General features: G+C 43.9%; 2 protein-coding genes across 2 annotated transcripts in view; both read left to right on the forward strand.

The window, feature by feature from the left end:
- Positions 1 to 15,638: 15,638 nt before the first annotated feature.
- si:dkey-219c10.4 (high affinity cGMP-specific 3',5'-cyclic phosphodiesterase 9A) lies at positions 15,639 to 82,523 on the forward strand. The gene is made up of 14 exons (XM_068036259.1): positions 15,639 to 15,702; positions 15,917 to 16,078; positions 17,220 to 17,236; positions 22,152 to 22,277; positions 24,251 to 24,393; positions 27,008 to 27,067; positions 44,963 to 45,140; positions 49,823 to 49,945; positions 59,303 to 59,395; positions 61,074 to 61,141; positions 63,234 to 63,336; positions 75,884 to 75,988; positions 77,876 to 78,022; positions 82,257 to 82,523. The coding sequence occupies exons 1-14, from the start codon at positions 15,639 to 15,641 to the stop codon at positions 82,521 to 82,523; spliced, it is 1,656 nt and encodes a 551-aa protein (XP_067892360.1).
- A 35,798-nt stretch (positions 82,524 to 118,321) lies between these two features.
- The window catches only part of cacnb4a (calcium channel, voltage-dependent, beta 4a subunit), a 308,607-nt gene continuing 282,749 nt past the window's right edge, over positions 118,322 to 144,179 (forward strand). The window contains exons 1-2 of the mRNA XM_068034482.1: positions 118,322 to 118,405; positions 118,870 to 118,962. Coding sequence (XP_067890583.1) covers positions 118,322 to 118,405; positions 118,870 to 118,962 — 177 coding nt within the window. The remainder of the gene's footprint in view (positions 118,406 to 118,869; positions 118,963 to 144,179) is intronic.

Genomic DNA, 144,179 nt, shown 5'->3' on the forward strand with positions numbered 1-144,179 from the left:
AAAGATATGAAAAATGCCTCTACATCCCTTTCCTCGAACTTAGGAAGGGCTGATATAAATTTAAACAACTTCTTGCTGGGTCCTGATCTAAATTCAGATTCTTCCTGACCTGAATTTTCCCTGGATTTAAGACTCCCCCTTTGTCTTAGTTCCATCTCTTTTAGCCTAAATTCCCTCTCTTCTATTTCACATTCTCTCTGAAATGCTCTCTCTTTCTCCCTTTCCCCCAATTCAAATTTTCTTAATTCTTTTTCTGCCTCAAGTTTTTTTTGTTTCTAACTGAATCCTACCCAATACCACTGAATCACTCTCGGACCTACTACCTTCTTGTTCCTCGTATCACCCTTCATCTGTATTATCATCATCATCTTCTTCTACTAATTCCAGATGTTTGGCTATTATGTCAATTATCTCTGCTTTTTTGGCATCTAATTTCAATTCCAACCCCAATTTCACTGCCAATTCTTTTAATTTGTTCTTAGTTAAAGTTATCCAGTCACTCAGGGAAACATTCTGCTTTCCCAAAAACTCTGCTACAACTACTAATGCCATAACAATGGTATAGATTGTACCTTATTTTACAAGAGACCTGGTTCTTTTAATTTCTTTGTAATTGGTGTCAGATTTAGATCCCAACAATCAAGTTTCCAATTGATAAGATCACAAACTTCAGAGCAATTAATCTGATGCCAAGCGCAGGACCCCAATTTAAATATGTTATCCCAGAGATGAGTAATTACTATGATTCCAAATGCGAACCCTCCAAATTTGTCTGATTCTGATCCCAGATGCAAGCCAGCGAATTAAATATGATTCAACTGCGAGCGAGCCCCCAATTAAGATATGATTCGGATCCAGAAACCCAATTAATATGTTATTCAAATCCCAGGATGAGCCCCCAGTAAATATGTTACGATTGACCGCTCCAGTCAAAGCTCCCAATCAAAATATACGATTCTGATTGTGGTGGGAGAAACGCACAGTTAATTCAATCCTGTCGCTCCACAGATCGCATAGCATATCATTTAAAACTTTTCAAATTAAAGAAAGATCTTAGAGAGAGAGAGAGAGATCCAGCCAAATTGTACCATCTATTAACCCCAAATGCGGCTAACCAAACCAGGTATCTTTAAATGAATAAATTAACGCCTTAATTAGAAGAACTAAATTCTTAAACACTATGAAGATATAAATAACATTTAAAATAGAAAAAATTAGAGTCCTTGCAAATTTACAGTCCGATGTTGCTTGAAGTCCTCACAGAATGTTGCTTGAAGTCCTCAAAGTTGTCCGATGTGACAAAAAAGGTTCTTCCACAGAAGAACAGTCCGTAGTCTAACTCCATCAGTAGGTGATGCTTTCCTTCTCCAGCGAATTTCAACAATTAACGACTAGCAAACACTTTCAATAGAATCAATCTGACTTTAGAGTTTTTGAGGGATAAAATATTGTCACAGTCTAACTTCCCTTCCTTCAGTTTAAATGACCAGATATCTCTGTTTTGGCTTGACTTTTTTAGAATTTTGAGAGATAATAATTAAACAGACTAAGATCCTATTCCTTCACTTTAAATGGTTGAGAGCTCTTTTTTCAGGTGCTAAACACCACAGCTGTCTGTGTGTCCTCTGTGTCTGTGTTCTGTTAGAAGAAACTGTCTTCGACTAAAAAGCCAGTTCAAAATTGAATTGTAACAAATGTATCGCTTAATACTCACTCCCAGTGGCTGTATCTATGGTAACGAGAATGCACCCTTTGAATCACAGTCTCCAAATGGCTGTTTCTAAGGCAACGAAACGCACCTTCCTATAATTCCTAAGGCTTGCTGGTTCTTAAAGCAATACTGATCCTTTGCAAGCCTTAAAGGCAAACCGCATATTCCCAGAAAAAAAACTACAGGACCTTGACACTACCCATTGTAGACATGGTTACGAATGCCTGTGAGGAACCCTCACAATGCAGCAGAGGAGAGGTACAACACTTGCCACGGATCCACATCAGTGACCATTGAACATGCCATTGGGCTGCTTAAGGTGAGATTCCGGTACCTCAATCAATCCGTTGGAGTCCTGCAGTATGCCCCAGTGAAGGTCTCGTGGATCATGGTGGTCTGCTGTGCTCTGCACAATCTAGCCCTGCAGAGGTGGGAGGCCTTGTATAAAGAGGACATGATTGATCGCCACTCCTCAACCGACGAGGAGGATGCGGAAGAGGGTGATGAGCAGGCAGCACGATGTTGTAACCCTTGCACTGGAGGACAGGCACATTGAGCGACAGGCCAAGGAGGCAAGACACAATCTCATACTTACTCGCTTCCAGCTACTATGATGGCCTGTCAGAGTGAAAGTAACAAAGACTCACCTAAAAGCATTCAGCCTGTTGCCTCTTTTCTGTTTGGGTTCCTAGTGCCCAGCTTAACCATGCATTCTTGCCCATGTGAGATGCTTACCAAAGGAGGGTGGTGCCTACACTGGTAGCCACTAAGGGAGAGGGGTGAAGTCGACATCTCACAATTACGTTATGAAAGAATAAGCATTTTCCACGATGAATGTTAACTCTAATAGCTAAGAAATGTTATAACACAAAACAAATTGCAAATGTCAAACACCCGTGAAACTCTAAGTGTGTCTCGTTGGTTTTCTCTGTACATTTAAGAGCGCTTCTACAAGTTGTAACCCCTGTGACAGCAGCTGGGCTGGAGACAGGCTGCTGATCATACTTCCCTTTGGCATGTGATGACTTCGGCAGTGGTCCTCTGGCTGCTTGAGGTCTGGAAGGCTCCGACTACCTGAGGGCTTCCTGTACTGGTGCAGGACTCTCCTCAGGTTTCACGGCTACTGGAGCTGGGCTCATTGGTGGAGGGGGTGGGGACCAATGTCCATGCTGGAGAAGACTCCAGATGCCTTGTCCTTTCGCACCTTGCCACTGCTGCATCAAGCGCATGGCCAAGGCGATGGTTTGGAGGTCTGCGTGCATCTGTGGGATCTGGCTCTCCATGAGGCTCGCCAACCTCTTGATGGAGGAAGCCATGCGCTCACATGCCTGATACATGGCAGCACTCCTCTTTGTCCACTCAAGGCTGTGCATGGCCTCTGGCATCTCTGCCAGATGTTCCCTTACCTCTCTCTTCAACTCCAGCATGCTCTGTGCTGTTGAAACCAGAGGCTTGTCAGCAGCCTGGGGCTCAGCATGGGCCTGGCCATCCACAGTCCTCTGACTGTCAGAGACTTCAGCTGTCACAGCCTCATCCAGTGGCTCGGGCTCATGTGTAGTGCTCTCAATCTGATTCTAAAGCCAAGTGCAAACCCACCAAGGTGAATGGATCTGCATTGCTGGAAGGTGCAGAAGAGCCATGTGACGGTGATTCTGTTATTTTTTTATTTTAATTTATTTATTTAGAGATACAGCACTGAAACAGGCCCTTCAGCCCACTGAGTCTGTGCCGACCATCAACCACCAATTTATACTAATCCTATATTAATCCCATTACCCTCTCACATCCCCACCTTCCCTCAATTCCCCTACCACCTACCTATACTAGGGGCAATTTATAATGGCCAATTTACCTATCAACCTGCAAGTCTTTGGCTGTGGGAGGAAACCGGAGCACCCAGCGGAAACCCCCACAGTCACAGGGAGAACTTGCAAACTCCACACAGGCAGTACCCAGAACTGAACCTGGGTCACTGGAGCTGTGAGGCTGCAGTGCTAACTACTGTGCCGCTGTTGGGGAGAAGGCGGGGAATGGGACTGAGGGAATTGCTGTTTCAGAGGGCCAGTGCGGACATAATGGGCTGAATGGCCTCCTTCTGCGCTGTAACAATTCTATGATCCTCTGACGGCTCTTCCTCAGAAGTTGATGGCTGTCCTCCTTCTAATGGAGCCTCCTGCGGATGCCGACCTTCATGAGAGAGCGCAAACATCTGTGGGTTAGGTTGTACAGATCTCATCTTTATATCCATGCGTGGTGTGGATGTCCAGAAGTGTGTTTGATGGGATTGAAGACAATCCTGACTCTCGTGCGGAGAGTCCAGTCTCACCATCCGCTATTAAGCAGCTGTCCTGGGTCCCCACTAACTTCAGTGCTTCATTCTCAGCTGCTGAGAAAGGCAGCATTGTCTGCAATTCCTCCGCCAGTCCGCAAGGTCTCACTGTTGTTCTGGACTTGCTTGGCCTGCAAGTGGAAAGGGGGTTGATCATCCCATGGGTGCCTATCCCCTCTGTGATCTCCGTCCAGGCTTGCCTGGTCAGTTGGGAGGAACTCTTCTTGTCATCTCTGGGAAGAGGACCTCCCACCTTTCCCTTGCAGCCTGTAGGAGAATCTCCAGAGAGGCATCACTAAAGCATGGGGCCACCCGGTGTCTTGCCTCTGCCATAGGATGGCCTCCTTCTCCAGGGGGTGGGGGGGTCCAGGAGTCACTGCAATAGCAGTGAACAGTAAACAGCGATGAAAACAGGGCTGGCAGGTCTTTAAATATGGCGCCAGCACCTGCTCCAGAGTCATCCAACGTTGCTTTCGGTGCCTCAAGTCCCACTCCCGTCACATAATTGGCGGGCCCCGCACCTCCATTATTATAATTGGCCACTTCGCCACATGATTGCGGTGTGCCCACCGCACATGTGACGTGTAGTGACGGCGCCCATTTCTGGGTCTGCCACCAGAAGCCTCGACGGGAACACTAAATGCAGCCTATAAAATGGGTATTTCACCGAAGTCATGGTGGCAGAGTAGAAGGACCTCTGAAGAAATTCGCCCCTCTTGCTTTCCAAGATCACATGCCATATCTTAAGGGTATACTTACACTAAAATTCGCTTAACAGGTTTGAACAGCTGAGGCCACCACTCTTGAGTTCCCTCGATGTGAAATATCATCTGACCAAACCTGAGACAGTTTCACAAAAGCAGCTGCTCAAGGCAATTACATTAGATTTCCTAATTGCTGGTTGTACACATCATATAGACAATCCCCCACTTTGCAAGAAAATTACAACTTACTTCTGCTAAGGAGTATCAGCAATTTGCATTCTCTGGTGACATAGAATGGAATGAATTTGGATAGATTCCAAGAATGGCTAATTTTTTTCAGAAATCCTTTTGTATATGGAGAGATAGTTTAAAAGTGCATTTTTGTTAAACCTTGACACTGTTCACGCTGGGATTCAATTCATTGTGAGCGCTTTCTGTATAAATAAATTGTGGGTTGAAATTCCTCTGTATGCAGTGGTTAATGTTCCATCAAATTCCCATATACTGTACATTATTTTAACAAAGTCACTAACAACTTTGTTAAAATAATGTACACAGAGATTTGATGTGAACACATTGACTGATATGTTAAAAATAATGCACAGAAAACAGTTACCACATCTTTCCCACAACTATCATAAACACCTCTTATAGCTTGCTACAACTTCAGTTATTGCTGTAAAATGTACTTCTTTTCCATATACTTTCATTGCTCCATAGCAAAGAGGTGAAAATAACATTAAGCTCGACAGTATTCTTAAATCTACATGTGCTGGTGTTGAGTTAATTGGTTGTTACTGGAGTATTCAATGTCACATGTCTGATCTGATCATTTCAATAATGCAACCAGGTTCAGAAACTGCAATGTCCCAAGCCTTAACTGGATTTCTGTCAATAAGGGGCTAACTTTTGACAATATGGGTATCAACCTAGAATAAACAAAGGGACCCAAGTAGCAGATAGAAAAAGTATTTAATGCGTGAACAAGGAAAAGTGCAATATCAAACTATAATAAATTGCAAGAGCAGAGTTTCAGTAAAATAATACCTTATTTGCATTCCTGATGAGTAATGCTGTAACTTTGAGGTACAGTTTTGTTATTTAGTATTCCCAGTGCATATTTAATTTAAAATGACACAGTTTAAGGATTAGCATTATTGGGTGGGGAATCAGAACAAGCATGCACTCAGATTTTTGATAACTGCATCCAATGTGCAAAACTCTGCACTGGAAGTGTTGAACTAGAAAAATTATCCCATGGTTTGCTTCAGTATCTCAGTATGTGAGTGGAAATTATAAAAAAATTGACTGGTTCAGGGAGCAGAGAATTGCCGTAGGATCATCTGATGCTATTCCTTTTATAACCATTCCCTGGATTAAGAACTCAGTGTGCAATGAAAATCAATGTACAGTTAATCCACTATGATTGCTTTCAGATGAAGTCATTGACAATTTATGCAAGAACAACGTACAACATTAATGGCATATGACAATACTTTCTCTAAAGTGATTCTTTTGATTAATATTTTGACATCAAATGAATTTTTTTGCCCCGTTGAAGTAAATCATTTCAAAATGACGGGCTCATTGTCCTGCAATCATCCTTTAGCAGACACATACAATATTCTTATTTTTTTAATGGTCTATTTTGAAGCAAAACAAAAGAACTGAAAGGCTTGGGCAATCCAGAGGTTACCAATTACTATTCTAAGCTACCTCCACAAACCACTGATCACCTCTAGGTGCTTACCCATTGTCTCTCGAGACAAGGAGGCCAAAGAAGATATATAGCATTTAAAATATTCCTATTCCTTACTTTGGACTGAATTCAATTTGCTGTGTTGGTGCCCAATGACACACTTTACATATTATGGCTTGATTATAATGGCAATCAGGATAATATGGAAAGAACTTCAGTTGATTTGGGTAACCCTTGGCATTGTGTAACCATTTGGAACAAACTCATGCCACCTCTTTAGTGGGTTTCACTTATTCGGAATTTTGTAAAAGAGCTTTCACTGCTGCATCCACTGGCACACTCTAATTATATTTGATGGAGAATTAACATGTCCTCCCACTTCTCACCTTCCAAGCTCTCTCTCTTTGGTGTAGATGAAATAAAGAACTTTCAAAAACTGAAACAACTTATGTACCAGAAAACTGCATGCAAATCTATCTTACCAGTATGTGCACACATTCTTCCCCATTTGCAGCTCATTTGAACTACTCCAAAATGAGTAAAGGGATGATTTTCATCCTGCCTGTTTGCTTGACACAGGGACACAAGAGATTGGTATAACTGAGAAAATTGGCAAAGACATTTGTTTCAGAAAGCATTTTGAATCATTAGATGGTTCATCATGAAGCTGAGCTAATGAAATGTTTATGTGCAGTGCTCTTACGATAAAATATTTTTATACAGAATCCCATCATAAATATTTACATAGGAAGATTCATATTATAGATTCTGATTTAAAACTGTTACAGAAAGTAACATTTGCAAACAGGAAAATGGAAAATATTTAATAATATACCAGTCAATCTCTATTTCAGATGGCCATGTGCAATCCTCAGGTGAACTGGGGTTGGAGGGAATGAGATAGTTGGACCAAGAGCATATAGATGTAAACAGTTCCCTATTTTAAAGTTGTATATGTTTTCCCTAATTTTCATATACATTGATTTTTTTTAACAGTTAAGTGGTAAAATCTACAAAAATTTAGGAAATGGGGAAATAGAGTTAGAGAATATGAGTTTATTTGCAGTAAAGCCTGAGGATCTGGTCGATATAAAACTGAGTCACTACTGTGGTGTTCTCAGGACTGGAGTGAGGCTTAGATGAGTTTAGTAAGAACTATGCGACAGAGACAGAAACAGCATGCTGTTGAAACACCATGGATTCTTCTTTATTCCCTACTTTCACTTTCCAGCCCCTCTGCTGGCATGTGTGTAGTCTCAAATGAACAAAATACACAATGCAATTTTTAAAACACTACAGTGCCACGACTGGTAGAAAGATGTGACAAGGTTACACAAATAAATCAATTATAAATATGGATTTCAGAAATTTTCATGGGAAGAGTTGACACGAGTGCATAGCAGACATGTCACTACAAGAAAGTAGGTTTTGTAGACAGAATGCATGTGCAGATATAAAATCCTTTAATATATTATGGATAGATAAATTTGATGGGTTTCCTCTGCCTCTCATGTGCAATCAGACACACTGACCTGAAAAGAATGGTATTTGTGTTGGAAGAACTGTCTCCTGTAATCACTGCTACTGAGATTATCATATTGCCTTATAAAAAAGACTTTTTTATTAGGTCAGCAATTGCTAATTAAAATCTTTACTAATTAGCACAGACAGACTAATGAAAAGGCACACAGCACATTTAATGACAAGGTGAACAGCAGATTTAATACTTGAAGTGGAAATCTATTGTAGAAAAGTCTCTGACTGACAGAGAAATGGGTGCAAGTGAAGCCCAGCTAAACCATCTGGAGTCATAGTCATAGAGTTATACAGCACAGAAACAGGCCCTTCGTGTCTTTGCCGGCCATCAAGCACCTAACTATTCTAAACCCATTTTCCAGCACTTGACCCGTAGCCTTGTATGCTATGGCGTTTCAAGTGCTCACCTAAATGCTTCTTAAATGTTGTGAGGGTTCCTGCCTCTACCATGACTTCAGGCAGTGCGTTCCAGATTCCAACCAGCCTCTGGGTGAAAACATTTTTCATCAAATCCACTCTAAACCTCCTGCACCTTACCTTAAATCTATGCCTCCTGGTTATTGACACCTCCACTAAGGGAAAAGGTTTCTTCCTAGCTCACCTGTCAATGCCCCTCATAATTTTGTATACATCAATCATATCTCCCCTCAGCCTTCTCTGCTCTAAGGAAAACAACCCTAGCCTTTTCAGTCTCTCTTCATAGCTGAAATGCTCTAGCCCAGGCAACATCCTGGTGAATCTCCTCTGCACCCTCTCCAGTGCAATCACATCCTTCCTATAGTGTGGTGCCCAGAACTGTACACAGTACTCCAGCCGGGGCCCAGCTAGCGATTTATACAGCTCCATCATAACCTCCCTGCTCTTATATTCTATGCTTTGGCTAATAAAGGCAAGTATCCCATATGCTTTCCTAACCACCTTTCTACCTGTGCTGCTGCTTTCAGTAATCTATGGATAAGTACACCAAGGTCCCTCTGACCCTCTGTACTTCCTAGTGTCCTACCATCCATTGTATATTCCCTTGCCTTGTTAGTCCTCCCAAAATGCATCACCTCACATTTCTCAGGATTAAATTCAATTTGCCACTGCTCCACCCATCTTACCAGCCCATCTATATCGTCCTGTAATCTAAGGCTTTCTTCCTCATTATTTACGACACCACCAATTTTCGTGTCATCTGTGAACTTACTGATCATACCTCCTATATTCACATCTAAATCATTAATGTACACTACAAACAGCAAGGATCCCAGCACCAATCTGGGCGGCACAGTGGCGCAGTGGTTAGCACCGCAGTCTCACAGCTCCAGCGACCCGGGTTCAATTCTGGGTACTGCTTGTGTGGAGTTTGCAAGTTCTCCTTGTGTCTGTGTGGGTTTCCTCCTTGTGCTCCGGTTTCCTCCCACATGCCAAAGACTTGCAGGTTGATAGGTTAATTGGCCATTATAAATTGCCCCTAGTATAGGTAGGTGGTACGGAAATATAGGGACAGGTGGGGATGTGGTAGGGATATGAAATTAGTGTAGGATTAGTATAAATGGGTAGTTGATGGTCGGCACAGACTCGGTGGGCCAAAGGGCCTGTTTCAGTGCTGTATCTCTAAACTAAACTAAACTAAAATCCCTGCGGTAGAACACTGGTCACAGGCTTCTACTCGCAAAAACAACCCTCGACCATTACCCTCTGCCTCCTGCCACTAAGCCAATTTTGGATCCAATTTGCCAAATTGCCCTGGATCCCATGGGCTCTTACCTTCTTAACCAATCTCCAATGCGGGACCTTATCAAAAGCCTTAATGAAGTCCATATAGACTACATCAACTGCTTTACCGTCATCTACACATTTTGTCACCACCTCAAAAAATTCAATCAAGTTAGTCAGACATGATCTCCCCCTGACAAAGCCATGCTGACTATCCCTGATTAATCTCTGCCTCTCCAAGTGGAGATTAATCCTGCCCCTCAGAATTTTTTCCAATAGTTTCCCTACCACTGATGTTAGACTCACCGGCCTGTAATTACCTGGTTTATCCCTGCTACCCTTCTTAAATAATGGTACCACATTCTCTGTCCTCCAATCCTCTGGTACCTCTCCTGTGGCCAGAGAGGATTTGAAAATTTTGTGTCAGAGGCACTGCAATCTCCTCCCTTGCCTCACATAACAGCCTGGGATACATCTCATCTGGGCCTGGGGGTTTATCTACTTTTAAACCCGCTAAAACAGCTAATACTTCCTCCCTTTCAATGCTAATATGTTCAAGTATATCACAATCCCCCTCCCTGATCTCTACACCTACATCGTCCTTCTCCATAGTGAACACAGATGAAAAGTAATCATTTAAAACCTCACCTATGTCCTCCAGCTCCACACACAGATTGCCACATTTGTCCCTAATGGGCCCTACTGTTTCCCTGGTTATCCTCTTGCCCTTAATATACTTATAAAACACCTTAGGATTTTCCTTTATCTTGGCTGCCAGTGTTTTTTCATGTCTCCTCTTCGCTCTCCTAATTACTTTTTTAAGTACCCCCTCTTCACTTTCTATACTCCTCTAGTGCCTCCACTGTTTTCAGCACTCTGAATTTGTCATAAGCCTCCCTTTTTTTCTTGATACAATCCTCTATGTCCCTTGACATCCAGGGCTCCTTGCATTTGTTGGTCCTACCCTTCACCTTATTGGGTACATGTTGGCTCTGAACTCTCACTATTTCCTCTTTGAATGACTCCCACTGAACTGATGTTGACTTTCCTACATGTAGCTGCTCCCAGTCCACTTTGGCCAGATCCTGTTTTATCATCTTAAAATCAGCCTTCCCCCAATTCAGTACCTTTAGTTTAGTTTAGAGATACAGCACTGAAACAGGCCCTTCGGCCCACCGAGTCTGTGCCGACCAACAACCACCCATTTATAGTAATCCTACATTAATCCCATATTCCCTACCACATCCCCACCATTCTCCTACCACCTACCTACACTAGGGGCAATTTATAATGGCCAATTTACCTATCAACCTGCAAGCCTTTGGCTGTGGGAGGAAACCGGAGCACCCGGCGGAAACCCACGCAGACACAGGGAGAACTTGCAAACTCCGCACAGGCAGTACCCAGAACCGAACCTGGGTCGCTGGAGCTGTGAGGCTGCAGTGCTAACCACTGCGCCACTGTGCCACCCATCTTTACTTTTGGTCCATCTTTGTCCTTTTCCATAACTACCTTAAATCTTACAGATTTATGGTCACTATCCCCGAAATGTTCCCCCACTGACACTTCTACCACTTGTCCGGTTTCATTCCCTAGGATTAGGTCTAGTACTGCCCCTTCTCTTGTAGGACTATCTACGTACTGGCTCAAAAAGCTCTCCTGTATGCATTTTAAGAATTCCACCCCCTTTAAGCCTTTTGCACTAAGACTATCCCAATTGATATTGGGGAAGTTGAAATCCCCTACTATTATTACCCTATTATTTTTACACCTCTCTGAGATTTGCCTACATATCTGCTCCTCTATCTCTCCCTGACTGTTTGGGGGCTTGTAGTACACTCCCAGCCAAGTGATTGCCCCCTTTTTGTTTTTAAGTTCAACCCATATGGCCTCATTTGAGGAACCTTCTAAGATATCATCCCTCCTTACTGCAGTAATTGACTCCTTGATCAACAGTGCAATGCCACCTCCTCTTTTAGCCCCTCCCCTGTCATGCCTGAAGATTCTATACCCTGGAATATTGAGCTGCCAGTCCTGCCCCTCCCTCAACCATGTCTCTGTGATAGCAATAATATCATAATGCCATGTGTTAATCAATGCCCTCAATTCATCTGCCTTACAATAAGACTCCTTGCATTAAAATAGATGCAGTCCAGCCTTGTATTTTTCCCTTGTGCCTTAACAGGTCTATATTTGCTCTGCCTTCCAGACTGACTCAGTTTCTCTTCTATATTTGACTGTGCATCACCCCCTACTGTAACTCCACTCTGTATCCCATCCCACTGCCAAATTACTTTAAACCCCCCCCAACAGCACTAGCAAACCTCCCAGCTAGGATGTTGGTCCCATTCCAGTTCAGGTGCAACCCGTCCAATTTGTACAGGTCCCACCTTTGCCAGAAACAGATCCAGTGATCCAGAAAACTAAAGCCTTCCCTTCTGCACCACCTCCTCAGCCACGCATTCATTTGCTCTATCCTCCTATTCCTATATGGGCTGTCACGTGATCCAAGAAATTCACAACAGGAGAAGTAGTGACTCCGCCTTGTATTATTACAAGAAAACAGATGAACCTGACAACGAGACATCGAAAACCAGTGGGCCACTTTCAGATTTATTTTTAAAACCTCTTATCCACTTCAAGGTTCCTGAGCCGTGTCGTATTGTCAGCAGTCTGTCTTTCCCGGCTTGTGGATTTTTGTTGTGAATGTTATATTAGCCCTTTCGTGAGTTTATTTGAATAAAAAGGCAACTTAAAATGCTTAAATGGTTGCTTGAGTAGATATAGAGTTGGAAATTTGATGGTTGCTTCTGAAGTTCCACATTCTGTGAATGAGCATATGCATAAACTCTGGCGTCCTGATGGTGTCACGATTGTACCATTAGTTTTGGAAGTAGTTGGTTCATATGGAAAAGCTGGTAGTCTTGTTGTGGGTGGTTCTGAACAATTCTCAAAGCTCTTGATCTTCTCTGGATTCTCTACATGGAATAAGATTGACTCTGATGAAAGGTCACAGACCTGAAACATTAACTCTGTGTCTCTGTCCACAGATGCTACCAGACCTGTTGACTAGTTCTAACTTGTTTTTAATGCTAGTTCAATTCTTCTTTGTCTTAGCTGGTTATTTACCTCTTCTCTCTTTTTTCTGAGTGTATGCATTCAGTCTCTAGAGATTTTAGGATAAGTGTTGGAGATACTTCTGTTATGCAGCAAGTTGTTATAATCTCAAATACATTGTGTTGAATGGGTGATAGAATTAGATTAAATAATAACTTTCAAAAGGGAATTGGCTACATTTGTAGGGCTATGGGGAAATAGTGTGGGAGTGGGGTTAATTGGATAGCTCTTTCAAAGTGTCAGCACCAACATGATGGAACAAATTGTCTTCTGTGCTGTAAGTTTCTATGATTCCAGGTGCTGTCTGATCAGAAATTGGTCTAAAAGTTTCTGGTCAGGTGTCACAGGCAACAGAAGGGAAATTATTGTAATGCACTTCAAAACATTACTAATGTGTTGAGATGCCATTGTCACAATTTAGCACTCACTGGCAATCTCACCTAGGAAACGGTAGTGTAGTTGGTGAGAAAGTGGAAAGCCTCACGTTAGTTTAGTCATCTCACAAGTTACGCTGGATGAAGTCTGACACACTTTACTTTGCAGTGAGTTATGTCAAACCCGATGCTGGCTCTGACCAATAAAAGTGATGAGACTTCTTTTAGTCTATCGATTACTTTGGCGAGCACAAAAAAAAAATCAGAAAACATAAATAAAAAATATATATATTTTACAAAGTGGTCATCCAAAGTACTTGCTCCTCAGTAATCTAGTTGCTACTTTGTAATCATATAAAGATATAAGAAGAGAAATTGCAGTTTCGTTTTATTTCACTGATATTGGCTCATTGCAGAATTCATGATGACCTCATTCACATCATTAATGGAGCATTATGGCCTATTTTTAATATTTTTATTTCAAACTCCATATTCTTTCCAGAAACAAAATCCCATGGCAATTTCTGAACCATATCCTAAGGCATGGCAGAGAGAGATGCAGCTTGTGGCAACATGCTTCTTTCAGCATTGCTTCTTCATGCTCAAGTATTTTCGATGTATCATTGTAACTGGTTTGTGTGTTAAAGATATGTTCATCAACAAACTGCAAACCTTTGCCTGAACATGTAACGTTGTTTGAGCCACAGTTGCCTCTGAAGCTTATAGCACAACAGTAGAAAAGAAGGCTATAATTATATCTGGTTTCCGAGATCACAATGTACTCGTGGAAAATAATGCTGCTTTCCCATGGTGCAACTATCAACCAAGATAATTACGGGTGAGGAAGGCTCATCTTAATTGATCCATCTAGATATCCTAACAATCTCCTGCTACCATGCAAATAGAGCTAAGGATCTTATTGTTTGTGTTATTATAGTGGATCAGCTGATTACAGAGGAACTCAGGTTACTGTAGTCTCTGTGGAGGTTTCACTCATCGTCAAACAATTTAACCCTTTCTAATGAAGCTGAAGACTGTAAATTTTAATAATTCTGAAATCTGTTAAAATAATAGTTCAGTTCTGGTCGTGAATACACAAGTTAAACCTCAAAATCCTGATGGTGATAAAGTGATGGGTCTAAGGGCTGCTCTTTAATGTCAGAGGACTGAATTATGAGAATAAACTTGGACTTTTTAAACCTGATGGGAGATGAACAAGGTGGGGCAATCTTATTCAAGTGTATAAGGCACGAAGTGGAATGAAAATGGTAAATCAGGGGCACTATTTAAGTTAAATCTTGACTGCAGGATAAGTTGTCATGGGTATAAAGTGACTAATGTCACATCTAGAATAAATGCCAGAAAGAACTGCTTCACATAAAGAATGATCAATACTTATAAAAACCTTCTGGGTAGATCAGTGGAGGCAAAAACCTCGAAATAAAGAACCTGCATTTAAAAAGCATATTTTTGCACAACCAGTTGTTGTGATCTAGATTGCACGGCCTGAAAGGATGGTGAAAGCAGATTCAATATTCAACATTCAAAAGAGCATTGGATAAATACTTGAAGGGAGAAAAAAGGCTGTGGGCAAAGAACAGAGGGTGGGATTGATTGGATAGCTGTACCAAAGAGTTGGCACAGGCACGATAGGCGGAATGGCCTTCTTCTGTGCTGCATCATTCTAGGACTCTATGATTCTGTGATTTATATAGTGATTTTTCCATCCTCAGGATACCTCAAAGTGAATTACTTTTAAAGTTCCGTCACCTTTTGCTATGTAGGCAGACGCAGTACAAATTTGCACGCAGAAAAGGTCCCACAAATAGAAAACGAATAAATGGGCATATAATGAATCTTCTCTGTGGGGTTAACTGAGGGAGGAATGTTGGCAAGAACAACGGGAGAGTTCTCTGCCCTTCTTTGAGTGGTGCCATGGGCCCTTTTACTGAACAGGCACATCTGGTTTTGGTTTAATGTTTTACCTGAAAGACAATGTCTCTGATAATGTAGACCTCCCAACCTACTGTCCTGAAGTGCAAACCTGCAATGTGAGTTCAAGTCTAAATGGAGCTTGAACCCACAACCGCACAAGTTTGAAATCAGTGAGGTCAGTTCTATGTTTGAAGGAGGGAAAGTAATATCTGTAGGATGATGAGCAAGATGGGCTCAAAAGCCTCCCTCATCTGTACTTAACTTTATACATTGTACAACAACAACTTCACCAACTTGCATTTATATAGTGCCATGAAGGTAAAAATGTCCCAAGGTGCTTCATGGGCGTGTTAAAAACCAAAATTTGACACTGATCTACATAAGCAGATATTAGGACAGGTGACCAAAAGCTTGACCAGAGGTAAGTTTTAAGAATGACTTAAAGGAGGAGAGAGAGGTAGGGAAGCAGAGAGGTTTAGGGAGGGAATTACAGAGCTTAGGGCCAATGTAGCTGAAGGCATGGCTGCTAATGATGGAGCGATTAAAATGGGAGATGAACCAGAGGCCAGAATTGGAGGAGTACAGAGATCTTGGAGGTTGTAGGGCTGAAGGAGGGTTACAGAGATAGGGAGGAGCGAGGGCATGGAGGGATTTGTAAACAAGGATAAGAATTTTAAATTTGAGGTGTTGTAGGTCAGCGAGCACAGAGATGATGTGTGCTAGTTAGGATTATTGGTAACAGAGATTTGGATGAGCTCATGTTTGTGCAGGAGTTTTTGTACTTATGTCTGTTCTTTTATTTTCTTCCAGAGGTTTTCCGAGCTGCTGCTGAGGCAGGTCCCTATGACATCCTGAAACTATACAACAAAAAAGGCAACATTATAAATATTTCACCAAAGCTGGAGTCTAACACTCGGCTAACACAGTACAAACTGGAAGTTGTTGCTGCTAATTGTAAGACTGATTCCTTGGGTAAGAAATGTCGCAATACAGTGCAAGTGTCACATGATAATCCAACATTACAGGCAGTACAGCCAATTCAACACAGCACAGTATGGGCAGTGCAGAGCAGTTCAACACAGTAATGTCAACAGGGCACAATGAAACAAGCCATCCAACAAACAACAGAATAACTTTGCTGAAGAAGTACAGAAACATAGTTTATTTTAAAGGGTTGCATTAAATATTTTTACTGTCAAAGTTAACCCTGTCAAGGGGAAAGGGAGACCTCAATGAAGTATGTAAACTGTGAAGTGGTATAGCTAAGATAAGCACAGATTGCTATTTCAAAGTACAGCAAGAAAATAAGGCCATGGGATATAATAGACAATTTGTAAAATGTGCATTTAGAATAAATATTCTAGAAACTTTGTCACTGAAAATTGATAAGCATTTGGAATAATCTAGATAATAGAGGCAAAACAATGCATTTATTTAAAATGTAATTGGATACTATGATGCAATATTTTAAGAAAATGAGCTTTAATGGACCAAGTAACCTTTGGCTGCTGCTGTACTGTGTCACTTAACTGCTGCAGGAGTGTAGAAAAGATGCTGGAAGTGCCATTGAGGCTGTTACACTGAGGCAACACCTGCAGCAGCAGTGAGCATGACAGCATCAACCTGCGCAGGCACAGCCTAGGTTGCTGGAAGTAGTTATGATGTTTTGCCTTGTGGGGGAGTCTAGAACTAGGGGACACAGTTTAAAATTTAGCGGTCTCCCATTTAAGACTGAGATGAGGAGAATGTTTTTCTCTCAGAGAGGGTCGTTAGTCTGTGGAATCCTCTTCCCCAGAGAGCAGTGGAGGCTGGGTCATTCAGTATATTCAAGGCTTAGTTAGATAGACTGTTGATCGACAAGGGAGTCTAGGGTTATGGTGGGAAGGTGGAGTTGAGGCTGCAATCAGATCAGATCAGCCATGATCTTGTTGAATGGTGGAGCAGGCTCGAGGGGCAGAATGGCCTACTCCTGCTCCTAATTCTTGCACTTTTCTGTTTATATTGTGCCAATACAATGATGTAAACCACATTGAGCAAACACTAGGCACCCTCCAGCAAAGGTTTCGGTGCCTTGACCCATCTGGAGGAGTCCTGCAGTGTAGCCCTCAGTGAGTTTCCAGATTTGTAGTGGTTTGTTGCATTCTGCACAATTATGCGATTTAAAGAGGCCATTCTTGCAGTCACCAAAGGAGGGCGATATGAAGGAGCAATATGAGGAAGCGGGGGATGATGAAAAGCAAGACCAAGCAGTTCTTCCAACTGTCAGTTATAAGACAACAAATTATCGAAAGAGAGATTCTCTTAAGCAAAGGCTTTCTCCAGCACATCAACAGTCCCATCTACTATCTGACCCACTATTTCCACCTACCCTCAGACTACTACCTCTTGAGTTGTCTTCTTACATAACTAAGAAAATGAAGATTAAAATCAATGCGAAATCTCTTAACACCATGCACATTGTGGATTCAACAACTTTTCCCTCTCCTATTGCTGAATTGAAAACACCCGAGTCCAATCCCTCAGTGCTTGGTTTTGTGCTAATTTCCCTGTTCTAGTGTTCCTAAGAAGTGGTTCTCCCATTACAGGAGCCTGGAAGGTGAAAGGCTCCTGATCATCCACTGAGGACACTTGAGTTGGCTGTGGTGGGGGTCCATTTGTTTCCTGCAGCTCATTGGCCATATGGTATTGAGACAAGGTCCTTAAAATGGACTGAGGCTCCAATCGCTGTTGGCCACACAATAATTAAAATCTATCTATTATACTATGAATATTTGAAAAGAATACTTTTTGCATGTTGACTCATGTTTAATTATTTGCCACAATGTGTTATAAAATTTGAAATGTGCTTAGTTTGGAAGAGTAACAAACCTACAAGGGTTTCTCTGACCTCCAGTCATAACTTCAGTGAAGATGCCAGATAAATGGCACGAAAAGGGCTTTTACACCGTTTTTCTGGGGTTCCTGCTTCTGCCGAAGTCATGGCTGCGTACAGCTATACAAAGCCCTGGTTAAACCACACCTGGGGCTGAATTTTACCGGCCCCTCGACATTGCAGCATGGGGGCCGGTAAGATTCTGCGGGGGGAGGCCCGGTTCAGCCCGTGATGGCGAGAATGGCTCGCGCATATTGCCGGTGGCGGGAGGGTCTCGGTGCGGCCTCGCCGCTGCCTGGCAGCAGGCCTTTCATCAGCATATGCAAAGTAACATTAATCATATGTAAATAAATTTACCTGCAGGTGGTGGCCATCCCAGACCAATATTACGGCCGCCGATTGTGCTCCGTGCACCTTCGGAACTCCGCACAGAGTTCCGAGGTGAGATCCTGGTGGGGACGGGGGGTAAGAATAAAATTTTCAGGGTGGGAGGGCTGGAGGAGTGGGGAAAACAAATGTTATAGGTTGTGTGAATGGTGGGAAGGAGTTAGGGGCCAAATGTTACAAGGTTATAGGGGGAACGTTTGGAAGGGAATGAAGTTTTTTCTAACATTAACTGCCACTTAAATGAACATTGGGGGTTTGGGGAAGGGCCTCCATCACAAAATTTTTCATTTAATAAAATTTTTCAATGCTATAACTTTAAATATTAAAATTGTACTGAAGGGTTAAAAGCCCTTTAAAAGCGGCGCCTGCGCATTGGCACCAGACGCCGTTGTCGGGGACGTGGCGTGCCTCCCTACATCATCAGGGGTGGCCGCCCTGCCCCCTCGATTTAAATGAGCCCTCACGCGTAATAGCACAGGGGCTTGGCAGCGGCCGCTGAATGCGGGCCCGTCGCTGTGTTCAAAGGGCGCCACCGCAGAGCGCGGTGCTCGAATAAAATTCAGGCCCTGGAGTACTGTGTTGAGTTCTGGGCACTAAACCTTAGGAAGGATGTATTGGCCTTGGAGGGAGTGCAGCATAGATTTACCAGAATGAAACTTGAGTTAAATTAAGAGCAGAGATTACACAAACGAGGGTGTATTATTCCCTGGAATTTAGAAGGTTAATGGTTGATTTGATTGAAGATTTCAAGATATTAAGGGGGAACCGAAAGCATAGATGGAGAGAAACTATTTTCACTAGTTGGGGAGTCTAGAATGAGGGGGCAGAGTCTAAAAATTAGAGCCAGACTGATCAGGAGTGAAATGAGGAAACATTTCTACATACAAAGGCTGGGGTTTTACAGAACCCTCAACGTCAGAGGTGGGGGCTAGAAGATCGTTCCAGCAGTGGCCCGCCACGGAGCCCGACGCCGGGAGGGCTGGGCCCGATCTTCCCGGTGGGGGTGAAGCTCCATGGCAGCTCCCCCGCCGCTGGGCAACGGGATACGGATTAAAATATTCAAATTATCACAATGCATACATTTGAATAAAATTGACTGTTCAGGCTGCAATCCTCTGAGCGGCAGCTGGAACTCAAGCACCTTCACTTTCCTGTCCAGGGAAAGCAGGCACCGCTATGGTGGGGAAGGGGGGATCTTAAGATTTTTAGTGCGGGGGTGGGGGGCTGAGGACAATTTTTCATCATTAATGTAGGGGATGGTGGGAAGGTGTGACCTCTGCACTTTGTTCAGTTTGGGGGTGGGGGAGGGGTGGTGCGCGAAGATCAAGTGTGGATGGTAAGTGTTTTGGGGGGAGGGCAAATAATGAATTAACTTTATTGTTATTGGGGGTGGGAAAGAGGCAGCAGATTTTTGATTGGAACAGTGGGGGAGGTATAACCTTAAAAATGTAAATTAGCGGCTGCCCTTGAAAAATGGCGCCAGCGCCTGCACACAGGCAGCTGATGCCGTTGCCGATGCCGGATATCCCACCCTCTCCATGTGATTTGGGAGGTGCGGCCTGATCAGGTCGTTAGCATGGGCCCCTGGCAGCGGGTGCATGAAATCCAGCCCAAAGGATGGTAGAAGTTTTGAACTCTCTTCTGCAAACAGCAATTTGATGCTATATCAATTGTTAATTTTAAAACTGAGATTGATATATTTTTGTTCACTGAAGGTATTCAGGGATATTGGACAAAGTGGGTATCTGGAGTTGGGTCACAGATCAGCCATGATCTCATTGAATGGCAGAACAGGCTGAAGGGGCCAACTAGCCTACTCCTGCTCCTGTCTTCCTCCGTTCCTATGAGATTGGGAGAACCCTCTCTATCCCCGTGGAGATTTTATGCCAGAATGTTTACGTGTTGGCAACTGGTCACTAAATTAATCTTACTCTCTGCTTACAGGTTCTGAACTGGCAGCAGCTTTGGGATTTGATCTGTCTGCCATGGAGAAAAGGTCTGTCCATCAAGTCATTCTTTTAAACATTTAGATTCTATATTTTTTGATATTCTTCAGGCATTCTTTTTCTTCTGTTAAAATACCATGGTGATTTTGGAAAATTGTATAGTTATGGAAAACAGGGACTGGAAAATTATAAAAAGAAAAAATCATGCAGAATTAGGCATATATTCTTCAACTTTGTAAAGAAAACTTCAAAACTTGCACTGCAAGGCAATCCTTTGAGAAATTAGCAATATGCCTAGTATATCAGCTTGAAATATGTAAAGGAATATATTAGTGCTGTAAGTTTCATTTTCCTGGAAACTGCATACTGTTTTGTTTCTCCAGCAACAAATCACTGGAATGATTATTCTTAGGTGACAGCTGTACCTAACCTGAAAAGAGGCCATGGTCAATTGAGGCCTAGTGGGAGAGCAACTGGTAGATACTTAAAACAAACAACCATATTACAAAGCTGTGTTGGGCTTTTCATTCAACCTTGCTTAATTAGGAATCTGCTGAAATATAGGTTAATTAGCATGGGTATGTAGAATAGAACTTACTTTAGTGAATCACTCCATGGTTCAACAGTTTGATAAGAATTAAGAACAGCTGAACTGAATGGTCGGTATGAACAGCTTGGTAACAGACCTTACAACAGCCTTAGCCATAAATAACTGATAGTGGAACAGGTACAAATAATGAAACCTCTACAAGATGGCTTTGAAAGCCAGAGGTGGAATATTTCTGGTAAGGATGAAACTGGCCATGGGGAACAGCTTGAGGTGAGATAAGGAAAGGATGATATAAGGCCTAGGCCTGATTGATCAAGGACAGAAGGTACGTGCGAAGGCTAAAGAAGTTAATGGCAGGTGAATGACATTAAAGCTGGGCTTTTCAACGCAAGGTTTAGACAAAGAATTTGATGTTTTATAGGATATTTTGTAATAAGGTAAATCTTTATAGGGCAAAAAGACCTTGTCAATAATCCATCTAGGTCCACCCCGAAAAGTATGATGCTAGAGAATTTGAGAGGCCTCAGTGCAGTAGGCGGTGGAGAGAAACACCTAAGGCTGCATCCATGCTAACACTCTTGGATAGTTTGTGAAGTCATGAACACGTGAGGCACTGAGAAGAAAAGAGAAAGAATAAGAAAGAAACAGCTGTTTGTGCATGCCAGCCATTCTGCCCAATCTGGACTCGTATTCACTACTTGTCACGGTTGTATGTTTTTGCTGTATAACTAGTGTGTATAATCTGTCTTAAACTCAACATACCAACCATATTGGTTGCAGCTGACCCTGATTGAAAGATTAAAATCTCTACAATCCGCATTTTGAGTCTCTTTTCTCTCCAGACCCCTTGCAGTAATATCGCTGATGGGGAGGAGCTACTGAACTAGTCATGTGTTTTCATTATTTACTTATTTAGAGATACAGCACTGAAACAGGCCCTTTGGCCCACCGAGTCTGTGCCAACCATTTATACTAATCCTACATTAATCCCATATTCCCTGCCACATCCCCACCATTCTCCTACCACCTACCTACATTAGGGGCAATTTACAATGGCCAATTTACCTATCAACCTGCAAGTCTTTGGCTATGGGAGGAAACCGGAGCACCCAGTGGGAACCCACGCAGTCACAGGGAAAACTTGCAAACTCCGCACAGGTAGTACCCAGAACTGAACCTGGGTCGCTGGAGCTGTGAGGCTGCGGTGCTAACCACTGAGATTCTCAGGCTAGTCTAAAATAAATCTGAAGCAAATGACACTACAAGCAAAATATGCAACAACATTTAAAGCTATACAAAATTCTTATCCATAGGTTGCAGGCACTAGAGAAGAAAATTCTGGTTGAGTCTGGGAACATGCCATCCATCGTATATGAGATGAGAAATCGGGTAGAGTCATTTCGGGAGAAACTTGAAGTAAGATAACTTAATTTTATTAATGATTAATGTCAAAACACCAAATCAATGCAATGCATTTCATTTCTACAATTGAGTATTTGTGTGTTTTTATTGTATTATTTTACTGAGCATTTCACATGGTTCTGTATGGCAAATATCTTAACTGAATTATGCACTAAGGTTGGGAAAAATGTTCATATTTACTGATTTACTTTAGTGGTTTTGTTCTTTCTTACATAATCTGCAAACATTACATACTTCAGAACCAGACCATTTGGGAAAATAGGGGTTCATTATTACAGTGCAAAATGGTTAAATGAATAATGAAGTAATTTTATTTACTTAACCAATATATCCTTTTCTCATCGAGTTTGGCAAGAAACTAACAATGGAATGCAAACTGGAATGCAATTGCAGTATTGTAAAATGGTCACACAGTTGTTATGAATAAATGACAACGTATTTGTCATTTGCTTCATTCCAAAATACACATTACAGTACAGCACAACAACTCTTTCATAAAAATGGCTATGATACACCGAACTGTTTAGTGATTGCTCTTTGGGGCTCTGGAAAACCTTCAGCCCATTCAGCATCACATTTACTTTCACCTTATCAGCAAGGGTGAGGGTAGTCATGTAACCTGATCCCAATACGCTGTGCCTGTGCCAATGGTAGCAGATATCAGGGTGTCCAAGTGTATCGCCGAGGAGAGGTGGGATGCTTATTAACATATTTAAATCAGGCTCATACATTGCAATTGGGAACCTGACTTGGAATTAACTGGTGCTGCATAGACCTCTTGGGTGTTGGGATATGGCCAGAGCTGCCGCCTCCCCATGGCAAGCAGTTCTTCCAGCGCTCCTCGTGGACCATGAGGAGCAGGTGCATGCCCCGCCATTCCTTCAAGGAAGCCTTTGGCCACTCCCAGTCCTGATCTCAAGCCTTTCCCCCACCCCAGCCCTCCCATTTTGTGGTCCTTTTCCCACAACTCAGCCCTCCTGATCGCTGGCCTTTCCACCCCAACACCAGCATTCTCAACCTCCAGCCAAACCCCCATCTCAGCTCTCAGGATCCTTCTTTTCCCCTAGCCCTCCTGATAGTGGGCTACCTCCTCAACCCTTCCAACCCCCCCCTCCCCCAACCCTTGCCATTCCCCCACCCCGATCATGAGCCTCCCACCACCACCCTCAGTTCTCTCGCCCACCGGCAAGACTGTCCATTTGGCTATCAGCATAAACCATAATTGAAGTGTCAATCAGACACCAATCTCCAGTGACCGCACATGCACAATTAAATGCCGAAATCAGGCGGTGCTGTCTAAGTTGCCCTGCTCCTCTAGAAGCTTTGCTATACTGGTATCTCATTGAGAGATTTGCCAATGAAACACATGGAAGGCATGACGTTATGGGATTTACATAATAGATATCTAGTAAACTCGCCGAATAAAGTTAAGGCTTGTCCATTCCAGTGTAAATAAATGTATAATGGTGTGATGTGTCTTAGTTACAGCCGAACAGCACAGAAAATTAAATTTTACCTGTGTGGAGTCTCATTCCTTCAGATTTTAATTATTGCTGAAGATTTAAAGAATTTAAATACATTTTTTAAACTTATTCTTTCTGTCTCTTTTATCTAAATCCCATCTTTCTATCCCTTTCTTTATATCACTTTCTGAACATGATTTGGCATTGAATTAACATTCTAATTTACACTTCCTAGTTCACACTCTGAACATCTCTATAAGAATTCTTCAATCTTATTAGTTAAGGAGATGTACAGTAGCTTGCCATGGTCACACAGGTTCCAGATCCCCTTTAGGGGACTGCATCTGAAATGGCTTTCTAATCACTGCACGTTCCAGCGCAAAAGCCCATAGAATGTCTGTGGGCAAGTGTAAGTGCAATGAACAGCTGACAGCATTTGTTTGCCACTGGCTGCAAAATCTAGACCTTTGTTTCATCTTTATTAAAACTCTCTAATGTTCACAGAGCGTTGAACACCTCAGCTGGCTAGGACTATTTAAAGAACTGACAGAGGGGACGAACAAACCTTCACCCTTCTATCACAAACGTTCATTGAGAAAAACTAAAGAAGAGTGCCAGCAAGTAATGGAAAATTACCTGCAGATGAGGTAATATGCATTCCAAAGAAACTCATTGAGATGAAGCTATTTACCAAATAATCGCTCTTCTATGTAATTTGACTAAACCATCATGAAAAATGAGTAAGACAGTAAAAGGATAGTAAGAGGAGAGGTGGGGCCAATTCGGCACCGAAAAGGAGAGCTACGAATGGAGGCAGAGGGCATGGCTAACATAGTAAATGAGTACTTTGCATCTGTTTTTAACAAGGAAGAAGATGGTGCCAGAGTCATAGTGAAAGAGGAGGTAGTTGCGATACTGGATGGGCTACAAATTGATAAACAGATGTGGGAAGGCTGACTGGCTTAAAGTTAAGTCACCAGAATTGGATGGGATGCATCAGAAGATACTGAGAGAAGTAAGGGTGGAAATTGCAGAGGCACTGGTCATAATTTTCCAATCCTCCTTAGCTATGGGGCTGTTGCCAGAGGACTGGAGAACAGCAAATGTTACACCCTTGTTCAAAAGCCTAGCAACTACAGGGCAGTCAGTTTAATCTTGGTGGTGGAAAAGCTTTTAGAAATGATAATCCGGGACACAATTAACAGTCACTTGGACAAGTGTGGATTAATTAAGGAAACAGAGGGTTGATGAAGTTAATGCAGTTGATTTGGCACTTATGGATTTCCAAAAGGTGTTTGATAAAGTGCCACATGATAGGCTTGCGAGCAAAGTTAAAGAACATGGAATAAAAGGGGCAGTAGCAGCATGGATACGAAGTTGGCTGAGTGACAGGAAACAGAGTAGTGGTGAAAGGTTGTATTTCAGACTGGAAGAAGGTATACAGTGGGGTTCCCTGGGGTGTACAGAGCACAACTTCGAAATTTTCAGATGACACAAAACTTGTAAGTATTGTGAACTGTGAGTAGGATGAGATAGATTTCAAGAGTACAAAGACAGGCTGGTGAAATGGGCGGGCGTGTGGTAGATGAAATTTAATGCATAGAGGTGTGAAGTCATACATTTTGGCTAGGAAGAATGAGGAGAGGCAATATAAACTACAGGGCACAACTCTAAGGGGGGTTCAGGAACAGAGAGACCTGTGCATAAATTGTTGAAAGTGGCAAGGCAGGTTGAAAAAGTGGTTAAAAAGGCATCTGGGATCTTGGGCTTTATATATAGAGGAAAAGAGTACAAAAGCAAGTAAGTTATGATGAACCTTTATATAACACTGGTTCAACCTCAACTAGAGTATTGTGTCCAATTCTGGGCACTGCACTTTGGGAAGGATGTCAAGGCTCGAAAGAGGGTGCGGAAGAGATTTACAAGAATGGTTCCAGGGATGAGGAACTTCAGTTGCGTGGATAGATTGGAGAAGATTGGGTTGTTCTCCTGAGAGAACAGAAGGTTGAGAGGAGATTTGATATAAGTGTTCAAAATCAAGAGAGGTCTGGACAGTAGATAGAGAAATTGCTCCATTGGCCGAAATGTTGAGAACCAGAAGACACCAATTTATGGTGATAGGCAAAAGGACCAAAGGTGACTTGAAAAAAGTGTTATGTGTTGAGTGGTTAGGATATGGAATGCACTGCTTGAGAGTGTGTGGTGGAGGCAAAGTCAATTGTGGCTTTCAAAATGGAATTGGATAATCACCTTGAAGTGATAAAATTTGTAGGGCTACCGGCTATGGGCAGGGGTAGCGGGACTGGCTAAATTGCTTTTGCAGTTAGCCAGCACAGATTCCATTAGTCAAATGGCCTCTTTCTATGCTGCTACCATTCGATGACTGTGTATTGTTTGGTGAAAATCGTTTTTAGCTGCTCTATTAGCAGTTGATGAGAAAGAGATTGCAAATGGCAAATGAACTTGTGACTGATAAAGTGTTCAAGGCATCTCAAAGCCCTTCACAAAGAATGAATTAGTTTGAAGTGTCGCCACTGTTTTTGTGTAGGCAAACTCAGCAGCCAATATGCACACAGCAAGGCTCCACAAACACCAAATCGGACGACTAATATTCCTGGCAGAGGATATTGGCTGGGGTAACAGAATTATCATTTCTGAAAAGCCCCATGAGACTTTTTACATCCGCCTGAATACGCAGCTCATTTCAGTTTAATGTCTCATAGAAAAGAGAGCACCTCTAGCATTGCACTCCTCTCAGTACTGTACTGAAGGGCAGACAAATCAAAGCCAGTGCCTGAACAGGTAAATAGTTTTTATTTTAATACAAATAAAATCTCCAAAACAAATATAGACAGTTATTTTGTGTTATGATAAGTAAAATCTTTCATTCTAGATTATAGAAATATTTTTGCTGCTGTGGACATGATATGACTGTTATTTGAATCAGATTGACTTAATTCAGTGGAGATTTGCTCAGCATATGGTGTAACTGTGGAGGTAAGCAGAAGATATGGCCAAACCTGTAATCCTTAAGTGGAACAAATGCTCTTCTGCTTGTCTGAGAGGATTTGATCACCTTATCTCCGAAAACAGAAACTGAGTCTTGGAAATAAATAGGGACTCGATTAGTGCTGAGAAACAAGCTAAAAATTACTTTGCTGAAAACAATGAAACTGGTTCTTAATTACAGAAACATCATTGCTGTTGACAGTACAAAAAGGAGATCTTTGCTAAAGTAGTACTCATTCCTTTTCAATGCAGCAGTCTGGAGGTCACAGAGGAAGTCAGGCAATATCTGAAGACACCAACCTTTGATAACTGGTATGTAAGCCCTTGCTTTTCAGGAGAGAACATTTTTATTGGTATCAATTAATGCTTTAACTCAACTGAATGATAAATATGAGACCACTAATTGTCAAATTGGAGCCCATCTATATTTATTTATTGATACAGCACTGAAACAGGCCCTTCAGCCCACTGAGTCTGTGCCAATCAACAACCACCCATTATACCAATCCTACATTAATCCCATATTCCCGACCACATCCCCACCATTCTCCTACCACCTACATACACTAGGGGCAATTTACAATGGCCAATTTACCTATCAACCTGCAAGTCTTTGGCTGTGGGAGGAAACCAGAGCACCCGGCGGAAACCCACGCGGTGACAGGGAAAACTTGCAGTACCCAGTACTGAACGCGGGTCGCTGGAGCTGTGAGGCTGTGGTGCTAACCACTGCGCCACTGTTCTGAATTAATACTTGAGAAGCTTGGTCAATTTGAGTACTCTGTGATGCCATTGTGAGAATCTTTTCAGACCCTTTATGAATTATGTGTTAACCTTAAATTAGTAAATTGAACAATAACAGTGCAGCAAAGGAACAGGCCATTCGTCCCTCCAAGCCTGCGCCGATCATGATGCCTGTCTAAACTAAATTCTTCTGCACTTCCGGGGACCGTATCCCTCTATGCCCATCCTATTCATGTATTTGTCAAGATGTCTCTTAAACGTCGCTATCGTACCTGCTTCCACCACCTCCTCCGGCAGCATGTTCCAGGCACTCACCACCATCTGTATATAAAAAAAACTTGCCTCTCACATCCCCTCTAAACTTTGCCCTTCACACCTTAAACCTATGTCACCTAGTAACTGACTCTTCCACCCTGAGAAAAAGCTTCTGACTATCCACTCTGTCCATGCCACTCATAACTTTGTAAACCTCTATCAGGTCGCCACTCCACCTCTGTCGTTCCAGTGAAAACAATCCGAGTTTATCCAACCTCTCCTCATAGCTAATACCCTCCAGACCAGGCAACATCCTGGTAAACCTCTTCTGTACCCTCTCCAAAGCCTCCACATCCTTCTGGTAGTGTGGCGACCAGAATTGTACGCAATATTCCAAGTGTGGCCTAACTAAGGTTCTGTACAGCTGCAGCATGACTTGCCAATTTTTATACTCCATGCCCTGACCGATGAAGGCAAGCATGCCGTATGCCTTCTTGACTACCTTATCCACCTGCGTTGCCACTTTCAGTGACCTGTGGACCTGTACGCCCAGATCTCTCTGCCTGTCAATACTCCTAAGGGTTCTGCCTTTTGCTGTATACTTCCCACCTGTATTAGACCTTCCAAAATGCATTACCTCACATTTGTCCGGATTAAACTCCATCTGCCATTTCTCCGCCCAAGTCTCCAACCGATCTATATCCTGCTGTATCCTCTGACAATCCTCATCACTATCCGCAACTCCACCAACCTTTGTGTCATCCGCAAACTTACTAATCAGAGCAGCTACATTTTCCTCCAAATCATTTATCTATACTACAAACAGCAAAGGTCCCAGCACTGATCCTGCGGAACACCACTAGTCACAGCCCTCCATTCAGAAAAGCACCCTTCCACTGCTACCCTTTGTCTTCTATGACCGAGCCAGTTCTGTATCCATTTTGCCAGCTCACCTCTGATCCTGTGTGACTTCACCTTTTGTACCAGTCTGCCATGAGGGACCTTGTCAAAGGCTTCACTGAAGTCCATATAGACAACATCCACTGCCCTTCCTTCATCAATCATCTTCGTCACTTCCTCAAAAAACTCAATCAAGTTAGTGAGACATGACCTCCCCTTCACAAAACCATGCTGCCTCTCGCTAATAAGTCCATTTGTTTCCAAATGGGAGTAAATCCTGTCCCGAAGAATCCTCTCCAATAATTTCCTTACCACTGACGTAAGGCTCACCAGCCTGTAATTTCCTGGATTATTTTTGCTACCCTTCTTAAACAAATAAACAACATTAGCTATTTTCCAGTCCTCTGGGACCTCACCTGTAGCCAATGAGGATACGAAGGTTTCTGTCAAGGCCCCAGCAATTTCCTCCCTTGCCTCCCTCAGTATTCTGGGGTCAATCCCATCAGGCCCTGGGGACTTATCTACCTTAACCTTTTTCAAGACGCCCAACACCTCCTCCTTTTTGATATCGACATGACCCAGACAATCTACACTCCCTTCCCTAGACTCATCATCCACCAAGTCCTTTGCTTTGGTGAACAATGATGCAAAGTACTCATTTAGTACCTCACCCATTTCCTCTGGCTCCATGCATAGATTCCTATCTCTGTCCTTGAGTGGGCCAACCCTTTCTCTGGCTACCCTCTTGCTCTTCATATACATATAAAAAGCCTTGGGATTCTCCTTAATCCTGTTTTGCCAATGACTTTTCATGACCCCTTTTAGCCCTCCTGATTCCTTGCTTAAGTTCCTTCCAACTGTCTTTATATTCCTCAAGGGCTTCGGCTGTTCCCAGCCTTCTAGCCCTTACGAAAGCTTCCTTTTTTCTTTTCGACTAGGCTCACCATATCCCTCGTTATCCAAGGTTCCCGAAACTTGCCAAACTTATCCTTCATCCTCACAGGAACATGCCGGTCCTGGATTCTAATCAACTGACGTTTGAAAGATTCCCACATGTCAGATGTTGATTTACCCTCAAACAGCCACCCCCAATCTAAATTCTTCAGTTCCTGCCTAATATTGTTATAATTAGCCTTCCCCCAATTTTGCACCTTCACCCGAGGACTACTCTTATCCTTATCCACAAGTACCTTAAAACTTACGAAATTATGGTCACTGTTCCTGAAATGCTCCCCTACGGAAACTTCGACCACCTGGCCGGGCTCATTCCCCAATACCAGGCCCAGTACGGCTCCTTCCCGAGTTGGACTATCTACATATTGTTTCAAGAAGCCCTCCTGGATGCTCCTTTCAAATTCTGCCCCATCCAAGCCCCTAGCACTAAGTGAGTCCCAGTCAATATAGGGGAAGTTAAAATCACCCACCACAACAACCCTGTTGCTTTTACATCTTTCCAAAATCTGTGTACTGCTGGCTGTTGGGAGGCCTGTAGTAAACCCCCAACATTGTGACTGCACCCTTCCTATTCCTGAGCTCTACCCATTTTGCCTCATTGCATGATCCCTCCGAGGTGTCATCCCGCAGTACAGCTGTGATATTCTCCTTAACCAGTAATGCAACTCCCCCACCCCTTTTACATCCCACTCTATCCTGCCTGAAGCATCTAAATCCCAGAACGTTTAGCTGCCAGTCCTGTCCTTCCCTCAACCAAGACTCTGTAATAGCAACAACATCATAGTTCCAAGTACTAATCCAAGCTCTAAGATCATCTGGCTTACCTGTTATACTTCTCGCATTGAAACAAATGAACTTCAGACCATCAGTCCCATTGTACTCAGCAATATCTCCCTGCCTGCTCTACCTCTCAGTCTTACTGGCCTTAGAACATAGAACATAGAACATAGAACAGTACAGCACAGTACAGGCCCTTCGGCCTACGATGTTGTGCCGAACCTTTAACCTACCCTAAGATCAAATTACCTACATACCCTTCATTCTACTATCATCCATGTACCTATCCAAGAGTCGCTTAAATGTCCCTAATGTATCTGCTTCTATTACCACCGCTGGCAGTGCATTCCATGCACCCACCACTCTGTGTAAAGAACCTACCTCTGACATCTCCCCGAAACCTTCCTCCAATCACCTTAAAATTATGACTCCTGGTGATAGCCCTTTCCGCCCTGGGAAAAAGTCTCTGGCTATCCACTCTATCTATGCCTCTCATCATCTTGTACCCCTCTATCAAGTCACCTCTCATCATTCTTTGTTCCAATGAGAAAAGCCCTAGCACTCTCAACCTTTCTTCGTAAGACATGCCCTCCAGTCCAGGCAGCATCCTGGTAAATCTCCTCTGCACCCTCTCTAAAGCTTCCACATCCTTCCTATAATGAGGCGACCAGAACTGAACACAATATTCCAAGTGTGGTCTAACCAGGGCTTTATAGAGCTGCAGCATAACCTCGCGGCTCTTAAACTCAATCCCCCTGTTAATGAAAGCCAACACACCATACGCCTTCTTAACAACCCTATCAACTTGGGTGGCAACTTTGAGCGATCTATGCACATGGACCCCAAGATCCCTCTGTTCCTCCACACTACCAAGAATCCTGTCTTTAAGCCTGTATTCTGCATTCAAATTCGACCTTCCAAAATGAATCACTTCACACTTTTCCAGGTTGAACTCCATCTGCCACTTCTCAGCCCAGCTCTGCATCCTATCAATGTCCCGTTGCAACCTACAACAGCCTTCCACTCTATCCACAACTCCAGCGACCTTCGTGTCATCGGCAGACTTGCTAACCCAGCCTTCCACTTCCTCATCCAAGTCATTTATAAAAATCACAAAGAGCAGAGGTCCCAGAACAGATCCCTGCGGAACACCACTGGTCACCGAGCTCCATGCTGAATACTTTCCATCTACTACCACCCTCTGTTTTCTATGGGCCATCCAATTCTGTATCCAGACAGCCAAATTTCCCTGTATCCCATGCCTCCTTACTTTCTGAATGAGCCTACCATGGGGAACCTTATCAAATGCCTTGCTAAAATCCATATACACCACATCCACTGCTCTTCCTTCATCAATGTGTTTTGTCACATCTTCAAAGAATTCAATAAGGCTTGTGAGGCATGACGTGCCCCTCAAAAAGCCATGCTGACTGTCTCTAATCAAACTATGCTTTTCCAAATAATCATAAATCCTGTCTCTCAGAATCCTCTCCAATAATTTGCCCACTACCGACGTAAGACTGACTGGTCTATAATTCCCAGGGTTATCCCTATTCCCTTTCTTGAACAAGGGAATAACATTTGCCACCCTCCAATCATCCGGTACTACTCCAGTGGACAGTGAGGACGCAAAGATCATCGCCAAAGGCGCGGCAATCTCTTCCATCGCTTCCCATAACAACCTTGGGTATATCCCGTCTGGCCCCGGGGACTTATCTGTCCTCATGTCTTTCAAAATTTCCAGCACATCCTCCTTCTTAACATCAACCTGTTCGAGCATATCAGCCTGTTTCACGCTGCCCTCACAAACGACCAGGTCCCTCTCACTAGTGAAAACTGAAGCAAAGTATTCATTGAGGACCTTCCCTACCTCCTCCGACTCCAGGCACAAGTTTCCTCCACTATCCCTGATCGGCCCTACCCTCACTCTGGCCATCCTCTTGTTCCTCACACAAGTGTAGAATGCCTTGGGATTTTCCTTAATCCTACCCGCCAAGACTTTTTCATGTCACCTTCTAGCTCTCCTAAGTCCATTCTTCAATTCCTTCCTGGCTAACTTGTAACCCTCTAGAGCCCTGTCTGATCCTTGCTTCCTCAACCTTAAGTAAGCTTCCTTCCTCTTGACTAGCTGTTCCACATCTCTTGTCATCCAAGGTTCCTTCACCCTACCATCCCTTCCTTGCCTCATCGGGACAAACCTATCCAGCAGTCGCAGCAAGTGCTCCCTAAACAACCTCCACATTTCTGTCGTGCATTTCCCTGAGAACATCTGTTCCCAATTTAAGCTCCCCAGTTCCTGCCTAATAGCATTATAATTCCCCCTCCCCCAATTAAATATTTTCCCATCCCGTCTGCTCCTGTCCCTCTCCATGACTATCACCGAAATGCTCTGCCACCAAGATATCTGCCACCTGGCCTGGTTCGTTGCCAAGCACCAAATCCAACATAGCCTCTCCTCTAGTCGGCCTATCTACATATTGAGACAGGAAACCTTCCTGGACACACCTGACATAAACTGCTCCATCCAAACTATTTGCACTAAGGAGGTTCCAATCAATATTAGGGAAGTTGAAGTCACCCATGACAATAACCCTGTTACTTCTGCACCTTTCCAAAATCTGCCTCCCAATCTGTTCCTTCGTGTCTCTGTTGCTATTGGGTGGTCTATAGAAAACTCCCAATAAAGTGACTGCTCCTTTCCTGTTTCTGACTTCCACCCATAATGACTCAGTAGACAAACCCTCCTCGACGACCTCCCTTTCTGCAGCTTTGATACTATCCCTGATTAGCAGTGCCACTCCCCCACCTCTTTTACCTCCCTCCCTATTCCTTCTGAAACATCTAATCTGCGTAACATCCAACATCCATTCCTGGCCCTGTGATATCTACATCTCCGTAATGGCCACAACATCGTAGCTCCAAGTACTGATCCATGCTCTAAGTTCATCACCCTTATTCCTGACACTTCTTGCGTTAAAATAGACACATTTCAACCCATCATACTGGCTGCAACTTTGTCCTGTCAACTGTCTAACCTTCCTCACAGACTCTCTGCACTCTGTATCTGCCCGTTCAACAGCTACCCCATCCACTGTTCCGTAGCTCCGGTTCCCATCCCCCTGCCAAACTAGTTTAAACCCTCCCGAAGAGCTCTAGCAAACCTCCCACCCAGGATATTGGTGCCCCTCCAGTTCAGATGCAACCCGTCCTTCTTGTACAGGTCCCACCTTCCCCAGAAGGTATCCCAATGATCCAGATATCTGAAACCCTCCCTCCTACACCAGCTGTTTAGCCACGTGTTTAGCTGCACTATCTTTCTATTTCTAGCTTCACTGGCACGTGGCACAGGGAGTAATCCCGAGATTACAACCCCAGAGGTCCTATCTTTTAACTTCCTACCGAACTCCCTGAACTCCCCCTGCAGGACCAAGTGATCTACCATGCTAGTTCCTGTTAACAGTTGCTTATCAGTTGATAAATTAGCAAAAGTTACATCTATCAGCAGTAATTACATCACTGTGTCATGCAGGCCCCCACCTGCCAAGAATGAGGCACATTAATTTTACCACATAAACATTGATTTTTGAACTGTTACTGGAGTAAAGAAAGAACTTGCTTTTAAAAAAAAACACCAGACCCTTGACTGGAAAGACATTTGCATATTTACAGACAGTGCTTAAAAGGGACAAAAGACCATACCCTGACACATTCAATCCACAATGGATTGCCAGGCATTGAGGGTGGAGGAGCTCGCATTCCAGGTTGACTGCTAAGATGGCCGAATGCACAAATAGGCGTGGTCAGACCTGTTTAGTCACATGACTAACTGGCTGGAGGTTTCTTTTAAACTTGTCACAGAGAATTTGAACTCAAAGCTGTTTGCTGCTGGACTGAAAAAACTTCTTGTGGCTGGCTTGCTGCAACCTCTCTTGTCTGCTCTCATCTCTCTCACTAGCTTCGGACCATTGAAGCCATATGAACCCCGAGAGAGAAAAGTCTCTTACAGTGAACAAGGTTTAAGAAGAATACTGGGCCCCAACAAAAAGCAAGATCTACCTACAAGCAAGGACTATAGCACGCTCAAAACACAGTAGCAAAAACCCCTCTTCAGAGACTGGCTCAAAACTCTCCACTATTTTTCTTCTGCTCTTTTCTGTCTCTATTTGCATGTGCGTATCACGTATGCATGCTAGTGTGGGGCGCGGCGTGTATCCATAGGTGTTAACTGAATTCGAGTTTTTAGTTTAAGTTTTAATAAATTCCACTTTTCATCTTTAAACCTAAGAAAGCCTGTATGTGCTTATTTCTTTGCCTTATAATTGGAAAGCGGTGAATAAGGATTCACCAAGGGGGAGCTAAAACAGTGTGTTTAAAAACAAAACCCTGTTACAGTAAGACCAGGTGAAGGCTGAAAGGGACCCCTGGACCTCTTGCGCACCTGGTCGTAACAACTGTTATTAATCCCTCAGTATCGACTCCAGCACACATTGAGTGAGAGCATGCAGGGTGTCAGCATCCATTGTGACACCTCATTGGCACTAAAATGTCTCCAAATTGGAGTACAAGCACCATCCCAAACTCATCGTGCGTGTGTATCTTGAAACGCTATCATTTTATATTTTGAAGCCTTCAGTTGAGAGGGGCATATCCGACCAATTCATTAGTTACCAGGGAACAATGACATAGAAGATCAGTTCAATAACGAGTAAGATTGTTGAAGCCAACCAAGGAAGAACCAGTATTTCAGATTGGAAGAGCATGGGAAGAGAACTGTCGGGTGCTTGAGGGTTTTGGAAGATCCCCTTGAGGAAGGACACAGGGAGCCACTACTTTATTTGAAAAGATAGTTCCATTTGCTTTTGGTATTCTTATGCTTTGCATTATTCCCAGTGAACAGTCCATCTGTACAGCCAAGGTGACAGCCATGAGGTGATACATGGGAGCAACTTAGTCAACTTCCCTCTGATTTTCCATTCTTTCCTGTGGATGTGTCTGAGCTCTTTGTACTTTCTGACAATAGCACATCTAAGACAGAGACATCAATGTCTGGGTGTCCAGTAGGCTGAAGCCACAGTATCTCCATAAAATCTACAGAGCAAATAGCATTTACATTTTGATTGACCTCAAGACCTATTTATACCACATTCACACAGGTAGTACGGAGGCAATGGTCTTGAACAGACTGGTCAGAGTAGCAGTTAAATATCATGAACAGTGGGGAGAGTGGGCACTCAGCACTCCGATATTGAATGGGGGTCATCTCCTCCCTAGCATCTTGGGGGCAGTAAAGTAGTGGCCAAAGCTACCAAGGACAATTGGAATCTGACTGTCCAGTCAGATTCATCAACAGGACGGGCTTCCACTCCCTCAATGTCCAACTGGTTTGCAACCACAACAAGAGCTACTAAGGACAAGTGGCCAAAAGGAAGGCTGCAGTTGGCAATGGGGGCACCACTGTCTGATTTTGGGCCCAGTGGCGATAAGGGGCAGCACCCTCTGCAGGAAAGGCAGAGCCCAAGCAGCAAGAGGGCACGAGCGAGGAAAGTGGGCAGCAAGATATCTGAGGCTATACCCTCAACGCAGGATCTACTGCTGAAGATGGAGCTACCTGGAGATGACCAAGACACAGCACCGCAGGAGACTGCAACTCTCCAGGCAGATGGTCACAGACACCTGTGACCTTGCCACTGAAGACCTTGCACCTCACAGCACTGGTTGCCATGCCCTGCCAATGGCTATCAACTTCACTATGGCCTTGAACTTCTTCACTTCTGACTCCTTCCAAGGATCAGCTCTGGATGTTAGTGGCTTCTTGCAAATGGCAGAACACCACTGCAACTCACAGGTCACTGATGCCCTGTCTGCCAGAGCTGGAGAGTACATTCACTTCACAACAGACGTGGCCTTGCAGGGACAGTGGGCAGGGGGTTTTACCTCAATCGCTGGATTTCCCCAGGTGCAGGGCATCATCAACTGCACCCATGTGGCCATCAAGACACTGACTGCCCAGGCAGATCCATCAACAGGACGGTCTTCCACTCCCTCAATGTCCAACTGGTTTGCAACCACAACAAGAGCTTTCTCCATGTGTGCACTCCTGGCAGCTGCCATGACTCAGTCATCCTCCTGCAGTTCAGGTACCATAGAACCATAGAGAAATTACAGCCATTCAGCCCGTCATGTCCGCGCCAGCTGAAAAAATAAGCCGCCCAATCTAATCCCACTTTCCAGCACCTGGTCCATAGCCTTGCAGGTTGCAGCACTTCAGGTACATGTCTAGGTACCTTTTAAAAGAATTGAGGGTTTCTGCCTTCACCACCATTCCTGGCAGTGAATTCCAGACACCCGCCACCCTCTGAGTGAAAAAGAGTTTCCTCATGTCCCCTCTAATCCTTCTATTAATCACCTTAATTCTGTGCCCCCTGGTAATTTGACCTCTCCGCTAGGGGAAATAGGTATTTCCTGTCTACTCTATCTAGGCCCCTCATAATGTTGTACACCTCAATTAAGTCACCCCTCAGTCTCCTCTGTTCTAAAGAAAACAACCCTACCCTATCCAGTCTTTCTCCATAGCTGCAACTTTCAAGCCCTGGCAACCTGGTAGCCTCAGATCTTCACTCCAACCCCCAAGATGCATGAATAGATCTTAAGGCACAAAGTATATTCCTTGAAGACATGGCTACTGACCCCTCTGTGGGAGCCCCAGACAGAGGCACAGAGGTGATACAACCAATCTCACCTGCTCAGTCAGACAACCATTGGGCTTCTCAAGATGCGCTTTTCGTGCCTGGACCGGTTGGGTGGTGCTTTCCAATACCCTCTGCAAGGGTATCGGTCATTGTGGTGGTCTGCTGCGCTCTCCATAACATGGTCTTCCAGAGAAGTGTGGGCCTTGAGGACGGTGAGACCCTCGAAGAAGACAGCTCAATGGGCGAGGAGAAAGAGCAGGAGGTGAGACAAGAGGAGGAGGTTGAGGCAGAGGGTGATGGTGCAGAATTGAAAAGTGCCACTGCTGCACAATGAGATGGCCTCCTCCTGCCACTCTCCAGGAAGAGGATCTCTCTCCCTCACACCCTCCAGCCTGAGATCCACATCGGCATTGATGAAGCGAGGGGCAGGCCTGCACTGAGTGTCAGGCCTCTGGCTCTTTGACATCTCACTTCCCTCTGGTGCTGTGGAAGGCTTTGGCGCAATCAGCAGATTCAGTGACGGCTGCCGTGTGGAGTCTAAATCAGTCCCACACTTCATCTAACCCACCTCCATTCCCTTACCTACTGGCTCTAATTGGACAGGAAACAGATCTCCATGCCAATTAAAGGCTTAACCACACGAAAATCTTAACTTTAAACAGTTTCCCACTGGAGGCGAGTTTCTGATCTGAAAACAACCCCACTCCTGTTTCCCCCTGCCTCCGTGGGGAAAATTCAGCCCATTGAATTCTGTACCAAAGAATGCTGTTGCATTAAATAAAGATATTTTCAGGCAGTGTGTACATTAAATTGATGGAAGGTGCTTCTTTATTAAAATGTACAGTGCAAACATTCAAAGTCCTGAATAAATGTCTTTACGTTTCATTGTCAGAATCATATTGCTGCTCAGTTTTCATCTAAACCAATCCCTTGATATAACCTGCTGAACAAGCAATAAGATAGCTCTGGCTAAGATACAATTTGTGGTATTATCTGGTTCGGTATTCTATTGAGATTACAGAGGGGAAAATAAATTGTGTGGTAAAATTGAAGTTCTATATTTAGTATCATAAACATCTGAAAGTTCTTAAAGAAACATTGCTTTTCTGAAAAGGTATTGAAAGCCCTTTTTTATTTGCAAACATGTGAGGTAATGGCATAAAATTACATCAAAACATATGATTATATCATGTGCAGGTAGTTAAATTCCTGAATTAGATCACGCTTCAACCTTTAAACTAAAGGGAATACAGGCCACATGTATGCAAACTCAGTATAATTTAACCTTTTAAGCCTGGTATTAATCTGGTAAGTCTTTTTAGTGCCCCTTCAAAAACCAATATATCTTTCCAGTGGTTTGGTGCCCAAAACTAAACACAGTACTCCAGATGGGGCCTGCACAATGCTCTGTAAAACTGAAGTATTACTTCAACACTTTCTTGAATTCCAATCCCCTTGAGATAAAGGCCAACATTCCATTAGCCTTTTTGATTACTTTTTGTATCTGTGCACTAGCTTTTCATTATTTGTGTACATGGACGCCTAAAACCTTTTGCTCTTTCACAACTCTTAGTCTCTCACCATTCAGAAAATATTCTGATTTGTCTTTCTCAGATCCAGAATGGATGACCTCATATTTTCCCACATTGAACTCCATCTGCCATACTTTTACCCACTCGCTTTGTCGAAGTCCCTTTCTAACTTCCTCCTCCCCCTCACCCCATCTTCGCAACTTATATGAACATAGGAAGATAGGAGTAGGAGTAGGCCATCAGCCCATCGAGCCTGCTCTGCCATTCAATATGATCATGGCTGATCATCCACTTCAATGCCTTTTTCCCACACTATCCCCATATCCCTTTATGTCATTGGTATTTAGAAATCTGTTAATCTCTGCTTTAAACATACTCAGTGACTGAGTTTCCACAGCCCTCTGGGGTAGAGAATTCCAAAGACTCACAACCTGCTGAGTAAAGAAATTTCTCCTTATCTCTGTCCTAAGTGGCTTCCCCCTTATTTTGAAATTGTGACCGCTGGTTCGAGACTCCCCAACTGGGGGAAACATCTTAGCTGCATCTACCCTGTCAATCCCTTTTAAGTATTTTGTAGGTTGCAATGAGATCTCATTGTTCAAAACTCTGGACAATACAGGCCCAGTTTCCCCAATCTCTCTTCATCGGACAGTCCCGCCATCTCGGGAACAAGTCTGGTGAACCTTCGTTGCATTCCCTCTGTGGCAGTAATATCCTTCCAAAGGTAAGGGGACCAAAACTTCACACAGTACTCCAGGTGCGGTCTAACCAAGCTTCGATACAATTCTTCCTAACTCTCCTAACTTAGTGTCATCTGCAAACTTGGATAGACAACTCTCTATTCCTTCATAGAGTCATAGAGTTATACAGCACAGAAACAGGCCCTTCGGCCCATCATCATCCGAGTTAAGATGAAAATCAGATCCCTCAGTCTAGAGGCTTGCGGAACACCACTTGAGACATCTGCCAATCAAAGAACAAACCATTTATCCCTACTCTGTTTGCGACCTGTCAACCAATTACCAACCCACATCACAAAGTTACCTCCAGTTCCATGCGCTCTCATTTTTGTTAATAATCTCTGGCGTGGAACCTTATCAAAAGCCTAATAGAAGTTCATATCGACACCATCCATAGACACTCCCCGAACCACCATATGCTTGAGTTTGATGTTAGTTTCAGGTCAGCTGATTTATTTATCCACGAATATAACAAAATACAAACAACTTCCCTGATTTTCCATGCTTTCTCATAATGTTATGGCCATGTTTTAATCAGCACCTAGTTTGAGTCAAAAGGATTAGTTAAGTGTACTGTGAGCGCAAGGGGACAAAGGTACTTCCTACATTATCCCAATGTGTGCTGATTTTAATATCACAACATCAAATGAGGAAACACTTGCACCTGCTGCTTTAAAGTGAAAATTATGTGGCCCTCAGAAGTTCCGGAGATATTTGAAGTATGAATTCGAGTATGTCTGATTTAAGGAATGACTTTTTATTTTCTGTGAATTCTGCTATTGGTGTGTAAATATTGTTGGCTTTATCATTAGTTGAAAGAAAATATTCAAGGTTCGCAGGGCCTCCTTAAAGTGAAAGCATACAGTCACTTGTAGGAGAGAATTGGGTAGGTAGTGACACAGTATGGGTAGGCAGTGGCGTAGTGGTATGATCACTGGACTAGTAACCCAAAGGCCCAGGGTATTTGTCTGGGGACATGGGTTCGAATCCCACCACAGCAGAAGGTGGAATTTGAATTTAATTAATAAATCTGGAATTAAAAGCTAGTCTAATGATGGCCATGAAACCATTGTCGGTTGTTGTAAAAACCCATCTGGTTCACTAATGTCCTTTAGGGAAGGAAATCTGCTGTCCTTACCTGGTCTGGCCTACATGTGACTCCAGACCCACAGTAATGTGGTTAACTCTTACATGCCCTCTGAAATGGCCTAGCAAGCCACTCAGTTGTACCTAACCGCTACAAAGTCAATAAAAAGGAATGAAACCGGATGGACCACCCGGCATCGACTTAGGCACCGGAAACGACAACGGCAAACCCAGCCCTGTCGACCCTGCAAAGTCCTCCTTACTAACATCTGGGGGCTTGTGCCAAAGTTGACAGAGCTGTCCCACAGACCAGTCAAGCAACAGCCTGACAGTTATACTCACGGAATCATGCCTTACAGACAATGTCCCAGACTCTGCCATCGCCATCACAAGTTTAAGGTGAGGGGCGGGAGATTTAAGGGGGATTTGAGGAAGAACTTTTTTACCCAGAGGGTGGTGACGGTCTGGAACCCTGCCTGGGAGGGTGGTAGAGGCAGGTTGCCTCACATCATTTAAAAAGTACCTGGAAGAGCACTTGTCACGTCATAACATTCAAGGCTATGGGCCAAGTGCTGGCAAATGGGATTAGGTAGACAGGTCAGGTATTTTAATGCATTGGTGCAGACTCGATGGGCCGAAGGGCCTCTTCTGCACTGTATTATTCTGTGATTCTGTGATTCTGTGATGAGGAAAAAACATACTTGACCTCATCCTCACCAATCTGCCTGCCACAGATGCTTCTGTCCATGACTGTATTGGTAGGAGTGACCATCGCACAGTCCTTGTGGAGACGAAATCCCGCCTTCACATTGAGGATACCGTCCATCGTGTTGTATGGCACTACCACCGTGCTAAATGGGATAGATTTCGAACAGATCTAGCAATGCAAAACTGGGCATCCATGAGGCGCGGTGGGCCATCAGCAGCAGCAGAATTGTACTCAACCATAATCTGTAACCTCATTGCTTGGCATATCCCCCACTCTACCATTACCATCATGCCAGGAGACCAACCCTGGTTCAATGAAGAGTGCAGGAGGGCATGCCAGGAGCAGCACCAGGCATACCTCAAAATGAGGTGTCAACCTGGTGAAGCTACAACACAGGACTATCTGCGTGCCAAACTGCATAAGCAGCATGCGAAAGACAGAGCTAAGCGATCCCATAATCAACGGATCAGATCTAAGTTCTGCAGTCCTGCCACATGTAGCCGTGAATGGTGGTGGACAATTAAACAACTAACTGGAGGAGGTGGCTCCACAAATATCCCCATCCTCAATGATGCCCAGCACATCAGTGCGAAAGATAAGGCTGAAGCATTTGCAACAATCTTCAGCCAGAAGTGCCGAGTTGATGATCCATCTCGGCCTCCTCCTGAAGTCCCCAGCATCACAGATGCCAGACTTCAGCCAATTTGATTCACTCCACGTGATATCAAGAAACGACTGAAGGCACTGGATACTGCAATACAATACTGGATACAATATTCCAGCAATAGTACTGAAGACCTGTGCTCCAGAACTTGCCGCGCCCCTAGCCAAGCTGTTCCAGTACAGCTGCAACACTGGTATCTACCCTGCAATGTGGAAAATTGCCCAGGTATGTCCTGTACACAAAAAGCAGGACAAGTCCAACCCGGCCAATTACCGCCCCATCAGCCTACTCTCAATCATCAGTAAAGTGATGGAAGATGGCATCAACAGTGCCATCAAGCGGCACTTGCTTAGCAATAACCTGCTCAGTGACGCTCAGTTTGGGTTCCGCCAGGGCCACTCAGCTCCTGACCTCATTACAGCCTTGGTTCAAACATGGACAAAAGAGCTGAATTCAAGAAGTGAGGTGAGAGTGACTGCCCTTGACATCAAGGCAGCATTTGACCGAGTTTGGCATCAAGGAGCCCTAGCAAAACTGAGGTCAATGGGAAACCCTCCGCTGGCTGGAGTCATACCTAATGCAAAGGAAGATGATTGTGGTTGTTGGAGGTCAATCATCTGAGCTCCAGGACATCACTGCGGGAGTTCCTCAGGGTAGTGTCCTAGGCCCAACCATCTTCAGCTGCTTCATCAATGACCTTCCTTCAATCATAAGGTCAGAAGTGGGGATGTTCGCTGATGATTGCACAATGTTCAGCACCATTCGTGACTCCTCAGATACTGAAGCAGTCCGTGTAGAAATGCAGCAAGATCTGGACAATATCCAGGCTTGGGCTGATAAGTGGCAAATAACATTCGCGCCACACAAGTGCCAGGCAATGACCATCTCCAACTAGAGAGAATCTAACCATCTCCCCTTGACATTCAATGGCATTACGATCGCTGAATCCCCCACTATCAACATCCTAGGGGTTACCATTAACCAGAAACTGAACTGGAGTAGCCATATAAATACCATGGCTACGAGAGCAGGTCAGAGGCTAGGAATCTTGCGCGAGTAACTCACCTCCTGACTCCCCAAAACCTATCCACCATCTACAAGGCACAAGTCAGGAGTGTGATGGAGTACTCTCCACTTGCCTGGTTGGGTGCAGCTCCAATGGCACTCAAAAAGCTCAATACCATCCTGGACAAAGCAGCCTGCTTGATTAGCACCCCATCTACAAACAATCACTCCCTCCACCACCGATGCACAGTGGCAGCAGTGTGTACGATCCACAAGATGCACTGCAGCAACTCACCAAGGCACCTCCAAACCCAGGACCTCTACCACCTAGAAGGACAAGGGCAGCAGACGCATGTGAACACCACCACCTGCAAGTTCCCCTCCAAGCCACACATCATCCTGACTTGGAACTATATCGCTGTTCCTTCACTGTTGCTGGGTCAAAATCCTGGAACTCCTTCCTAACTGCACAGTGGGTGTCCCTACCCCATATGGACTGCAGCAGTGCAAGAAGGCGGCTCACCACTACCTTCTCAAGGGCAATTATGGATGGGCAATAAATGCTGGCCTAGCCAGTGATGCCCATATCCAATGAATGAATTAAAAAAAAATTGTCGTTACAGTCTTAGCCTTTGTTGAAATCATGAGCTCAAATTCTAACTTGGAGTTAAATACTACTTTTTGTTTCTCTCCCATTCTGTTTAATTCTTCATGATCATCCGAAAGCAAAATAGTTAAACGGACCCTTTTTCATAACTTCTTGCTTATTAGCATAATCCAATTTTTGAGCAGGAATGTTCCTCTGAGATTCTGGACCTATGTTGGCCATTAGTGTATTCTACCAGGTTTGCATCACTGTTCACAGAGGAAAGTATGCGTCGTTGTGAGGAATACAGAACAATGGGAAAACAGAAGGGGATTGAGACTAATTGGATCGCTCTTTCAAAGAGCTGACGTCCTTCGGTGTTGTGTGGCTCTATGTCTTAAGTGGATGGGGAATAATTTACAAAGTAGGTGGAAAGTATATTTTTGTAATTATGTCTGGTAAATACCATGGTGATACATAATTAATTTCCAGTGATAATGCAAATTTGTAAGTCAGCTGGGTTGGCTGTTTATTCTCATCGCTTTGTTTACTGTTTCTCTATACTACAGTTAATTATGCCTGTTTTTTTAAAGCCATCAAATTGGATGAAAGCAGTTACATCTTTTTATCATTCACATCACTGCTCCCAAGCAAGGGCCACAATGTACATGTATTCTGAATTCAAAATAATTTCTCGGTAGCACCAGCTTTTGACAGTGAACTATTGCAATTGAAAAGCAATCAAAGACTCGTGTAGGAGTCTTTTCTTTCATATTTATAAGCCCTGCAACATCAGATGAAGCTGAAAGTAACTTTATCTGGAGAGCTACTAGCCAGTGGTAGCCTATTTGAATTGTACAATCATTAAAGCCCAGGTTCTCAACAATGCCAGACAATGCTGATAATTGTTGATACATTTTCAAAGTGAATCCTAATGCTGAAGTGCATTTGGAGATTTTGCTTCAAGCCTGTTCAGTTTTGCCTACCTCACCTCTTCTATTGTGCTCCATATAAACCAATGAATTTCACTTTTCTCCTGCAGAATGAGGGAATAGAAGTGAGCAGTGGTGTTATTGACAATACAGTCTTTACATAGTGATGTGCGGACAAATTTTAATAAACGATGCAAAAGGAGCTTGTCTGATATGCGATCCCTCTCTCATCGCTCACTTCCAATCTCTCTACCCCATCACGATCTTTCTTGTCTTCAATTTACTGAAATTATAAAATATTACTTCTATTAATATTGCTTCTTTGAAGTGATAATGAGGTGTAATGAATCCCCTGGGCACTTCTTAACCCACAGACACTCAATTTAAATGTTTAGAAAGGAGGGATTGTCCCTTTCCCATTTTTTAAACATTTACATTTTTAATTTTTGGGAGAGACATGTACATGTCTCCAGACTTGTGAACTGCCTGCTCCAGGGCAAGGCTGTTCCAATTGTAGTCAGGCAGGACTTGAGCTACAAGTCTCAGATTGGTAGCTGAGTGTGAATGCACCCAAAGTACTTTTTCTGGTGCTGCTGTTGATTTGATGATAACTTCATTGCTCCTTTCATACCAGGCAATGGGAAGATGCAGAAATTATGGTGCTCCTTCAACTGATGTACATAGACCTGGATTTCATGAGCAAATTCAACATTGAAATGGAGGTCCTGCAACAGTTCCTCTTCGAGGTGTATCGCCATTATAACAACATTCCCTTCCACAACTTCAAGCATTGCTTCTGCGTCACTCAGATGGTAAGTTAATTGTCAGCACCAAGTGGGCATTTTAACCTAACTTATCAGTTAGGGATCAGATGGAACACTGACGGGATTGGGTGCAATGTTGGTTTTACACCCTGCCCAATTTTACTGTTCAATTAAGTCAACGAGTAATATTGGACGGGGTGTAAAATCAGTGTCCTACCTGATCCCATAGGTTTCCCTCTCGACAAGTTAGGTTAAAATTGCCTCTAAAGTCTCAAAGGAAAGCTTTTTTTATTCATTCTTGGGATGTGAGTGTTGCTGGCAAGCCCATTATTTATTGCTCATCCCTAATTGCCCTTGAGAAGGGGTTGTGAATCACCTTCTTGCACTGCTGCAGTCCGTTTGGTGCAGGTACTGTTAGGGAGGGATGTCCAGAATCTTGACCCAGTGACGGTGAAGGAACAGCGTAGTTCCAAGTCTTGGAGGCTTGGAGGGAAACTTGCAGGTGGTGGTGTTCCCATACTTCTGCTGCCCTTGTCCTTCTAGGTGGTAGAGGTCACGGGTTTGGAAGGTGCTGTCGAGGAAACTTTGGTAAGTTGCTTCAGTGCATGTTGTATATGGTGCACACTGCTGCCACTGTGTGTTGATGGTGGAAGGAGTGAATGTTTGTGAATGTGGTAAATGGGGTGCCAATCAAGCGGGCTACTTTGTCTTGGCTGGCGTTGAGCTTTTTGAGTGTTGTTTGAGCTTCATTTTTTAAACTCGTTTCATGGGATGATATAGGGCTAGTCTCAAAGGATTGAAAGATTTCAAACGTTACACCCTCATTCAAAAAAAGGGGAGAAGGATAAACCCGGCAACTACACGCCAGTTAGTTTAACATCAGTGGCGGGGAGGGTTTTAGAAACAATAATCCTGGAGAAATTTAAGTCACTTGGACAGGCATGGAGTAATAAAGACCAAGCACAGATTTGTTAAGTGCATATTGTGTTTAATTAATTTGATTGAGTTTTTAATGAGGTAATAGAGAGAGTGGATGAGGGCAGTGCAGTTGAAGTTGTGTATATGCATTTGCAAAAGGCGCTTGATAAAATATCACGTATTATGCTTGTGAGAAAGCAGAGAATTGTGATGAATGGCTGTTTTTTGGACTGGAGGGAGGTGTACAGTGGCATAAAGGTCCTCCTGGTTGTTACTACGAATGTTGTTGCTGTTGTTGCTCTTCTTCCTCCATTCAAATCAAAGCAGCAAGAATGGCAACTTGTTAAAAACTCTAAATGCTTATCCATGGTGGGTGAAGGCATAAAAAATCAGAAACAAACGATCTCCAAGCCCAACTATCCCGTGGAAATCCAAAAAGTGCCATATGATTTGAGTGCCCCTTTAAATCCTGCTACAGCATCCCTCTGAAACAGGGTTGTCCAACCTCTTTGTGTGTGGGGCCCACATTACAATTTTTGTCTGACATAGGGAGCCGGTGAGACAATTTCGGAAAGATAAAGGCATTAAAATTTATCTTGCTATTAATCAAAACAACAACAAATGTGCATTTTTGTGAAGAAGCTTTAAATCAGAAGGTTAATTTATTGACTTACTTTCTCATCACTATGTTGGACACTGATTTGGTGAGATACCTGGCATTTATTTGCATGCACAAGTAGTTAGTGTTTACCCGTGCATTTGTTGTAGCGATCAGGAGTATTCCAGATAGATGTCCATCTGTTAGGAGTGATCTTGATCACTCTCTCTCCCTCTGTCTGTCTGTTTCTCTCTCTGTCTCTCTCTCCCTGTGTCCCCCCTTTCAGTGTTCCCCCACTCTCTCTCTCTCTGTCCCCCCTTTCTCTCCCTCTCTCTCTCTGACTTTATCTTTAGCAAACAGGGTTAAGGAAAATCCCAAAGCCTTTTATTCATATATAAGGAGCAAGAGGGTAACTAGAGAAAGGATTGGCCCACTCAAGGACAAAGGAGGAAAGTTATGCGTGGAGTCAGAGAAAATGGGTGAGATTCTAAATGAGTACTTTGCATTGGTATTCACCGAGGAGAGGGACATGACGGATGTTGAGGTTCGGGATAGATGTTTGATTATTCTAGGTCAAGTCGGCATAAGGAGGGAGGAAGTGTTGGGTATTCTAAAAGGCATTAAGGTGGACAAGTCCCCAGGTCCGGATGGGATCTATCCCAGGTTACTGAGGGAAGCGAGAGAGGAAATAGCTGGGGCCTTAACAGATATCTTTGCAGCATCCTTAAACACGGGTGAGGTCCCGGAGGACTGGAGAATTGCTAATGTTGTCCCCTTGTTTAAGAAGGGTAGCAGGGAAAATCCAGGTAATTATAGACCGGTGAGCCTGACGTCAGTGGTAGGGAAGCTGCTGGAGAAGATACTGAGGGATAGGATCTATTCCCATTTGGAAGAAAATGGGCTTATCAGTGATAGGCAACATGGTTTTGTGCAGGGAAGTTCATGTCTTACCAACTTAATAGAATTCTTTGAGGAAGTGACAAAGTTGATTGATGAGGGAAGGGCTGTAGATGTCATATACTTCTCTTTCCACAGATGCTGCCAGACCTGCTGAGTGAATCCAGCATTTCTTGTTTTTGTTTCAGATTTCCAGCATCCGCAGTATTTTGCTTTTATCATATACATGGACTTCAGTAAGGCGTTTGATAAGGTTCCCCATGGCAGGCTGATGGAGAAAGTGAAGTCGCATGGGGTACAGGGTGTACTAGCTAGATGGATAAAGTACTGGCTGGGCAACAGGAGACAGAGAGTAGCAGTGGAAGGGAGTTTCTCAAAATGGAGACGTGTGACCAGTGGTGTTCCACAGGGATCCGTGCTGGGACCACTGTTGTTTGTGATATACATAAATGATTTGGAGGAAAGTATAGGTGGTCTGATTAGCAAGTTTGCAGATGACACTAAGATTGGTGGAGTAGCAAATAGTGAAGGGGACTGTCAGAGAATACAGCAGAATATAGATAGATTGGAGAGTTGGGCAGAGAAATGGCAGATGGAGTTCAATCCGGGCAAATGCGAGGTGATGCATTTTGGAAGATCCAATTCAAGAGTGAACTGTACAATAAATGGAAAAGTCCTGGGGAAAATTGATGTACAGAGAGATTTGGGTGTTCAGGTCCATTGTTCCCTGAAGGTGGCAACGCAGGTCAATAGAGTGGTCAAGAAGGCATACGGCATGCTTTCCTTCATTGGACGGAGTATTGAGTACAACGGTTGGCAGGTCATGTTACAGTTGTATAAGACTTTGGTTCGGCCACATTTGGAATACTGCGTGCAGTTCTGGTTGCCACATTACCAAAAGGATGTGGATGCTTTGGAGAGGGTGCAGAGGAGGTTCACCAGGATGTTGCCTGGTATGGAGGGCGCTAGCTATGAAGAGAGGTTGAGTAGATTAGGATTATTTTCATTAGAAAGATGGAGGTTGAGGGGGGACCTGATTGAGGTGTACAAAATCATGAGAGGTATAGACAGGGTGGATAGCAAGAAGCTTTTTCCCAGAGTGGGGGGATTCAATTACTAGGGGTCACAAGTTCAAAGTGAGAGGGGAAAAGTTTAGGGGGGATATGCGTGGAAAGTTCTTTATGCAGAGGGTGGTGGGTGCCTGGAACGCGTTGCCAGCGGAGGTGGTAGACGCGGGCACGATAGCGTCTTTTAAGATGTATCTAGACAGATACATGAATGGGCAGGAAGCAAAGAGATACAGACCCTTAGAAAATAGGTGACAAGTTTAGATAGAGGATCTGGATCGGCGCAGCTTGGAGGGCCGAAGGGCCTGTTACTGTGCTGTAATTTTCTTTGTTCTTTGTTCTTTGTTCTTGAGTGGGAGGGCTCAGCACAGCAGCTTTATGGTTTGTCAGTTTTTAAAAAAGTCATGCTGTCAGTTTCGCAGCTGACAGGTGCTGACATCGGGAATAACAGTTTCCCAACTTCGGACAGACTTGGGGTTTTCCAGTGAGCTTTTAAAAAATGTCAGAACTTGCCGGAAAACCTCGCATCTGCCCGAAGTTGGGAAACCACTATTCCCGCTCCCAGCACCTGTCAGCTGTGAAAGTGACAAGCGATTTTTTAAAAAGCCCGTCTGAAAGAGGAAAACAATGAAAAATTTCTCATCTCTGAAATACATCTGTGGGCCGGATGGAAATATTTGGCGGGCTAGATCCTGGCCCGCGGGCGGTATGTTGGACAACTGTTCTCTGAACCAAACCTCTCTAGCTACTCATTGGGTTCAGTGATGAGCAGGCTATCTGTTATTTTGTATTAATATTATATTGGAATTAAAATCTGATCATAGAATCCTGATTTGCATGTGCTCATGAGGCACCCACCTGCTTCGAAAAAAATGTGGCGCTTAATAATAAAACCATTACACATTGTGGCATTAATAACTGCATCTCTCTCTCCCTATACTTCTGGTAATTAATTGGTGTTGTTATGGTTGTCAAATTCTTACCATGTTTGCTCAAGGCAGACTTATATAAACTGTTTGTATGCTCTTGAAAAAAGAATTCCAATATTACAGAATTTTGCACGGTGACATTTGACACGCAATCAACTTGCACATGTTTAAAGCACACTTGCAAGAAACTAAACATTTGTTCCGAGGCTGCATCCTTTGTTATGTCCAGGAAGTGAAATTTTAACAGAAGAACGGAATACACATGCTTAAGTACACTGTACAGGATTTCTTTCATTGTGGGTCTTATTTTGTTTCATACAGATGTATGGGTTGATCTGGTTAACAGACCTTCAAAGCAAAATGGATGACATTGATATCCTAACCATGCTCACCTCAGCAATATGTCATGATCTGGATCATCCAGGCTATAACAATGCATATCAGGTAACAATATCCATTGGACATGTGTTAACACTGTTTTGTATTCATATTTCTGTATTTATGCTATTTATATCAAGAGTTACTGTTTGTCTGATTATATTAATAGTCAAAACAGGAGAGGCAGAAGTTGCCATTAAAACATTTTGGCACCTTTATTAATTCCACATCACAGACCATTTTCCTGTTTGCAAGCACACTAACAAGTACTTTCAATTGACAACTACACAGTATGTCAAAATATGTGACTGGTTGCTTATTGAGTAAACTGGAGTCCACCAAAATAGTTAAATTGGAGTGGTAACTAATGTAAAAGTGCAGCCTTAATCTAAAACATGGCCTGATAGCAAAGCTCTGTTTGTAGTCTGTAGCCTTTACTGCTGTGTCCATGCCTAGTTGTGAAGTGGCTAGGCTTAGGTCCCCCATTCTATATCTCCGTTGACAATCGGTCAATGTAAGATCCAGGCTGGCAAATAAACTGGGTTTTCTCGTCTTTTCATATTGTTTCAGCGATGAGCTCTGCACTGGAGGATCAATTACTCATGGAAGATCAGAATGTCCTGGCCTCCATGATATCTGTTATATTGTTGTAGTATCCAAAATGACTTAGGAACTACATTGTTCAAGCATATGTATAGATATCTTTAAAATGCCACATCACTCACTACTGCATTGCACCATTCTGCCACAAATGGAGAGATGTGAGGAAACAAAGATGCAAGCTCCAGTATGCGTCTAAAGTATGATTATTTAAGAAGCCCTGGGAAACACAAGACATGGTGGCAGCAAGGTATTTGTGAGTGGAATTCAAACCCTATGAGTGATGTAAGTGCGGAATTTGATTGCGAAAAACAACATGATTAAGGGCCAGAAAAAATCACCATATAAATCGTGCGAAAAAATGAGATGATCGTGCCATAGAAATGAATGTGAAGTTCCAGCCCATGTTGAATTTGGAAGCGGATGATGTCATGGAGACATTTGAAAAGTTTAAGCAAAAGTGCAAATTGACATTCAGTATAAAGCCTGGCTCGGGTATAAAATTCAAACCTGACCCAGGCCCGACCCGACAACAGCCGACCCGACAAAAGCCAACCCGAACCCCACCCGGGCCCAAGTCCTTTAATTTTTTTAAATGCCCGACCCGACCCGAACCCGACACATGTAGTCAGGTTTGATCGGGTTTGGGTTGGGTAGCCACCCTTTAATTCAGTAGTTTTCTGAAAGGCACTCGTAAAGTGGAAAAAGTCAGCTATATCCTTTTATGGACAGGAGAAAAAGGATTAGATCTTTTCAATAGCTGGGAAATGCGTGAGGATGATGGTTAAAAACCCAGACGTGATTTTTGAGAAATTCAGCACACATCTTCAGCCAAAGTCAAACCATTGGATCCACTGTTATGTATTTCAGAGCCTGAGACAGGAACGAGATGAACCTTTTGACAATTTCTTAACGAGATCATCACCATCTTCTCAAGTGCAATTAGGGATGGGTAATAATTGCTGTCCTAGCCAGCGATGCCCACATCCCATGAATAAATAAAAAATGAAGCCAGCAAGTGTAAATTCAAGGGCATTGATAAAAGGCTGGTAGATCAGTTCATTTGGGGCTCTGCACACCTTGATTTACAAAAACCTTTAATTGGAAAGGACAAGCTTACAATATCGCAGGCTGTAGACACTGCCAGAGCACATCAAGCCACGAGTAGATAGATGAAGACACCCAAGATTAGATTACCCAAACATCTAGCCTTCAGTTAAGACAAGGGAAAGGAAACAGGGTTGATGCAGTGAAACAGCAACAAAGGAATGCACATCAGAGAAAGAGAAAGATGTGCAAGAAATGTGGATGACTCTGAGTTCACAGACAGAAAGAAATGTCCCACATATAGATCAAACTGCACAGCTTGTGGAAAGCCCAGTCACTGGGAAAAGATGTATAAGACAAAGAAAGTAGATGGTAAAGGAATTACCAGAGACAGAGCAACAGGGCAAATGAGAAATAAAAGAAACCAAACCATCTATACACTGGAAGAAGACGTGGAGTTTGAGGACACAATAGACATAGGAACCATAGATCTACAAGAAATGTCTGGAAGTGAAAGTTCCCAAAGAAAAGAAATTTACACAACCATACAGACCAGGGAGAACGTGAGAAGTAAGCCCACAACCATAGATCTGAAGCTGAAGCTTGATACTGGAGCACAGAATAACATTATTCTGCTCAGATCTATACCAGAAGATCTTTCCTGAAAATATGAAAGAGAATGGTTACCCAAAGAAAGCTGCTCTGAAACTGAGCAATGTCACACTGACAGCATATGGTGGAACTGAGATTTGACAGCTGGGAATGACCCAAATCAAAGAGACGCACAAAGGAAAAGGCATTAACTGTATATTCTACCTCATTGTAACAGATGGTCCAGCTATCCCGGGGTTGAGCAGTTGTGAAGAGCTGAAGCTGATTTTGGTAAACCATGAGATGAAGCAGGCATCAATGAAGGTTAGAGGTAGCACACCCATTGAAAAGTGCCCACCATGCAGAAACAAGGAAGATCTGGTCTAAATGTATCCAGAGTGTTTTGATGAGACAGTTGGATGCTTTGAAGATTTTGAGTATCACATCAGTATTGACCCAGAGAAGAAACCAGTGGTTGATCCCGCACGTAAGGTACCAGTAGAACTAAAATGAAAGCTTGAAAGAGAACTCAAAGAGATGGATGAAAAGAAGGTGATTGCCAGAGTCACAGAGCCTACAGATTGAGTAAATTCCATCGTAGTGAGAGAGAAGCCAAATGGATGACTATGAATTTGCCTGGATCCCAAAGATTCTAATCAAGCAATAAAGAGGAATCACTACCCTACTCCAACACTGGAAGAGATCTCGCCAGCATTGGCAGGGGCAAAAGTTTTCAGTAGCTTGAATACAGAAATGGCTACTGGAATGTGAAGCTTCACGAGGAATCTTCACTGACAACATTCAACACCCTCTTTGGACAGTGCAAATTCCTGCATCTACCTTTTAGCCTTAAAGTGAGTCAGGATGTGTTCCAGCGGAAAATAGATGAGACATACAGGCAATGCAAAGGAGCAATCAGCATAGCTGATGATATCCAGATCTATGGTGTAGATGAGATAGACCATAACTACATCTACATGAAGACATGGAGAGAACCAGAAAAGCTGGAATCAAGCTAAATGCAGACAAATGTATTGTAAAGGTGACAGAATGCCAGTTCTTCGGAATGGTGTACACACCTGATGGAGTCAAGCTGTGTCCTGAAGAAGTCACAGCTATCCCTGAGATGGAAGCTCCAAGAAACAAGAAAGAGCTGAGAAGTTTTCTGGGCTTGATCCAGTACATGAGCTCTTTCATACCTTGTATGTCAGAACACACAACAAACCTATGAGAGCTGATGAAAGAAGATGTTGAGTACCAATGGTCAGTCACATGAGAGGAGTTTCAGTAAACTCAAAGAAGTAAAATGCATGGAGACAAAGTCTGTCATACCACAAAAGAGTGAAACCTGTCACTCTGCAGGTAGATGCTTCTATGAAAGGACTGGAAGCAGCCCTAGTACAAGAAGAAAAGCCAATTGCATTCCCATCCAAAGTTCTAACATCAGCTGAGACCAGATATGCCAACATAGAAAGAAAGCTTTTGGCAGTGGTGTATGGATGCGAGAAATTCCATATATATCTCTACAGGAGAAAATTCATAGTGGAGAGTGATCATCGTCTACTAGAACAGATCTACAAGAAATATCTGTGTAGAGCACCAACAAGACTACAAGGGCTTGAGGCTTCAGAGTTACGATTTCATTCTGAAATACAAGCCAAGGAGAGAAGTGGTGCTGTGCTAGCGGATACCTTATCTCTTCTGTCACCATATGAAAAACACAAGATAAAAGATCTTGGTATAAAGATACATCACCTGGTGAGCGTGTCACCACTGAAATTGAGTCAAATCTGAGCTGAGACCAGTAAAGACAAAGAAATACAGATGCACTTTCAGCAACTGACTCGGGGATGGCTGGAAAAGATGCAACAAACACAACCAGTAATACAGCAGTATTGGTCAATCAGAGATGACATCTCACTAGGAGATGGTATTCTGCGGGCTGGATCAGAATCATGGTACCCAAAACGATGCCAAGAGAACTTCTCCAGAAGATACATGAAGGTCCCATGGGAATGGAAAAGTGTACGCTTAGAGCCAGATCAGCTGTGTACTTGTACTTTCAATTTAGCATACTGTATTCGCTGCTCATAATGTGGTCTCCTCTACATTGGGGAGACCAAACGCAGACTGGGTGACCGCTTTGCGGAACACCACCGCTCAGTCCGCAAGCAGGACCCCGAGCTTCTGGTTGCTTGCCATTTCAACACTCCCCCCTGCTCTCATGCTCACATCTTTGGCCTGGGATTGCTGCAGTGTTCCAGTGAACATCAACGCAAGCTCAAGGAACAGCATCTCATTTACTGGTTAGACACACTACAGCCTGCCGCCTGAACATTGAGTTCAATAATTTCAGAGCATGACAGGCTCCATTTTACTTTTATTTTCAGTTATTTTTTTCTTTTTCCTTTAAAAAAATTTTTTTTTTTGTGTTTCGTTTATTTTTCATCTTCGGTTGTTCAGTTTGCTTACCCACTGTTTTTTTTATGTTTGCACTTGCGGCTGTTCAATTTTCAGTCTGTTAACACCCTATCTGCACCCTATCTTGCTTTGTCTTTCAACACACCATTAACATATTGTTTGCCTTTGCTCCACGACCTTCTGGTCAGCTATTCTGTGACCTTGTCCTTTGTTATCTCTTGCCCCACCCCTGCTTTACTTGCTTATAACCTTTTACATTTCTAATATTTGCTAGTTCTGAAGAAGGGTCACTGACCTGAAACGTTAACTCTGCTTCTCTCGCCACAGATGCTGCCAGACCTGCTGAGTATTTCCAGCATTTCTCGTTTTTATTTCAGCTGTGTACTTGATAGGCATCTACAAAGACATTGAAAGAATGGTATCTACATGCAGTGTATGCTAGAAGTATAGAAACACACTCAAAAGAGGAGATGATGGCTGGTTAGGTACCACCCAGACCATGGCCCAGCATTTAAAATATTTTACTACATTGGTGTCAAGAAAATACAGTGCTCAGTGTCAATGCCATATTTCTTTTCTAAAAGTCTTGTTCTTTTGTACTGAGAGTCTTGCTCATTTTGATCTTCTAAATCAATTCTGAAGAACCTAATTTGCCAATTGCCATCCAGATACAGCTGGGAACATTCTGGGAACTGACTTATTCATGCACAACCAAGAATGGTATCTTATAGTAGCAGACTGTTACTCAAAGTTCCCTTCATCAGAAAGGTAAAAGATTTGACAGCTACAACAAACACCACAGCAGTATGACTCCTGTCTGCTGTGCAAGGCATTCCGAAAAGGGTGATCTGTGATAATAGAATCCAATTCACCTCCAAAGAGTTTAAGGAGTTTGCTGGACAGTACGGATTCAACATCATAACCGCATCACCAAGGGATTTATAGAATTTATAGATACGCATGTCCAGACAGTCAAGAGGACCCTCGTAAAATGCCGAGAGACGAAGGAAGACCCAAACCATGCCTTATTGTCACTCCGAACTACACTAGGCAACATGAAATCGCCAATGGAGCTATTGAATGGTAGAAAATACAAGAGAACTCTAGTGAGCATGATACATCCTCCAAATGACTATGAGGAAGTAAGATGACAAATCACAGATGCACTGGTAGAAGGAAGTCGGCATTTCAACAAAGATGCCAAATCATTGCCTAAGTTGTTGAGAGGACAAATTGTGCATGTACAGGATCCAATCCTGAAAACCTGGAACCCAGCAAAAGTTGTTGGTAAAGCTGAGTGTCCAAGATCATACATCATTGAGACTGAAACCGGTAAGCAGCTGAGAAGGAACTGTGTCCATATTTGGCCTACACCAGAACTGATAGAGCATAGAAGGTCATCAGAACCATCACCAACAAGCGACATATCAGCAGCATCACCAGCAAGTGGTGCAACATTAACAACATCACCATCAAGCACAATTTCTACAACACCAGCAGCCACACATGCAACAAAGTCAGTTCAGCGCACCAACTCATCACAGACAGGGATGACGACAACCAAATCCACGAGATGGAGGCATAACATCTTACCAGAACGATATTGTGAATAAAGTGTTCAGAATTACAAGTTTAATTGTAAAAGTTAGTCTAGCCAAAAAAAAAGAAAAAAATAATGTTTGGTCAGGTTATGTTAATGGTAAAAGGCATTGCTAATTCTTTTTAAAATAAAGAGCGATGTTAAAGAGTTTTATCCAAAATGACATAGGAACTATGTTGTTCAAGTGTATGTCTATATATCTTTAGAATGCCACATCACTCAACTGTGTACCAAAGACACACATTATATTATTCTGCCAGAAATGGAGAGATGTGAGAAACCATGATGCAAGTTCCACTATCTGTGTCTGTAGTGTGATTATTTAAGAAGCTCTGGAAACCACAAGACATAACAGTATCACTTCTGAGTTCAAGTGGTCTGACAGAGAGTTGACTGACCTCTAGTCCAAGGGTAGCCAAACCTTTACTGTTTGATGGGCTGAGGAGCTTTTGAATTGCACAGAACACTCAACAGACCTAGAGTTTAGCTTTTCATGTGATGAGAAGGACCCATCAGTTATACATAATCTCTGGCAGGCTGGAGAGATTGAAAACAGGGGGTGCATACGCAGATTGGAAGAAAGGCATATTTTTGCACAAGGGAGGAGAAAAGTCATCTGATGTGGCAATTTGGTCTATTTATTTACATAATTTAATGACTATCTCATCAACGTTACTGGGGCTCCAAAGGCAGTAGCCATTTGAGTCCATTGGGGAGTGGAAAAACCTTCTAGATCTTGTCCTCGCCAATCTACCTTTTGCAGATGCATCTGTCCATGACAGCATTGGTAGGAGTGACCACCGCAAAATCCTTATGAAAAAGAAGACCTGTCTTCACACTGAGAATACCCTCCATTGTGTTGTGTGGCACGACCACTGTGCTAAATGGGATAGATTCAGAACAGATCTGGCAGCTCGAAATCGGGCATCTATGAGGTGCTGCGGACCATCATCATCAGCAGAATTGTTTACAAACACAATCTATAACCTCATGGCCTAGTATAACTCTCTCTCTACCATTACCATCAAGCCAGGGGATCAACTCTAGTTCAATGAGGAGTGCAGGAGAGCATGCCAGGAGCAGCACCAGGCATACCTAAAAATGAGGTGCCAACGTGGTGAAGCTACAATAAAGAACTACTTGCATGTCAAACAGCAGAAGCAGCATGCAATTGACAGAGCTAAGCAATCCCACAAACAACGGATCAGATCAAAGCCCTGCAGTCCTGCCACATCCAGCCATGAATGGTGGTGGACAATTAAACAACTACCAGGAGGAGGAGGCTCCACAAATATCCCCATTGTCAATGATGGGAGCCCAGCATATCAGTGCAAAAGACAAGGCTGAAGCATTTGCATCCATCTTCTGCTAGAACAGCTGAGTGGATGATTCATCTCGGCTTCCTCCTGAGGTCTCCAGCATCACAGATGCCAGTCTTTAGCCAATCCGATTGACTCCACATGATAGCAAGGAAAGCACTGAATACTGCAAAGGCTATGGGCCCTGACAACATTCTGGCTATACTACTGAAGATTTGTGCTGCAGAACTGGCCGTGCTGCTATCCAAGCTTTTCCAGTACAGCTACAACACTGGCATCTACCCTGCAATGTGGAAAATTGCCCATGTATATCCACAAAAAGCAGGACAAATCCAATCCAGCCAATTACTGTGCCATCAGTCTATTCTCAATCATCAGCGAAGTGATGGAAGGAGTCATCGACAGTGCTATCAAACAGCACTTACACAGCAATAACCTGCTCACCAATGCTCAGTTTGGGATCCACCAGGGCCACTCGGCTTTTCACCTCATTACAGCCTTGGTTCAAACATAGACAAAAGAGTTGAACTCAAGAGGTGAGGTGAGAGTGAGTGCCCTGGACATCGAAGCAGCATTTGACTGAGTATGGCATCAAGGGGCCCTAGCCAAACTGAAGTCAATGGGAATCGAGAGGAAAACTCTCCATTGGTTGGAGTCATACCTAGCACAAAGGAAGATCGCTGTGACTGTTGGAGGTCAATCATCTCAGCCCCAGGACATTGCTGCAGGAGTTCCTCGGGGTAGCGTCATATGCCCAACGATCTTCAGCTGCTTCAACAATGACCTTCCCTCCATCATAAGGTCAGATGTGGGGATGTTCACTGATGATTGAATGACGTTCAGTATCATTTGCAACTCCTTAGAAACTGAAGCAGTCTGTGTGCATAGGCAGCAAGACCTGGACAACATTCAGGCTTGGGCTGATACGAGGCAAGTAACATCGTGCAAGTGCCAGGCAATGACAATTTCCAGTAACAAAGAATCTACAAGGCACAGTCAGGAGTGTGATGGAATACTGTCCACTTGCCTAGATGACTGCAGCTGCAACAGTACTCAGAAAGCTTGACACCATCCAGGACAAAGCAGCCCACTTGATCAGCACCCCATCCATCACCTTAAACATTCACTCCCTCCACCCACCGTCGCACTGTGGCAGCAGTGTGTACCATCTACAAAATGCACTGCAGCAACTCACCAGGCCTCCTTCAACAGCACCTTCCAAACCTGCGACCTCTCCCATCTAGAAGAACAAGGACAACAGATGCATGGGAATACCACCTGCAAGTACCTCTCCAAGTCTACACCATCCTGACTTGGAAATATATTGCCGTTTCTTCATTGTTGCTGGATCAAATTCCTGGAACTCCCTCTCTAACAGCACTGTGGGTGTACCCGCTGATGGACTGCAGCGGTTCAAGAAGGCAGCTCAGCACCACCTTCGCAAGGGCAATTAAAGACAGGCAACAAACGCTGCCCTTGCCAGCGACACCCACATCCCATGATAGAATTTTAAAAAGCTCAATGGTGTTGTTTGTTTATTGTCAAGATGCAATTGCTAAAGTAAGGGCATAGGATTCAAGAAATGGTGGAACCGAGTTAATACACATGCGGAAAACTTTATAATTAAAAACACGCGTAATAACAGAGATTTATATCAAAATTGTAGTGCCTTCATGTATCATTGTTACTTTTTGGAATCTTAAAACTGGAGATCTGAAGTTACTGTGAGGCTGTGATTGGGATTGATGCATCCTACTGATCAAAGTGCGCTCTCTTTGAACCATGTGTTGTTGGTCCAGAAAGTTTTGCGGGACATCCAACATCTGCTTGTTTGCTTTCCTGTAGATCAATGCTCGCACAGAATTGGCATTGAGATACAATGACATCTCGCCACTGGAGAACCATCACTGTTCTGTGGCCTTTAAGATCCTGGAAAAGGTAATGTAGGAATAAAGACTAAGTAAGTCATTGGTTACAAGCAGCCAATTTAATATTATTACGCCCATTAAATTAAATGTAATATTTATTTTAGGAATTTTTTTCTCCCCCTTGCAGTGTTTCAGTTTAAAGGATAATTTTATATGGTTAATTACGGTAGCAGGTTGGCTGCAGGTGACCTTCAGCAGATGGCAAAACTCTGCAGCTCGCCTGCTGACCCAAAGTCTGCCGCAGGACTGATACTTGGTGATTGGCAATTAGGTATTTAAATGCCTTAAGGTTTGGTTAATATAATGGTAGGTGCAGCCAATATAGTTTCAGTGCCACTGGTCTCCCTCGCATGGTTTCTTTCACCTTGTTCTACTTCAACTATGAAATACAGTACTTGGTCTGCATCCATCATTAATTTTCCCTTCTCTTGCTACTCATCATAGGACCCTGTAGCTTGCACCTATGTGCCTTACGGCTCCCTGAGCTCCACTGAAAGTTGGTGTGAATTTTTTAAATTCCACAACAGACGGGCATCATCTTAAAATTAGAGCTATTTAATTTTGAAGGGAAATAAGGAAACACTTTTTAACAAAAAGGGTAGTAGAAATCTGAAATATACAACTTCAAAAGGTTGCTGGATCAATGAAAATTTTCAAGACAAATAGGTTTTTATTAGGTGTCAATGGCATTGAAGTACAGATCAGCCATTATCTAATTGAATTTTAGAACAGGCTTGAGGCACTGAATGGCCTTCTCCTGTTCCTATGTTTGCTTCTGTTCCACTGAGCCCTGTAAATGCTGGAGTTACAATGCAATTTCTACTAGCAATGTTTGACTATTTTTTGAATGTTGAAAAAGCTAATTTACTGTTATGAGTTAACAACAATGGTCCTCCCAAAAACCTATCCTGTGGGTCCCTGGGACTTTACTTGAGAGAGAGAGAGAGAGACAGGGAGAGACCTTCCTTCTCTTTTGTCTTCAAATTGCAGTCTGACCCAAACCTTTCTGTGAGGCACAATTCAAACAGTTCCCAGTCTGGCCAGCCAGTAAGTCATGTGACCAGCTCTTTGTTTGAAACAGCATCTTCTGCGAGGGTTGTTGATTCTCAAAGTTCTCCAGTCACACTCGGTAGGGTTTGGAGCTCTGGCTCTTACAGAGACAAAGAATGTTCATTGTTATGATTGCCCAGACCAATCTTGTTAATTGAATCAGTGAGCACTTCCATTATCTCTCCATTCAACTGTTTGTCAGAAGGCAAATGTGCAGCCATGTTTCAGCGGTTCAACTCTGTGGTCTTTTTTTTTAAACAAGTTCTGTGCAATATCCAGTAAAAGGGTTTAAGTAGTGTTCTATCTGACTAAATTAATATGTTTCCATTTGGCAGGTGTGGTTTACGTCACACTAGCCTTTTGGGGATTGTATTGTTTGATTCAATTCATTTGGGGGTTCATATTTTATGATTCCTTATTTTTACTAACGTTTTGGGGATCATATTCTGAGAGCCATCTATTTTTACTAGCATTTTGGGGATCTTATCCTGTAATTCCATCCATTTTTCATGAAGACTACTAATCAGTGGCTTTGCCTGCAATCGTTTAACAGTTTCAGTGCTATTACTGAGCTGCTCTTTGGTTATAATTGATAATTGACCCTCAGTAAAATTTTCTTTTACTCCTGGCACCCACAGTCTGCAAACAACATATTCAGAAATTTGACGACGGAACAGTATAAACGGATTCGGGAAGGAATGATAAAGTGAGTACTGCCATTCACCTTGGGAGATAACTTCCTAATACTTCATGCGAATTATTCATGACATAATCATTGGGTGGCTCTAGGGTTTTTGCTGATATCAAGGATTACCATCCAGCATAGCAACTTTGGGAATGTGAAGAATATTATTTTATAGCCAAGGCACAAGAAGCTTGACAATCACCTGGTGCATTTATATCCTTTGCAATGCTCTTATTGAGTTCTGCACAGGAAATGTCAGATTGACATTTCACTGACTGTTCAAATGCAATTGAGCACAATTAAAATGCAAATTTCGAATAAAAGCTCCCTTGACGGACATTAGCCACATTCGAGTGCATGCTGATAGTGTGCTATTTAACAATGCATGCTCAAAGTTATGGATTGCAGAAGCATTTGCTCCACCAATTGGTTATTTTATGTTTGGAAGGAAATGTTAAAGACTTGATAAGCTGTGCGAATTGCAAAGGGAGCTCTTATATGTACTATTGCTCTGTTCAGTTGTATTCAGAGAGGGAAAATGGTTGTACCAGAGTATTACTGAAGTGTAAGTCAATTAAGTTTGCTTTGTTGAATCCTAGTAAAATTGGTTGTGCTTATGCAGTGGGTATTTTAACAGAAAATTTATGTTTTTCAAGACTCATTAACGATGTACATTGGATGATGGTGTAATACAAGAAAGTAATTAAATCACAGGGATCTGATGACATAAGAATTTATGATGTGGAATCCTAAGGGTAAATTTTGTTCTTTTGCTCCTGAGCATTAAATATCATCTGGGCATAATAATGAAAGGAACATCTGGCAGGATCAAACACCACTAACAGAACCAACTGAATGTTCCTCTTCTTTATTTCAAACATCTTGTCCATGCATACCAGTTTGTATGGTGGCTTTTAAATGCCCACAGCAGCAGAGAATACATGACAGCATTATAGGAGCAGAAGTAGACCAAATGGCGCATCGAGATTGCTCCGCCATTCAATATCATCATGGCTGATCTTGGACTTCAATTCTACTTTCCCACCTTCTCCCCCTATCCCTTGATTTCCTGAGAGATCACAAATCTTGCTTGAACTCTTCAGCTTCCAGGATTCCCATTGTACCCCATTCCACAGGGCAAGGAATCTTCCTTGGCCTTCCTGACATAACGCAGCTCCTGCATGCTGGTAGTGCAGCCTCATTTTACCCCCGAAACTGCTTGTTGAGAAATTGGGAATGCTGCAAGTTGGGTAAGTGTGGCCATGTGTCTGAGTTCTTGCTCCCCAACCCCACACCATGCCCTGCAAGGTTCCATGCTGCCTGTGGATTCTCAGAACATTTATCTCCATCTCAGTATTTTATTATATTTCAAAATTGCTCTATCACATTGGCTGGATATTGATGTGCCAAATATTATTCCAAGATCCTTTTGAAGTCTGCAATTTAGTTGTATTCATTGTATGCTTCTGCTCCACATTTTTCATCCTATTCTTTAGCTTTGTTGATTGAAATTTGTTTTGCAATGTGTCGGCCCAGTTTTATAACTAATCTAGGTATTTTGCCTCCTTCTTTCTCGACTGCTTATTGTTCTGTCAACAAATTTGGTTTTCTAATACGTTCAAACAGAGTGAATGTTGCTCACTGATTTATGTCAGTAATCAGTAACCTTTCTTGAGTAATATCGAGGGACAACAGGACAAAGATTACAGAGATGTCGCAAAGCTCAGATTTAAGGCTGCACAAAACCAGCTAAAACACTGCCAATTTAGAATAAAAATCGTTATTGCCTGCAGGGGAAAATCTGTCTTATAAACCATAGGGCTTTAGTGAAAAAAATAGTCTAAGCAAATGATTAGTAATTCCTGTCAGTCTCTAGAAGTATTTAAATGAGAAACTAACTTTTAACACACTGGGTAGTTTTCTGGGAATATGGGCTGGCAGTGGGGGAACCTTGTCTGTTCCCAGCACATATCAAAAAATCACAGGCAGCACACCTGATACTGCGGGTGGGCAATATTCCTCCCTGCATTCAAAACATTGGCACCAATGTACATTGATAAGCAAGGAAACTGCTGCAGATTCTAGAACTGATGTCAATTTTATCTTTCTTTAGGTGTGTTCTTGCCACAGATATGGCTCGTCACAATGAGATTCTGAATCAGTTCAGATCCATTGTGTCAGTGTTCGATTTTAACAACAAAAACCACAAGGATGTTGTGAGTACCAAGTTTATTTGAGCCACACTTACAGTCATGCACTTCCTCTGTTGATTTTTTTTTTAGATTTTAGAGATACAGCGCTGAAACAGGCCCTTCGGCCCACCGAGTCTGTGCCGACCATTAACCACCCATTTATACTAATCCTACACTAATCCCATATTCCTACCACATCCTCACCTGTCCCTATATTCCCCTACCACCTACCTATACTACGGGCAATTTATAATGGCCAATTTACCTATCAATCTGCAAGTCTTTTGGCTGTGGGAGGAAACCGGAGCACCCGGAGGAAACCCACGCAGACACAGGGAGAACTTGCAAACTCCACACAGGGCAGTACCCAGAATTGAACCCGGGTCACTGGAGCTGTGAGGCTGCAGTGCTAACCACTGCGCCACTAGAGACATTGGGGCTGATAACTCGATGGCCTGGTTCACTGCCTGTGTTATCAGGGGTGGAAGTCTAAGGTCTATCTGGTACTTGCTACTGTTGCATGATGCAATGTGGACACCTGGCAACCCGGACTACTGGTACCCTGTGTACAGTGTATGTGCAAGCCTCATTAAGGTTCCGCAGTTTATTTAAATTAAGAGGCCTCCTCGTAATGCAAATGAATAGAAAAACAACAGTTAATCAAAATGATGGAGCCAAAAAAGTGATGTTGAATCAGTAAATATTTAGTGATACAAATTTCTCCATTGTACCCAGGCCTCCAGAGATAATAAGAACCTAGAAACTTTAGTAGAGGAAGAGACTATCTGCTCTTTTTTTACTGAATTTAAGCCCCTCTCAGGAAGCTAATTTCACACATTACAATTTTATGTCTTTCAGAGCTAAAGGTGTCAGGAGGCTACAAATAACCTGAATGCAAATCTCATTATTCCATGAAAATATTTAAGTTTTCTGTTGCTGGAGCACGCACATTCCAGTTATGCAGTTCATATCTGGAATAGACACTGAAGGGGAGGCCTCAATAAAACATACATGTTATCCATGCCCAGTGCCACGTGTCCTCTGCTCCCTCTACCACCTTTGGCCCCTATGCCTGGTGCCACTCTCCCCACTCATCACTGGCTGCTGACACCCTAAAGTACAGCTCTGGATGTTCTATTACAAGTGACATTTGGAGTGCCAAAAATTATTCATATGAGCTGTCTTCATGCCACCCAGCAAGGTCAGCCATACACTGTGCCTGAACAGCACTGGCATTAGACAGTAGTATCGACCCCCACTTGAGGTAAAACCTTCAACATTCCAATAATGCCTTGCATGATAAAGTTTCTTCCAAAACTCCTACAATACAACAGTGACTAAGTGACTCTATGACTACACTTCAAAAGTATTTCGGGTATCCTGAGGTCATGAAAGACGCTATAAAAATACAAGTCTTTCATTTCTTTCTTACCCCCTTCAGGCATCCAGGGCTGGATTTTCCCGTCCCCATGGTGACGGCGTTGGAGGCAGGAGGGCCAGGATTATAGCAGGGAGTTGCACTGGGTCAACTCCCCAACGCAGTCCCGCCTTTGGGGGACTTTCCTGAGGAAGGCTATGAACTGGATCAGCTGCCCACTTTACGGAGGCAGGCAGCCAGTTCGTCCAATTAGGGCTCCACTTAGGGCCCCGCCGGAGCTGGTATTTTACCAATGTCGGAGAAGCCTCCCACCATGTGATAAGGCCACTGGCTCAATCGAGGCAACCTCTAGATGGCAGGCCAGCGAGAGTGCTTCTATTTTGAGGCGCCCTTGCGGTCCCCGATCTGTCTCAGTACTGCCAACCTCTCCTGGGGTGGGGTGACCAAGGCTCCAGAGCTGCCAGCCCTCTGATTAGCCCTCCAGCATCGGGAGCCCACCTGCCGTCTTGAATAGGACGGCAAATGCAGAGGAGGCCAATTAGGAGGCTGCCTCCTGAATGGTTGGGCCGCCGGTCTAGTTGCCAGCAAGTACGGGCTCAGGATCCCCATTTGGTCTCGCACCGCGGTCCCAAAGCTCCAGAGTTTATCTTGAAATGATGATCAGAAAGAAACTAAGTCCTCAGAGACTGACCTCAGAGCCAGCACATAGGTGTGTTGTTCCTCGAGCTTCCTTGTAATCAGGGGAGTAGCCACGAGCTCTGTGTCCCTCGATTCTGAAGCCACGGGCAGCATTCTCTACAGCTTCCTCATCCACTAACTTGTTCTCCAACTCCCTTATGCTCTGTAATTTACCCAATAACACATCTTCAATCACACCTCCCATGTGAAAGTAACTGAGCTGGTGGGGGATAAAGTAGGTGGCGGCGGGGGGAGAGGGCATCCAGTGGATTGGGTCAGAAGAATTCGGTGCTGTCGCTTGCTTCAGGGACTTCTGTATGACTTGGTACTCGTCATTCTCCTTCTCTTCATTATCATCCCCATTGTAATTACCATTGTCATAGTTCACCAGGAAAAAAATTCTTCTCTCCTTATCCTTGTCATAATCATTTCCTCATCTTCCTTATCCTCTACCTCTGTTGCTGTGATGCATCTGCAGGCGAGGAGGGATAAGCAATGAATGAGTGAGCATGATCCCTTGCGACGAAAGAGACAGTGAAGGGTGAGGAAGCATCTGGCTGTCTAACAGTAATGCCATGGCTATTGGCTTGATCTGCAACCTGCACTGATCTCACCATCTCCCACAGCTAGAGTGGAGTGCCTCTCCAGCAACATTATGGCCTGTATCTTTATAGGAGGGTTGTCTTGTATGCCCCATTTGGTTCCCTGTCTTTCATAGGCACTGTGCACAGATTTCTCCTGTAACAAAATTGATTGAATGACCTTCAGATTAGGATTTGAGCGATGTTTTCCAGTAATCATGAGATAAATGATGTAACAGATCTGTGGGTAGCATGCTATTGAAGTGGAGGAAGGAATTCATGTTAGAGGATTTTATAACACATTTTGTTAGATACAGAGTTAGTGTACCCCTGAACCACAGTACAGTCCGAAGATTGACTTGTGCAGCTATTGATTTCAATGGGTGAACAATGTGTGGTGTCAAAAAAAGAAAATGGACAGTACACAGAACATAGAACAGTACAGCACAGTACAGGCCCTTCGGCCCACGATGTTGTGCTGTCCCTTTAACCTACTCTAAGATCAAACTACCTACATACCCTTCATTCTACTATCATCCATGTACCTATACAAGAGTCGCTTAAATGTCCCTAATGTATCTGCTTCTACTACCACTGCTGGCAGTGCATTCCATGCACCCACCACTCTGTGTGTAAAGAACCTACCTCTGATATCTCCCCTAAACCTTCCTCCAATCACCTTAAAATTATGCCCCCTGGTGATAGCCCTTTCCGCCCTGGGAAAAAGTCTCTGGCTATCCACTCTATCTATGCCTCTCATCATCTTGTACACCTCAATCAAGTCACCTGTCATCCTTCTTCGCTCCAATGAGAAAAGCCCTAGCTCCCTCAACCTTTCTTCATAAGACATGCCCTCCAGTCCAGGCAGCATCCTGGTAAATCTCCTCTGCACCCTCTCTAAAGCTTCCACATCCTTCCTATAATGAGGCGATCAGAACTGAACACAATATTCCAAGTGTGGTCGAGTTGCAGCATAACCTCGCAGCTCTTAAACTCAATCCCCCTGTTAATGAAAGCCAACACACCATATGCCTTCTTAACAACCCTATCAACTTGGGTGGCAACTTTGAGCGATCTATGGACGTGGACCCCAAGATCCCTCTGTTCCTCCACACTGCCAAGAATCCTGTCTTTAAGCCTGTATTCTGCATTCAAATTCGACCTTCCAAAATGAATCACTTCACACTTTTCCAGGTTGAACTCCATCTGCCACTTCTCAGCCCAGCTCTGCATCCTGTCAATGTCCCGTTGCAATCTCCAACATCCCTCCACACTATCCACAACTCCAGCAACCTTTGTGTCATCGGCAAACTTACTAACCCAGCCTTCCACTTCCTCATCCAAGTCATTTATAAAAATCACAAAGAGCAGAGGTCCCAGAACAGATCCCTGCGGAACACCACTGGTCACCGAGCTCCAGGCTGAATACTTTCCATCTACTACCACCCTCTGTCTGCTATGGGCCAGCCAATTCTGTATTCAGGCAGCTAAATTTCCCTGTATCCCATGCCTCCTTACTTTCTGAATGAGTCTACCATGGGGAACCTTCTCAAACGCCTTGCTAAAATCCATATACACCACATCCACTGCTCTTCCTTCATCAATGTGTTTTGTCACATCTTCAAAGAATTCAATAAGGCTTGTAAGGCATGACCTGCCCCTCACAAAGCCATGCTGACTATCTCTAATCAAACTATGCTTTTCCAAATAATCATAGATCATGTCTCTCAGAATCCTCTCCAATAATTTGCCCACCACCGACGTCAGACTGACTGGTCTGTAATTCCCAGGGTTATCCCTATTCCCTTTCTTGAACAAGGGAATAACATTTGCCACCCTCCAATCATCTGGTACTACTCCAGTGGACAGTGAGGACGCAAAGATCATCGCCAAAGGCGCGACAATCTCTTCCCTCGCTTCCCATAACAACCTTGGGTATATCCCGTCTGGCCCCGGGGACTAATCTGTCCTCATGTCTTTCAAAATTTCCAGCACATTTTTATTTAGAGATACAGCACTGAAACAGGCCCTTCGGCCCACCGAGTCTGTGCCGACCAAGAACCACCCATTTATGTTAACCCTACAGTAATCCCATATTCCCTATCACCTACCTATACTAGGGGCAATTTACAACGGCCAATTTACCTATCACCTGCAAGTCTTTTGGAAGTGGGAGGAAACCGGAGCACCCGGCGAAAACCCACGCAGACACAGGGAGAACTTGCAAACTCCGCACAGGCAGTACCCAGAATCGAACCCAGGTCCCTGGAGCTGTGAGGCTGCGGTGCTAACCACTGCGCCACTGTGCCGCCCATCTTCCTTCTTAACATCAACCTGTTCGAGCATATCAGCCTGTTTCACCATGTCCTCACAAACGACAAGGTCCCTCTCACTAGTGAATACTGAAGCAAAGTATTCATTAAGGACCTCCCCTACCTCCTCCGACTCCAGGCACAAGTTCCCTCCACTATCCCTGATCAGCTCTACCCTCACTCTGGCCATCCTCTTGTTCCTCACATAAGTGTAGAATGCCTTGGGATTTTCCTTAATCCTACCCGCCTAGATTTTTTCATGTCCCCTTCTAGCTCTCCTAAGTCCATTCTTCAGTTCCTTCCTGGCTACCTTGTAACCCTCTAGAGCCCTGTCTGATCCTTGCTTCCTCAACCTTAACTAAGCTTCCTTCTTCCTCTTGACTAGCTGTTCCACATCTCTTGTCATCCAAGGTTCCTTCACCCTACCATCCCTTCCTTGCCTCATCGGGACAAATCTATCCAGCAGTCGCAGCAAGTGCTCCCTAAACAACCTCCACATTTCTGTCGTGCATTTCCCTGAGAACATCTGTTCCCAATTTAAGCTCCCCAGTTCCTGCCTAATAGCATTGTAATTGCCCCTCCCCCAATTAAATATTTTCCTATCCTGTCTGCTCCTGTCCCTCTCCATGACTATAGTAAAGGTCAGGGAGTTGTGATCACTATCACCGAAATGCTCTCCCACTGAGAGATCTGCCACCTGGCCTGGTTCGTTGCCAAGCACCAAATCTAACATAGCCTCCCCTCTAGTCGGCCTATCTACATATTGAGTCAGGAAACGTTCCTGGACACACCTGACAAAAACTGCCCCATCCAAACTATTTGCACTAAGGAGGTTCCAATCAATATTAGGGAAGTTGAAGTCACCCATGACAACAACCCTGTTACTTCTGCACCTTTCCAAAATCTGCCTCCCAATCTGTGTCTCTGTTGCTATTGGGGGGTCTATAGAAAACTCCCAATAAAGTGACTGCTCCTTTCCTGTTTCTGACTTCCACCCATACTGACTCAGTAGACAAACCCTCCTCGACGACCTCCCTTTCTGCAGCTGTGATACTATCCCTGATTAGCAATGCCACTCTCCCACCTCTTTTACCTCCCTCCCTATTCCTTTTGACACATCTAAACCCTGGAACATCCAACATCCATTCCTGCCCCTGTGATATCTACATCTCCGTAATGGCCACAACATCGGAGCTCCAAGTACTGATCCATGCTCTAAGTTCATCACCCTTATTCCTGACACTTCTTGCGTTATAATAGACACACTTCAACCCATCATACTGGCTGCAACTTTGCCCTGTCAACTGTCTAACCTTCCTCACAGACTCTCTGCACTCTGTATCTGCCTGTTCAACAGCTACCCCATCCACTGATCCGTAGCTCCGGTTCCCATCCCCCTGCCAATCTAGTTTAAACCCTCCCGAAGAGCTCTAGCAAACCTCCCGCCCAGGATATTGGTACCCCTCCAGTTCAGATGCAACCCGTCCTTCTTGTACAGGTCCCACCTTCCCCAGAAGGTATCCCAATGATCCAGATATCTGAAACCCTCCCTCCTACACCAACTCTGTAGCCACGTGTTCAGCTGCACTCGCTCCCTGTTTCTCGCCTCAATAGCACGTGGCACCGGTATCAATCCTGAGATTACTACTCTGCTTGTCCTGCCTTTTAGCTTCCAACCTAATTCCCCATATTCGCTTTTCAGGTCCTCATCCCTTTTCTTAGCTATGTCATTGGTACCGATGTGTACCATGACTTCTGGCTGCTCCCTCTCCCCCTTAAGAACCCTGTAGACTCGATCCGAGACATCCCTGACCCTGGCACCCAGGAGGCAACATCCCATCCGGGAGTCTCGTTCGCGACCACAGAATCTCCTGTCTGTTCCTCTAACCATTGAATCTCCTATCACTATCCCTTTCCTATTCTCCCCCCTTCCCTTCTGAGCCACAGAGCCAGGCTCAGTGCCAGAGACCTGGCCGCTGTGGCTTTCCCCTGGTAGGTCATCCCCCCCAACAGTATCCAAAACGGTATACTTATTATTGAGGGGAACGGCCACAGGGGATCCCTGCACTGTGCGACTATTCCCTTTCCCTCCCCTGACGGTCACCCAGCTACCTTTATCCTGTAACTTAGCTGTCACTACTTCCCTATAACTGCTCTCTATCACCCCCTCAGCCTCCCGAATGATCCGAAGTTCATCCAGCTCCAGCTCCAGTTCCCTAACGCGATCTGTGAGGAGCTGGAGTTGGGTGCACTTCTCGCAGGTGAAGCCAGCAGGGACACAAGTGGTGACCCGACCTCCCACATCCTGCAAGAGGAGCATGCAACTGCCCTAGCTTCCATCCCCTCTGCTCTAAATTGACAATAGAGATTTTAAAAAAAATAAAGGAAAACCTCACCTTACCAAACCCTCCACACAAGAGTCCTTATTTTTGGTTAGAGGAGGAGAATGGGTGGGAGACACTACACGTGTAGTGTTTCGGGTTAAGCCACTGCCCGAATATATAAGTTCACTTACCCAGCAGTCCCCGTGTCCGCGTCCGCCGAATCACGAGGTAAGTACTTTATAGCTCAACTTACCCTCCCGGCTGCCTCCTGGTCTGTTATATTAACTGCCCGCACCTGGCACTGGTGACATTATTAGGGTCAGAAAGCTGGCATGCCGTGCCACTGTCACTTCCTTCTCCATGGCATTTGAGACAACTTTCAGGTTTCCTCCCAGGGACATTTAGCAGCCTTTCTCTCCTTCGCTGTATTTCATCCAGGAGTGTCTGAAGGTAGGCCTCATTAAAATGTTGTCCTCCTCCACATTCTTCCAATTCCCTGTGCCCTTCCATGCACGTCTCTTCCTGCAACCTCCACTTGAAGCTTTTCTTAAAGATCTCACATGAGCCATCTATTACTGCTATGTACCAATCAACCAAGATCTTCAAAATCTCCTCTACTCACTCCCATCCTTCTGTTGAAATCTTCAGTCATTTCCATCTATTTAAAGGCTGCATTGGAAATTTCCAAGTACCCTTACCCCTCTCCTCCAGTGAAGTACTCTTATATTTAAGTTGCATTCACCCAAATGCCAGTGGATATGCAAATGATTGGACCTCGGCTTCATATGGTGGAGTTAGTGCTCGAGCTGACTGATGGGTGGAAGGTCTGCTCTTGTAGTGCACCATAAGGACAAATGACACATGGGATCTTGGGTTAATGAAATGAATTGTCATAAATTTACATATGAATTAGGAGCAGGAGTAGGCCAGTAGCCCCTTGAGCCTGCTCCATTCAACAAGATCATGGCTGATCTGATTGTAACTTCAACTCCACATTACCGCCTACCCCCAATAACCTTTCACCCCCTTGCTTACCAAGAATATATCTACCACTGCCTTAAAAATGCTTAAATACTCTGTTTCCACCGCCTTTTGAGGAAGACCGTTGCAAAGACTCACGACCCTCAGAGAAAAAATTCTCCTCATCTCTGTCTTAAATGGGCGACTCCTTATTTTTAAATAATGACTCCTAGTTCTAGATTCTCTCACAAGAGGAAATATCCTTTCCACATCCATCCCATCAAGACCCCTCAGGATCTGATTTGTTTCAATCAAGTCGCCTCTTACTCTTCTAAACTCCAGCAGATACAATTCTAGCTTGTCCAACCTTTCCTCATAAGACAATCTGCCCATTCCAGGTATTAATCTAGTAAACCTTCTCTGAACTGCTTCCAATGCATTTACATCCTTCCTTAAATAAGGAGGCCATTACTGTACGCAGTACTCCAGATGTGGTCTTACCAATCCCTGTATAACTGCAACATGACCTCCCTACTTTTGTATTCAATTCCCCTCACAATAAATGATAACATTCTATTAGCTTTCCTAATTACTTTCTGTACCTGCATACTAACCTTTTGCAATTCATGCACTAGGGCACCCAAATCCCTCTGCATCTCAGAGCTCTGCAATCTCTCACTATTTAGATAATATGCTTCTGGTTTATTCTTCCTGCCAAAACAGACAAATTTAAAATGCTTTTTCTAGGAGTCAGTTCATGTATCTTCTGCTCTGTAGGAGTATTCTTCTACATTCTGATCTAGCTTGAGCCTTGTTAAAATGTTCCATTCATGCATCATAGTCTAAGGTAAATAGTTTTTTTTAAACATTTGTTGCCAAGACATGGGCAATGTTGGCAAGGCTACATTTATTGCTTATGCCTAGTTACCTCGAGTCAGTGCTGGCCTTCTATCTACTTTATCCATGTCTCTCATCATTTTAAAGGCCTGAATCATGTCCCCTCTCGATTTACATTGTTCTAAAGAAAATCTGTTGAGTTACAAGAGGCCCTGTTTGTAACTTAGTGGCACAAATATATGGAGTTATTATAGTTGTTCAAATACATCAATGTTCATTTGAAGGTACGGCACTCAAGCATTCATGAACTATTCCAAATATAACTTCACAAATGAGCTGTACAATATTACAATAATACGTTTCAATTTCTTTTGAGGTACGTTTAAGATTTATCCTAAAAATTGATTAGCGTTCTTGGCAATATCTTCACATTCGCATTATCTTTAATTTATCAATTTTAAATCCATCTGCCATTCCCGAAATAGCTGATGAGTTTTACATATTTACTGAATAAAATATTGCTATCTGACAAGGTAATGTGCTGCAAAAAAGACTATTTAATGTCTGTTTTCTTTTCACATACTTTCTCAACTGTAATATGCATTTGTATGGCAAATAGAAAGAGTCAAAGTTTTGACTGGGTAATTACAGAAAATAGGCAATATTGAATCAGCTGTTTGTCATACATCTCTCCCGAATTTCCTTTCCAGTGACTTCAATGTCTAACACACAGCTGAATTGCCCCTTTTACACTGTCACCCAAAGTCAAAATTATCACCAAGCAGAGTATGGGGGTAAGGGGCAAGATAAAGAAGGAAGAATGAAAGACAGAGGCTCACTCTTTGTTACACATGGTAACTAAGATAGGGAGAAGGATTTGAGACGTAGAGTGAGAAATGACTGATTTAAGGTAGCTGTTTATTTCTAATTATTTCACAGATAATTTACATGATTCTTATATAGGGGCAATTCCAGAATGCAAGGACCCCAGGTTTGAGAATTGAGGTTAAAATGCTGAACCTGACTCACCTCTTTCTTTAATGCTCTTTTCCATCTCTTCAGTTAGGGCATGCCATTTTTCTCTGTAGTGCTTTCGGATATGGCTGTTGTCAGTTCCTATCTAAAGCTTGATTAGTATAAAGGGCAATTTAATGAAATGATTACAAAATAGATAAGTTGAAACTGTTGCACACATGCAAAATTGAAATGATAAGTTCTTTGATAGTTTGAATGTTTCAGATTTCAAGACATCAGACTGTGAATGACATATAAAATTATATAGGTGTATACAGAATCACAGAATTGTTACAGCGCAGAAGGGGGTCATTTGGCCTATCGTGTCTGCACCAGCTCTCCGAATGAGCAATTCACCTAGTGCCACTTCACCGCCTTCTTCCCGTAACCCTGCATGTTCTTCCTTTTCATATAATAGTCTAATTCCCTTTTGAATGCTTCAACCTGCCTCCACCACACTCTCAGGCAGCGCATTCCTTAACCACTCACTGCGTGAAAAAGATTTTCCTCATGTCAGTTTTGCTTTTACCAATTATTTTAAATCTGTGCCCTCTCGTTCTCGATCCTTTCATGAGTGGGAAAAGTTTCTCCCTTTCTACAGTGTCCAGACCCCTCATGATTTTGAATACCTCTATCAAATCACCTCTCAACCTTCTCTTCTCCAAGGAAAACAGTCCTAAATTCTCCAAACTATCTTCATAACTGAAGTTCCTAATCCCTGTGATCATTCTCATGAATCTTTTCTGCATCCTCTCTAATGCTTTTGCATCATTCCTAAAGTGCAGCGCCCAGAACTGGATGCAATACTCCAGCTGAGGCCGAACTAGTGTCTTATACAAGTTCAACATAACTTCCTTGCTCTTATATTCTATGCCCCTATTAATAAAGCCCAGGATACTGTATGCTTTATTAACGACTCTCTCACCATTTTAACCTCAATTCTCCAACCTAGGGTCCTTGCATTCTGGAATCGCACCTATATAAGAATCATGTAAATTATCTGTGAAATAATTAGAAATAAACAGCTACCTTAAATCAGTCATTTCTCACTCTACGTCTCAAATCATTGGGCAGCACAGTGGCGCAGTGGTTAGCACCACAGCCTCACAGCTCCAACGACCTGGGTTCAATTCTGGGTACTGCCTGTGTGGAGTTTGCAAGTTCTCCTTGTGACTGCGTGGGTTTTCGCCGGGTGCTCCAGTTTCCTCCCACCGCCAAAGACTTGCAGGTGATAGGTAAATTGGCCATTATAAATTGCCCCTAGTATAGGTAGGCGGTAGGGAAGTTGGGGATGTGGTAGGAATATGGGATTAATGTAGGATTAGTATAAATGGGTGGTTGATGGTCGGCACTGACTCGGTGGGCCGAAGGGCCTGTTTCAGTGCTGTATCTCTAAATAAATAATAAAACCTGTTCTGCCACCTTCAATTACTTATGCATATATGCACCCATGTCCCACTTCTCCTGCATCCCGTTTAGTTTTGTACCCTTTATTCTATATTGTCTCTCCATGTTCTTCCCACCAAAATGTATCACTTCACATTTCTCTGCATTGAACTTCATCTGCCACCTGTCCGCCCATTCCACCAACTTGTCTATATCCTTTTGAAGTTCTACACTATCCTCCTCACTGTTCACAATGCTTCAAAGTTTCATATCATCTGCAAACTTTGAAACTGTGCCCTGTATACCAAGGTCTAGGTCATTAATATATATCAGGAAAAGCAAGGGTCCCAACACTGATCACTGGGGAACTCCACTACAAACCTTCCTCCAGCTCAAAAACATCCATTAACCTCTACTCTTTGTTTTCTGTCTCTTAGCCAATTCCGTATCCATGATAGTACTGTCCTGTTATTCCATGAGCTATAACTTTGCTCACAGGTCTGTTGTGTGGCACTGTATCAAATGCCTTTTGGAAGTCCAGGACGACATCAACTGCATTGCCCTCATCAACCCTCTCTGTTACCTCTTCAAAAAACTCTAGCAAGTTAGTTAAACATGATTTTCCCTTAAGAAATCCACGCTGGCTTTCTTTAATTAACCCGCAATTGTCCATGTGACAATTAATTTTGTCCTGAATTAATCTTTCTAAAAGTTAATCTGACTGGCCTGTCATTGCTGGGCATATCTTTACACTCTTTTTTGAACAAGGGTGTAACATTTGCAATTCTCCAGTCCTCTGGCACCACCCCTGAGTCTAAGGAAGACTGAAAAATTATGGCCAGTGTCTCTGCCATTTCCACCCTCACTTCCCTTGGTATCCTTGGTTGCATCTCATCTGGTCCTGGTGCTTTTTCATATTTGTCCACACATATATCTGTATATATTTGTAAAAAAAATGTTGTGCGTGTATATTGACAAATAATTTTTAAGATTCTCATAGCTGTGACTGAATATCCCCAGTAGGTAAAACAGCCTCAAAAGATCCACCCAGATGTTTTGGAAATGGTCAATTCAGACTTCTTCATTACTGTTTTGTTACAGCTTACAATGATTATAATAAAAGTAAGCGACATTTCCAATGAAGCCCGACCCATGGATGTAGCTGAGCCGTGGCTGGATTGCTTACTGCAGGAGTTTTTCAACCAGGTATCCTGATATATTAAACACAATGGAAACATTTTATTAAGATAATGCTAATACATTTCAATGGAAATAGAGTGATGGAATGGATACTGAGATTTCCAGGACAGCATTTTGCAAGGATTGTAGATTAATGGATATTGGCAAATCTGTCATAAAAGTGAAATACTGCAGATGCTGGAAATCTGAAATAAAAACAGAAAGTGCTGGAAATACTCAGCAGGTCTGGCAGTATCTGTGAGAGAGAAACAGAGTTAATGTTTCAGGTCTGCGTTCTCTCATCAGAATTCTGTAAAGTTGATCTTCCCTCAATTCAGTTTCCAGGAACGCAAGCCGTCTCCAAGGATTCTGCCTTCGTCAGACAGCAGCAGCAGACCTCTCAAATACTTTACAGGTGAAAGATGGTAAAGCTCTGGAGCTTCTAAGCCTAAAGAAACAATCTAATCTGGGTACATCCCAGGATGTGGGCCAACTCCGTCCTAATAGGCTAAATAGCACTTAGAAGTGTTAGAATAGGACTGAGGAAAAATTAAAATGTCACAAGGGTAGTGCACACTGATGAGTCCAGTTGACTTCTCAATTACAAAGGTCCAAAACCCTTATGTTGGTGTCAGAAATATTGTCAGAAACTTCATTATGGTGTTTCATAACTTTTCTGTTGAAAATATAAAGCTGCACTGGAACTGAAAAAAGATGCTTGTGGACTTTGGAACCTGATGGGACTTTTATTTTTAATAATGAATGGAGTGGTTCTGAAGAGTTGTACATTTAAATTATGTAAAACATCCTGGTTCTTACAGGTGCTATAATATGATCAACATTACTGAAAGTCTGTTTGTTGAGTTTGTCTCACAGTACTGCCTAGCCTCCAATGTATAAAGTTTTCTTAATACTGTAGAAATTTTGAGGTCTTTTTGAACCCTTTGCTTTAATACAATTCAGCAAATTTTGGTGTTACACCCCCTACCCACTACCTTTAATGCAAATGTATGTTCAGATTTGCCCTTGATTGGAGTGGAAATGTGGATTTATTTTTTTATGGAAAAGAAGCTACCATGTTAAATGTGTTTAGGATCCTAGTTTTGTGCAGTATCTTGGCAGTCCCTTGAAGCATTTAGTAGCATGGATGGATGGTTTGGAGATTGTTATGGTTTTATAACTGTTCATCGTAGCCTTTCCTTTGGAAAAGAGATGCTGAAATACAATAGGATGTAGTTTATCTGAACAGGTTTATCCCATTGAGGTATTGAGTATTTTAGATAACTGGCCACATATGAATTCCAATATTGTAATGAAAATGAGTTTGGAAACTGATATCCAGCAATGGCGAAGCAATCCTATAAACAGGTAAGTTGGGATGTAAAATTGGTTTGGGTAACTGGTCATTTTGCATAGGTGATGTTTAGATAAATAGTTTCCCAATTTACCTCATATTATTAACATGCTCAGGAGAGCAGAAAAACTCACAATTTTGTGACTTTGAAGGATAGAAATTTACTAATAAATTTAATGGAAAAATATCTAGCTAACTGTCTTATCAATGAAATCAGAGCCCCTATTTGAACCTAACCCAGCCTGGTAGGATTGGCGTGGGTTCAGATTAGATGCACATTTTCGACCTCATCTGATTTTACTCTCCGTTGCAATATATCTGAACCAATCACGTTCAATTTCCACTGGGTTAGGTTAAAATCAGCCGATAAAGGCCATTCTGTCATTATTAACATGTGATTACTAAGAAAATCAGCACTGGATAAGAGTTCTGTGAAAATATTGGTAGAAGCTTATTTCAGAGAGATAGAAACCAAAATCAATTTATTATTGTGAGGATGCATAGAGCTCACTAACAATTTTGCATTCCAATCTTATCCATATGCTCAAATTTTGTTGTAGAGTGACATGGAGAAACTAGAAGGGTTACCAGTATCTCCGTTCATGGATAGGGATAAGGTGACAAAACCATCATCCCAAACAGGTTTCATTCGCTTTGTACTGCTGCCATTGTTTATTGAACTCGCAAACCTATTCCCCAATCTAGAGGTGAGTCATTAACCTTTCAAGCTATTTGTTCGTAGCAGGCTTTGTAATGTCATGTGACTTGTTCACAGGTGATTCCTTTTAGTGGTAGTGAACTGCATGCTTCACCTATATGTCATACATGGAAGAAGGTTCCACAAAATTAATAACCATAACACAGATATTGGGTATCCAGCTTATGCTTTCAAACAATAAATTATAATATAATCATATATTAAGATGATTCGGTATCCAGTACTTGGAGTTTCCCTCTTGGAGACCTCAGAGTGGATTCTCCTCTGCAACCACATCTAAAATGGGATGGAGACACAATGAAAAGTGAAAAAGTTGGGTGGCGAAGCCTACAGCTGCCTCAACGCTCAACTTACATTTCCCATTCCCTGCTATCACCAGTTTACAAACGGCTACTCTCCCATACCCACCATATGCAAATTGTAGCAGGGGCATGTGCTGTAGACTCCTGGCGAATTTCCCTTCATTTTGAACATGTTGCTGCCACGTCTCTGAATCATTATGGTAAAGGTAGTAGTAGACCCTAATAAGCGATAATAACAGCCTGAGGCCTTTGGTGGAGGAAGAGAATCCTGTAACTACCTTGCTCCTTCCATTCTGGCCCCCAGTAACTTAACCCTATAGGTCTTTGTCTTTGAGCCATACAAGATTACAGCTCCTGCTGTCTTTAGGGTGCTGCTACTCCTTTAGGTTAATCCCACCTCTTATGGTGGTGGTCACACTGGCGTTTCTGTTGGGATAGCAGGTTCTCTCCCTGGAAGCTCACCATGCATTGGAAATGCCCTCTGATGCAAGGAAATGGGATGGTGTTGGAACAAAGTTTGAGTGGAAGCCCCACCACACGTTGCTGCTACTTCATTTTTTAGAAGGAAAGTCCAGCTCTTGGTGTTACTGGGCTATGTATCAAATGACTACTGTCCTCAGTTAGAGGATGCGCAATGTATAACTAGATGGACCTGGGAATTTTCAATCAAGGAAGTTATCTACCTGGCCTGTAGTTTGCTGGATTTCTGGAGTCAACCAAATTTATGTATTCTGGGTAAACTCCAGACATGGAAGACATCTGTAATTAGGAGCTTGCCTGTTGGTGGTTGGGAAACCATGTATTCTCAGAGGACACACAATATAACCCAGGTGAAGGATTCCAGGAAATAAAGGCTGTCTCAACCCCAAGAAGCTTGTGTGTGCCAGCCATTTCATGTATTTCTGCCATTCAGGTGACTACACACAAAGTTATGGTTAAGAGCATATTCATTACACATGGTCACCAAAGGGAAGCATTAGAGCAAATAATGGGCATCCTCACACTTATGATGTTTGGTATTAAAAGACTTGTTGCAATGAAACTGCGTGTGCAGATTGTTTTCTTGTAAACGTTTACAGGCTTCGTTCATCAGGTGGCATGAATGTGGTATTTATGAATGGTCTGGAAGATGAAAGACACTGGAGGTGACAGCATAATTATAGAGGGAATAGGAAGATGTAAACAGGATATCTGACCACATGAAAATCCTGTGTGATTTTCTGAGCTAAAGTAAGATAGCTTAGATTTCCAGATTGGGACTGCCCATTTTACTGGGGTAAATTGGTCAGGCTGCATTGAAAAATAGACAGAGCTCCATTCTGCCAAAGCTCTACCCACTTTAACATCCTCCTTTTCTGCCATTGTTTTCAGTAGCCGGGGGAAGCACCTACCTGTGTTGGACTGGGAATACGCAAATGCAGTTATTATGATATAGAGATATAGGGCTGAATTTTACCAGTCTTCTAGAGCCCATAAAATTGCGAGAGAAGGCAGGGGGTGGAGTATCCATTGCCTTCCCAATGCCATTCAATTTAGTTGGGGCAGGGATGGCCAAGGATGGTCTTCTCCCCCAGAGGCCTATTGAGACTGTTAAGTGGCCGATTAATGGCCACTTCAGGGCCTCATTCTGCCACCGCTGGCATTTTACAAGCTGTAGGGGGGAGGGGGCCTTCGCCATGTGGGAAGACTGCCCAGTAACACCAAGTGGCCTCCGTGTGGGCTGGTGGGGCCACGCCCTCCTGCATGGGCCATCTATAGCCCATGGAAATCCCATAGCGGCAAAAGCCACCTCTGTGCCAACACCCCTCCCCTGCCCCCCGCCTGACTGGCCCCGGCGAGCCCACCCCCACTTACCTCCTGTCCAGGGGTTTAGTGCTTCTCCTGGTCTTGGGCCTACTGCAGTACAAACAGTGACCACCGCTTCCTGTGGTGCTGCTGGGACTGATGAGCTGCTGACCCTCTGATTGGCCAGCAGCTCTTGGAGACGGGACCCCTGTCCTTAAAGGGATGGGGGCACCGGGCAGTTAATTGCCTGTGTGCTGTAAAATGCAGCCAGGAGTCTCCAAAATGGCTGACGTGGGTTTCCCTGCATCTTTCTGGCCCAGCGTCGGGACCCTTGCTGGTTGCATAAAATCCAGCCCATGGAAACACTTATGGCACAGAAGGAGGCAGTTTGGCCCATCATGTCTATGCCAGGCGTAAAAGAGTTATCCAGTCTAATGCCACCTTTCAGCACTTGGTCCATGGCACCTCAAGTACGTATCCAAGTAATTTTAAACGTGTTGTGGGTTTTTGCCTCTACCACCCTTTTAGGCAGTGAGCTCAAGAACCCCATCACCCTCTAGGTGAAAAAAGTATTCCTCAACTCCCCTCCAATCCTTCTACCAATTATTTTAAATCTGCTTAATGACCTCTCTCCTAAGGGAAATAGGTCCTTCCTATCCACTCTATCTAGACCCGTCATGATTTTATGCACCTCAATTAAATCTCCCCTCATCCTCTTCTGTTCAAAAGAATACAACCCCAGCCTACTCAATCTTTCCTCATAACTAAAATTCTCCATTCCTGGCAACAGCCTCATAAATCTCCTATGTATCCTCCCTAGTGCGATCACATCCTTCCTGTAATGGGCTGACCAGAACTCTACGCAGTACTATAGTTGTGGTCTAACTAGTGTTCTATATGGTTCTAACATAACCTCCCTGCTGTTATACTCTCGACTTTGGCTAATAAAGGATTGTATCCCATATGCCTTTTTTTAACCACCCTATCTCCCTGTCTTGCTACCTTCAGGGATCTGTGGACATATAAAATATATAAAGCACTTTTTCCTGTCAATTCTGCATCAGGGAAATATATCTTTCTCCTCTGAATTTCAGAACTTCCTCCTCTGAATTTCAGGTCTTCCACTCCATTAAGGTGCCACTCAGCTAATGTCAGCTACTGGATGCGCAACAAAAAACTCCACTGGAAGTCCCACTCATCACCTATCATGTTTGGACCTGGTAGCTGATCAAGAGGCATCTAAGCAGAAATATTTGGTACCAGCTGGGCAATTCTAGATATTGAATTTTGTCAGATTGAACATCTCTTGATTGGCATTCATCATGGATGGATGATCATTTGTGAGACTCCTACGTGGGTGACACTCACTTAGCTGTTATCAGCTGAGCAGCTCTTTACTGAGAGGGCAGGCCAGGAATAACAGCCATCTGCAGACAAAAGAAATATGATTTAAATTACAAGTCCCTCCACTGTGATATATTAAAATTGTCAGCATTACCTCCCAGAAGGAAGTATTTTATATTGAAAGCACTTCTCTCAATCCTTTATTTCTTCTATAACAAAAGAACATAAAAAGAAGTCCTGAGGCATTTCAACATTGTTGGATATGTACATAATTGTTGGCTTTTCCAGTACAGTCCACTCCTGATAATTCAATGTATTTTTTGTGCTGTAAAATTTGAAATATCCAATACTTTAAACTAAGCAATGCAATTTTTTTTTCGTTCATGGGATTTGGGTGTCGTCAGCATTTATTGCCCATCCATGCTAGCCCTTGAGAAAAGCACCTTGAGAAGGTTAGCCACCTTTTGAATTGCTGCAGTCCATGTGTTACTGACAATGTTTTTAGTAGCACAGCCAAGTATTAAAAAATGAGCCGATAACTTGAATTGAGACACATTGAATTGAGTAGCCTATACTGATCATATAATTGTCTCCTCAAAGCGCTGATAAATGCTTTCCATTCAGTACATGACTTGATGAACGCCAGCTTACTGTGCAGAGCAGTATTACTGCAGAGACAATCTGATATTTTAAAATTATCTTGTAAGCGAAGTTATCTAACCTGCTTAGAATTATATTGAAATACCTCATATTAAATGTCTTTAGTTTTAAAAGCAATGTTTGTTTTTGTAGCAACACATCATTGACCCTGTGCGAAAGGCTTTGGACTACTACACGGAGATGGAAAAAGCCTTGGAAAAGGAGAAACTAAGTCGTACTGGAAGCTCGCAGAGTGACAAGGCAGTGAAACCTCCGGAGAAGCAGAAGGAAAGCCGAAAGAGTGCAGATCAAACTGAGCCAAAGAAAACTGTGAATGGTACTCAGCTGAAAGTCAGCAGCACCGGCACCTCCAAGAAAACAATAGCATTGCAATCTTTGCAGAAAATTGAAAAGAAATAAGTAAAATCAGGGAATTTTTGGTTAGAAATAGTCTCCGTTAGGAAACAGTAACTGAGATCTTTATTCATTGGCCAGGAGTTTGCAGTCAGCGCTGAAGCGATGGTGCTCGTGGCTGACCTTGAAGAAAGCTACCCACAGAAATCTAGCTATCTCCCTTTCTCAACCTATGTTTAAATCTGGCACTAAGTCAAGGGAATTTCCAGGTGTCCAGCAATAGTGACATCATCAAGCAGGGTAAGCAGCCAATCACATTGAAGTATTCTCACAGAGAGCAAACCAGAAATAAAATGCGCTGATTAGCCTTCACTTTTTATAAATTTTAAGAGTGAAATAAAGATTGGAACATACACATTAGAAACCGAAATATCATAAACAAACTTTAAAATCTTTTATTATGTTAAAAACCTTGGAATTTTTATCAGAATGGAAAATTTTGGCCTTAAGAAAATATAAAATTAGTTTTCCAGGACCAGAGAGGTTCTTCAGGAGTAGTTATGACTTAGTAAGCCATTAAAAACCCAGTAACACCTCAGAAACAAGGCAGAGCTTTTTAGGGGGCTTTTAACAGGAATATTACAGCATAAAATGGGATGTTGTCGTCAGTTCAGTGATATCTAATTGATTGCAGGTTGCAGGGTCTTCAACAGTACACTCTATGGAGAAACATAGAAACACTGACAGCAACTTCTGTTTAACTGCATATGTGCAGACTTCAGAAGTTGCCGAGAGTTTCAAAGAAGTAATGACGTGAATGCTGACAGTTTCATCATCATTAATATCACAAAATCTGGGCCAATCTCATAAATAATATATCACAGTGAGGACAAAACATCAGAACTATGTGAAATTATATCCATCTCCCTTTTCTTTGGCTGTCTGTGAGGAAACATCCTAATAACAGGCTGGCTGCTTACCAAGTGATCTCATGCACTGTGGTGTGCCCCTGCACTTGAAAAGAATGTAACAAAAATCACAAACTTCACATTTTCTGTCCATGATGAAACATTTAGCTGCAAGTTTTATACTTTACTTGAACTATTAAACAGAGTGAATACTGAGCATAAAGACGTGTGAATAGAGCAAGACAAAACTAAGCTTGCAGTATAGTGACTAATATCTGCAAGCTGGTGTGTATATTTTTGTGTGATAGAAATATTCTACTAGCCAAAAACATTAAACAGAAATACTTTCACTCTACTATTGAGAACTGAATGATCAATATTTGAACGTATTGTTATTATATGCTGCACAGACTTCTAAATAAATGTATTTGAGTTAAAGCACAGCTTGCCTGTCTCACTCAATTGGGAACATAGCACTGCTTGGCATGTGTCATAGAGAGGGTACTCACTATGGCTTTTCTATTGATGCGTTGTAATTAAAGGTTGTAGAAATCAGAGCCCACTGTAATGAGGCAATGCTGTATTTTTCATTCTTGTAGGTTGGCAACAGAATTTGTCATATTTTATGTAATTCCATTTTCATTGAATGTAAGATTGGAACACTTGCTGTATTTTTATCCATTTGAGGAAAATTATAATGAGCAGTGATTAAAGTAGCTCTTTCAGAATGAATCAAAATAGTTACTGATTGCGAAGCACATATGCCCTTTTATTGATCATTTTTCAAAGTATGTAATTTTTTTGGTTTGAAACAGAGCTGTGCATTTGTTCAAGATTCCGTATTTCAACTGACCGTGCCTCGGCAGGTAGGGTCCAGAATTCTAATTTTGGGGGAATGGGGAAGGGCAAAAGTAGGGCTGGATTTTAACAGCCTGCCGCCGTAATCTATGATCTACACGCACGGGCCGCATGTCGTGCAGCTGCCACGATTGCAAATGCAGCGGCTCATTAGCATGGCCGCGGTGCCCGGCCCCCCCCACCCAATCACATGGAGGGGGCGGGTTGAACAAGATCGTAAGCAGCGTCAGGTGACAAATGGTCAGGTGCTGGCGCCATATTTAAAGGGCAGCCAGCCCTGCATTACTTACAATGGTGAAGTTTAACTTTTGTCTGCTGCTGCACACTGCCAGATCCAGAGAAACATCTTTAGAACCACCAACATCCCTGCTACTTTAAAAGATGTCAGAGGCGCGATCCAGGGTGGCCCCACGGTTCAGCGATGCCTCGCTGCTCAGTCTCCTCCAGGCTATGCAGGCAAGGCGGGAGGTCATTTTCCCCAGTGATGGCAAGAAGAGGCCTTTCCGCCTGACCAAGCAAGCCTGGATGGAGATTGCAGAGGAGATCATGGGTCACCCTTCGCGACTGGGTTCTGTGCTGCAAGAGGATTAACAATTTCATTCGCTCAGCAAAAGTAAGTGGCACTTTTTTTGGGGGCCCCATCTGACCCAGGCTTTCCCACACTGCCGTGTCAAATACAGGGAGGCTGGGCAGGGTGGATTGATGCCGCATGGGTGTCTGCATGTGTGAAAGAATCAGTCCCTTATTTGCACCCCAGAGCATGGCACCATCATGACAGGCTGAGTCTGTTTGACACACTGACTGTCAGCCACCTTTTGTTGTAGTGCCCCTGTTGTGCAAAGCGTCATGCAGTTGTATGTCAATGTTTAACATCTGCATCCTTGCTCTTCCAGGCAAACAGTGCGCACAATGCAAGGGAGTCCTCCAGGACGGGAGGAAGGGTGCCGGACCTCCGACCACTGACCCAGGCTGAGGAGGAGGCCCTTGAACTATGTGGCGGTCATGGAGGACGTCCAATTTCAGAATTGGAACTTGGCTTCCGGGGTGAACATTTATCTCTTTGACAAACGCAATGATTATTCGAAACATTTCCTTTGTGGACATAATGAACTCATATTAGTGATATGTACATCAGTGAACCTAAAACTGTGCTCTTCGCATTTTATCTTCAGGACGAAGCTCCGAGGTGGCATCAGAGGCCCTGGAGAGCGCCGGCACCTCTGAGGAGGAGACAACCTCAGAGGAAGCAGCATCCCACGACACTCACGCACCTTCCACCAGCGCAGAGACACTTGTCTCTGTGGGTCTGTATTTGGCTCTAGCGTCTGGGTCACAAGCTGGTGAGAGCACCACACATGCACCTGAGCAGCTGGATGAGGCTGAGACAGCCGAGGCTTCTGACTGTCAGAGGACTGTGGGTGGCCTGAGGTTGATGATGACCCTCTGGTGTCGACAGCACAGTGCATGCTGGAGTTGCAAGGAGAGGTAAGGCAACATCTGAGCGGACGATGGGGGAGTCCATCCAGTCCATGACAGCTGTCATGTCCCGGGCAAATGAGCGCATGGCTTCTTCCATGGAGAGGATAGCGACCCTCATGGAGAGCCACATCCCACAGATGCGCGCTGACCTGAAAACCCTCGCCTCAGCTATGAGCTGGATGCAGCAGTGGCTAGACAAGAGAGGGACCAGGGGCCTGGACACTGTCTCTGCACCTGGTCCTTCTCAGGAGAGCAGCAAGGTTCCCACGAGCCTTGAGAGGGAGGTGGAAAGCCAGCCATCCATATGTCTCCCCTCAGGGTGATTCCAATGTGGACCTCGGCTCCTCAGCCCCTCTGCCATTGAGTTCAGTTCCAGCAGCCACAATGTCTAAGGAGAGCCCTGCGCTGGTGCAGGAGGCCCTCAGGCAGCCGGGGTCCCCAGGCCTCATGCACCCAGAGGACGACTGCCCAAGTCATCCAAAGCCAAAGGGTGTCCTGCTCAGCAGCCTGCCTCCAGTCAAGCTGCTAGTGCACAGGTCGCACAGTGAAAGAGCACCCGCAGCGGCTAAAAAAAGACACAATGACACATATGGGTTATCACAGGTGCAACGTATATGTTCTTTTAACTTCTCATTAAATGCGTTTTTCTAACAGATGTCTCCTTTTTACTGTGTTAATGACATATGCCAGCATGTACCGACTATCACTCCTCCCATGACATCATTGCCCTGGAGCAATGCCAATGTATGGCAAAGCATTATCACCATGCCAATATGCATGATGATGGCACTGCATGGGTGCAGTCACATGGGCAATGGCTCAGTCATCTGCTGCCGGTAATAGTGGTGACACAGATGTCACAGATGCAGGAGACTGCCGACTGGATGCAGCACAGTGATGTGTGAGATGGGGAGCATACACTGCTCCTCAGGGATAGTGGAAGTGCTCAGCAATAAGGCGTTGCCGAGCATCCCTTGCTCTTTTCTCGCCCTGACTGCGATGCCTTGATGATCTCGCGTGTGCTGCTGCACTTCCTCTGTTCCCTCATCATGCGAGCATGTCTCCTGCTCGTGTCCCTACCTTTCCTGCAAGGCCTCCCCACTCTATTGCAAAGTTGTGCAGAGCACATCACACAGCAACAATGCCCGCTACCCTTTCTGGTGAGTGCAGTAGGGCCCCACCTGACCTGTGCAGGCAGCGGAAGCACAGCTTGAGCATGCCAATGGCCTGCTCGATGATAGCTCATGTCGAGCCCAGACAGGCGTTGTTTGTCTCCTCTGCATCGCTGGTGGTGTTTCTCACCGGCATCAGGAACCAGGTCTGCGAGGGGTCGCCCTTGTTCCCAAGAAGCTACCCCTGGATCTGAGAGAATGCAGTGAAGAGCATTGGCACCTGGGAATGGCGCAAAATGAATGAGTCATGACAGCTGTCTGGAAAGCAGTCACACACTTGCATGAAGCGTTTCCTGTGGTCACAGACTAGCTGCAGGTTGAGTGAGTAGAAGCCCTTTCTATTCAGGAATGCAGCTGGTTGTCTGACTGAAGCCTTGATGGCCACATGCATGTAGTCAGTGACCTCTTGCACCTGTGGGGCTCCCGCGATGGCTCCAAATCCGATGGCCCTTTGGGACTGACTCTCAGGGTCTGTCCTGAAGCACACATATCCAGCGGCTCTCCTGTACAAGGCATCGGTGACCTCCCTCATATAGTTGTGCACTGGTGACTCTGAAACACCACACAGGTCGCCGGTGGGTTCCTGGAATGATGTGGAGGTGCAGAAGGTAACTTTGAGGGCCACAGGCATAGGGTGTCCATTAAACCCTATCGTCTGCAGCTCATCATTCACCAGGGCACAGAGATGCATCACCACCTCTATGGACATCTGCAACCGCCTCTGACACTGGTGCTCCGACATGTGCAGGTATGTCATGCGGGGCCTCTAGACCTGCTGTCTTCTCTGCCGTTGAAAGCACCTTGGTGGCTGTTGCTGCTCCCTTCCATGAGCTTCCACGTGGGCCGTGCCTGCCTGTTGGTTCGACCTCAGATGGATCTGGCTCCTCATGGCACTTGGATCAAAAGAGACAGGATGGACCAGTCCCTTCTGAACTCTGCAGCTAAGCTCGGTGCCTTCAGTGGATCAATGGCACCTGTCAGGGCTGACATTGATGCACATTGGTGCTTCAGCTGCGTTCCATCATTACCTATATGGTATGGTATGACATTGCCCATATTAGCTTTGCATGAAAGCAGGGCAGCATGAATATGCTCATGTTATTGACGTTGCGAGGACACAACCATTGGCTACATGACCTTCGACCCCAGACCATTTTTGGCCCATACCCCACACAGAAGGGGTCATGGAGTGCCATTGCTCCCCCCTCTCCCAAACAGCATTGGCCGATTGCAGGGTCAGTCCCCTTCACCTTCCCGCCAAACGTTAGCGTGCTAGAGTGACCCCCTTTACGGTAGAAGGGCACGGGGTCCCTCCTTTCTTTCATGCAGAGTTATGTCCCGGTCATCGGAGACACCCACCCACCCACCTTCGCATGCTCCGAGGACTGAAGCTTCATGGCCGGAGCTTTTCATGGATGTGAATGTGATGGCATGTGAGTGCTGCACGTCTGAATAAAGATTGAAACCTGCTGTTTGAATCACTGCAGCCTGCATATCAATGCATGGTAAGTAGCCATTTACATATTTTAATGCGGGTCCCGTCGCCGAGTGGTGGGGCAGCCACCATTGCCGAGATCAGTATGGGACCTGCCTGCGCCGGGGACGGTGGCGGGCCTCCTCCGTTCCTGCCCCCCCGCCACTGTTCTCGGTGTCAGAGAGCCTTTAAAATCCAGCCCTTACTATCGTCCCGATGTAGGGAACTAGAATTTAGAGCGTTAGTCGAATAAGGCAGACTTACAGCCATTCTAAAATATGTTAAATGCTTTTCTGGCTGAAGATGCACTTGCTTTCCTCCTAGAGTCAGTGTCATAACGGCACAGAAAGAGGCCATTCAGCCCATCGACTCCACGTCAGCTCTGTGTAGAGCAATCCAGTCAGTCCTATTTCATCTCTCTATCCTTGTAGCCTTGCAAGTTTTCTTCCCTCAAGTGCCCATCCAATTTCCTTTTGAAATCATCCTGGCACTCCCCCACAACCCACTCCATCCTGCAAAGAGCTTGGCAAATTTCTGTGTTCATTGTCTGCTAATTCTCACCCACTATTTTTCTTGTGTTTTCAAATCTACTTATCGGCATTACGTTATTTACCTGACGGTTTATACATTGAAATTTTTTTTCTAAAGAAGTTTTTAGTCTGTTATTGTTGGGGCAAAGACTGTGGTTACTGCCTGAGGAAATATGAATTCTCTTCAAGTGTTTACTGTTTATTCTTTTTTTTTTAAAAGGAAAAGCATCAGTGAGAATGGTGATTAAAGGCCGCTACCTACCCATTGTGCAAATTAAAAATATTAGAACTATGTACAGTGACTCGATTGTCATTATTTCAGTCCCGTTTCTAATTCATAACCACACCATGATTCCAGAATTCCCACCTTTTACATCAGAATTACACCAGACTTAACATCAGCTTGTTGAACAGGGATGAGGTTACCCCATTACTCTATTAACTTTACTCTCGGAGGTGGCTGAATTCACAGGCTTTTAGTGACCAGAAGATTTGTCTCAAAACATCGGCTTTGACTAAGATATTTAGAAAAGCTTTTTCTCAGCTGTGCAGCAAAGACAGGATTTTGTAAGCTGCCTTTCTGCAGTTCCATGCAAGCAAATCCAATTCCCACCCTCCTGTGAAGGCCCACAAGTGAAGAACATGCATTGGAGATTGGCCAAAAAATCTCGAAACATTCCCAGCAAATATCAGTGCCTTGGGGGTGGGAAGAGAGAAAACTGGGGGAAATAAGTTCAGATGTATTAACTATTCCACTATCATGTCAATGACATATTTCCATTGTACTATTAATGTAATAAAGCATAGCAAGTTGCTAAAATCAATGCAAAATACTGCAGATGATGGAAATCTGAAATAAAAACAAAAAGTGCTGGAAATACTCAGCAGGTCTGTCAGCATCTGTGGAGATAGAAGGAGAGTTAATGTTTCAGGTCAGTGACCTTTCATCAGAACTGGCAAAGGTTAGAAATGTAATAGGTAACCTACCCATTGTGCAACCTATTACATTTCTGACCTTGGCCAGTTCTGATGAAAGGTCACTGACCTGAAACATTAACTCTGCTTCTCTCTCCACAGATGCTGCCAGACCTGCTGAGTATTTCCAGCACTTTTTGTTTTTATTTTAAGGCAAGATGCTTGTTTAAGTCCTATGAAAGTGTTTTATATTGCAGAGCAGAGGTACTGTTTTATGCTGATCCCATGCTCCCAGAAAATGTTAAGTGCACAATCCCTGATGTACTTCCTGCAAGTGTTGCTCCCTGCTGGGACCACAGAATAAGCCTTTTTTGGGCTTCTTGATTCAGATTTTAAAACTACACAGCACTGCACTTGTCGAAACTTAATTCATATGTTCGTAAAACTAGGAAGAGCTTCAGATAATCAAACAAAACATTTTGAAGTTATGAGGAAAAAAATCTAACTGAAATGGCACAACCAAATCCAAAATTGGCAAAGGACAACAGGTGAAGATGAGATTTGGTACTAATTGAATATCTTGCCATGCTCCATCTATCAGCGACTGAGTAACCCCTTATAGGCTTCAGTGCAATTCTACATTAAAAGTCCTGTCAGAAAACATTGCTGTTTTCTGGAGAGTCGGTAAGCTAATGGAGGAAAAACCCATTCAGCCAACTGGTGGAGCAAGCTAAAGCTGTGCTGATTCTCGATGATGCACACAGTTAGCTCAGCACACTGTTGGTCAGTTTTGCCCATAATCATTATTTCTTCTGTCACATCTGTCAATTTGTCAGCTAACCCTGGTCAGGATTCCAAAACTGTCCAAAAAGGTTGTAGTCTCAATTTTAATCCAGCCCATCCGGTGGGAGCAGGGCGATTGTGGGGTTAAAATTGGGTTGAGGAACTACCAATGCCATTTCCAAATTGCTTGTACAGCTTGCAAGTTTAGCTGGTGATTTACTGGCTTCAGATCAGCTGCCCACTCCAGATAAACAGGGACCTAATTACGGAGGCAACGTAATGGTCCAATAGTGTAATTGCGGTACACACAAGATTTTGTCTCTGCTAAAAGCTGTTGGCAGGCAGAACCATGGCCAGGATAGATGCAAGTAACTCTTTTTGATTTCTTTAAAGGTTCCCTCTGTGCCAGGTGCGGCAGCAGTGCACCTCTTGACCCATAAGAGATGTTAGCCTCCTCTGCCTTGGGCTTCCCCACTCCCCTGGTTGTCATAATTTCCAGCCCCCTCGCTTACTTCCCTCACTGGGTACTGCTTCCTCGGGTCTGTGCTGGTGGCCTGAAGCCACTTCATTTCCTGCTTCCACCTGCTACCCTCTACGTCATCCCCGCTGACTTTGGATGGGAGTCCATACGGGAACAGTAATATGAGGCCCAGGAGTTAACATTGTTTAGGCCTCATGCTTGGGCGGTGTGGTGGTGGGTGATGGGGTGCTGGCGAACAAATCTTCATCTACTTTTGGCCGCTGCACCCCCGTTTCCCACTCCAGCTTAAAATTGAAATTCAAGGAGCAGCTTTGGTAGGTAAAATAGTCGCTTGTTGATCTGCAAATGGAATCAAACAAATTCATACAATTTTCTAATTTTTAAAAGTGTAAGATACCCCAGTAAGTGTTGACCGTTGGAAAGGCTGCATTCGCTATTTTCCAATCTAATAGAATCTTCCCCATATCTGGGGAATTTTCGAAAATTAAAACCAATACATCAACTATCACATTAGCCTTTCTTTTAGGACCCTAGGATGAAGTCTATCAGGACCCAGGGACTTGTCAGCCCGCAGCTCCAACAATTTGCTCAGTACCACTTCCCTGGTGATTGTAATTTTCTTGAGTTCCTCCCTCCCTTCCATTTTCTGACTTACAACAGATTCTGGGATGTTACTTATATCCTCTATAGTGAAGACCGATGCAAAATACCTGTTCAATTCATCTGCCATCTCCTTATTTTCTATATATTCCCAAGACTCACTTCCTGTAGGACCAATGCTCACTTTGTTAAGTTTTTTTTGAAAATATTTATATAAACTCTTGCTATCTGTTTTTATATTTCTAGCTAGCTTTCTCTTGTACTCTAATTTTTTCCCTCCATATCCATGTTTAGTCATTCTTTGCTGTTCTTTATATTTTGTCCAAACTTCTGACCTGCCACCCATCTTTGCTCAATCATATGCTTTTTCTTTAAGTTTGATACTATCTTTAACTTTTTTAGTTATCCACAGTTAGTGGGTCCTCCACTTGGAATTTTTCTTTCTCATTGGAATGTATCTATCCTGTGTGTTCTGAAATATTCCCTTAAATATCTGCTACTGCATCTCTATAAACCTATCCCTAAATCTAATTTGCCAGTTCACTTTAGCTAGCTCTGCTTTCATGCCCTCATAATTGCCCTTATTTAAGTTTAAAATACTAGTCTTGGACCCACTCTTCTCTCCCTCAAACTGAATGTAAAATTCAATCATATTATGATTGCTGCTACCTAGGGGCACCTTCACTATGAGGCCATCTTATTTCATTGCACAATAACAGGTCTAGTATAGCCTGCTCTCTGATTGGCTCCAGAACATGCTGTTCTAAGAAACTATCCTGAAAACATTCTATGAACTCCTCATCTAGGCTACCATTCCCCATCTGATTTTTCCAGTGTGTAAGTAGATTAAAATCTCCCATAATTATTGCTGTACCTTTCTGACAAGCTTCCATTATTTCTTCCTTTATACTCTCTCCTATCGTGTGGTTACTGTTAGGGGGTCTGTCCACCACTCCCATGAATGATTTCTTGCCTTTATCATTTCTCATCTCTACCCAAACCACTTCTACATCCTGGTTTCCTGAACTTAGATCATCCCTCTCTAATGTGATAATACCATCATTAATTAACAGAGCCACCCCTCCACCTTTTCATAACTTCCTGTCCTTCCTAAATGTCATTTACCCTTCAATATTCAGGTCCCAATCTAGGTCATCCTGCAGCCATGTCCTTGTAATGGCTATCAGATCGTACTTACTTATTTCCATTTGCACTATCAGTTCATCTGTTTTTTTGTGCAGTGTAGAAAACATAGCTAGTGTCCTTTTGAATTGTGTGATACTAGAGCCACTCAATTAGTGACTTAATAAATTTAATTCAAATGTACTGCAGATAAAATATTTCTGACACCGTTCCTCATTAAATTTTCCCAGTTAATAACTTTAAGACAAAATGGAAATGGAAATTTAACAGGTTTGTCTAATAATGATGCCTTGCTATCTTTATGTTGTTGTGGTTATTGTAATGCTTTCATCATTTCTTAAATGTAAAAAAAGGCATAAACTAAAGCAAGCGTGTTCCATTCATTCTCTTTGTTCACTGCTCACCTCAAACATGCTTCACTTTTCACGCCTGTGCTGAAATATAGAAATTGTTACTGCCATCTAGTGATCCTATGCAGAATAATTGAGCTATTTTGACATAATACAGTTATTAGTGAAATTATTTGTACTGCAATACTTAGTAAATTTGTCACTACTGGATAAAGTAGTAGCCTCATGCAATAGCCATTGCTGTTACATACTTAGAGGGGTGTTCCTATCAGTAAGTCTGGAAGAATTAAAACCTTTTGTTCTCCATGTAATACGTTGCACAAATCTAGTCATCGATTAACGAGTCTAGTTTCCCAGATGCTGAGACAAATATTATTCAGCTACTGGAGACGATAAAAAGGATTTTCATTTTGTAAATACTCGGGTCTACAGCACAGAAAACAACTTAACTTGGCTCAAAGCAAGCTGAGATGTTTTAAGAAGCAAAAGGAAAGCATTAAAAACATTTGTTAAGCTAAAGGAGGATAAAGTACCAGAGATACTTTATGAGATACATCCCAGAATTGTGAGGAAGATGGGAGGAAAATAGCTGAGGCCCTGGAAATTATACTTTAGGTTCTACAGAGAGTGAATTCGTGTCAGACAGTAGGAGAGTAGGCAATGTAATACCAATTTTTTTAAAAATGGAGACAGAGCTAATGCAAATAGTTACAGGGCAGCTAGTTGAAAACTGCAGTTGGCCAAATCAGTTGCCAGTTCCATTTTTACTTTACCCCTCACCTTGGGCTGAATTTAGTGAGCCTGACGTGGGTCCCGGTGGTTGACCCGGAGGTGGGTGTCATCACCACTCACCATGTGTACGGCCGGTCAACCGCGATTACGCAGTGGGCAGCCAGTTATCATAATGGAGGTGCGGGGCCAGTCCAGTTACGTGGCAGGGGGCTCCAAGGCACTGATTAAGGCATCAGATGACTCTAGAGCAGGTGCTGGTGCCATATTTAAAGCCCTGCCAGCCCTGCTTGCATTGCAGCCTTTGAGATATTTACTGATTGCAGTTTGCAGCTGGACTCGGTATGGTAACTCCTGGACACGCTCTCCCTGCCCCAGAGAAGGACGGCACACTATGGCAGAGGCAAGACCAGGTGGCCCCACAATTTAGCACTGCCTCCCTGGAGGTTCTCCTCCAGGCTGCTAGGGAAGAGCGGGAGGTCCTCTTTCCAAGGGATGACAAGAAGAGGTCCTCCCACCTGACCAAGAAAGCCTGGATGGAGATCGCAGAGGACATCAGCAGCCATGGAGTCATCCAACCCCAGACATGGGTGCAGTGCAGAAAGAGAGTCAATGACATCCTTTGTTCTGCCAAGGTGAGTGCTGCACGCCTCCCTACTGTTTGGGGATTGCATGTGGCAATGCGGGAGTCAGTGAGACATGGAAAGGGAGTGACCACAAAGGCGCTGGCAAAGGGGGTTAAGCAACACCACATCCTGCCAGGTGCATGGCTGCATCACGGCCACAGGCCACCTTCTTTCACAGCTTACACCCATTACGTCCCCTGAGGGCGTACGTGGGGAAAAGCCATGTAGGAAACCCCAGCAAGGGATGAGGGGCTGCCACTAGCAGAATTGTTTCTCACTTTTCATGAACCACCAGGCTCATGACAAGTCTCTGGTGTCGGCAGCCCAGGGCATGCTGGAGTTGCAGAGAGAGGTAAGGCAACATCTGGTGGAGCTTCCAGAGGCAACGCGCAGCCATGAGTGGACAATGGAGGAGTGCTGTCATGTCTCAGGCATGTGAGGGCATGGCTTTCTCCATTGAGAGGTTGGCGACCCTCATGGAGAGCCAGATCCCACAAATGCATGCAGACCTGCACACCATCACCTTGGCCATGAGCTCAATGCAGCAGTGGCAAGGTGAGAGAAGGACGAGGTACCTGGAGTCTTCTCCAGCTCCTTATCCTTCTCTGGTCAGCAAAGAGGTTCAAGTGAGCCTTGAAAGGGAGGAGGAGTCTCTGACCTCCACATCTGGGGCTCCCCTCAAGGTGTTCCGAGCATGGACACAGGCTCCTCAGCCCCTCCGCCAGTGATCCCAGCTCCAGTCGTCACAATGCTTGAGGAGAGTCCTGCACCTGTGCAGGAAACCCTCAGGTCGCCAGGGCTCTCCAGGCCTCTGGCAGCCAGAGGACAGCTGCCAAAGTCATCACAGGCCAATGGGCAGTATGATCAGCAGCCTGCCTCCAGCACAGCTTCTAGTGCAGGGATTACACCTCGTAGAAGCACATGAAAATGTATAAAGAAAACCACCTAGTCACACTTGGGGTTTCACAGGTATTTGACATTTGCCATTTGTTTTGTTTTATAAAGTTCTATCATTATTACAGTTCACAATCATTGCTGAAAAATGCTTATTCTTTCATGCCTTAATTGTGAGATGCTGTCTTCACCATTCCTCATTGGGCTGCCAGTGCAGGCACAGCCCTCCTCTGGTAAGGGTCTCAGATGTGCCACAGCGCGTGGTTTAGTTGGGTGCTAGGCACGGAACCCAAATAGAAAGGAGGTGACAGACTGAATGCATTGAGGAGAGTCTTTATTGAGTTCACTCTGAGAGGCCATCATGGTGGCTGGAAGCGGGTAAGTATGAGATTGTCTCTTGCCTCCCTTGCCCAATACTCAATGTGCCTGACCTGTGGTGCAAGGGATTCAACATCCAGTGCTGCTTGCTCATCTCCATCCTCCTAGTCAGTTGAGAAGTGGCGTTCAATCATGTCCTCTTCATACAAGGCCTCCCCATACTGCAGTGCTGGATTGTGCAGAGCACGGCAGACCACCGCGATACGCGAGGTCCTCACTGGGCCAGACTACAGGGCTCCATCAGATCGATCGAGGCACTGGAATCTCATCTTCAGCAGCCCAATGGCCTGCTCGATGGTCGTTCAGGTGGAGCCGTGGCAAGTGTTGCACCTCTCCTCTGCTCCAGTGTGATGGTCCCTCACAAGCATCAGTAGCCATGTCATAAATAGGTGGCCTTTGTTCTGCCAAGGTGAGTTCCCCGAGAATCCATCCCTGAAGGCAAGCAAGGAACATGAAAAGCTGTGGCACCTAGGACTGCCGAAGCTGTTGTGGCTGCTTCCCAGGAAGGTGGTCACAGACCAGTTGAATGTTGAAGAATGAAAGCCCTTCCTGTTGATGAAGGCAGCTGGCAGGTCTGTGAGAGCCACATGTGTGCAATTGATCACACCCTGCACCTGGGGGAATCCAGCGATGGCCCAAAGTCAATGACCCTCTCTGCCTGACTGTCAGGGTCAGTCAGGTAGTGCACATAGTCGTCGACCTCTTGAACAGGGCATTGGTCACCTCCTTGAGGCAGCGGTGGGCTGCTGCCTGGGAGACTCCACACATGTCCCTGGTGGACTCCTGGGAATATCCAGACGCGTAAAAGTTGAGTGCCATGATGATCTTCAGGCCACTGACATAGGGTGACCACCAAATCCCATAGGTCACAACTTATTCTGCTGCGGGGCACATAAGTTGGTAACGGCCAACCTGGAGAGCTGTAGTTTTCACTGACAATGCCGCTCTGACATTTGGAGATAGCTGATTCGAATCCGATACACTCTCTGGTGCGGGTGGGCCTTTCCTGGCGCTTGTCATGGAGCTTCACGGGCATCGGAGGCACTGTATCATGCCATGGGGGTCCACAAAGACAGGGTGTATGAGACTCATGCCAGGTGATCAGTAGACCTCCAGAGAGCTGTCCTTGCAGAGACAAAATTGCCTTGCCACCTTTGCCTTTGCTACTCCCCTCAGTTTACGTGCTAATGGCCCTCAGTGCAGATACGTCCGGCGCTGTTCTCTGGCCCCCACGCTTCCATTCCCACTCCTAAAGGCCTTACAAAATTCGGCCCTTTGTTTCAACCAGGCAGAGGGAGTTAAAATCAACTCCACAATAACTGTAACCTTTTTTCTTCATTGAATGCACAATAGTAGAGCTCAAAAAGGTTGTAATTATTCTGCTTTCTATATGTCTGTTCCTTTTACAATCTTGGCCATTTCAATATCTAGCAGGAAAAATAAAGGTTACGTGAAAGAGATTTCTTGGCTGAAATCATCCTTCAGAAGACAGCTGAAAATTGCTCCACTTTCTCTTTTGTGTTTTCTGACATTATCTGAACCCCTTGATGAAATGAATGCCTCATAAACAACTCTGGCCTATCATAGAAACATAGGAGCAGGAGTAGGCCATTCGGCCCTTCGAGCCTGCACTCCCATTCAATACGATCATGGCTGATCATCCAAACTCAGTAACCTGTTCCTGCTTTCTCCCCATATCCCTTGATCCCTTTATCCCGAAGAACTATATTTAACTCTTTCTTGAATATACAAAGAACAAAAGAACAAAGAACAGTGCAGCACAGGAACAGGCCATTCCTGCGCCGATCTTGATGCCTGCCTAAACTAAAACCTTCTGCACTTCCGGGGATCGTATCCCTCTATTCCCATCCTATTCATGTATTTGTCAAGAAGCCTCTTAAATGTTGCTATTGTACCTGCTTCCACCACCTCCCCTGGCAGCAAGTTCCAGGCACTCACCACACTCTGTGTAAAGAACTTGCCTCGCACATCCCCTCTAAATTTTGCCCCTCTCACCTTAAACCTATGTCGCCTAGTAACTGACTCTTCCACCCTGGGAAAAAGCTTCTGACTATCCACTCTGTCCATGCTGCTCATAAATTTGTAAACCTCTATCATGTTGCCCCTCCACCTCCGTCGTTCCAGTGAAAACATTCTGAGTTTATCCAACCTCTCCTCAGAGCTAATGCCCTCCAGACCAGGCAATATCCTGGTAAAGCTCTTCTGTACCCTCTCCAAAGCCTCCACATCCTTCTGGTAGTGTGGCGACCAGAATTGCATGCAATATTCTAAGTGTGGCCGAACTAAAGTTCTGTACAGCTGCAGCATGACTTGCCAATTTTTATACTCTATGCCCCGACCGATGAAGGCAAGCATGCCGTATGCCTTCTTGACTACCTTATCCACCTGCGTTGCCACTTTCAGTGACCTGTGGACCTGTACGCCCAGATCTCTCTGCCTGTCAATACTCCTAAGGGTTCTGCCATTTACTGTAGACTTCCCACCTGCATTAGACTTTCCAAAATGCATTACCTCACATTTGTCCGGATTAAACTCCATCTGCCATTTCTCTGCCCAAGTCTCCATCCGATCTATATCCTGCTGTATCCTCTGACAATCCTCATCACTATTCTCAACTCCACCAACTTTTGTGTCGTCCGCAAACTTACTAATCAGACCAGCTACATTTTCCTCCAAATCATTTATATATATTACAATCAGCAAAGGTCCCAGCACTGATCCCTGCGGAACACCACTAGTCACATCCCTCCATTCAGAAAAGCACCTTCCACTGCTACTCTCTGTCTTCTATGACCGAGCCAGTTCTGTATCCAGCTTGCCAGCTCACCTCTGATCCCGTGTGACTTCACCTTTTGTACCAGTCTGCTATGAGGGACCTTGTCAAAGGCTTTACTGAAGTCCATATAGAAAACATCCACTGCCCTTCCTTCATCAATCATCTTTGTCACTTCCTCAAAAAGTTCAATCAAATTAGTGAGACACGACCTCCCCTTCACAAAACCATGCTGCCTCTTGCTAATAAGTTTGTTTGTTTCCAAATGGGAGTAAATCCTGTCCCGAAGAATCCTCTCTAATAATTTCCCTACCACTGACGTAAGGCTCACCGGCCTATAATTTCCTGGATTATCCTTGCTACCCTTCATAAACAAAGGAACAACATTGGCTATTCTCCAGTCCTCTGGGACCTCACCTGTAGCCATTGAGGATGCAAAGATTTCTGTCAAGGCCCCAGCAATTTCTTCCCTTGCCTCCCTCAGTATTCTGAGGTAGATCCCATCAGGCCCTGGGGACTTATCTACCTTAATGCTTTGCAAGACACCCAACACCTCCTCCTTTTTGATAATGAGATGACTGAGACTATCTGCACTCCCTTCCCTCGGCTCATCATCCACCAATTCCTTCTCTTTGGTGAATACTGATGCAAAGTACTCATTTAGCACCTCACCCATTTCCTCTGGCTCCACGCATAGATTCCTATCTCTGTCCTTGAGTGGGCCAACCCTTTCCCTGGTTACCCTCTTGCTCTTTATATATGTATAAAAAGCCTTGGGATTTTCCTTAATCCTGTTTGCCAATGACTTTTCATGACCCCTTTTCGCCCTCCTAACTCCTTGCTTAAGTTCCTTCCTACTGTCTTTATATTCCTCAAGTGCTTCATCTGTTCCTAGCCTTCCAGCCCTTACAAATGCTTCCTTTTTCTTTTTGACTAGGCTCACAATATCCCGTGTTATCCAAGCTTCCCGAAACTTGCCAAACTTGTCTTGCTTCCTCACAGGAACATGCCAGTCCTGGATTCTAATCAACTGACGTTTGAAAGACTCCCACATGTCAGATGTTGATTTACCCTCAAACAGCCACCCCCAATCTAAATTCTTCAGTTCCTGCCTAATATTGTTATAATTAGCCTTCCCCCAATTTAGCACCTTCACCTGAGGACTACTCTTATCCTTATACACAAGTACCTTAAAACTTATGGAATTGTGGCCACTGTTCCTGAAATGCTCCCATACTGAAACTTCGACCACCTGGCCGGGCTCATTCCCCAATACCAGGTCCAGTACGGCCCCATCCCTAGTTGGACTATCTCCATATTGTTTCAAGAAGCCATCCTGGATGCTCCTTACAAATTCTGCCGCATCCAAGCCCCTAGCACTAAGTGAGTCCCATTCAATATAGGGGAAGTTAAAATCACCCCCCCCCACTACAACCCTGTTACCTTTACATCTTTCCAAAATCTGTCTACATATCCGCTCCTCTCCCTCCCGCTGGCTGTTGGGAGGCCTGTAGAAAACCCTCAACATCGTGACTGCACCCTTCCTATTCCTGAGCTCCACCCATATTGCCTTGCTGCACGACCCCTCTGAGGTGTCCTCCCGCAGTACAGCTGTGATATTCTCCTTAACAAGTAATGCAACTCCCCCACCCCTTTTACATCCCATTCTATCCCACCTGAAGCTTATAAATCCTGGAACATTTAGCTGCCAATCCTGTCCTTCCTTCAACCAAGTCTCTGTAATAGCAACATATTTAATGATTTGGCCTCAACTGCTTTCCGTGGTAGAGAATTCCACAGCTTCACCACTCTCTGGGTGAAGAAATCCCTCCTCATCTCAGTCCTAAATGGCTTACCCCTTATCCTTAGGCTGTGACCCCTGGTCCTGGACTCCCTAGCCATTGAAACATCCTTCCTGCATCTAGTTTGTCCAGTCCTGTGCGAATTTTGTAGGTTTCTGTGAGATCCCCTCTCATTCTTCTAAACTCTCGCAAATACAAGCCTAATCGACCCAATCTCTCTTCATACGTCAGCTGTGCCATCCCAGGAATCAGTCTGGTGAACCTTCACTGCACTCCCTCCATAGCAAGAACATCCTTCCTCAGATAAGGAGACCAAAACTGCACACGATACTCCACTCACCATGGCCTTGAATAATTGTATAATCCCTTATTCTCAATACACATGATGATTTGGAAGACCTCATAAATCACTAAGCTCCCACAGCATGTTTGAATTCTGAAAATGATTCTGATCAGTGAGAATCTAAGAACATCAGAACACAAGAAATAGCAGCAGGAGTAGGCCATACATCCCTCGAGCCTGCTCCACCATTCAATAAGATCATGGCTGATCTTGGATCTCAACTCCACCTTTCCGTGCGATCTCCATATCCCTTGATTCCCTTGGAGTCTAAAAATCTATTGATCTAAGCCTTAAATTTAATCAATGACTGAGCATCCACAGCCTTCTGGGCTAGAGAATTCCAAAGATAGCTTACCCTCTAATGAAGAAATTTCTCCTCATCTCCATCCTGGATGGCCAACCTCTCATCCCGAGATTATGGGCTGAATGTTAACCTGAAAAATGGGTGGGTTTGGGTTGCGTGGTGGGGAGGGGGCTTAAAGTCTCAAAAGATTATTTCCCAATCTAAACCCACCTAAAACTGGCTCATTACTGGCTTTAACGAGACTGGTCAGGCGACCAATCTAATCCAATCTAAGGAGGTGGGATATAGCTTTAAATATGATAATGAGGCGTCGAGTTTTATACTGCTGTCGGCCTAGTTTCCCGAGCATAATCTTCATCGAGGATTTGGTGGATTCGGTAGGTTAGTGAATTCACACCTACCTCTTGGATCCAGGTGCCTGTCTGTGAAGTCTCTGCGATTGGCATGTATCCTGAGAGTGTGTAATTAATCCTACGTATCCATGCTTATCCTTAGAAGGATTATTTGACCATAAATATCTATACTTATACTTAGAATGAGTATTTGATCAAACATATCAATCCTTATCTTCGGGCTTTCAGTTGTCATGATACAAGAAATGTGATGATACAATCATCATGAACAAAATCTGAAGATAGTCGTTTGGTAGTACAGAACTTGAGTATTGCTGAAAATAGAGATATGCTGTCAAAGCGTTTTTTCTTGCATTCATCAGGACTAAGATATACACTGACAACCAATTTAAGTTGTCAGTAGGGCTCACAGTGTGGCGCATTTGCATGTACTGGAAGCTACATATATTAATACACAGGGCCCTGTTCTTTGAAGAGAGAAAGAACATGTACAAACAATGTACCTGTTCCAGCTGAACAAAATAAATGAATGCCTTGACCAATCAGAGTCAAGCTGCCTGGTTTAAATTTCAAACAAAGCTTGGCAGTTAACTGTCAGTAACCGTAAATTGGTGCAGTCTCCATGGCAATGTCTCTACCAATCAGAGTTCACTTGTCAACCAGTCAACACTCTGTTCTCATTCAGTATAAAGTCATTGTTTTCCCTTACATTGGTATTCTTGCGGATTGTCCTGAGGAGTGCAAGACGACAAGCTTCAACAACATGTCTCCATTTTCAGCAATACTCAAAATCTGAACGGTTATAAAAACTGACCTTGTGTTTTAAAAAATGAACCTTTCTTTTAAAAAGTGTCAATGGATCCATAATGGCCACTGAAGATAAAAGTTTGGCCTTTGTGGATTCAAACTGTCTGACAGGATCAGAGGAAAAAATCTTCAAAGCTAAGAGGTGTCAATTGCACCCATCTAAAACATTCCAGAATTGAATGTCTTCTTTTGAAACAAAGATGTGAAGTAGCCACATCCTGTGCCATCGTATGATCACAATGGGGAAGAGACCAGAGTATCTCCTAAAAGGAGGTGAGAAGTATCACAGCTTTATCTTAAAAAAGGAGCTTAGAGAGAGAGGCTCCAGAGAAAGAGAGAGAAAAAGATGGTGCAAGAGGGAGGGCTTTAGATTCTTGGGACATTGAGACCAGCTCTGGGGGAGATGGAGCCTGTACAGGCTGGATGGGCTGCACCTGAACCAGGACACAGGAGATTGTTCCAAGGTAAGTCGCTCTGCCATTGTAAGTTGCTTTGAAAACATTTCCATTGTCTGGGGCACCGCAGAACCACTAGCAGGGAACAGCTGGGCTAAATGGCCAGCTTTATGTTCATAGTCCAAAAGAAATGTCCTTCTTTTTCCAGCACCCTCACATCATTCATGTTTTCCCTGAGAGCAGCATTGAACCATCACGAGATAGGGGCAGTAACATCATCCTGACTCCTACAGCTGAGGTGGGTACTAAGTGATTCATTGGCGGTGTTATCAGTACATGCCTATACTGCAGAGCATAAAGCATGCTCAACAGTAATTTCATTGGAGGGAGGGAAGTTCTGACACTGATGTTCTTTCCTTATTTCCTTTCATGTAAAACGTGCCCTTGAGAAAACAATCCTTGACACTTAAGGATGGCATTCAAGCAAAGGAGGCAGTGCGGGAGAGGACGCAAGGATGTGCTGATTCCTGCATCTGAGGTGGGTAATATGTGCTTCATTGGCGACGTTATCAATTGGTGCCTTCACTGCAGAACTTAAAAAGGTGTGCACAACAGTAATTTCAGTGGATGGAGGGAGGCAAGCTCTGACTCTGATTTGCTTTATTTATTTTCATGTAAAACATGCCATCGAGAAAGCAATCCTTGAGACTTAAGGTCAACGAAGGCAACTGGATCATGCTGCGGAGCTCGTCACGATGTGGAAAGGAACATTGCATTTATGGATGAATTGGGAATGCACATTGGGATGCGTTTGGGGAACATTCACCAAGAATAGACTGAGCTCAGACTCTTGTGACTTTGCCTTCTTCACATGGACAATACAGTAGTGGAATAGAGAGCCAAGCGTTCATTCACCACAAGGTTCTCCAGGAACAATCTCTTTAGCTGTGCATAGCAGAGACTCGGCTTGTCTGTCTAACGGGAATGCTGGAAACACAACACTCATGTATCCATGCACAGCAGTGCCTCGGATGCTTAATGAACTTAATAAAACTTCTCAATAATTAACCCCAGAATTGTTGAGGCTTTTCTTTGCATGCTATTTTTCCCCGACTTTGCAACTGCACTTCAGATATTCAACTGTGGTGGAGGGGTGGAGGTAGGGGGGTAGAGGGGTGGGTGAAGAGGGGGATAGATGGGTGGGTGAAGAGGGGGATAGAGGGGTGGGTGAAGAGGGGGAGGTCAAGATGGAGAAGGGGGAGGGGTGGGGAGAGGGAGCATGCAAAATGCAGGGACCAGACAGTTGCAATGCCTGAAGTACTGTGGAGAAGTAGGGGAGAAGCAACAGGATTGGGCATCTGCAGCTGGAGGGAACGGCTGAGTGGAGAGGGCCGGAAGCGAGAGGCCGTAGAGAGCCGCGGGGAGTGAGTGTGCGAAGACCTTGGTGTCGCCGGGTCCAGGGACTGGCCAGTAAGTCTTTTGCTGTTGTGTTTCTGGCGCATGCACAGAAAAAGGCACTCCTCTTCCGCTCCGCTGTTCCCCCCCACTCTCCCCCACCCCCCCCTCCCACCCCTCCTCTCTCCCCTCTCCCCACCCCTCCCTCTCCCCTTCCTCCCTCTCCCTCTCCCCTTCCTCCCTCTCCCCCTCCACCCTCTCCCCCCGCTCTCCCCCCTCCTCCCTCCACCCTCTCCCCCCGTGCTCCCCCTCCACCCCCAGTTCTCACCCCCTCCCTCCCTCTTTCCCCCTCCCTCTTTCCCCCATCTTCCTCTTTCTCCCCCCCTTCTTCCCCTCGTCTCCCCCCTTTCTCCTCCCCCTTCTCCCCCCCTCTTGCTCCCCCACTCTTGCTCCCCCCCTCTTTCTCCCCCCCTCTTCCCCCCCCCCGCCGTCGTCAGTGCTGCTCTCCCCGCGCTGGACTCCCCGCCCCCCGCGCTGCTCTCCCCGGCCCGTTCCACTCTCTCACTCCGGCCACGTGTTTGTTAGGTTTCATCTCTGTGATTCTTTGAGCAGCGCCATCTTTAGTCCTGGCAGCTGCTACAGTCGCAAGCTGTGACGTTTTCGTGGCACATGCTGTATTTGCGCATGTGTCAAAACAGCGCCACCTACCGTTCGCGTTGTCAACAAATGCGGTCTTATTACAATGGAAGCACACAGGTTTCTGGGTCTCACTCTTGCTCACAGCACCTTCCTTTTTGGCTGGAGGAAGGCCCCCTGTGTCTCCTGCTTTCCTTTCTCTCCCAGGACTGCTTGGACTGCTATCACCTTAGCCTGCTTTGTGCTTTTCGGATTTGTGGTGGTGATTAGGAAAGGTTCTCCCCTGGGAAACCTACTCATCAGCTACAACGGCCGCATGCCGGGCTCTCTGAACTTAATGCTCCTCAACATGGGTCTTTATGGAGAGTGGGAGAGAGTGTTTAAATTGTTCTATCACAATTACTTCTCTGAGATTCTCATAGCTGAGCTGTGCCTTAAGAGCCCTCAGCCACTGGTCAAAAGCCAGCTGCTTACTTCTTTCAAACTCCAGATAAGTTTGATTAGCTTGCTTGTTGAGGGTTTTAAACTTTTGGCGTTAGGCTTCAGGTAATAATTCATATGCCCTGAGAATAGCACTTTTTGTCAGCTCATAATTTGAGGAACTCTCACCTGGCAGCAGGGAATAAACCTCATGGGCTTTTCCAGTTAGCTTGCTTTGTAGTAAAAGCAACCAGGTCTCAGCTGGCCATTTTAGCTGCCTTGCCAGTTTCTCAAAAGGCACAGAAAATCCTTCCACATCTTCCTCATTGGATTTTGGGAGCATTAGAGCTAGTTTTAACAATTTTGTACCCAGCCCTGTGTTTTGCTCCTCCATATTGGCCACGCTTTTAATGGGGCACTCTATCGCCCCCGAGTTAACTCAAGCCACTTCAACTCTCTTTCTTCGCCTTCCTCTTGGAATATTCTTTCTCTCTCTCTCGCTCCTCTCTCTCTTGTTCCTTCTCCTGTCTTTCATTTTTTCTTTCTCTTTCCCTGTCTTCTAATTCAAGTTTCCTTTGATCCAATTGTACCTTTTCTAACAATACCCTGTCTGGGTCTGCTTATCTTTGCTAGCAATACCCTGTCTGGGCCTGCTTCTAACCCTGTTTCTACTTCTTCAGATTGAAGGGAAAAATGGTTGGCCACTAGTCTTAGGAATTCAGACTTCCTAGCCTTGCCACATATAGTGATCCCACACTGCTCAGCCATTTTCCACAACTCCTCCATAGACAGTGCTTTTAAATTATCCCAAGTAACTTCACCCTGGCTTGGAGAGCTACTAGCTTCAGTTGCAGATATGTTTGTATTCAAACACGCACAACCACAAGAAAACCTGGATTGAAAACTTGCTCTTTTTTGATCGAGAACAATTTGGCTTCCCATTATCAATTTCTCCTGTTTGGCTGTGGCTCAATTTCGAATGCCAGCACCCAAATTTCTGTAATCACCAGGTGAGAAAGAAGTCAAGGGTTTCCTTTCACCCTTCACCTGGTCTTACTGTAACAGGGTTTAATTTTAAACACACAGTGTTTTTAGCTCCCCCTTGATGAATCCTTGTTCACCACTTTCCAATTATAAGGCAAAGAACCCAGCACAACAGATTTTCTCAGGTTTAAAGAAGAAAAGTGAAATTTTATTTAACTTAAGCTCTAATTCGGTTGATGCCTACGGATACACGATGCGCCCACGCTAACATACATACGTAATACACACATGCAAATTGAGACAGAAAAGAGTAGAAGAAATAAAGTGGAAAAGTTTCAGGCAATATCTGAAGAGTTTTTGTTATGGGTCTTCGAGCTCACAGTCGAGTCCTTGATGGTAGGTAGATCTTGCTTTTCATTGGGGCCCAGTATTCTTCTTAAACCTTGTTCGCTGTAGGAGACTTTTCTCTCTTGGGGTTCATGTGTCTTCAGTGGATTTAGTTCCGTAAGAAAGAGATGGGAGCAGACAGAAGAGAGGCTGTGGCGAGCCAGTCAGGAGAGGTCTTTTCAATCCAGGAGCAAATAGCTTTCTGCCCAAACTCTCAGTTCAAACTCTGCAATAGCCAGTTAGTCATGTGACTAACTGGTCTGACCATGTCTGTTTGTGGATTGAATTGAAGCAAGGAATGGCTCCTTTGTCTACAAGCACTGACTGTTAATCTGTAATTTTTTTTTCAACCAAGGTCTGGCAATTCTTGTAACAGGCCTTCTCTTCTTTCCAGCAACAATTTGAAATTTAATGTCCATGTGGTGAAATTAATGTGCCTCATTCTTGGCAGGTGGGGCCTGCATGACAGTCATAAATTTCCAAGTCTGTTTCAGTGGGTCTGAAATTTATCCACAGCCTTTATAAATGAGAACTATGGTTCCTATATTATTTCAATCTAATTTATCCTGCTCAAGGTTCCAGCTGATCTTTTACTTTCAGTCTACTTTAGTCACTGCAAAGAAAATGTATTTTGATCCCTCTTGCTATCAGCAATCTGTCTTTCCATCAACCTATTACTCATTCTAATATTCATTTTAGTTAGTCACAACTGACCTTCGTTCAATTCCCAGTCCACACTATTTTCTGATTGCTTGTAACTTCTAAAATACATTTCCTTATCCTTTAGGCTATTTTTACCCTCCTTATTTAGCCACTGGGGTCTTGCTCTTCATTTTTTTTTCTTGTACAGTATAGTAATCTCTTCAATCTGAATATGAAGGCTCTGACTGGGGATGTAAACAGTAATAATCATAATCAATGTCCAATGGTTTTCAAATCTTGCTGTGTGGGTGATGCTCTGCAAACATGAACACATTTTCGGGTGTTACTATTCAGGTAGCTTTCCATTACAGAGTAGGAACAGAAGTAGGGCATTCAACCCCTCAGGCCTGTTTCACCATTAAATTAGAACATGCATGATCTGTACCTCAACTCCATTCATCTGCTTTTGTTCCGTATTCCTTGATACCCTTACCTAAAATCTATCGACGTCAGGTTTGAAAATTTCAATTGACATAGCGTCCACAACCTTTTAGCGGAGAGAATTCCAGATTTTCATCACCCCTTATTTGAAAAAATGCTTCCTGATTTCATTCCTTAGAGACCTAATTTTAAGATTATGTCCTGGATTCTCCTACCTGAGAAGTATTTACTATCTCTGTCTCTGGTCTATCAACTCCCTTTATTATTTTAAACACCTTGATTAGATCATCACTCAATCTTCTATACTCAGAAAATAGGTTTATGCAACATGTCTTCATAATCGAGGATCAGTGCCTTAAACAGAATGCAGTACTGAGATGGGGTCTCACTAAGGTTTTGTACAACTGAAGCCTCACTTCTTCCCATTTGAATAACAATCCCCTTGAGATAAAGATCAACATTCTATTAGCCTTCTTGATTAAGATTTGTAGCTGTGCACTAACTTTCAGTGATTTATGTACATGGATGCCTAAATCACTTTGCTCCTCCACAGATCCTAGTCTCTCTCCAGTAAAAAGATTTCAGATTTGTCTATTTCAGATCCAAAGTACAGGACCTCACACTTCTCCATATTAATATCCATCTGCCATAATTTTGCTTAGTCTGTTTATCTCTCTTGGGAGCTTCCTGCTCTCAACTACACAATGTTCTGTGCCTCATAACTTAATGTCACCTGCAACCTTGGATATACAACTCTCTATTCATCTAAGTCATTATCAGGCAAAAAGTTGAGGCTCCAGTACAGATTCTTGGGGAACATGACTTGCTGTTTCCCATCAATCAGAAAACAAATTTTTTAAACTCATTCAAGGGATGTGGGCGTCGCTGGCTAAGCCCGCATTTATTGCCAATCCCTAATTGCCCTTGAGAAGGTGGTGGTGAGCTGCCTTCTTCAACCGCTGCAGTCCATGTGAGGTAGGTATGCCCACAGTGCTGTTAGGAAGGGAGTTCCAGGATTTTGACCCAGCGACAGTGAAGGAACGGCGATATAGTTCCAAGTCAGGATGTTGTGTGACTTGGAGGGGAACTTACAGGTAGTGATGTTCCCATTCATCTGCTCCTCTTGTCCTTTGAGGTGGCAGAGATCATGGGTTTGGAAGGTGCTGTCTAAGGAGCCTTGGTGCGTTGCTGCAGTGCAGCTTGTAGAGGGTACACACTGCTGCCACTGTGCGTCAGTGGTGGAGGGAGTGAATGTTTGTAGATGGGGTGCCAATCAAGCGGGCTGCTTTGTTCTGGATGGCGTCGAGCTTCTTAAGTGTTGTTGGAGCTGCACCCATCCAGGCAAGTGGAGAGTATTCCATCACACTCCTGACTTGTGCCTTGTAGGTGGTGGACAGGCTTTGGGGAGTCAGGAGGTGAGTTACTCGCCGCAGGATTCCTAGTCTCTGACCTGCTCTTGTAGCCACAGTATTTATATGAACTACTCCAGTTCAGTTTCTGGTCAATGGTAGCCCCTAGGATGTTGATAGTGGGGGATTCAGCGATGGTAATGCCATTGAATGTCAAGGGGAGATGGTTAGATTCTCTCTTGTTGGAGATCGTCATTGCCTGGCACTTGTGTGGCGCAAATGTTACTTGCCACTTATCAGCCCAAGCCTGGATATTGTCCAGGTTTTGCTGCATTTCTACACGGACTGCTTCAGTATTTGAGGAGTTGCGAATGGTGCTGAACATTGTGTAATCATCAGTGAACATCCTCACTTCTGACCTTATGATTGAAGGAAGGTCATTGATAAAGCAGCTGTAAATGATTGGGCCTAGGACACTACCCTGAGGAACTCATGCAGTGATGTCCTGCAGCTCAGATGATTAACCTCCAACAACCACAGCCATCTTCCTTTGTGCTAGGTGTGACTCCAACCAGCAGAGAGTTTTCCCCCTGATTCCCATTGACTCCAGTTTTGCTAGGGCTCCTTTTAGTTTAGAGATACAGCACTGAAACAGGCCCTTTGGCCCACCGAGTCTGTGCCGACCATCAACCACCCATTTATACTCATCCTACACTAATCCCATATTCCTACCACATCCCCACCTGTCCCTATATTTTCCCTACCACCTACCTATACTAGGGGCAATTTCTAATGGCCAATTTACCTATCAACCTGCAAGTCTTTGGCGTGTGGGAGGAAACCGGAGCACCCGGAGAAAACCCACGCAGACACAGGGAGAACTTGCAAACTCCACACAAGCAGTACCCGGAATTGAACCCGGGTCGCTGGAGCTGTGAGGCTGTGGTGCTAACCACTGCACCACTGTGCCGCCATGATGTGCTGAGTATGATGTCATACTCGGTCAAATGCTGCCTTGATGTCAAGGGCAGTCACTCTCACCTCACCTCTTGAGTTCAGCCCTTTTGTCCATGTTTGAACCAAGGCTGTAATGAGGTCAGAAGCTGAGTGGCCCTGGTGGAACCCAAACTGAGCGTCACTGAGCAGGTTATTGCTAAGCAAGTGCTGCTTTATGGCACTGTTGATGACACCTTCTATCACTTTACTCATGATTGAGAGTAGGCTGATTGGGCGGTAATTGGCCGGGTTGGACTTGTCCTGCTTTTTGTGTACAGGAAATACCTGGGCAATTTTCCACTTTGCCGGGTAGATGCCAGTGTTGTAGCTGTACTGGAACAGCTTGGCTAGGGGTGTGGCAAGTTCTGGAGCACAGGTCTTCAGTACAATTGCTGGAATATTGTAAGGACCCATAGCCTTTGCAGTATCCAGTGCCTTCAGTTGTTTCTTGATATCACGCGGAATGAATCAAATTGGCTGAAGTCTGACATCTGTAATGCTGGGGACTTCAGGAGGGGGCCGAGATGGATCATCAGCTCGGCACTTCTGGCTGAAGATTGTTGCAAATGCTTCTGCCTTATCTTTCGCACTGATGTGCTGGGGTCCCCCATCATTGAGGATGGGGATATTTGTGGAGCCACCTCCTCCAGTTAGCTGTTTAATTGTCCACCACCATTCCTGACTGGATGTGGCAGGACTGCAGAGCTTAGATCTGATCCATTGGTTATGGGATCGCTTGGCTCTGTCTATTGCATGCTGCTTATGCAGTTTAGCATGCAAGTATTCCTGGGTTGTAGCTTCACCAGGTTGACACCTCATTTTGAGGTATGCCTGGTGCTGCTCCTGACATGCCCTCCTGCACTCTTCATTGAACCAGGGTTGGTCTCCTGGCTTGATGGCAATGGTAGAGTGGGGGATATGCCCGGCCATGAGGTTACAGATTGTGGTTGAGTACAATTCTGCTGCTGCTGATGGTCCACCGCGCCTCATGGATGCCCAGTTTTGCATTGCTAGATCTGTTTGAAATCTATCCCATTTAGCACGGTGATAGTGATGGACGGTATCCTCAATGTGAAGGTGGGACTTCATCTCCACAAGGACTGTGCGGTGGTCATTCCTACCAATACTGTCATGGACAGAAGCATCTGCGGCTGGCAGATTGGTGAGGACGAGGGCAAGTATGATTTTTCCTCCTGTTGGTTTCCCCAACACCTGCTGCAGACCCAGTCTAGCAGCTATGTCCTTTAGGACCCAGCCAGCTCGGTCAGTAGTATTGCGACGAGCCACTCTTGGTGATGGACATTGAAGTCCCCCACCAAGAGTACCTTTTGTGCCCTTGCCACCCTCAGTGCTTCCTCCAAATGGTGTTCAATATGGAGGAGTACTGACTCATCAGCTTAGGGAGGGCGGTAGGTGGTAATCAGTAGGAGGTTACCTTGCCCATGTTTGACCTGATGCCATGAGACTTCATGGGGTCCGAGTCGATGTTGAGGACTCCCAGGGCAACTCCCTCCCTACTGTATACCACTGGCCCGCCACCTCTGGTGGGTCTGTCCTGCCGGTGGGACAGGACATACCCGGGGATGGTGATGGCAGTGTCTGGGACATTGTCTGTAAGGTATGATTCCGTGAGTATGACTTTGTCAGGCTGTTGCTTGACTAGTCTGTGGGACAGCTCTCCCAACTTTGGCACAAGCCCCCAGATGTTAGTAAGGAGGACTTTGCAGGGACGACAGGGCTGTGTTTGCCGTTGACCTTTCCGGTGCCTAGGTCGATGCCGGGCAGTTCGTCTGGTTTCATTCCTTTTTATTGACTTCGTAGCAGTTAGGTACAACTGAGTGGCTTGCTAGGCCATTTCAGAGGGCATGTAAGAGTTAACCACATTGCTGTGGGTCTGGACTCACATGTAGGCCAGACCAGGTAAGGACAGCAGATTTCCTTCCCTAAAGGACATTAGTGAACCAGATGGGTTTTTACAACAATCGACAATGGTTTCATGGCTATCATTAGCTTTTAATTCCAGTTTTATTAATTAAATTGAAATTCCACCTTCTGCTGTGGTGGGATTCAAACCCACGTCTCCAGATCAATACCCTGTGTCTTTGGGTTACTCGTCCAGTGATAATACCACTATGCCACCGCCTCCCCTATAAATTCTTTATATCCATACTCTGTCTTAAATTTCCCAAACAATTACCAGCCCATGTCACAAGGCTACCTTTTTTGTGTACTCTCATGTTTGCTAATAATCTCTTCTGGAAGTCCACAGGGGCAACATCCACAGACACTCCCATATCCACCATACTAGTGACCTCCTCAAAACTTAGTCAGATATGATCAGTGACACAGTGGCAGTGAAGGAACAGCGATATAGTTTCAAGTCAGGATGATGTGTGATTTCGAGGGGAATTTGCAGGTGGTGATGTTCCTATGTGTCTGCTGCCCTTGTCCTTCTAGGTGGAAGAGGTCACGGGTTTGGGAGGTGCTGTTGAGGAAGCCTTGGTGAGTTCATTCAGTGCATGTTGTAGATGGTGCGCACTGCAGTATGTCAGTAGTGGAGGGAGTGAATGTTAAAGGTGGTGGATGGGATGCCAATCAAATGGGCTGCTTTGTCCTGTATGGTGTTGAGCTTCTCGAGTATTGTTGAGGCTACACTCATCAAGGCAAGTGAAGATATTCCATCGCACTCCTGACTTGTGCGTTGTGCATGGTGGCCAGGCTTTGGGGAGTCAGGAGATGAGTTACTCACCAAATTATTCCCAGCCTCTGACCTTCTCTTGTAGCCACAGTATTTTCTATAGCTGGTTCAGTTAGGTTTCTGGTCAATGGTAGCCCTTAGGTTAATAGTGGTGGATTCAGCGATGGTAATGCTATTGACCATCAAGGGAGATGGTTAGATTCTCTCTTGTTGGAGCTGGTTCTTGCCTGGCACTTGTGTGGTGTGAATATTACTTGCCATTTATCAGCCAGAGCCTGAATGTTGTCTAGGTCTTGTTGAATATGGAATGCACTGCTTCAGTATCTGAGGATTGCAAATGGTACTGAATACTGTGCAATCATCAGCAAACATCCCCACTTCTGACCTGATGATGGGGGGAAGGTCATTGATGAAGCAGCTGAAGATCGTTGGGCCTACGACACCATGTTGAGGAACTCCTACATCAATATCCTGGGGCTGAGATGATTAGCCTCCAACAACCACAACCATCTGCCTTTGTGCTATGCATGACTCCAACCAATGGAGCCTTTTCCCCTGATTTTTAATACAGTTTTTCAATACTCTCTACTCCTCTTTACCACTAAAATTGATTTCAATAGGCAAGTCCATACCTGCTATGAATTAAAACTTCACCTTATCGGCTGAATATGTGCAGATAGCACTCTAAATTAAAATGTTGTGGATTCAGGTCTCTCTAGGATTTTGTGTAAATAATTGTGGCTGATTCTTCATTGCAGTACTGAAAGTGTATTGTAGTCTTGGAGGTGCTGTCATTTGGGCAAAGAGATTAAACCAAAGTCACGCCTGCCAGCTCAGTTGGATATAAGGCAATGCGATCAACATTCCTTCCTTAATCATGACCACCAGAAAATAGATTATTTGGTTATTCATTCATCATTGTTTTTGGGTCCTTCTTATACACAAATTGTCTGCCCTAACTGTCTGCACAATAATCATAACCCTTCAAAACTAACACATTGGCTATGAAGTGATTTGGGGCTTCCCAAGAATGTTATAAGACATTATGTAAATACAAATGCTTATACACTGGAAATAGTATGGGACTCTACTGTATATTCTGGATCTCTCTCAAACTATTAATTTCATTCTGTTAGAAAATGTCTTTGATACAGATGCAAGAATAAGTCAGCAGAATAGATGGCAATACATTGCGTAGCTTTCACTATCTTCTGAGTTTAACATAACCAATCACTGAGATTTTAAATCCTTTTTTTCAGAGCACTTTGACCAAGGTCATATACCATGAGTGGGCTCTTGGAATCATGAAGCTCCATCTCACCACTGCAATGCCAAGATTGAGTCACATGAGCTAAAACAATTGCCAATAGCTCTCTAAAAAAAAAACTATCAGTCAAAATCAGGAAAAAAGACACAATGGCAGGACACTACCTGCACAGATTCCAGATTAATGAGCAGTGACATCCAGTGACAAATTTACTCAGGGCCCGTTGACAGTATGCACCATCATTCAAACATGGCCTTCCTTTATCTGATTAGTAGATCAAACAATCTAGTTTGTGTTCCCTTAAACAGCTTGACCCTTTTTTCAGCTGGCAATCTCGTGAGGACAGGCAGTTTCCATTTTTAACCCTAGCAAGTTTAATATACCACCGATATAAATTTAACAAAGGAGAAACTTCACTTCAGTGGTTTGAAACAGGACAAATATTAGAACTATCGCACTGGATATTCCTTTCAAATGCTGACAACCTCCTAGGGAACCCCTGTCCTAACTTTCAAAAAAACAATGTCAGTCACCCAAAAGATAACTGTGCTTTCTTTCTTTCTTTCTTTTGGGCCTCCTTATCTCGAGAGACAATGGATACGCGCCTGGAGGTGGTCAGTGGTTTGTGAAGCAGCGCCTGGAGTGGCTATAAAGGCCAATTCTGGAGTGACAGGCTCTTCCACAGGTGCTGCAGAGAAATTTGTTTGTTGGGGCTGTTGCACAGTTGGCTCTCCCCTTTCGCCTCTGTCATTTTTTCCTGCCAACTACTAAGTCTCTTCGACTCGCCACAATTTAGCCCTGTCTTTATGGCTGCCCGCCAGCTCTGGCGAATGCTGGCAACTGACTCCCACGACTTGTGATCAATGTCACACGATTTCATGTCGCGTTTGCAGACGTCTTTATAACGGAGACATGGACGGCCGGTGGGTCTGATACCAGTGGCGAGCTCGCTGTACAATGTGTCTTTGGGGATCCTGCCATCTTCCATGCGGCTCACATGGCCAAGCCATCTCAAGCGCCGCTGACTCAGTAGTGTGTATAAGCTGGGGGTGTTGGCCGCTTCAAGGACTTCTGTGTTGGAGATATAGTCCTGCCACCTGATGCCAAGTATTCTCCGAAGGCAGCGAAGATGGAATGAATTGAGACGTCGCTCTTGGCTGGCATACGTTGTCCAGGCCTCGCTGCCGTAGAGCAAGGTACTGAGGACACAGGCCTGATACACTCGGACTTTTGTGTTCCGTGTCAGTGCGCCATTTTCCCACACTCTCTTGGCCAGTCTGGACATAGCAGTGGAAGCCTTACCCATGCGCTTGTTGATTTCTGCATCTAGAGACAGGTTACTGGTGATAGTTGAGCCTAGGTAGGTGAACTCTTGAACCACTTCCAGAGCGTGGTCGCCAATATTGATGGATGGAGCATTTCTGACATCCTGCCCCATGATGTTCGTTTTCTTGAGGCTGATGGTTAGGCCAAATTCATTGCAGGCAGACGCAAACCTGTCGATGAGACTCTGCAGGCATTCTTCAGTGTGAGATGTTAAAGCAGCATCGTCAGCAAAGAGGAGTTCTCTGATGAGGACTTTCCGTACTTTGGACTTCGCTCTTAGACGGGCAAGGTTGAACAACCTGCCCCCTGATCTTGTGTGGAGGAAAATTCCTTCTTCAGAGGATTTGAACGCATGTGAAAGCAGCAGGGAGAAGAAAATCCCAAAAAGTGTGGGTGCGAGATTATCAATGTAGAAAACAATATCTTTGGTATACGGTAATAGGAACAACATGCTGGTAAGTTAACTAATAGAGAGGAACATGCAGACATCTGATAAGATTAGATATGTTTCCTTTGGAACACAGGAGGCTGAGGGGATATTTAATTGAGGTTGTATAAAATTATGAGGGGCCTTGATAAAGTTCATAGGAAGGACATATTTCCCTTACCAGAGAGGTCAATAACTGGAGGCATAGATCCAAAGTAATTGGCAGAACGATTAGAGGGGAGTTTGAGAGAACTCTTTTACACACAGAGGGTGGTGGAGGAACTCACTGCCTGAAAGGATGGTAGAGGCAGAAACCTTCATTGCATTTTAAAAAAAATTATTGGATATGCATTTGAGGTGCTGTAACCTATGAACCAACAGCTGGAAAGTTGGATGAGGCTGGATGTCCCTTTTTCAGCAAGCACAACCATGATGGGCCAAACAGCTTCCTTCTATGCCATATGTTTCTATGTTTCTTGGGACAGTGAGTCTCTGGCTCCCATGGCCCCTCAGCCTATGCAGGGAGGCCAGTTCATTGGAACTGGTGGCCTCCACAGGCAACAGTGGTGGTGGTGGTGGGAGGGGCGGGGGCTGTTGGGCACCGGTGGTGCTGCATAATCATCACTAATTGGGGCCTTAAATATATAAATTGCCTGTCCACATCCTTGCAGCGAGCAGGCAATCCGCTTCCTCGGCTGCCTCTGGGAAACAGGAATGCATTGGGGAGCCGTCCCAACATGGCTCCCCCACTATTTTTCCGGCCTCTTCTGCATCTCCAAGCCCACCACCATGGGGCCGGAAAAAATCGTCCCAATAATGCCAAACCTACTGCTTCTCTATCACCTTAATGAGATCTATTTAGGACAGACCACAATCAAACTTTGGACAGAGAATTATAGAGAATTCACAGCACAGGAACAGGCCATTGAAGTCAATTGTCCATGCCAATGGTCATGCTCCACACAAGCCTCCTACCACCCTATTTTTTTTATTTTCACGGGATGTGGGCATTGCTGGCTATGCCAGTATTTACTGCCCATCCCTAATCGCTCTTGGGAAGGAGCTGGTGAGTTGCCTTCTTAAACCACTGCAGTCCTTGGGGTATAGGTACACCCACAGTGCAGTTAGGAAGAGAATTCCAGGATTTTGACCAAGCGACAGTGAAGGAATGATGATATAGTTCCAAGTCAGGATGGTGTGTGGCTTGGAGGGGAACTTGCAGGTGGTGGTGTTCCCATGCATCTGCTGCCCTTGTCCTTCTAGGTGGTAGAGGTCGCAGGTTTGGAAGGTGCTGTCGAAGGAGCCTTGGTGAGTTGCTGCATTGCATCTTTTAGATGGTGCATACTGCTGCCACTGTGCGTCGGTGGTGAAGGGAGTGAATGTCGAAGGTGGTGGGTGGGATGCCAATCAAGCGGGCTGCTTTGTCCTGGATGGTGTCGAGCTTCTTGAGTGTCGTTGGAGCTGCACCCATCTAGGCTTGTGTCTTGTAGATTTTGGACAGGTATTGGGGAGAGAGGAGGTGAGTTACTCACCACAGAATTCCCAGCCTCTGACCTTCTCTTGTAGCCACAGTATTTATGTGGCCGGTCCAGTTCACTTTCTGGTCAATGGTAACCCCCAGGATGTTAATAGTGGGGGTATCAGCAATGGTAATGCCATTGAACATCAAGGGGAGATGGTTAGATTCTCTATTATTTGAGATGGTCATTTCCTGCCACTGGTAAGGTGTGAAGGTTACTTGCCACTTAACAGCCCAAGCCTGAATATTGTGCAGGTCTTGCTGCATCTGGATACGGGCTGATTCAGTATCTGAGGACTCGTGAATGGTGCTGAACAGTTCGTCCAACAAATTCCACATGGCTTCACTGGAAAAACTTGCTGATCCATTAGGGAAACCTACCTTGACTGGAAAGATCAACCAGTGTTAATGTTTTTAAATTGAATATAGTAGATTGTAGTGTAGATTCAAAATACACACCATGATAGTTGACAATCTGGATGATAAACCATTTGCAATGTGGCCAACATAAATTATCTACCCTTGTACCACACGTGCCAATTGCTACTTTATTTTCCACAAGCTGCTACTTCCTTACATATTCCGATTACATACTTCAATGCAAAAACGGCCCTGCCTGTGATATAATGACAAACATTATGTTGTGTCACTTATAATTTCACAATTCCACTTGTGACAGTGATTCAAATGCATGCAAACCCAAAACGTACGTTTGATGCAATCACTGTAAGCATTAGATTGGGACCACTTACGCCTTTCAAAAATCAGAAATGCAATTTGCTCTCTCTTCGCCTGTCTCTTGTGGGTCTCTGAAGGTTAACAACCCTGCTTCTGAAAACTGCATTAAGACACCAGGCACATCTCTACCGAGATGAGGCCAGTTGCAGAAGGTCATTTGTCATAGCCAGGTTTCCTCGGATTATTGACCCCTCCTCCTCTTCCCTACTGACACATTTCTAACTGGTTTCTTTTTGTGTGACTCCCGACACCAGACAGCCAGCTCCTCACTGGCAGCCGGAGCTCACTCGTGCAGAGAGAAGCACCTGAGCAGTCTCGATCTAGGTGACTGATGTAGGAGTCAGGACACGATCTTCGGCAGGAAGGATCCAGTGGGGCGGACGGAGATTCCCAGCACATCCTGATGGATATCTAGGGGCTGAGGGGATAGAGCCACAGGGGACAGCCAAGTCAATGGCTCGTCGGCTTCCAGGCAACTAACAGCCGCTACAGCCGTCTGCTCACCACCAGCTCCAGAGCTAATGATCTATTTTAAGATGTCCGGAGTCGGTCCTTTATTTACCAAAGAAATATCAGCCGATGGATTACAAGCGCCCATCTTTCAGGTAAGCTGATGCCTTTATTTGTTTAATAGTGAAAAAAAGGGAGAAAATGTTTTCTTTATCCATTCTCAGGAACACTAAATTTGTGATTGATTTTGCATTATTATCATAAATTAATTGAGATTTTGAACTGATTAGAGAAATGTTGAAATCTGAGGACATTCCTAAAAAGTTAACGTGCTGGGATTTTGTTTTGAACTAATGCATTTTTTTCACACTCGGCTAAGAAATGTCGTTTTCAATATGTACAGAGTTACCGATTTCCAATTTAATTGCAAAAAAAGTTTTGTAATTTAACTTTGCAATTGTGATTATTTTTTTAAAAAATCTCTCCCTCTAGTGCATATCGTGTTTTATGTTAGATCTATTCCTCATCCGTTAAAGCCGGATCCTTGTCTTTAGCAATGTCTGACAGTAAAATCTAACAGCGATTATATTTTCTTCCCCCACCCCCAATATTTGGGAAGCTGACCAGGGTGAACAGGAGGAGGAGCAGGTTAAAACGTTCCGATGGAAGCACATCGTCCGACACAACTTCGACCAGTTTCATTCTCCGACAGGTAGGACACTGAAGACTGAGTGCAGGCTGATTCTCCAGACAGCCCATGAATGTGGATTTCACTATCGGCAGAAATTGCTCATTAAATGCTCATTACAGCGATTCCTGAACTTTTGGTCCCATTAATTAAAAGTACTGGTACGGTGACATTGTGCCTTTGTGAGTGGGATTTGGTAGCTTATTTAGCCCTGAAGACAATTTACGTAGGGTATAATTTATATTTTTGATAAGGAGATATATTGACTTTTCCAGCACATTGTATTTTTTCCATTACAGCGTTTTATTTAAATCCGAAAAAGCTATTATAATATAAATTGGGTCTAATTAGCACAATCCATTAGTGTCATAGCTAATAGCATAATGATTATAATCTTGCAGAAGGACTTAAGTTTTTGGAGTGTGACTTTTTTGTCGGATCGAGTAAATTTTGTACTCCCAAAGGTCAGGGGATGGGGGGAGGGGGAGGGGAGGGGAGATCTGGGGGGCGGGGGGTGTTGTGTGGGGTAGGGGTGTGAAGGAGAATTGGAAGAGTGGATGACTTTTCAAGAGCGTGGGCTGTATTTAAAATAAGTAAGACAGAAAAGTTGTACCATTAAAGGAATACTCCAGAATGAGAATCTATAATAGCAGCATCCTACTGTTTCAAGATAAGAATGTTTCTGCTGCTCCATATTAAAGTCAACCACATGTGTAATGTAAATGTTTCCCTAACACATAGCTTGTCCTCTATTTGGAACTGCTGCCTCCCTTGTGATTCCACGCTTGCTAGACAGATTGAGAAAATGACATCTCTTTGCCTAGCATGAAAATGAAGAGGATTACAGTATACAGCAATTATTGTGTGAAACTTACTACCTGCCTATATATATATTCACAGCTTTGAACCTCTCCACAAAAATCACAGATGCATTCTTTATGTGTTTTCCATTTTGCTACATCACAGGCAAAGTGCAAATCTTCTCCCATAATGATTGCTTGAAATTATCATCTTGAATTTTTTAATGAACTTCTATTTATATAGCATTTTATCACATCTCTCAGAAATGTTTCAAACCTCTTGACATAAAATATACTGATATCTAGATGAGATGCAGTGGCCATTTTGCACAGAGTAATGCTCCACAAACAGCAATGAGGTGAATGACCCGTTAATCTATTCTTTGTGGTGTTGTTTGAGGAAGGAATATTGGCTAGGACATTGGGAGAATTTCTTGCTCTATTTCAAATAGTGACATGGGATCTTTAATGTCCATCTGAGAGCCATGGTTTAACAATACATTCGGAGGATAGGCAGTGCAGCACTCTTCTGCTGTCAACCTAGATTATGTGCTCAAGTCTTGGACCAAGACTTGGACCCACAATCTTCTGATTGAGTGATTAGAGCATTACTAACTGAGGCAAGCTCTTACATACATATATACTTTACATACATAAATACATTTAAAAGTAGTTTCATTCTGTATGAGTCCTCAGTAGCTGAAAAGACAGCTTGTAAAATTGAGGCAAACTAATGGTGTGGATGAGAGGGTGTTTAGAATCTACTGCATACAGTGCCATCACATGCTTGCCCTTATTCAGTCTATGTAGCTGTCATCCTATTGCCACTTTTTTATTGATGGTCCCACCAACTCAGTCTTAACCTTCTGGTCATTTTCCAGCTGGAACATATTCAATCAGCTTCCAAAGGCAGATTGTTAACAGTATAGTATGGATGTCTAGTCCATCAAAACCTTATTATAATGTGCTGTATCGTAATTGGCAACTTGGAAGGAACAACTGCTCCCTAATGAAATGATTCACTTTGCTTTAGTTGGGGTGAATCTCTGGGTAGAGATCATTAAACCTGTTGCCATGTTCCTGGGCGAAAAATTCAAATTGAGTTTGAGCATGGAAGATTCAATTTGAGCACAATGCGGGAAAGTCCCGGAGAGGGTATTTAAAAATAATGTGTGAGCCTCCAAGCAGTGAAACAAGTAGAGTGAAGAAAATGTGGCACCATAGCTAACAGAGAAGGTTGATGAAGGGAATGCAGTGGATGTTGTTTATATGAATTTTAAGAAAGCATTTGCTAAAGTACCCCACAAAAAGGCTGGTTACCAAAGTTGAGGCTCATAGAATAGGAGAATCGGTGTCCAATTGGATAAAAAAAAACCTGGCTTAAGGGCATAAAACAGCAAGTCAGTCAGAGTTTGCTTTTCAGACTGGAGGATGGTAGACAGTAGTGTTCCCCAAGGGTCAGTGCTGGGACCACTGCTTTATTTGCTATATATGAATGACTTGGATCTTGGAATACAAAGTAGAATCTCAAAATTTGCCGATGACACCAAACCTGGAGGTACGGCAAACAGTGAGGATGATATGAACTGCTTCCAACCGGGCATAGATAAGCTAGCAGAGTGGGCAGACAGCTGGCAGATGGAATTTGCTACTGACAAGGTGAGGTGATGCATTTTGGCAGAAGGAATAGGGAGAGGTAATATATACTTAATGGCACAGTTCTAAAGATTGCGCATGAACAGAGAGACCTGGGGTTGCATGTGCATAGACCTTTGAAGGTGGCAGAACATATTGCGAGAGTGGCTAGGAAAGCATATGGGATCTTGGGCTTCATAAATAGTGGCATTGAGTACTAAAGCAGGGAAGTTATGCTGAACCTTTATAAAGCTCTGGTTAGGCTCCAACTGGAGTATTGCATCCAGTTCTGGTCACCATGCTTCAGGAAGGATGTGAGGGTCTTTGAGAGGGTGCAGACGAGATTTACCAGAATGGTTCCGGGGATGGGGGATTTTAGTTATAGCTTAGGCTGGCGCACTGACATGGAACACAAAAGTCCGAGTGTTTCAAGCCTGTGTCCTCAGTACCTTGCTCTGTGGCAGCGAGGCCTGGACAACGTGTGTCAGCCAAGAGCGACGTCTGAACTCATTCCATTTTCACTGCCTCTGAAGAATCCTTGGCATCAGGTGGCAGGACCGTATCTCCAACGCAGAAGTCCTCGAGGTGGCCGACATCCCCAGTATATACACACTACTGAGCCAGCGGCGCTTGAGATGGCTTGGCCATGTGAGCCGCATGGAAGATGGCAGGATCCCCAAGGACGCATTGTACAGCGATCTCGTCACTGGTATCAGACCTACCGGCCGTCCATGTCTCCGCTTTAAAGACGTCTGCAAACGTGACATGAAGTCCTGTGACATTGCCCACAAGTCGTGGGAGTCAGTTGCCAGTGATCACCAGAGCTGGCAGACAGCCATAAAGGCGGGGCTAAAGAGTGGCGAGTCGAAGAGACTAAGCAGTTGGCAGGAAAAAAGACAGAAGTGCAGGAGAGAGCCAACTGTGTAACAGCCCCGACAACCAATTTTATCTGCAGCACCTGTAGAAGAGTCTGTCACTCTAGAATTGGCCTTTATATCCGCTCCAGGCTCTGCTCCACAAACCACTGACCACCTCTAGGCGCTTCCCCATTGTTTCTCGAGACAAGGAGGCCAAAGAAGGAAGAAAAAGGCTGGAAAAGCTGGGTTTGTTCTCTTTAGAACATAGGAGAGGAGGGGAGATTTAATAGAAGTGTACAAGATTATGATAGGCTTAGTTAAGTTAGGCAAGGGAAAACTATTCCCATTGTTACGATCAGGTGAGGAGGGGTCGAAGGGCTCCCCTCTTGTCCCTCTCAATGTTTGACCCCAACAGGTTTATTTCTTTTTAAAAGTGGATATACTTGCCAAATCAGTGAGTCTTTAACTATTTACATGCAATGATCATAAAAAGAACCAATCAGATAGGTTTGCTTGAGTTTTACAAAGAAAGAGATTAGCTTTATTGTACTTAAACGGATCTAAGTAAAATAATAAAATACACTCCAACTTTCATATACACACACACATACACATATACACACAAACACACAAATAGGTTACAGAGTGGGGAAGGATAGATTGGTTGGATTCGAGTCTGGAGCAAGAATAAGGGGTATACAGTCTGTGGAGTTTGGTGACTCAGCTGGATTCAGGCTGATTTCGGTGGTCTGAGGCTTCTGGTTGTAGAGGTGGCCAGCTGATTTGGTGGTTCTCCTGGAGACAGCAATGCAGATGATTTGCTTCACGGGGTCTCTGTCTGCAGCAGTGATAGGCCGAGGTGGTTAAGGCCAGCAGGCAGGGTTCGAAGCTTGCAAGGTGAACTGGAGAGAGAGAAAGAGGGAACAGGGACCTTACTTGAATCTTCTCTTGTTGGTTGCTGCGGAGAAAACACCAGCTTAAACACACAGATGGTGGGCCTATCACATGACCATCACCCAGTGATTCAACATGATGGCTATCAGTGTCGTCCCTCTTGCAAATTAAACCCTTCTCTCAACCAGGGTCCTGTTGTTCAAGTGATTAAAGTTTGAGTGGTTCGTCTCCATCAGTTTAATGTCCTAAATGATTGCCTTAATGTCTTGCTAATGGGAGCATGATAGGTAGTTCACTCAGATTCCCCAGGTTATTGTTCTTGAGGGGATTAGGCAGACAACTTGTCTCTACATCGATGCATTGGAATGTGGAATATAGTGATGCAAATTGGGATGGCCATCTTAGTTGCTAGTACAGTCACCTTTTATCTGTTCCTTTTTTTCCTTTTTTAAAATTTAATTCAGATTTCTAGCTGGTGGATGATGAAAAATCATTTGACAGCATGTTTCCGTGACATCATTAACTAATGGTACAAGGACTAGGGGACACAGATTGAAAGTTTTGGGCAAGAGATAGAAGGGAATATGAGGAAGTACTTTTTATGCAGCAGGTGGTAATGACCTGGAACTCGCTGACCACAAGGGTGGTAGAAGTGGAGACAATCAATGACTTCAAGAAGAAGTTGATGGCCACTTGAGGGAAATGGACTTCCAGGGCTACAGGGATTGAGTGGGGGTGGGACTGAGTGGATAGCTCCGTGGAGAGCTGGCATGGACCCGCTGGGCCAAATGGCCTCCTTCTGTGCAGTAAATGACTCTATGACTGTCATGGAAAAGACTTAAAGAAAGAAAGATTTGTATTTGGCTAGTGCCTTTCATCATCACAGGACATCCCATAGTGCTTCAGAGCCAATGGAGAACTCCTGAAATATAGTCACTGTTTTCATGTAGGAAATGCACAGCCAATATGAGCACAGCAAGCTTCCACAAACAACAATGTGATAATCTAATTTTGTGATATTAATTGAGGGGTAAATATTGGCCAGGACACCGGGGATCTTTTACATCCACCTGAGAGAGCAGACGGACCCTCGGTATAATGTCTCATTCAAAAGACAGCACTTTTGCCACTGCAGCACTCCCTCAGTACTACACTGGAGTGTCAGCCTTAATTTTTGTGCTCAGGTTCTGGAGTAGGACTAGAACCTACAACCTTATGAAGCCAGAGTGCTACCAACTGAGTAATGGCTGACATTCGGAGAGTAAAGAGTGCTGGAGTTCAAGCAATTAAATGTAAGTGTTCAATTATTTATTCACACTTTAATATTTAACTATAAAGCAGATTAAGGGGCTAGTCAACTTCAAGAAAGAATTAATACATAGGAAGGAAGGGCAAAAACCTAACTAGTGATTTTAAATAAGTAACTAGATGTAATAGACTGAATATTTTAAACTGAGCGAAAGAAGTAATTAGTCATTTGCTAGTACAGAACTTGAGTATTGCTGAAAATAGAGACATGTTGTCGAAACTTTTCTTCTTGCACTCATAGGACAATCTGCAAGAATACCAATGAAAGGGAAAGCAACAACTTTATAATGTATGAGAAGAGAGTGCTGATTGGTTGGCACGTGAACTCTGATTGGTAGAGGCATTGCAATGGAGAATGCACCAGTTTATTGCCCTGAGGAATGAACCAGCGAATGGCTGTCACTTATTTTGTTTAGCTGAAACAGGCACAATGCGTGTACATGTTCTTTCTGTCTGCAAAGAACAGGGCCCTGTGTGTTAATATATGTAGCTTCCAGTACATGTAAATATGCCACACTGTGAACCTTACTGACAATCTTAAATCGGTTGTCAGCATAACTCTTAGCACACTGAGGATTATTTAGCAAATGTTGTCCAATCGTGGAATCCCATCTAATGTTGGACACTGTGTTTTGAGTTTTGCAAGCGTGGGCTGGTTGGGTACTGCCTGTCCCTTGCCCATTGCGAACAGTGATCGTATCAAACAACATGTCCGTTCCCTGCAGACATCATAATTTAGTATTAAAGGCAAATCCAGCACTACAGATTAAAAAAAAAAATCCCATTTAATAAATAAATAAATAAATAAACATAGATTAGATAATAAAAGCAAAATACTGTGGATGCTGGAAATCTGAAATAAAAACAGAAAATGCAGGAAATACTCAGCAGGTCTGGCAGCATCTGTGGAGAGAGAAGCAGAGTTAATGTTTGAGATCTGTGACCTTTCGTCAGATGGCAGAGACGAAAGGTCACAGACCTGGAACGTTAACTCTGCTTCTCTCTCCATAGATTAGGTAATGGCAGCACAGGCAGTGTGCAGGGATTGCAGAATGTGGGAATTTGCGAACATTCGGATAAAAAAAGGTGTAGCAATAGCTTGATAACTAATTCCAGAACAAAGTCACACCACATAGAAAGATACAAGTACTGGAACAGGAGTGTATGACTGACAGTCAGCAGGATAGGGGGAAACCAGCGGAGGCAGGGTAGGAGGAATTGCAGCACTGGATCCTTCCCAACAGGTAAAATGCTACCTGTGGAGATAAGGAAGAAAGCTGCAGGGGATGGCCAGAATGATGACCCAAGTTCTTGGAGCAGGAGACAATCCAAGGGTGGTGACAGCAAAATAGAAAAATTGTAGTAATAGGGGATTTGATAATTAGGGCGATAGTGACTATCCTTAACAGCTGTGATTGAGGGTTGGGGGGGGCGGTGTTGCCTACCTGGTGCCAGGTTAAGGTATATTGCAAAGTGGCTGGAGAGTAACTTGGAAAGCGAGCAGTGAAAAATCAGTTGTTGTGATCCATGTCATAATGAATGACATAGGAAAGAACAGGGAGAAAATCCTGCTGAAGGTATATCAGGAGTTACGCAGATCTTTGAGGTTGGTAATCTCTGGATTACTAACCAAGCCCTGTGCTATTGGCATTGGGATAAACAGATCTGTAAGGAATAGCTGAAAGACTGGTGTGGGAAGGAGGGTTCCTTTTCATGGGACACTGGCACTAATACTATAATAGGAAGGATCTAAACCACTGGAACACCCTGGATCTGAACCTGCTGGGACAAAGTTCCTAGCAGAAAGTAAAGAGGGAACTGTAGAAATGATTTTAAACCAGTAAAGAGGATGGGGTGGAATTAATAATCTTAAAATAAGAAAACGAACAGTAAGAGCAAATGCCAGATTACAAAAAGAGATATAGATAACTTAGAAGCAAAAGGCAAATACTGATTATTATAGATAATATAGATACTCCAGGGAGAGAAAAAGTTTTAGGAGGAAATAACAAAAATAAATCAAGAGACACGAAAAATAAAAGGTATTAAATTGCCCGTATAGCATGACTAGAGCATTAGCTACCAAAAGTGTGAGAGGTCAAAAAGTATGAGAAATACATCATCAGGACATGTGGACAGAGTAAGGGGCAGGCAGTTACCCAAATAAGAGTTCTGTACAGGACTGCACGTAACATAAGAAATAGAAAACATGAGATAGATGCACAAGTTCAGCTTGAAGGGTATGATATGATAATCATTACAGAGACCTGGCTACAAGCTGGGCATGATTGGGAGTGAACTATTCCAGGCTATAGGGTCTTTCAAAAGGTCATGGAACTTGGGAAAGGAGGAGGATTGGCAGCAACATTGACAAAAGCCACAGGCCCCAATTTTTGTGGTTGGTATCAAAAGAAGTGTGTTCACTGTTCACTATCCTGACAGCTGCCCACTGAGTTTTCACAGGCTTTTGAGGGGAGACTTGCTGTCATCGGGTGTCTGATCCAGCATGGTGCCCTTTACAGGGGATCTATGGAATGTGTGAGTAGGGCGAGCAACAGTGTGGCTATTTAACCAATCAGATTGAAGAATCCTCACTGAGATATACAGGGGCAGAAATTCATCTCTGGCGTTGGTGCAAAATGAGAGGTGTCGGTCGGATTGGCTGTCCATTATATGCAGCACCTGATATTTAATTCCTGCAATGGAACTGAATATCAGGTGCCATGTATAGCAGGTGGCTGAGCTGATAATGCCATTTTGTGCCACTGCCCGAGATGAATTTCTAGCCCACGGACTGTAAGCTAGGAAGTATAAACCAAGAAGTATAAATTAGATTTAGGGCGGCACAGTGGCGCAGTGGTTAGCACCACAGCCTCACAGTTCCAGCGACCTGGGTTTAGTTCTGGGTAGTGCCTGTGTGGAGTTTGCAAGTTCTCCCTGTGACCGCGTGGGTTTCTACCGAGTGCTCAGGTTTTCTCCCACAGCCAAAGACTTGCAGGATGATAGGTAAATTGGCCATTGTAAATTGCCCCTAGTGTAGGTAGGTGGTAGGAGAATTGAGGGAAGGTGGGGATGTGGTAGGGAATATGGGATTAAAGTAGGATTAGTATAAATGGGTGGCTGATGGTCGGCACAGACTCGGTGGGCCGAAGGGCCTGTTTCAGTGCTGTACACTCTATGACTCTAGATTTAAATCATGTGCAAGAAGTGAAATAAAGGGAGGAAAGAAAGATGGGATTAACAGAGAAAGATATGAGACAGAAGAAAAAATTTTAAATAATTTTAATTCAAAAAAATGTTTCCAACACTAATTAAATTCTGAAGGAATGAGACTCAACAGTTGTAAAATTACATTTTCAGAGAGTGTTTGGCAACAATTATGACTTATCATGCCATTAAAAATACACTTAAACCTTGATGCACCATGTCCTAAATTTTTCTGCAGTGTACAGTGGGTCCTTACATATATTTCAATGTTGAGACTATTGGTGAAGTAACTCAGACCACTACGTCCAGATTTCCATGTTTAGCTGTTCATATGCATAGTCTGGAAATTGCTGTCTGATTTACATTGCTGTTAGCTTCATCTGTACTTATTCTCAATACAAAGGAGTAGAAACAGTATGGGCAGAACTAAGAAACACTGATGGATGCAAGACCCTGTTGGGAGTTGTCTACAGACTTCGTGACAGTAGTGATGCACTGGGGGATGTATAAGTACAGAGATCAAGGAAGCATGTAGCAGAAACAACATGGATATAATGGGAGATTTTAATTTTACATAGACCACGAGAAGCCACATAGCTCAAGCTGCAAATTCATCTTAAAAGTCAAAAACGTATAATGCTTTTGCCCTGGTTTCACATGAGCAACGCAGATGTATTTCTAGAACGTACTCAGGACAGTTTTCTGGAGAATATGTTTTAGAATTGACTAGATCAGGGCATGCTAGAATTCATGATTTGTAATGAACCAAAATTAAAGAAAGAGGTTGCATTTATGTAATATATAATATAAAATTAAAAATAGAAATTTCTGGAAATACTCATCAGGTCAGGCAGTACCTGTGCAGAGAGAAACAGAGTTAACATTTCAGGCCAATGACCTTTCATAGAACGAGGAAAAGTTATGGTGTGATATGTTTTAAGCAAGTACAGAGGCAGGAAAAGAGGGGAGAGGAGGATAGAACAAAAGGGAAGGTCTGTGATAGGGTGGAAGGCAGGAGAGATTAAATGACAAAAGCAATGATGGTGCAAAGCAAAAGTTGGTAGAAATGGGACAAGTAAAGGAACAAAAAATGGGTCTAAAGGAACAGAAAATGACAAGGTGTGAGCAGAGGTTACAGTCTGCAATTGTTGAACTCAATGTTGAGTTTGGAAGGCTGTAAAGTGCCTAAACGAAAGATGAGGTTCTGCTTCTTGAGATTCTGTTGAGCTTCATTAAAACAGTATCGGAGGCCAAGGACGGAGACGTCGAGTGGGAATGAGGTGGAGAATTAAAATGACAAATAACTGGAACCTCAGGGTCAAGCTTGCGGACTGAATGGAGGTGTTCTGCAAAGCGCTCATCCAATCAGTGTTTGATCTCCCTAATTTAGAGAATACCACATTGTGAGCAACGAATACAGTATGTTAAATTGAAAGAAATACAAGTAAATCGCTGTTTCACCTGGAAGGAATGTTTGTGGCCTTGGACATTGGGTGGGAGGAAATAAAAGGGCAGATATTGCATCTCTTGCACTTGACTGGAAATGAGCCATGGGTAGAAGAGGTTGTTGAAGGTGTTTAAAGAGTGGACCAGGGTGTTGGGAAGGTAGCGGCCCCTTTTGAATGCTGATAAGAGAGAGGAGGGAAAATGTGTTTTGTGGTGGCATCAGGTTGGAGATAGCGGAAATGGCGAAGACGATCTGTCGAATGTGAAGGGTGGAGTTGAAGTTCAGGACAAGTGGAACCATATCATGGTTACAGGAGGGGAGGGGAAGGAGTGAGAGCAGAAGTGAGGGAAATGGGAGGGACAAGGTCGAGGGCCCTGTAAAATCAAAGTTGCAGGGAATCCTTTGTTGAGGAAAAAGCAAGACATATTGAAAGGTGGCATCATCGGAACAGATGCGACAGAGATTGAGAAACTGGGAAAATCGAATACAGGTCCTAATAGGAAGCGGGGTGTGAGGAAGTGCAGTCAAGGTAGTTGTGTCAATCAGTGAGCTTGTAGTGATAGTATATCCCCATAAATGGAGACAGAGGAGTCGAGGAAGGGAAGGGAAGAGTCAGAGATGGACAATGCGAGGGTGAGGGAAGGATGGAAATTGGAAGCAAAGTTGATGAAATTTTACAGTTTGGGTTGAGAGCAGGAATTGGGACTGATAGAGCCATCAATGTACTGAAAAAGAAGTGAGAGAGGGGATCTGAGTAAGACTGGAACAAAGAACATTTCACATATCCCATGAAAAGGAAGACATAGCTTGGACCCTTTTGTGTTCCCATCGCAACACCTTTTATTTGGAGGAAGCGAGTGGCATTAAAGGTGAAGTTGTTCAATGTGAGAACAAGTTCAGCCAAGTGGAGGAGGGTGGTGGTGGATGGGAACTGGTTAGCCTCCATTCAAGGAAGTAGTGGGGGTCCCTTAGGTTGTGCTGCTGGGGGATGGAGTTATGGAGGGACTGGATGTCTATGGTAAAAAAGAGGCCGTTAGGGCCAGGAAACTGGAAACTATATAGTTTATATTTGTTAACAATCTGACTGTAAGGGAGCAATCATTTTAATATGATTGTATTTGATATCAGGTTTGAGAAGGAAGAGCAAGAAGAAGAACAAACAGTGGGCAATATTCAAAGATGTTCTTGATATAATTCAAAACCAGTACATACCCCTGAAAGGCAAAAGTTCACTTGTGCAGATAAGGAACTGTATCCAATAAGTGAGGTAAGAGACAATAATAAGCTACAAGGAAAGACTTACGCAAATGCAAGGAAAACTACACATCCAGCAGTCTGGAAGAGCTATAAAAACAACTACATGATACAAAGCAAGTAGAGATGTAAAAAGGGAGTGTGAGAACTGGTTGGCTTGTATTCCTTTGGGATTATAAGGTTGAAGAAGGATCTAATTGAGGTGTTTAGAATGATAAATGGATTTGATACGGTAGACAGAGAAGCTACTTCCTCTGGTGGGGGAATTACAGCTAGGCCATTCAAGAGTGAAATCAGGAATCACTCTTTCACACAAAGGGCAGTGGAAATCTAGACTCGCTCCTCCATAAGTCTGTGGATGCTGGGCCATTTGAAATTTTCAAGACTGGCATTGATAGATTTTTGTTTGGTAAGGCTGTCAAGGAATGTGGATCAAAGGCGGGTAGATGGACTTGAGGTACGATGAGCAATGATCTAATTGAATGACAGAGCAGACTCGAGGGGCTGAATGGTATACTTCTGTTCCTATGTTCCTAATTCAAATTAGGCAACATGAGTATGAATCAAGCTGCAAAGCAACCAAGACTACCTAATTTATGAGATATGTTACGATCAGGTGAGGAGGGGTTGAAGGGCTCCCCTCTTGTCCCTCCTTGTTTGAGCGCAACTGGGTTTATTCTTTTTTAAAGTGAATATGCTTGCCAATTCATTGAGTGTTTAACAATCTACATTTTATGATCATAAAAGAATCAATTGGACAGGATTTCTTGAGTTTAACAAAGAAAGAGGTTAGCTTTATTTTACTTAAGTCAATCTAAGTAAAATAATAAACTTTTGCGCGCACACACATGAGGTTCGTATACACGCACAAATAGGTACAGAGTGGGGAAGGATAGATTGGTCAGATTAGAGTCTGGAGCAATAAAAAGGGGTACATAGTCTGTACATGTTGGTGACTCGGTTGCCTTCTGGATGAACTTGGTGGTCCTGAAGCTTTTGGCTTGTAGATGTGGCCAGCAGATTCGGTGGTCCTCCTGGAAAACAGCGACAGAGATGGGTTCCTTCATGGGGTCTCTATCTGCTGCAGTGATAGGCTTAGGTGGTTACAGACAGCAGGCAGGGTTCAAAACTTGTCAGGTGGACTGCAGGGAGAAAGAGAGTGAGGGACCCCACTTAGGTCTCTTCTGATCAGTGTCTAGTTGCTTGTCTGCTGCAGAGAGAAAAAACCCATCTTAAAGCACACAGATGCTGGGCCTATCACATGAAGGCTTGGCGTGTATTTCCTCTTGCAACTTAATTAGTTCATGTCTAGGAATTCCCTTCTCTCAATCAGGGTCCCACTGTTCAAGTGATTACCTTTGAGTAGTTTGTCTCCGCCAGTTTACTGTCCCAAGTGATTTCCTTTAGATGTCTTGTTAATGGGGACTGGCCAGGTGATTCATTCCAAACTTCCCAAGTCATTGTTCTGGAGGGGACTGGCCATACAATTCGATTCCCTGTGGATATATTGAAATGCAGGGGATTTTGATGCAAATTTTGGAGGCCATTTTAGCTGCTAGCAGTCACCTTTTGTCTGTTCCTTTATCCTTTTCTAAAATTTATTTCTGTTTCCAGCCGATGGATTACAAAATCATCATTTGGCATAGCACGTGTTTGTGACAGAACCAACAGTAAGGCACTAAATCACTCATCAAATAATCAACTAGATAGAGTGTGCAACTATAATGAAAAGGTACTATTAAATATCAATTTGTAACAGATCAAAATGAACAGTACAATATCTCGACACAATATCATTCTTTGAGTGCAGTTAAAACAATTTAACAGAAAAGTAGTGCTGTTTATCTCAATAGATAATGTACATTATCCTAATAAAAGGAGGTTTCCACTGTTGAAGAATCCCAAAGTAACAAAGTGCAGATTGTAATAGGCAAATGTGCTCTGATGAATATCGAACCGAAGCACAAGCCACAGCCAATGAAAGGGAACAAACAAGATGTGTACACTATACGCTACAAGGGTTGCAGGAGAAAAATATACCAGGACAGCACTGTTTTGGAAAAAATAATAGCTGTATGAAACCAAATGTTCCAAAGAACATCAAAGGTAATAGCTGGGAGAACAATAAGTGATAGCAAGAGAATAAATAACCAAGAGAAAGTGTGAGACATATATTATCACTGCAGAAAGCAAACAAAAACTTCATTTGCTGCAGGGAATCTGAGAACTTAATATATGCATAATACTGACAAGTGGCTGTATTTATTGACAAATATTTGAAGTATTGAAGAAAACTTCCTGTGTTCTGGAGCAGCCATTGTATCAAAGGATTATGGGGCTAAGGCAGGTAAAAGAAGTTAAGGTACAGATCAGCCATGATCTAATTCAATGGTGGAGCAGCCTCAAGAGGCTGAATGGCCTACTCTGGTTCCCATGTAACCATAGCTAAAACACATTTCATTAGGGTTCCAGATCAAAAGAAAATATGAAGAGCTTTGGAAAATAGACCAAGATCCAAATAAATCATACTTTCAAAAACATTTAGAACTAAGATTACAGAAATCTAGGAGGGAAACCATTTAAACTGATTAACTGCATCAATGGGTGACAAAGACGATGAGACATAATTTTAAAAATGCCTAGTTTTGTTCATACGCTTTTGAAAATCTGTAATAAATTAAGTAAAGACACCTACTATCTAAAATGATGAAAAGCATTAAAAAATTTCTGCATTCTTTTCATTAATTTGTAAGAGTCTGTATAATAAATAATTGTAAAGAAAGTTGTTTTTACATTCTGGCCTTTTGTTGTTCTTAGAAACATCAAAACTTTATTTTCGTGTTGTCTGTGGTACTTGTGATATTTGAGCCTGTATAATAAACACAAGCTTGTAGATAACATTTGCACATTGTACTCATTAATGTTACTAGTTGGAAGAATTGAGCCCTCGAGTGATAGCACTGACTAGAGGGTGTATCAATTCTCTAACGCTTTCATCTTATCTGTATCTCTGCTTCATCCAAGGTGAGCTCCAGACGTTTTATTCACATAGTAATTCAATCAAAGGGGGAAATAATTGTCAGATTTTAACTATGTCTCTCTATGTGTTGTTTCTTAAACTGCCAAGGAAAATGATCAGACAAATGATAGTGAGACAAGGGTGAATGTGACTGCAACTATTAAATGCAAATGCACTTACACAGTGCTCAGCAAGGTTAGTTTTAAAGGCCATCTTCTGCTTCCCCATTGATTATTCCTGTATCAAGTTAGGGGATAAGATGTGCAAAATAGTTTTGTTCTATAAATTATCATTTAAACTTCCCAATTTCCTCCATTTCAAGACCAATCACAGATATCATGTGATCTGCAATTTCCATAATATTAATGGAGCTGGGGTAAATTTCAATATTGAGCTGTCCACTGACAGTGTCTGGACTGACTGCATTCTGCACTTGGGTACTGCTTCCCCAGGTATTGTACACAAATCACCATTTGCTTCTGTCCCTGTGATGTACCAGTTGATACTCAATATGGAATGCAATGTGACTTCTGCTCTGTGCCCTTCATAGCATCTGCCTCTCAGCACCATAACAGCAACCTCATTGAGACAATTGAGTTGATTATTTTGATAGGATGTAGCATAAAAATTGATTTTTACTATAGGGCTGCATAAATGTTAAAGTAATTCTATCTGGCTATTACAAAACATATCGCAAATGGATGTGGAGTACAAATTCAGTTGCACTCATATTTAGGTGGCAGTGGGGGTGGGGGATGGAGTCGAGGCCAGGGAGGTTGGAGGCCTGGTTGGGGGGGTGGTGGGGGGTAATTGGGGGGTCAATTTAAGGTCAGACATCCTTTTTTAATGTAACTGAAGTCAATTAGATGTTACTTTGTGATGGTTTTCTTTCTTATTTTCTATCTTTTTAAAATTGTAACAGAAATTCTGCATGTTTTTTTAGCTGACGTCTGACAGAAATTTAATATTCACCATAACACTTTACCATGTTCTGTAAATATGGGGTCTGGATGAGCACTCCTGCTCTCCTTGGCTTCACATTCAGGTGAGCAAATTTCAAAAACATTTCTTTTTGGTAGCAGGCCATCCTGAGGTCAGCACTGGCATTCTCATGGCAAACAAATCTTGCAGTGAAGGCCTCAAATGATTGTTAGGCCCATTATTTGCATATGCAAAGGGCCTGTCGCCTGTTTCCAGAATGGACCCTGGGTACCGTTGTTTTTCCTTCACCAATATGGCAATATATCACCATCTCTGACTGGACATGTGTTGTTAAGACCAGGTGAGAAAGAGGTCTTGGATTCCCTTTCAGCCTTCACCTGGTCTTACTGTAATAGGGTTTAATTTTAAACACACCGTGTTTTTAGCTGCTCCTTGGTGAATCCTTGTTCACCCCTTTCCAATTATGAGGCAAAGAAACCAGCACAAATAGGTTTTCTCAAGATTAAAGAAGAAAAGTTGAAATTTATTAAACTTAAACATTAAACTCTAATTCGGTTGACACCTACAGATACACAATGTGCCCACGCTGGCATGCATATGCGATACACACATACAAATAGAGACAGAAAAGAGCAGAAGAAAAATAGAGTGGAAAGGTTTGAGACAATATCTGAAGAGTTGTTGTTACGGCTCTTTGAGCTCACTGTGGAGTCCATGATTGTAGGTAGATCTTGCTTTTCGTTGGGGCCCAATATTCTTCTTAAACCTTGTTCACTGTTGGAGACTTTTCTCTCTTGGGGCTCGTTGGATTCAGAGGCTTGTGAGAAAGAGATGGGAGTAGGCAGAAGAGAGATCTTCTGAGTCCAGGAGCAAACAGACTTTCTGCCCAAACTGTTTGTACAAATTCAAAAAACTCAAGTTGCCCAGCAGATTTGTCATGTGACCAGCTGGTTCAACTATGTCCGTTTGTGTATTCGGCCATCTTAGCAGTCAACCTGGAATGCGAGCTCCCCCACCTTCAACATCTGGTGATCAAAAGTCCACTGTGGGTTGAATGTCAGGCAATGGCTGCTTTGTCCTTCCAAACATTGTCTGTTAATATGCAAATGTCTTTTCCAGCCACGGCTGATTTGTTGAACAAGTCTTCTTTACTCCAGTAACAGTTTAAAATCAATGTTCATGAAAAAATTAATGTGCCTCATTCTTGGCAGGTGGACGCCTAGCATGACACCTCCCCACCCAATGGATAGAATTGTGATTTGAGAAAAGTGCATTTCATTAAAAGAGTTGAGGGAAAAATATGATACAGAAAAAAACATGCATTTCTCTCATTCATTGTCATTCATTTATAAATCATAAAACCTATTAAAATTGTCTTCACTTGGTGCCAGTGCTACTTTAATTGCCTCTTTTTGGCATCCCAATAAACATGTGTTTTTTTTTTGGGAAGTTCCTCTTGCATTTGCCCATTTCCATGGCTGCCTAGGGGCTTTGTTCCTGCTGAGGTAATTTTTTTTTTAAAGAGACTGTTGTGGATGGGTCTATCCCGAACTCACTTTCAGTGCTTTGCTGAGTCATGCAAAGGCTTTTGACTTCAGGGGATGGGTGGCTTGCATTTTTTTATGACTGTGGGGGAGGATTCTTTGAAAATCTCCCCTTAGTCCCAGAGGACACTCCTGCCTGCAGGTATTTGTGCAGACTCTACTGCACTCCTCTGTGGCACTTCGACTAGGTGAGGCATCATCCACACAGTTTCTCTGACCCACAGAGGTCTTTCTTTGTCACTGCAGGTTCCTGTAAGTGCTATTAGCAACTCTGGTGAGGTGCTTCTAGTGTCTGTATTTACATAGGAGGATGAGAGTCTAATTTTGGCTGACTGGTTAGTAGGGGTTTCCATCTGGGATTCCTCCTGGACTACCTTTAACCTGCCCTCTTGGTCACTTTTCCCCCTTCTCTGTCTAACCTTTTGCCAGCCTTGTGCCTGCCTGTCCCTTTTTGTTCTTGGTGGGGGTCCATTACCATTCACCAAACCTCTGCTGGAGGGTCCTCCTAACACCAGTACAGGATTTAGGAGTGCAGGTTTCACTATAGGTTGGGGTTTCTCCTCAAACTGGCACATGAAGCAACTCCTGCAGTACTGCATCACATTGTGGAGCTTCGGCCAGCCAAACTGCTGTCTTATGCGGGCTTTGGTCTTTCGTATACCGGCATGTACAGCCACTGTGGTCTCGTGGGCCCTTCTTCATATTTCTCTCCAGTATCTCTGCGGCACGACTAACTGGTGAACTACTGCCCACTCCTTGCTCTCAGGTCTGTGAGGAGAACTCCATTTCCTCATCAGTACCTCATTCTTTAAATAGTAGCAATCAGGGGCTCCCTCTGCTTCACTTTCAGATTGGGCAGCCTGTGTTAACTCTCGCAAGACTGGGTCAGCTCGCTGAGCCTCAGTTAGGGAAAATTAATTTAATTCATTCCCTGGGTCTCCTAACTTTCCAAAGAAAGACTCGGACAGGCAGACCTCGTGGTCATCTGCCTGCAGTGCCAATTCAGTCTCCTCTGGGGGAGCTGGTTTGATCATGGCCTGATCCACTACACATTCAGGAAAACTGCAGGGGTCCGTCTCCTGCCACTGCCCTGTCTCTCTGACCTCCTGTGGTCTTTCTTTCACTACTGGGGGGGGGGGCGCTACCACCTTCACCCCCACCAGGTAATTAACTAGGAGCAGGTCAACTCCACCCACAGGCAAACAAGGGACAATCCCTCTGGTCACCGGTCCCAAAACTAGGTCGCACTCCAGGTGCACCCAGTATACCAGTACAGGCATACATTGCCCTCCAATGCCATTCACCACCGTTCTGGTGTTCACTGCACTCTCTGGCGGAAAGGTCAGGCCTTTTCCCAGCAAAAAGGACCTAGTGGCCCCTGTGTCCCTGAGAATTATTAAGGGCTTGCTTGCACCACTTGAGGGGTATGGGGTTGCTTTGCCTTCAGTCACTAAAACCCTGATAACCTTCAGGAATCCCATTAAATTTTCCTGCACTTGCAGTCGTATACTTCCTGGGTCTCACTCTTACTGCAGTTAAAGCCACAGTTTGTTCTGTGTTTTCTATCAGGTTCACTTCTTCACTGAGCGGGTGTGCCCTAATTAACCCTACTGGCTTTCCCTTTAGTTTCCAGCAGTCAGCTTTTAAATGCCCTGCTTTATTACAATGGAAGCACACTGGTTTCCAGGTCTCACTCTTGCTTACAGCACCTTCCTTTTGGCTAGAGGAGGGCCCCCTGTGTCTCCTGCTTTCCTTTCTCTCCCAGGACTGCTTGGACTGCTATCACCTTCCCACCCTTTGTCCTTTTCGGATTTGTGGGGGCGATTAGGAAAGGTTCTCCCCTGGGAAACTGACTTATAAATTAAAGCAAACTCATCAGCTAGAAAGGCCGCTTGCTAGGCTCTCTGAACCCATTGCTCCTCTACATGGGTCTTTATGGAGAGTGGGAGAGAGTGTTTAAATTCCTCTAACAGAACTACTTCCCTGAGATTCTCATAGCTGAGCTGTACTTTAAGAGCCCTCAGCCACTGGTCAAAAGCCAGCTGCTTACTTCTTTTAAACTCTAGATAAGTTTGATTAGCTTGCTTCTTGAGGGTCTAAACTTTTGGCTTCAGGTACTACTTCATATGCCCTGAGAATAGCAGTTTTTGTCAGTTCATAATTTGATGAACTCTCATCTGGCAACAGGGAATAAACCTCAAGGGCTTTTCCAGTTATCTTGCTTTGCGGTAAAAGCAGCCAGGACTCAGCCATTTTAGCTGCATTACCTGTATCTCAAAGGATACAAAAAATTCTTCTATATCCTCTTCATTGAATCTTGGAATTGGTTGAGCTAGTTTTAACAATTCTGCCCTCAGCCCTGAATTATGCACCATATTGGCCATTCTTTCACTGGGGTTACTCTGTCGCCCCCTAGTTAACTCAAGATGCCTTCGGTCTCTTTCTTCGCATTCCTTCTAGAATATTCTTTCTCTTTCTCTCTCTCTCGTCTTTCTCTCATTCCTTCTCCTAAACATAGAAACATAGAAAATAGGCTCTCTCTTTCTCCCTCTCCTGTCTCCCTCTTTCTCTTTCCCTGTCTTCTAATTCAAGTTTCCTCTGTTCCAATTGTATCTTTGCTAACAATACCCTGTCTGGATCTGCTTCTAAACCTGTTTCTGCTTCTTCAGATTCAAGGGAAAAATGGTTGGCCACTAGTCTTAGGAATTCAGACTTCCTAGCCTTGCCACATACAGTGATCCCACACTGTTCAGCCATTTTCATCAACTCCTCCATAGACAGTGCTTTTAACTTATCCCAAGTTACTTCACCCTGGCTTGGAGAGCTACTAGCTTCAGTTGCAGACATGTTAGTATTCAATCACACACAACCACAAGAAAACCTGTATTGAAATCTTGCTCTTTTTTTTGATTGGGAACAATTTGTCTTCCGACTTCCAATTTCTCTTCTTTGTCTGTGGGTCAATTCCGGATGCTGGCACTCAAACTTCTGTCATGACTGGGTGAAAAAGAGGTCTAGGATTCCCTTTCACCCTTCACCTGGTCTTACTGTAACAGGGTTTACTTTTAAACACACAGTGTTTTTAGCTCCCCCTTGGTGAATCCTTGTTCACCGCTTTCCAATTATAAGGAAAAGAAACCAGCACAAACAGGCTTTCTCAGGTTTAAAGAAGAAAAGTAGAAATTTATTAAACTTAAAGTTAAACTCTAATTCAGTTGATGCCTACGGATACACGATGCACCCATGCTGGCATGCATACGCGATGCACAAGCTGAGGTGGGAATCAGTAGTCTTTTATTTACATTGGGTTCTGATCGGGTGCTGTCAGTTCTTCTTTAAGTGAGTACCAGCTGAGTACACAGCGCTACACAACCACTGCTGGAGTCAAAGATTGAATGACAGGTTCCTCCTGACACCATGGAATAAGCACTATGTTTATTTTGTTTTTCAGTAGAGCCACTTACTGCCTCGCTCATGGCTCACTTGTCGAGAAGCACTCAAACTTAGGGGCGGCACAGTGGCGCAGTGGTTAGCACCGCAGCCTCACAGCTCCAGCGACCCGGGTTCAATTCTGGGTACTGCCTGTGTGGAGTTTGCAAGTTCTCCCTGTGTCTGCGTGGGTTTCCTCCGGGTGCTCCGGTTTCCTCCCACAGCCAAAAGACTTGCAGGTTGATAGGTGAATTGGCCATTATAAATTGTCACTAGTATAGGTAGGTGGTAGGGGAATATAGGGACAGGTGAGGATGTGGTAGGAATATGGGATTAGTGTAGGATTAGTATAAATGGGTGGTTAATGGTCGGCACAGACTCGGTGGGCCGAAGGGCCTGTTTCAGTGCTGTATCTCTAGATCTAAATCTAAAAAACTTCTAACCAATCTACAATGTCAGGCCTCCTTGGGGTGTGATATTGAAGAAGCCAGCAACAAACATCGGCCAGCATACACGACTAGACCTTACCCTACTAACTGTATCTGACTGTAGGACTCTATAAAAATATCCCTTTAAACACAGCTGGTAATTCTGTTGCTGCAACTGTGTGATGTAATTTGCAGACCTTAGCTGAAATGCAATTGGATCTCAACACAAATATTTTACATAACAACATTAAGTCTTATAACAAAAGTGAAAATGAGTACACTGAGGTTCACTGAAATGCACACTGGCTATATGTACCTGTCAGGTGAATGAGCACTTTTTCAGAATCTTAATTTTTTCCATTAAAAGGGCTGGAGTATGTGACAGTGCATTCTCAGGAGGACTGTCCTCCTCTGAGAGGTTTATCTGTGCAGGAACTTTTTGTTGCTGAGAAGGACCTAGAAGAAAGAGTTAAGGGACAAGAGTTAGGATGTTAGATAGAAGGATAACACTTGCAGGTGACAGTCTTGAGAATACAGCTTGAAGTTGTGAAACTTATTGCATGATTTGCTGAGCTGAATGAAGAGTTGCAAGTAATATGCAGATGGTGTGCTGAGGTTACCAGCCAACTGCTCCTTCAGCAATGCTGATGGGTCTGTCTGGACCACTGATTTCCAGGGAATGCTGCTCTGTTTGGGTGAGGGAGATAATGTTGGAAAATCCTAGCTCCTCCCATCTGTTCCTCTATGTTACATAATGGGCTGTCTTGTCCTTCAGAAAGAGAGGGTGAGAGTTAGTTAGCGACGACGGAAAAGGTCAGTGGAGATATGTGGGGTTTGTGCATGAGTTGGAGAAGAAGCAAGATGGAGTGAGGTTGGGAAGGTTATAAATGTAAAGGGAAATGTTTGTAATGTGAAGTGAGGAAGGAGTGCTGGGAGGAATTGGCTGTTGTGTAAGTAGTCAGATATGCAAAGAGAATGCTGTCTGTGCATGGTGTGGAGAGAGCAAAGAAAGATGTGAGTGAGTTTGTAATGAAAAATAGAGGCATGGCAAAGTGCCCTTGAGATGGCATGATGACGGATGTGATGATTGGAAGGGAATTGGTGAAAGGAGTGTCATCAGGTGATGTTGAGAGAAAGAGGTGTATTTAGCTTTGCTGCTCTTATGAGGTCATTGAACCTCTTTCTGCATTGAACGCAGGTCCTGGAGCTGGGGTGGGATGGGTGGGTGATGTCAGTGGCACTGACCCTTTCAGCCACCTCTGTCCAGGCTTGCTTCCTTATGACCTTGGGGATACTCTTGTGGTTTCTGAGGAGATTGTAGTTTCCTTCAATAGGACCTCCAAGGTGGTATCAGAAAAGCAAGAGGCAGTCTTTCTACTCATCTGATGCCACCATTTTTTCCAACATTCTTTCAACAAAGATCAACCTCACTTTAAGAGGTGCAACCCCACTTGAAGTAGGCCTCAGGAGTTGTGCCAAAAATTGCATGCATCGTGGGTGAGCTACCCGATTCCTGACATGATAGGGAGGACAAATGTCCAGGCCTGATGTCGTTAACATCATGGGAGCTTTCTGCCCACTATCCCCAACCCACCGCGTACTCGATTTGCACTCCTCGTAAAAATTGAGGCCTGTGTCTCTCTTCAAAGTTTGACTATGTGGCCCAAGACTTGATTACATGGGCTTGAAACTATCAGAGGGTCGTACCTCTGTGCTTGAGACAATGCAGAGAGAAATAAATTATAGAGGGAAATTTCTAAGCAAAAGTAAAATTAAAGCAGGAAATAAGTGGAGGCAGAATTAAAACAAAAAAAAAAGGTTTGCAGTCAATACCCAACCATTAAGGAGAAGATGAGCACACTGCCCTACAAGCTGAATATATCAAGATCCTCAAAGATTTGACAACATCGTGTTGGCTACTAAGTAGTTGTTACCTGAGTCTGCTATTTTCCATTGCTTTGCAATTATACTTTATAAGTAGATGTAGCTGAAATGCTTCTGGAGTTTGCAAAATATTTTGTGCAAGGCAAGCTGTTTTTGTCTCATGTTAGCAAATTTTAAATAATTTTGTTTGGGAGATGATGATAGATTGCAACTTGTGCCGATGGACTTATGAACAATGATGGGTAATGCGCCTTTAAAGTTATTTATTTGTTTATGTAATTTGTAGTAGGTGTCAAAGGGTATTGGCTTTCAGAAGCTTTTGTGCTGTACCCTTCAAAGGTATGACCGTGTGTAAGTGAACTGTATTAATGGCTCTCCTAAAATTAACTCTCTTGTAGCTTCTGCAACTGCGCTGACCTGGTTAGGTTTCCATGGTAACGAGAGTCTTATTGATTTCGTATGCTGTAATAAAAAAAAGGAGAATTGTGCTTGGAGTTGGAGAACGATTATAGTGTAAATTGAAATAATGCCACATCAGTGCTATAGTTACAAAATGGAAAAATAACACAATGAAATAACAGTCATGAAACAAATCATTCCTTCTGCTTCCTTGCCTTTGGTAGAATTACTCCAGCAAAACAATTATATAGCATTTGAACAAAAGCATAAGTCTAGACTTTATAACTTGATTTGCTTTTTCCAGTTAAATTCTGCAGGCATGCAAGATTTCTTTTCTCTGACCAGTTGTTCAAATCTAGAGCACTGTCATTTTGTCAAAAACCTTTCCGTTCATCAGAACAGGATTGAGAGATGCCTTCAGGTACAGAAACGCAGGAAAGCTCTTGAGAATTTGTAGATCCTAAATTTAAAGGTGTGAAAGATGGAAGGAAGACATTTGAGTCGTCCCATTTGAGCCGTCCAATTGCATGGTCCAGATTAGGTTATGTTACATCATCAAGTTGAAATCCTACAGAAATCCTGGATGGAGCAGAGGGGATAGACACAAGGCAGCACCTAGAATAGGGTTGTTCAATCTTTTCGCATTGGTGGGGGGTGCATATTACAATTTTTGTCCTACATGGGGATGGTGAGAACATTTTGGAAAGATAAAGGCATTAAAAATTTATCTTGCTATTAATAAAAACAACAAATGTGTATTTTTGCAAAGAAACTTTAAATAAGACGACTAATTTACTGACTTACTTTCTCATCACTATGTTGAACACAGATTTAATGACATACCTGGCATTGTTTTTGCTTGCATAAGTACTCAATCTCTGCCCGCACATTTGATGTAGTGATGCAGAGTATTCTGGATAGATATCCATCTGTCAGAGTGATCTTGATCTCTTTCTCTTCCCCTCTTTCCCCCCTCTCTCTCCTCTCTCCGCCCTCACTCTCTCTCTCCTCCACCCTCTCTCTCTCTCCTCCACTCTCTCTCTCCCCCATTTTCCCTTTCCCCTCTCTTCTCTCTCCCTCCCCACTTTCTCCTCCCACTCTCTCTGTCTCCCGTCTCTCTCCCCCACTCTGTCTCTCTCCCCTATCTTTCTCTCCCGCCGGATCTCCCCTCCCCCTTTATGTGTGTCTCTGTCATTCCAAGTTCGCCACTCTGCACTTCTTGCTCCCCACTTTCCGCTCTCCGCTCTCCACTCTCTGCTCTCTGCTGTCCGCTCTCTGCTCCCCACTCCCCGCTCTCTGCTCTCTGCTGTCCATTCTCCACTCTCTACTCTCCATTCCCCACTCCTCGCTCTCTGTTCTCTGTACTCTGCTGTCTGCTATCCGATCATGCACACTGTGACTGTGCAAAGTAGAGGCAGGTTATGAATGCCGCCTCTCCGCTGGGTGCAGCCATCTTGTCTGGGAGTGGGATCTTAACAAACCTATAGCTGCCTACCAAGGTGCTGAACATTCCAACAGTTTACATCCACGGGCCAGATGGAAACTTTTGGAGGAACGGACTCTGGCCCACAGGCCGTATGTTGGACAACCCTGACCTAGAAGGAGGCGATACTCTCAGCAAGACGGTATGTAGGTCAAAGGTCAGCTTTCTCAACCTCCCTCAGCAACAGTGCCTCTGAAGGCTCAGATTCTCATGGCATGAGAGTTGCAGAACTCTGGACGACGACCTAAGAACAATAGGAGCAGGTCAACGTTAACATCGGGGGGGGGGACATAGTTACGATTGACAAGAAACTGAACTGGACCAGCCATATAAATACTGTGGCTACAAGAACAGATCAGAGGCTGGGAATTCTGCAGTGAGTAACTCACCTCCTCACTAAAACCTGTCCACCAGGCACAAGTTAGGAGTGTGATGGAATACTCACTATTTGCCTGGATAGGTGCAGCTCCAACAACACTCAAGACGCTTGACACCATCCAGGACAAAGCAGCTTGCTTGATTGGCACCCCATCCACCACTTTCAACATTCACTCCCTTCACCACTAATGCACAGTGGCAGCAGTGTGTACCATCTACAAGATGCACTGCAGCAACTCACCAAGTCTCCTTCGACAGCACCTTCCAAACCTGCTACCTCTGCCACCGAGAAGGACAAGGGCAGCCGATGCTTGGGCATACCAACACCTGCAA

The sequence above is a fragment of the Heterodontus francisci genome, chromosome 7 (assembly GCF_036365525.1).
Source record: "Heterodontus francisci isolate sHetFra1 chromosome 7, sHetFra1.hap1, whole genome shotgun sequence".
Taxonomy (NCBI): Eukaryota; Metazoa; Chordata; class Chondrichthyes; order Heterodontiformes; family Heterodontidae; genus Heterodontus; species Heterodontus francisci.

What these genes read in the sequence shown, in the direction of transcription:
- si:dkey-219c10.4 (XM_068036259.1), top strand. Translation starts at nt 15,639, where the DNA reads ATGGAGCGATTAAAATGGGAGATGAACCAGAGGCCAGAATTGGAGGAG. An exon ending in TGCAGGAGTTTTTCAACCAG is followed by an intron (nt 75,989 to 77,875) that starts GTATCCTGATAT and finishes ATTTTGTTGTAG; the next exon opens with AGTGACATGGAGAAACTAGA. An exon ending in ACCTATTCCCCAATCTAGAG is followed by an intron (nt 78,023 to 82,256) that starts GTGAGTCATTAA and finishes TTGTTTTTGTAG; the next exon opens with CAACACATCATTGACCCTGT.